Here is a 144179-nt window from a genome sequence, read left to right on the forward strand (position 1 = left end):
TTTTCAGTATAAAATTTTATTTTTGTGTCATGTTGGGGAAAAAAAATGAATCCTTTCTCTTTATAGTTTAGATTTTAGAACTGTGTTTTGTTTCAGCCAAAATAGCAGATGTACTCAGGAAGAAAATAAAAACAGGAATCCGACAACACAAACACACATTCCCATCGAAAACAGTTCATTCTTTTCCATTAAGCAGCGCCCTTGCTGCTTTAATGCTTCCCAGTGGTAACGCGCACACAAACAAGCTCAGCTCCCCTCTGCTCCTCACAGTCATTGCTATTCCTTTCACACCTCGGCTACTCTCACTAAGGGAGAGCAATATGAAATGGTCCAACTCTGTGATTAAAACTGAAAACAGAATCTGGATTTGTGATTGGACTTTTCACCACAAGACAAAAACATCTAAATCAGTCGGAATCTGTTGTTATTACTTTTAAAACTACATTCATTTTAGTCCAATGGCTTTTTTTTTTTTTACCTACCACCAGTTGGTCGGGGTCTGGAAATGACTTAGATCCTTTTTTTTTTTTTTTTTTTTTTTTTTTTACAAACATGTTTGTTCCCTTAAACCTTGATGTGATGAAAGAAGACATTAAAAAATGACAGAATTTTAAGGAAAAAAAAAACAAAAAAAAACTACCATATGTACCCCAGAAATGTTGGAGGGAGGGATCAACTCTACAAGTCCCTGAAACGCTGCTGACATTTCATGTTTCCTCATTATGAGTTTGAACTGGGATGGAAATTGGAAACACAATACTGATAGATGATAGACTAGAGCACAGATTGTTATACATTTTTTTCTTTGCTGAATCATTTCTTTGTTTGCTGGAAATAATAATAATAAAATATCTCATTTCATGTGTTTTTATTTTGGGATTTTTATCTAACTTCTGTTACTGAATTTTTTCCCACCTAACTAACAGTCAGACAGTATTTTGATTTTGTTACACTTTTTGAAATTGAGCTGTAACTATTGACTGTGCACCACCAAACTTTCGTTTGCTTTAAGGGATATTTTTTGTGTATATTTCATGAGCTGTAAGTGTACTTTTCTGCCAAATGTTCAAACTTTTGATTTACAGTATGACCATGTCCTATGACTATGTGTTGAAAGAAAGTTTTTCTTTATAATGAATGAGTGATTTATGCAGGGGATGCAGCTATTTGTTCAACTATTTGATTTATTAAGAGACAGTGTGATCGAAACAAAACCAAACAAATCTAATTGATAAAAACCAGAGTTTTATCAGTTTTAAACAATTTACAAAGTCTAACAAAATCAAATTTTGCCATTCAAACTCGTCTGCAAAGCAAATAACATCACACAGTGCTGGGTGGCTCGGCCATATTATCTGATGGTTTGTGTACTCGTGTAGAGGAAAAGTTGATTAGACAGTAAAAAAAAAACAAAAAAACAGCAGATTCTCAAAGACCATTGCAATCTGCGACACATAATCTGCATTAATTTGCATGTCTCATAAAAGCTGGTGGCATTTGTTTTGCAGAAGAAGACACAAAGAAGTAGTATGAGTTGCTTGATGCTTTGCTGAGTTCAGATAAAGAGTGCAGCAATGCCACACAAGGTATTTCATCCTGTCTTCCACTGATGTGTTTCTGGAGTAGCTGCAATCTATAAATAATGTTAAAGCAGTGCATATTTTGATTATAGAATATTTGAAGAGAAATAAAATAGGTTGTCCTCTTTGCATAATGTGGTTAGGGGAGCGCTGACCTGATGCTAACTCCAGGATGGGAGTGAGTGGCATCCAGCTATGTATCAGCAAAGTTCTGAATTCCTTGCTAGATGTTTTTCTGGTGTGGAGACGTTCTTCTATCCATCATCTAAAAAAAACCCCCATAAGTCAATGAAAGAAAATATGCTTGCTCGTCCTCTTTATTTTTAGGCCTAGCTAAGAGTGGCATAGACTGAGCAAGAATGGAACATCTGCAGAACCTCATGGCCATGCTTGTGCTTCTTTTGTGCTGTAAAAAGGATTTGGTCCCTTGCACATTTTGTTTGTTTATGTTTGCTTTTTTTCTTGTCTCACTTAAATGTCACCAAAGGATTTTCTAATCTAACAAAATAACCTGAGGAAATACAAAATGTATTATTCAAATTATGTTTTCCCTTATTAGAGGGGATGGGGGTGGGGGGGAACAACCAAAACAATGTGGCCCTATGTATAAAAGTAATCGCCACATAAACCTAATAGCTGGCAGCAAACTCTGCCATCAAGTGTTTGAGTAAACTGACAAAGAGACTTTTCTTTCCCTACGGAGAAAATTTGGGCCACTGTTCTTTGCAGAATTCTTTTAATTCAAATGGAATGGATGGATTTTCAGCATTACGCTTTGTTTAAAATATATATATTTAATTTTTTTTTACTATGCTTCATGTTGTCAGACAAATACTATTAGAGAGTTTTGGTTTCTTGTTTTATATTCCCCTGATATGACCATAATCAACCCTAAGGGTGGCTTATGAAATTGAACAAAAATAACGTAGTGAATCACACGTAAATAAATAAAAAAAAAGGCATACAAATAAAATCATGACTTGAAAACATCTTTTTTGTATTCCCACTGGTTAGTTGTACTAGGTGTGAACATTTTTTTGAAATGCTTAAGCATGTCAAAAAGGCAAAAGAAACCCCAGAAGGAATGTATGAGGGGCTATCATCTTTTCACAGCGCTGTATAGGGCAGTGTAAACAAGCCGGTGAATTTAGTTTTCCGAAGTATGACATAAAAATACAAAAATGTTGGATATGGAGCATTTGCTGAACTTTACAGGTTCTTACATCATAAGTTTGCAGTGACACATTGTTCATAAAAAAAAACACACAGTGAGGAGTGAATTTGGCATGCAACTATCGTAGACTCCTTCCACATTATGGACATGTCTTTTATCAGTGAGGATTTTTATATGTGCCTACAAGCATCTGTGACATGCAGACCTCCAACACTAATTAACAAACCTTTGCTTTCCTCTTAAAAGCAATGTTGGTTGAATCACATCTCCGTGGAAAATATCGGTATCTATGTAGCCTGTGGCTATCTTCAGCCGGTTTGCGTGTGAGAGTGTGTGCATTTGTGAGTGAGGATCAAATCTGGTGACTATATATTAATGGTGATAAAATCATCCTTGAACATAGTCAGTGCTAATAGGATTAATTATTTTGAGAAACAAGAAGGAAAGCCCATTTTTTTTGTTCTTGTATCCCGTCCGAGTATTTAAAACTCAATGTCAGTCAAATCAAAGCTTACACACGCTGAGAATCTGTCACTCAGATGTTAACTTCATGTGAGTACGTTGTAAAACATTACAAGATAAGTCTACTTTAAACATTTCTTTAACTGCCAATTCATGTTTTTATGTTGATATTGTGGGAGCGTGCATGTGCTATCACTTTATGCAGCAATTGAGATGCTTCATTTCTTTTTCTTTTTTTTTCTTGACAATATTTCAGCTAAAGTCCCCCTTTATCCTCATAAAACATCATACAATGCTAAGAAAACAAAAGAAGTCCAGCGGCAGATGTTCTGTATTTATCCATTCAATACACAACGTATAAACCTAAAATATAGCAGGACAGATACTAAACAGAGGTAATGAGGCCCATGTAATGAAAAATGAGTGGGAACCTGTGATAACTGCAGACCTTAAGCAAAGACATTAAATCTTATGTATCACATAGAAATCTGACATTGTAGACAAGCAAATCACTTCTGTATAAGGGACTTTCTCTTATCAATAAAAAAATAAATCAGGTTAGATTGTTTTAAGATTTTGTTTACATCAGTTTCTCATAATTCACTCATTCATATTCAAATGATCTCACACAGCTATTATGCACATACTTGCAAATGTAAATGATTAAGGCCAGGTTTGGGAATGGAGGGCACAATATGTAGCTTATAGGCTTCTAGGTCCTCTGGTATGTCTCCAATAATAAAAATAATAATAATAATTGGGAGTCACTACAAGAAGGTGGACTTTGTGTTTTTTATGGAACTGAAAAAACCCTTTGGCTGAAATCATTATTTTGTTGCCTTACTTCCATTTATATCCGTAGCTCAATCTCTCTGCTGACTCTGCGTTTTTAAACAAACCCACTGGCTATTTGGGGGTGTTCTTTAGTTTTGTGGATGTGAAATACAGCACACAGGAATGAACTCAAAGGAGGGGCAGTGACATTCTTCCAACTTAAGGTATTTTTCTTCCAAAGTATTCCCAACATGTATTGACATAGCTTGTTGCCCTAGCGGCATGCTCAGGTTATTTGCAAAATATGAGAGCCTTTTTCTCTATACCTTTCTTTGTCTCTGGCTTATTGAGCAGCTCTGTTTGCCAGGTGTTTTTGTCAATAACCATATGTCCACCTGCTTTCCATGTGTCTCTGATAACCTATACTTCAAAGGCCTTTGTCCAAAGTATTTTGTCGTCCCCTCTCAGCCTTTGGTCTACGTGCTGGGTCAGGTCCTATATGATTTTCATGAGGTTTCCCACGGATACCTTCAAGAGGAAAGTAACAGTTCTGACCCAACATCTTTTGGGCTGTTCCCTTTCAGTCGATTCACTCGGTACAACACATAGAGTATGGGATATCACGCCCCCGCGTGGCCTAACTGAAGACACCTTTAATCACGCCTTTAGGCAAATGACGTGTGATGACGGGTGGCAGGCCCCGCCTGCATATAAATACACCCCCATCACAGTCATTATTCAGTTCTTACGCTCTTCACCTCGCTGAGAACACCGAATTTCCAACCCGTGCTTTCTAGCTGCTGCTAGCTAGCATCGCTCTTGTTTTTCTTTTTCCAAAACTAGCTTAACTGCTCCTGTTGGTGTTAGCTACTGCTGCCTGCTGGTTAGCGTGTCTGCCCGCTGAGCGCTAGTTGTATTTTCTTATTTGTCTATTTTTATTTACATTGGTTTCGTGGTTCGGGATGAGCACGAAGCAAAAGATGGCGAAGCAGAAGTCTTCCGTTCGCCCCTGTCCTCAGGAGTGCGGCTTCACGCTTCACGAAAAGGACCAGCACGAAGCATGCCCCGTCTGCCTTGGAATTGTCCATGCCAGAAGAGCGTTGTCGGAGCCGGACGCTTGTGCTTTTTGTAGCCAGCTTCGGCGCTCCACGCTCGAACGGCGGGTCAAGTTTGTGCAGAAAGTGCTGGGAGAGGCTACCGTGTCACAACAAGACCCCGTGCTCTCCGAATCTATGAATCCGGTTTCGTCAGAATCTGACGAGGACGGAGGGGCCGAAGCTTCCACTTCCAGCTGGGCAGCCCCCGCTTCCAGCTGGGCAGACCATATGGAGTATGTGGACGGTTTAGCCGAAACGGTGCAGGATGCAGCGCCATCTAACTATCATCTCGAGGCTCAGGGTGATGATGACGTGCTAGACATCGGTCTCAGTCTTTCGGAAGACGAGGACGAAGACTTTTCCGCGGGCCAGTGTCCGTCTACTGCCGCCGCCTCTCCTGTGGGTCAGGACGACACATCGTTCCTTTCCCTTTGCCGGCGTGCAGCTAATAAGTTAGACGTCGAGTGGCCAACCCCTCCTCCTGCTCAGAAGGTGTCCCGGTTCACTGGATTCTACCTTCCGACGGAGCCGGCTGCGGTTAAGAACCGCCTGCCTATGTTCCCAGATTTTGTCTCGGAGCTAACGTCGTCCTGGAGCAAACCGTTGTCCACGCGGGTTACAGTACCTGGCTACGGGCAGTACGTGGACCTGGAGGGTGCCGACAAAGCCGGTCTGGTTAATTTACCAGCAATGGAGGCGTCCTTGGCAGCTTACCTGGCGCCATCATACAACCAGGGTGTGGGCGGCGCTGCCACCCTACCCTCAAAACAATGCAGGTTTTCCGCATCCCAGTTGGAGAAGACCTATCGCGCTCAAGCAACCACTGCTCGCGCCCTGAGCTCGGCCACCATGCTTCAGACTTATCAAGCTATGTGCTTGTCCGAGCTAGGAGCTCAGATGCCTCCTGATAGCCATCTGACCCCCCTCTTAAAAGAGATCAGAGTCACTGCGGATTATATTCTTCGCACATCCCGCTGTGCGGCGCTCTCACTGGGGAGAGGGATGGCTTCCACAGTGGTTGCTCAGAGACACCTATGGCTAACGCTGTCTGACGTCCCCGATAGGGACAGGGCCATATACTTGGACGAGCCAGTGTCTACGGATGGGCTTTTTGGACAATCCCTTGATGCAATCCAAGCTAAGTTCGAGCTTAAGAAAAAGCAAACTGAAGCTCTTCGTTGCATCATTCCCAGACGTGACGCTAGGTCCAGGTCCAACATGAGCGCACGCAAACCGGTGACGGCACCGGCGCCACCAAAGAGAGCAGCACCACCCGCAGCTCTCAACGCTACAGTTTCACAGCCGTCAAAAAAGCATACTCCCCGCCAGTCGGCTTGGAGCAAAGGCCCTCCTCTGGGTTTTCAACGAGATTTGACGTCTCGAAAGAAAAAGCCTGTCATCCTAACGACGTGAGAAGGCGTGACAAAAGAGAGGCATCAGAAGCAGGGAGACCTGATTGCTGCTCATTCGTTTATGCGCAAAAGGCATCTTGTTTGTTCTGTTCAGGGTCCCAGCCCCAAGAGGCGCTGCGTTTTCCTAACACAGTCTCCCAAGCACAACAACCCAACGCACACACTGTTTGCACTTTCAGCCCCAGGTTTAAGTGGGTTAAATGTTTCTCAAAGAACGAGAGAAGATGTTCGGAATGTTTATGTAACTGTTCCACATGTTTCAATAAAGAGTGCAATTCCCTTGCCAAAATATCAAAATCAAAACATTGTGTGCCACAACGTGCACAACAGTCAAACGGAGCTGCTCCTCTCCGTTCCAGCAGAGGGCAGCACCCCCTTGCCAACAGTGCGTCAGGTCAGCTGTCTGGCTGCACACGTACCTCTGTGGCGTGCATGCGCACTTTCCCCATGGTTAGAAAGGACCGTTGCTACGGGTTACCGGTTACAGTTCCGGATGAGACCCCCCCGGTTCCAATCAGTTATAAACACAACTGTAGGGTCCGAAGCAGCGAAAGTTCTGAGAGACGAAATAAACACGTTGTTAGCAAAAGGAGCAGTGCGTGTGGTTCCCACTTCGGAAGCAAACAGAGGTTGGTACAGCCGCTATTTTGTTGTTCCGAAGAAGGGGGGTGGGCTACGTCCCATCCTGGATTTAAGAGTGTTAAACAAGCACCTTCGCAAGTACAAATTCAAAATGTTGACGCTGAGACAGCTTTTGAACGCTGTCAGCCCAGGCGATTGGTTTGCAACAATCGATCTGACGGATGCTTACTTTCACATAGCAATACACCCAGAACACAGGCGTTTTCTGAGGTTTGCTTTCGAGGGAATAGCGTACGAGTACCTGGTCTTACCCTTCGGTCTGTCGCTCGCCCCTCGCACATTTACGAAAATTGTGGAGGCGGCGCTAGCCCCTCTCAGAGAAAAGGGAATTCGCATTCTAGCTTATCTGGACGACTGGGCTTTAATAGCCAATTCCAGAGAGCAAGCGGCAGAACAGCTGCCGCAGGTGCTGTCCCACATTCAAGCCCTGGGTTTTTCGGTAAACTTTCAGAAAAGTTCACTGAACCCGAGTCAACAGTTCTCATTCCTGGGGCTGGAAATATGCTCCCTGTCAGCTCGAGCTTGTCTCTCAGAGCACCGTGTGACCGCCTTTCATCGGTGCCTCGCTCAGTTTCAGTTGGGGTGCAAACTGCGCTTCCGGACTGTCTTACAGCTGATGGGAATGATGGCGTCCATGATCGCAGTGGTGCCGCTTGGACTGTTAAAAATGCGTCAGATGCAGCGCTGGACACGCTCTCACCGGCTATGCACGTCACGACACCTGCACAGAAGGCTGACGATAACTGCTGCTTGCATGTCAGCCCTTCGACCGTGGAGGGAGCCCGGACTGCTGTACCGTGGGTCTCCAATCGGCAGGGTTTCCTTTCGCAAGGTATTGTCCACGGATGCCTCTCTGAAGGGGTGGGGGGCAATATGCGATGGAGTAGCGGTGAGAGGGGTCTGGACATTAACCCAATCAAAGCTCCACATAAACTACCTGGAGCTGCGGGCGGTCCTGCTGGCTCTGAGACATTTTTGCAGGGTTCTGATGAACCAGCATGTTCTGATAAGGACAGACAACACCACTGTGGTGTCCTACATAAACAGACAAGGGGGCACTCATTCACTTCCCTTGCTGAAATTGTCTCACAAACTATTGCAGTGGTGCAGCGTTCATTTTCTGTCTGTCAGAGCAACTCATGTTCCCGGGCACCTGAATTTGGGAGCAGATCTGCTGTCCAGGGGAGGCCCACTGGTGAGGGAGTGGAGACTGCATCCATCCGTGGTGGTGCAGATTTGGCAGCGGTTCGGCAAAGCTTCAGTGGATCTCTTTGCCACCAAAGCCAACACCCACTGTCCCCTATTCTTCTCCATAACGGATCACAGTGCTCCACTGGGAGTGGATGCCCTGGCTCACTCATGGCCCAATGTGCTTCTGTATGCATTTCCCCCAGTGGAAATGATTCTGCCAGTACTGGACAGAGTACGCAGATGGGGCCTATCCTTGATTCTGGTGGCCCCTCGCTGGCCAGCAAAGTCATGGTATGCAGAAATAATCAGCTTGCTGGTAGCAGAGCCTTGGAAACTCCCCACCCGCCGGGATCTCCTCTCCCAGGCAGGGGGGGAAGTATTTCATCCACATCCAGAATTATGGATGCTGCATGCCTACCTGCTGAGAGGTCCAGCTTGTTAGCTAGAGGCCTTCCTTTAGATGTTGTTGCAACCATTCAGAGTTCCAGAGCAGCTTCCACGAGGGGTTTATATGCATATAAATGGCGTGTTTTTGAACAGTGGTGTCACAGCAAAAGCATTTCCCCCTTCCAGTGCTCCATTGTGGATATTTTGACATTTCTACAGGAGCTGGTGGATAAAGGTCTGTCTTTCTCCACAATTAAGGTTTACTTGGCTTCTATCTCAGCTTGTCATGTTGGCCTTGATGGAGGGACGCCAGGTGCTCATCCCCTGGCTGTGCGTTTTTTAAAAGGGGTCCGTAGGCTGAGACCAGGGATAAAATCTAGCGTTCCTTCCTGGAATCTCACTGTGGTCTTGGATGCTCTTTGTAGCACCCCGTTTGAGCCTCTTGAGTCGGTTGATTTGAAATTTCTATCATACAAGACAGCTCTGCTTCTTGCTTTGGCAACTACAAAACGGGTTGGGGACCTGCATGCACTTTCAGTGCACCCCTCTTGTGTTCAGTTTTCAGCTGATGGTTTAAAGGTCACCTTAAGACCAAATGCGGCATATCTCCCTAAGGTGATTCCTTCGGATTACAGCACAATGACCATTGAGCTTTCTAGTTTTTATCCCCCTCCTTTTGCTTCTGAAGAGCAAAGTAGGCTGCATTTGCTGTGCCCTGTGCGTGCACTGCGTCTTTACATCAATCACACTCAGAATCTGCGACTGTGTGATCAGCTGTTTGTGTGTTTTGCCAATCCAGCTAGAGGAAAGGCGCTGTCCAGACAGAGACTCTCTCATTGGATCGTGGAGGCTATTTCTCTTGCTTACAACAGCAAGGGCCTCCCTTTACCTCATGGTGTGAGAGCACATTCAACCAGGGGTGTAGCGGCATCTTGGGCCCTTTTCAGAGGGGTCCCTGTGAGTAACATCTGCGCTGCAGCCAGCTGGTCTTCACCGCACACTTTTGTTCGGTTTTATCGTCTGGATGTGACAGCCCCTTCTGTGGCTCACTCTGTTCTTTCTGCTGGGTTGGAGGTTTCAAATTAACTCAGTACATTTGTCCCAGGTTTGATGGCTGCTCTGCGGGGCGTGTATATATGTCCCATACTCTATGTGTTGTACCGAGTGAATCGACTGAAAGGGAACGTAAGGTTATGCATATAACTACTGTTCCCTGAAGGAGAGGAACGAGGTACAACACCTTTTTCTGCCCCGCTGTTTCAGCTTGGCTCGGTGAAGAGCGGCCATCGAACTGAATAATGACTGTGATGGGGGTGTATTTATATGCAGGCGGGGCCTGCCACCCGTCATCACACGTCATTTGCCTAAAGGCGTGATTAAAGGTGTCTTCAGTTAGGCCACGCGGGGGCGTGATATCCCATACTCTATGTGTTGTACCTCGTTCCTCTCCTTCAGGGAACAGTAGTTATATGCATAACCTTACGTTTCTAAATGGTTAGTCCCCCTCTGGTAATTTATGTTAATACTGCGTTTTGGGCTGCCACCAGCCAGTAGACGGTCTGAGGGACTGGCCTCAGTAATATCCCGGAGGTGCTCATCGTCATCCGTATCAGCATCGATGTATTTGCTGATTGAGGAGTCATGGAAAGTGAAAACTGTAGGGGCCATGGCAGTGCTGTCTGGTGACTTTGGAGGGGTCCTGCTGCTGGCAGTGGTGTACACAGATGCTTCGGGACTCAAAAGAGACTGGTCTGAGACAACTGAGCTGTCTGAAAGTGGGGACGGCCCTGAATCCCCGTCGCTACGGCAGCCTCCTTTAAGGCTTTTTGAGGAGTTTCCTGAAAACAAGAATCTTCTTGTATTCTCTGGGCCTGAGGATTTTGATCCTGGACTCAGCACAGACTCATGCTGCCCTATGATTTGATGACCAATTTTTTTACTAATGTGCTGAGACAAAACTGTAACTGGACCAAAAGTAAACCGGCTGCTTTCTTTAAGACCAATGTCTGCTGCTGGACTGTGGGGATAGCGTGGATTCTCTTGGAAGTCTGTAGCACAACTGATGTAGCTATCAATGCTAGACAAGCTTTTCATGTCCCCCACTCCATCTTTGGCTCCTAGCACTGATGGTCCATGGTCATGAATGGCTCCAAGCTCTATCTCATCTCTCTGTTTGCTAACTCTGGACCCTCTGTCTTTTGCATTGAGGTTAGGTTGTGACTGTGTCTTTGCCATCTGGCTGTACATCTCTTCTAATTTCTCAACATTCAATCTTTGGGGACTGGTGTCTCGAGCTTTGCAGGGAGAGCCTATTTCTTGGGCATTGAAGGAACGGTTTGAACTTGTCTCTGATGCAGCTCTTTTGGACGCCCATTTCCAGTGACTTGGGGACAGGTGGTTGTCATGAGGTCTCTCACTCTTTTCTACTACTACATCCATGAGCTCTGCACTCCGAGCAAAGGCTTCCTTTAAGTTCATAGAAACAATGCTACCATTTCGTTTTGCCCTCTCAAGAGCCTCCCTTCTTTTAAGGGCTTTTTCTTGCCTTTTCTGCTCCTTATAGAACTCGGAGAAGTTATTCACAATAATGGGAATGGGTAGCGCAATTACAAGCACTCCAGCAATACAGCACAATCCCCCCACAATCTTTCCCAACAGAGTTTTGGGATAGATATCTCCATACCCTACTGTAGTCATAGTGATGGTGGCCCACCAGAAAGAAGCCGGAATGCTTTTGAACTTTGTATCCTCTTCGTCCTTCTCGGCAAAAAATACAAGACTAGAGAAGATCATGATACCCATGGCGAGGAAAAGAATAAGCAGGCCCAGCTCATTGTAGCTTCTCCTGAGCGTGAAGCCCAGAGACTGAAGACCTGTAGAGTGACGAGCCAACTTTAGGATACGAAGGATACGCATAATCCTGAAGATCTGAACCACACGGCGGACATTCTGAAACTGCAGCACACTCTTGTTGGACTCTGTCAGGAAGATGGTGACATAGTAGGGTAGAATTGCCAGGAGGTCAATGACATTAAGAGGACCCTTGAAGAACTTCCATTTATTGGGAGAAGAGAGAAAGCGAAGTAGGTATTCCATGGTAAACCAAGCAATACAAACAGCTTCCACGTGCGCTAGCTGTGGGTTGTCTGTGGACTGGCCGAACTCATCTGTGCCCTGAAGCTCTGGAAGGGTGTTTAGAGACAGAGCAATGGTGGATAGCACAATGAAGAGAATGGAGATGATGGCCAAGATCTGAAAGACAGAACAAGAGAAGTAATATGAGAAAAGATTGCACCATTAGATAAAGTACAAGAAGACTTGAGATGAAAGAGGAGAAGACACTTAGACTGGCAAACTCTATATGAGAATACCAGTAATTGCTAAGAATATAAGAAATGCATTGTAAAGTCGTGTGCAATTACACAGAGTAGAAGTAATGGGGTATTTTTTTTTCTCTAATTTTCTCTGTGATGTAATAACATTTTGAAACTTTTAAAATAGACCCCACTTTTAAACATATTTGTTACTTTGCTTAGTCTTAGACTTAAATACGCCTTCAGTGTATTTATTAAAGGTAAGGAAGGCAGTATGAAAGTGGCGAGAAGTGTAAGAGAATGCTGATATTCTCACAGTGAAAATAGACCTCCAGTAAATACCCAGCACAGTGTGGGACTGGCTGACAGCAAATGGACTGAACTCGGTTGGATTACTTATTTATTTATGACCGACTTATCCAGTGTACTTACATCAGTAAGTGTGCTTGAGTGAACAATAATGGTTAGCAATCTATAAAATCACCATCGCGTCTGCATGTCTGGTCGAGGCGACATACTTAATAGCAAAGACTTTAATAAACATAACTAAAATAATTAGATTCCAAGTTTGTTAAATATTCCATATACATTTGTGAAAGGTTCCAAATATTGTAAAAGTTATTTCACCAGGAAAATCCCATTGAGATTAAACATCTATTTTGCAAGAAAATCCTGGAGACTACATCATGTATAGTAATACATGATGTAGTTGATCATGCAGTTGCTGGTATGGACTTCCAAAGTTTGATTTGAAGGTGCTTCTTTCAGCTCTTTTCTGCCTTTTCTGCCTGAGCACAGAATCACACAAATCCCCAAATTGTTTCTATTTCATAAATCCTACAGTTATCTAACATGCAGCCTCAGTCGATTTTAAAAACTGACACTATTGGCACAATTTTGAATTCTTTGCGGAACTGATACGGTTAAAATTAAATATACGTGCTGTAATATATTTATTCCTATGAAAAAGTTAGGAGATCCTGCATTTTTCTAACACATTTGTACATTACTTCCTCTCACAGTCCAAAAACATGACTATTAGGAAAATCGGTCTTTCTAAATTGTCCTTAGGTCTGAATGCATAGTTGTTTCTCCTATGTGACCCTGCATTGACCCCGCTTCTCTCCCAATGACTGCAATCGACATATGTAGTAGAAAGTTAACTTTCATGTGAGGCGTGCACGAAGTTGACCTCTTCTTTTAAAGGAAGAATGAAGGCCAAAATAAAGACGGCAGTTTTTAAATCATTAATGTTAGATGTATCACAATGTCACCCTTCAAATTAGAACAGTTCAAATAAACCAAGAACAAAATAAATATGGCATTTATGACTGTGACAAGCATATGTAACCTTCTGACAGACTGGTATATTATAGTCCTCCTGTTTCTGAACAGGCACTCAGAAGTTCCTCAGCTTTCATCTTTTCCAATTTAAATATGTTTGTTTGTAAATGTTTTTACAATCTTAATGCAGAACTTAGATAACAAAATGCAGGGTGATGAGCATCCCTTGCCTTTAAAGAGGACGAGGAACAGAATTACTTAGTGAACTGCTGTCTGCAGTGGATATATTAACCCTAAATCTCCAAACAGATCAACTTAGAGAGATGAGTAGGAGGTTGTTGCTAGAACACTGAGCCTGTTTTGGCAGTAGCCCACACGCTAAAGGTTAGGATGTTATATGATGATATAAATCAAAGGATTGTTAAAACGTTTTCTGTAAGAGTGAAAACCACTGTGCAGGGCAGCGCAGCATGGAGAGATATTCAAAACAGTGATTAAACATTCCGATTTTACTGCAGTTTCATTTACAATAGACAGAGTACAGCTACTTTTTTTATTATTTTTTTTTAGGAAACTTTATTAAAACATTAATCAAGTCCATCTGCTTAAGACTTACCTAAATAAAGGAACATTATCCAGAGTTAACATGTAATGGAAAATTAATCTAGTATTCAGATTCCCCAGAGTGTAAGAGAGGCTAAAAAAGCATCCTTATCTATGACCAATCAGAACAGAAGGATCCTGTTGCCATAGCTTCACGGCAGGCATGAATAATAGCCCTATCTGTTTATTTTCTTCCTTCTGTGTGTGTGTCTCCCCTCCTTCTCTTGTCTAGGAGCAAATCTATTTGAATCAAACACTTGAAGAGCAAAGAGGGTCTGGGACTGAAAGGTGAGGGTGAAGCTGACAGGGGCAGCATACAAGGGAAAGGAGGTAGGGAGCCCACAGAGGAAACAATGATGATGTTTAACACAAAATTATTCCCCATAAAGTAAATAACAGGATGTGGTGTTTGTGTTATCTGCTGTACCTTTGTAAACACCAGGTATTAAAGGTCATCCACTGGGTAGGAAACACATCAGACTTGTAATAAGTCTCAAGGGGAATACAGAGGGGGCACCGCTGACAGATTCCAAACTTACAGCTGGGAGAGATAGCAGCTGAGGAAGGGCAAGACCAAAAAGGGGGCAGAGGTAATAGGATTGAGAGGCTATAAAAAGATTGCTAATGATGATGCACCGATGCTGCTGTGTAATGTTTTGGTGATGAGGTTAAGTTCCAGCAGGAAACCCTGCACATTTCCCCCAGGATGCTGTGCCGTGGCCTCTGTCCTCGCTGCGCATTCATCCACCCTGAACATCTTTACATTTGTCTTCCCGGGGTTGTTTTAATGTCAAAGGGCTCTAATTTCATAAATCCACTGAACTCCACAGCTGACACAAACCTTTAAGCACACACACGAATGAGACCACAAACACAAACACACATCTGGAGTTAGAACAGAGTGAAGAACGGGAAAGGACTCAGGAAAGGGTTAATGGCATTAGTACAATTACAGGCTAATTATGAGCAGTGTGTTGACTCAGAAATCAGGAAGATTTTCAGTTTGATCTGATCTGACTGGTGGCGAGCCAATTAGAAACTCAAACGATCAGTCATTTTCTGATAAGTGAATGCATCAGGTAGCAGCAACACTCTTCAGCGTGGATGTTGTTACAAAGGAAAGAGCACTTATAAAATATTTTCATTATCAGTGAGGTGTTTAAAAATGATATAAGAAATGCAGAGATTTAAAAATCTACTTAAAAGGAGAATTTTTTTTTACCACATGGCGATCTTGACTAAAGTGTAGTGATATTTCGTAAAGCTATTACTCAAATAAAAGTAAAAGTAAAAGGTACAGTGTTAATAAGGTATATTTTTCCAAAAGGTTACTTGTGTCACTATAGTTACTACCCACCTGTGTCTTGATTAAGTGCATTTATATTTGCCAGTTGCATCAATTCTGAATCGTACTTTATCTTGTAAATACAAGAAAAAAAAACTGCTGCTTAAGTAATGTAGCCACATTCACTTTGTTAATTGCTAGTATAAGATGTTAAATTTAAAAGGACATGTGTTAAGTAATTTTATGTTATTAAAGTATAATCCAGTTTTATAGTACCTGCTCTCTCACACAGTGTGTCATCATCTCCGAATGCTGGATGCAATGAATTGCAATCAGCTAAAATGGGAGTCAATTAAGCTCAAAGCTTTACAAGAAAGATAGATCAGAAAATGGACATAAAATATTAATCAAGCCATCAGTTTTGAAACCTTTCACAGCAGATTCTAATGACTGACATGGCTGACTATGTCCTCTGTAAAAAAAAAAAATAAGAAAAAGAAATGAGTGCATGAACCCTGAGGCCAACTAAAAGAAAGGTATATAAAATTGGGGAGGTATTTTTTTTATTTGAAGGATAGCAGAAGGCAACATGTGCATGATAGATGGATGAAGAGAGGGGACACACTGACAGGAAATCCCAATGTGACACTAAACAAAGCCAGATCTCACTGGTTTGTGTCTCTCCTGGCATATGGTGCAGTGGTTCGGCAGACAGAGTATTCCACAGAGAGTAGCCGCATCTTTGGGGCAAGGTGACACCAGAACCTCATTAGGCTGTTAGAGAACAGGTGCTGGACCAAACCAAATATGCATATTTCATTAGACCGAAGAAAGGGCTGCATAAACTACATTGATTGCCCAGTCTAAATTGCATAAACACGTACATTTAAAACTTAGGCAACTGTATATTAATGCAGTTATTTCTGGACAATCTGCTGTGCCTCAGTGACAACTCTGTAAAACATGCAGTGACCTACTTTTAGACTGGCTATGTCCCAGCAGCTGTGACTTTTTCCTTCCCTTGTAATATTGCTTCTTGTCAGGGATTTCACCATTTATACGTCTATTCACCGCTCACCTGACAAGAAGTCAACTTAAAACCCCTTCTGTCTGTTTGGAAATATAAATACTTTCATTTGGGGAGTTTTCATGCACAAACACCTCTGAGTTTTGCAGAGAAAGACAAGAAAAAGAGAAAATATCGTGTGCTGCTATCGTGTCAAAGGAAAGACCTTGTTAGTATCAGAAGTCTGTAGGAAATAGACAGACTGATTTGAGATAATAAAAGCACAACAGAAGCTCAAATAATCATTCATTACAGCTTTGCTGTAATGAATGCCAATTCTGAATATGCAACACATCGAACTTTGAAGCAGATGAAGCAGAAGACAATGCCAGGTGTCACACCTGTCAGACAAGATCAGGAAACCGAGGATGGAAATTTACACAGGCTCACAAAACTGAACAACAGCAGAAAGAAAAGTTGTCACCTGTACTGCTAAGTCCGTATTTCAACTGTGACATTGAAATGATTGGAACTTTTCATTAAGCATGGACTAGCAACACTAAATCAAAACGATATGATCATTTATCACTTATTATTTATAACATTACAAGCCCACTAAAGCCCACTGCTTCATTTCGACTCTGGCTTCATAAAGCAGCTACACAAAATATTTGGGTGATGTCAACAGAAAACAACAGAAAACTCCAGGCCAAGTCCTGATGAGGTATTCCTCAAAACTGTGTGAATAACATGGAACAAAAGTTACAATTGTGAGTTCAAATTTACAAGTGATCCTACATATTGCATGACAGAACATTTATATTACAAATACAACAACTAAATTATGTAAGATTTTAAAAGAAAAGCATGTGCATGATTCCATCATTTTAATTTTTACTTAGAATAATGTATGATTTCCATTGCAGTGGGCTGTGATGTTGCTTGCTGTGGCATTTCTGATTTTAATCTGTTGCAACAAAGTTACCGCTACATTTTTTCAGCCCATCAGAAACAGTTTGGTTTTGAGAAAAAAAGAGTTATTCGCCCTAGATGGGATTTACATAAATATGGTTGAGCCTTCACTTAAATGAATGCAAAATAGCTAATTTAAATTTAAATTTAAACTGTGACAGTGCCCAGAGAAACAAGTAGGCAAGCAGATTTACCTTCTATCTAGTTTATAGTTTCAGAAATAGATGTAAGTTTCCAGTTAGGTTTGGAAACATTTAGCACCCACTGATAGCATTCTCCATCAATCCCTCTGTTTACAGTTCTATACAAGATATATTCACTAATCAGGATTTTTTCTTGCCAGTTTTCCTTTAATGTCTGACCTGATTCTGATTTTAACCAATTCCAATTATTTATGCAAGTCTTATCTGCTGCAAGTGTTTAGATAGTGGATGAGTTCATAAATATAAATGAAGATGAAGAAAATACAACATTATCCCCATTTGTGTATAGGACACAAATCCAACTAATATACTTTTTATAACATTTTTAATCAAATAAAGTCAGAAATTAAACATTTAAAAAGTATGCAGGTGTTGGTGCTATTTACTATTTACTATGCATGTACTTGAAAACATCAGCCTGTGTCCAATTAACCAATATAATTTGTTTCACTAAGAGAACTGACTGACTGAAATAAAATATATGATTGTATGACTTCACATACTTTTTGCATGTCAGCCACCATTACCATGAAGAGTATTGCAACACTGAGGTGCAACAGCAAGAAATATCCATGAAAAAAAATAGTCAGGAGTTGACACATGCTCATATCAGCCTCTACAAATTATAATTCAAGAGTAAGGGTCAGTACATTATAAGATGCTAAAAACAGTATAAATGTGGTGTAAGAATTTTTGTACAATTTTTATTCAAAATGTAACAAAAACATGCATTTCTTTGACAGAGAAGCCTGAACTGAATTGAAAGAAAAATTTTGTTGAACCAACTTTAAAAATTTACTCTAATTTATCAGTGAGCAAAACTGATAAAGTTATCAGTTTTGGTCACTTTTAAGTAAACAAAACCAGCTTCGACAAATTAGAGTATTTTTTTCTTTAAGTTGGTTCAAAGATACATTTTTTTTCAGTGTCGTTACATTAATTGTAGCTCAGCTTATTTTCTCCCAGTAAAGTATCTGTGGTGAGATCCAACTCCAAGTGCTCTAGCATCTTGCCACCTTTTTCTATGGGAAAAATGTTGCGTTAAAGTCTCGTTCTACTTGGACTAACCCCCACTGTACTGGAACTAACCCTGGGACCAACCATCACTGTACTGGGACTAACCCTGGGACCAACCACCACTGTACTGGGACTAACCCTGGGACCAACCACCACTGTACTGGAACTAATCCTGGGACCAACCACCACTGTACTGGGACTAACCCTGGGACCAACCACCACTGTACTGGGACTAACCCCCACTGTACTGGAACTAATCCTGGGACCAACCACCACTGTACTGGGACTAACCCTGGGACCAACCACCACTGTACTGGGACTAACCCCCACTGTACTGGGACTAACCCTGGGACCAACCACCACTGTACTGGGACTAACCCCCACTGTACTGGGACTAACCCTGGGACCAACCCCCACTGTACTGGGACTAACCCCCACTGTACTGGGACTAACCCCCAGTGTACTGGGACCAACCCCCACTGTACTGGGACTAACCCCCACTGTACTGTGGCTAACCCCCACTGTACTGAAACCAACCACCACTCCACCATAGTCCTTTAGTGGTGAAACTTCCTGTTCCTCTGAGCCACGGTGTCATTGTCGGCACGCTGCCAGGGCTCGCCCGTGGAAACACATTAAACCTTCATAATGATGACAGGTAGTGCTTTTTAACTTCCACCTAAGCCTTTAAACAGGCTGGTGCTGAAGAGGTGTCGGTTTCTGTTTTCGGTTGAGTGAATCCAGGTCTTGCTTGAGCTCCAAGATCCCCAGACAGCTGACTTGCTTTCTCATCATCCTTGGAGCCACATCGCGGGCCACAGGGATGCGATGCAACACACTCTCTCCAGCCTTACCACTCGCCACTGTCACCATGACAACCCCCTCAAAGCTTGACAGGAGGTGGCGACGTGGACCCGCTCGTGAAAAGCAAGTCTGACAGAATCTCCTTCTTTGTCTCTCCCTCCCTTCTGTCCCAGTGTTTATACCTTTCTGAAAGCTTTCCAATCCTTGGATCATCTGTACTACTTTAGTCTTTTTTCTGTATTTCTTCTGCTTGTGCGTTTTGTATTACGCCACAGGATTCAGTTCAAGTTGTTAATAAAGCAGTATTATTAATAGAAAGGGGATGAAAATATTTCCTAAATAAGTCTGCCAGGCACCATTTTCATTTGCAGATGTTTTCTCCACATGATTAATCTTTTCAAGAGATTAACGGGCATCATCATTACTACACCACTGGTATTCATTTTATACAAGATGTTATTGCCAGTGGTCAATACTATGCGAGTAATAATGTGGAATAATTCACACCCCTGATTCCGAATGTAGAACGGCTTTGCTTCTCCGCCTGTGAAAAGAGACGGGGTTTCCATAGAGACGGGAGGAGACTGTGTCTTCCACAATTCCCCCAGCATGATAGCTTGAAATACACAGACACATTTGCAGTGGCTCAGCTGTAGGCTCCCCACCCTGCATCACCTCTTAACTTTGAACAGCAGAGCCCTGTTTGTCTTAACCTCCAAACGTCATGCCAAGGCAAATCACTTGCATCTCGCGGTTCTTCCTGGATTCTGCCAAAAGCTATAATATCATGACCTTGACTCTTTGACATTAAAATAAAGGCTCTTTAGTCTTCTTATATGGATCACAGGAACTGGACTGATACATATTCTTCTGTTTAAGACTATTTTAGTTTTAAGATGACTATTGTGTTTCACATATTGCAGAAAATTTTAGTGACTTGATTCTTTTCCACATAGTGTTGCGATAAAATCCAGCATGGATGTTTGAAAATATTGCACAAGAAAACCAGAGTACATACAAAAAGCTGTTTTCAAATTAATCTTTCACTTCTTAAGGATTGCTAACAAAGCCAACCTTCCTCACTCTGTCCTTCTCACTTTGGGAAATAATGAATGTTGTTTTGTTTTTGTTGTGCTATGCATGTTTGTGTAAAAGCCAGACTTGAGTGCACAAGAGTTTTTAGTTCACAAACATAATTCACATTGAGTTTCTAAAAGGTTTTAGTCTGGAGCCTGTCGTCAAGCCTTTGTGTTTTTGTCCATTTAAAATGTTCTTACCGACTAAATGAGAGGTCAAAATGCAGCAAAAGATAAATATTACGTTTCCTGGTGTTGTTGCCTAAACAGGTCCTTTGGACAGCAAACCAACATGAGACAACAGGAAAAATTGTGGTATCTCATCCTTCTATCATAATGACTCCTAAAGTGCATCAATTCACCCAGAAGGTCACAAAAAAAAAAACAGAACACAATCTAAAATACTGTGCAGTGTTCAGTTAAAAGTCACCAAAATGAGAGAAACTGTCCAAAATTTGCATCCATGGGCAAGTTCAGAGGTCAAAACCACTGCTGACGAAAGAGAACACAAAGACCGTTTTTACATTTTGCCATCACACAACTTGACGATCCCCAAAACCTTTGGAGAAGTATTACCTGGGCCAATAAGTAAAAGGAGTAATTTTTGGAATATGTGTGTAATAGGAGAGAAACAGTTAGTTAGTTAGTTAGCTAGCTAGCTAGTTAGTTAGTAAGTAATATGGGAATTTCAGCTCTCCATGAGGAAACCCTGAATCTTTGTGTTTTGCTGAGTTAAAAGTCAAGCACTTTTGTGTTTTCCAGAAGGACAAGAACTCAAGCTAGCATTAGCAAAACCATCTGTAAATTAATTAAAACAAATGAACACAATGAAAGTTTGTCTGTAGCCTGGTCAAACTGCCGGCTTAAATTTGATTAAAATGCTGTGGCATGGCTCTGAACAAGCTGTTCATGCTTGACAGCTCTCCAGTGTGGCTAAATTAAAACAGTTCTGCAAAAAAAAAAAAAAAACGTGGGCTAAAATTCCTCCACAGTTATGTAAAACGCTCCCTGCGAATAATCAATACTAAATAGGAATAAACAATTTGCCAATTTAATTTAACTTTGTTAAAGAGTTATGTAAATTCAAAGCTAACACGGAATAGCAATATAAAATTTACATTTTCATGAGCAGTTTCTGTTTCTAATCACAACTGTCTCCATGCTCCGTGCACACACAGGTCTTCCAAGGTTAATTTTGTCGCACACATTTTCACCATTCTTTCATTAATATGTAATGTAAGCAAGGTTTCCTTTTGATAATTAGCACATGAAAGCCTCTGTAATTAACTGATTCAATTTCTGCCTTTTGCAATCTAAACACTCGATAAGGAGTACATGGGATGACTGAAAAAGGCTGAAACAAGCCATATTTGGAGTACTTATCAAACTTCCCTCTAATTTGTGCAGCCAAAGTGAACCGTAGCCCTCCCTTACCAAATCAAAGATGTAGGTACAAAATCCATGCTTGCACCATCCATCTTCTGAATGAATCCCACCTCATCTCCTCTGCTCTTCAATTATTCATGCATTTCAGATGAAGAAGAGAATCCAGACTTAGCATCTATATTTAAACTCCGACTGGTCCTTGGTGGTTATATAATTAGAAACACTAAAGGAGCTGTGCTGCTACGCCAAAGGAGGCTGTTTTCTGAGGGATTCTAACTTTGGGTACAATGCAACTGTAATTACAAGAAGAAGACTAAATACGATCTATCAGTATGCAGACATTTTTTGTAATACTAGAGCAAATGTGCAAGAAGACCTACTCCTGTCATCTTTTAAATGCATTTGAAATTGTTTTTTGTCTGGGTGTACAGTAACGTGCTGCCAAAATGTTCAAAGAAGCAAGACTATTATATTATATGGGGATTCTGCTTCTACATTAATGAATGTATGATGTAGTTCACGTAGCCTCACAGTTTATGATCATTTATTTATTACAGAAACCAGAGAACATCCTGGTATGCTCTGCAAACATCAGCGCAAAGGGAAAAAAAATATATAAACACAAGAAAAGCATTGATTTGAAATCCAAAAACAGGATCAGACAGAGAAAGACACAAAACTCCTCTGCAAATACAGTCAATCAGCACCAAGGCCTGAATAGGAGGCAGCTGCAAGTCTAACAGTAATGACAGCTACCATGGTGATGGTGACAGTGAAGTTTTAAACATTTCAGAACTGACTGAAAGAAAAGGAGAACCGAGGAGCGAGAGAGAGAGAGAGAGCGAGAGCGAGAGTGTGTGTGGAAAAATTTCAAAAACAGAGAAATGAAGACAAAGAGTCAAGAGAACTCGAATGATAGATATGAACATTTCTATTTTCAGAGCAACCGTCATGCAAAGGAAAAGGCCTCTTAATGCATAAACAACTAAAACACATGCTTATGCTCAACACAGTAAAAATGCAACATGCTTTGCTCCACAGCTTGCAGAAACTCAGGTTAGTGGCCGTTTCATGTCCGAGTTGTTAATCCCTTTGAAATTTACACACAAATTAGCATGCAAATCCTTATAGCCTTGGTGAACGGACAACTTGAAGCAAAGTGGATGCAATTTAAAGGTACACTGACTAATTCAATTAAAATAGGAACAAGTCTGTTTGAGAAGCAGTTAATGTAAATTAATCTGCGTGAAAATGACCAACTGCTCAGATATGCCCGCCCCTAGTTACTGTTTAAAGCTTATACTTGGATTAAAATAATGCTTGAAAGTCACAGAGGAAAGCCTCCACATCTTGTTTGGCCACATTTCCTCCCTTTGCTTTGTTGTATTTTTAATCAGCTGATAAGATAATTTAGCAGAAGATTAACCTAATTTCCGTGGACCTGAACTCTGACTTTGTTAATAAGGACGTCCACTACAGAAAATGTCCTTTATTGCTGAATTGAAAGTTATTTTTTTATATTTTCACAGACTATTTTAACAACTAACATCACAATTCTACATACATACTGACCACATTATATAATATCATTAGACCCCAGTTTGCCTTCCAAACTGCCTATAGTCTTCATGGCATTGATTCAACCAGGTGCCACAAAGATTCTGCAGAGATTTTCATCCATATTGACATGATAGCACCATGCAGCTGCTGCAGATTTGATGGCTGTGGCTGTACATCTATTCGTATTTCTCCTTCTACTGTCTCCTAAAGCTGCTTTATTGCAGGGGTCCCCAACAGCAGAGGATTAAACAATAAATATGTCCAGTGATTTCTGTATTGTTGATGAGCAGCACAAAGAAATATTAACGACTGAATTTATATTCTGACTACTCAGAGCACTTTAAACTAACGTTACGTTCTCCTTTCAAAAGATGCAAACATTAATTTCCCAATGAGCAGATAAGTTGGCAACATGGCTTTTGAGTGGCTTCCCCAGGGACACATTGAAATACGACTGGAATCAAACCCACGACTTTCCAGTTGTATGATGATCACTCTGCCCGCTGAGCTTCACGCACAGCAGCCCTGATTTTGAAAAGTTGGAAGGATCTGTTGGTGAGTTTGACAAGTGGGAACATACTCAGTGAAAGAGAGCATGAAGGCAAGCAAGTGAGCTAACATGGATGAGCAACCATCCATGGTTGCAGGGTTTTCTGGGTATGTGGCTGTGCCGTTACAATATACACAAAGGTCTGCAAAAACATCTGGAAAGGCAAGTCCAGTCCGTGGCAAGCAAAGGTTGGGGATTTCCGCTCTATTGAGTCGAGATCTGGTGACTGTCGAGGCCACTGCAGGAAACCTCTAGAAAACCTGAACTGTTTCCTCTGGATGAAAAAAAAAGTCCCGTGAGTAATAGATCTAGTTGCCAAGGTTTCTCAAGCATCTTTTGTTCATTTTGGTGAGCACATTTACTCTAGTTACACTCAGCAAGTGCATTGTACTATAAAAATGTTGTAACTTTTTCTGGGTATAGTTTATTTAAGCTGTAGACTGGTCACTGGTTGCCCAGGTTTACTCGTTTAGTGTTACCTACCTAGTCAATTTGTCAGGGTGGCTTGAACATCTGCATCAGACAGCATATTGATTTCAAATAATGCTCAAGCTGGATCTGCCATAAATCTCACACTACTAACTCAGCTGGCAGTTCCAAGGTGCCCTTTCTTTCCACTTGAGCACCTGCACCCCCAAAGCGTCTGTGCACACCACCGCGCACTCACTCCTGGATCAACATAAAACACCCCTGCTGCACTAAAAGTATGTTACTTGCGCTGTCACGTAGAACGTAATAAACCTCCCTGTGTTTTGGGGAAAAGAAAATTGGGTCAGTCTTGGTTAGGCTTGCGGGCTTTTCTTGACACTTTGCTTTTAATTTTGATAAAAGTTGATTATGAAAAAAGCTCTTAGACCTAAGGTATTCAAAGGCTACCTGGACGACAAGCCGACATGAACACACACCCACTACTTTGGTAAATCTCGACAAGCCTTCTTTGCCTCCCCAAAGCCGCAACGACAGAATTGAGTCTGTTTGAGGTGAGGTCTTAGTCACTGCTAACTCAGGAAAGGCATTTTTAATCCCACACGACAGCATTTGAGAAATTCACCTCCTAATGCGATATCATGTTTGTTCGTCAGTGAAAAAAATATATGCAGCTTTTTAGCAGTTTATGTATAGAAAACTTAAAGTGCTCCACAGGTTGGGTGAGGACAGTCTCACCCTGATAGTTTGGCGCTCTCTCTTTTATCGTTTTTCACAGTCAGTATGGGGTTTGTTTCTCCTTCATCTAGGTGAATCCGCTCTTTGACCAAAGCCTCCACATTTTCATCAAGGTCATCCACGCACCTATTTTCACAACCTTCACAGTGAAAAAAGCTATCTTGCACTTGTTGCAATCCAAGGCACAGATTCCTGTGCTTCCTGACTGTTGGTTTGCAGAAATATCGAAATCTCAAGAAATACATGTTTTTAGGGTTACGTGTGAAAGTATGTGAGCTTTCCCTACGAGGCAACAAGAAGCTGATGCCTCGGGCGCTGCAATGCTGGGTTTTCAGCTCAGAATATGTTCAAGGAAACAAACCATTTATTCCAGATTTGTCCCACACAACAGTATTCCACAGACACTCCTGCTTGAAGGTAATACTTGGTGACAGTCAAACCAGCTCAGTGTGAAGCCAAAAATATTTATTTTTAATGCTGTAAACTCATCAGCTTGAGTTGTGTCAATGAAAAAAAACACCTCACTGTGTTTTCTAGGCATCCTTTCTGAACCGTCTCTCAGAAAGCTATGGAAACTGTGCTGTTGCTGCACTGCTCATCTGCAACAAGCACCGTTCCACTGATGCAAGCCCTCAGTGCCGATGCTGCTCGACCCGTCTCCATCTGCAGGGTGAATCTAAATAACTCTGGAGTATAGTCTGTTATTGACTCTCTTCAACCATCACTTAGGCAAGCTGAGCTTAGCTGGTAAAGCAAGTACTATAAAATCGCATGAAATAAATCAATCTTATCAGGGTTTACTTACTAAGCTTATCATTACCCTTTTAGACAGTGGGGGCTGATTAAAGTGGAGCTTGTTAGAGATTACTTTCAGACTGGTGTAAATCCTCAAAGAAGAAATAATCAGTCAATGTCACGATGATGGCAGCCAGAAGAAACGTTCACACATTTAACCTAGAAAAAGCAAAAGCTTATAAAATACACGAATAAATAAAGAAACAATTAGGGGCAAGTGCAGTGACTGAAGCTTGTTATTTGCAGTAAAAAAAATGCAAACTTTTGCTATTCTGCCATTTTCTCGGAGCCTTCTAGGTCTCTCAAAAGATACAGTTAAAGGACTACTAAAAGTAATCGCACAAATTCGTGATATTTTTGAAAGTAAACTGATTTCAATATGACAGAGAGCTTCACATATTTAGCTTCAAACCTAAACTCTGTTTCATTAAAATGCCAAGAAAGTTATGTTCTACAGCAGGCGCCTGCTCTAGTGTTGCTGTTCTGCAACTTTTGAATGCATCCCTGCTGCAACACACCTGAATCAAATCAATGATTAATGATCAGGCCTTTGCAAAACTTGCTGAAATGCCAAGGAGGTAATTCAGCATTTTGAATCAGGTGTGTTGGAGCAGGGATGAGCCCGAAAGTTACGGGACAGTGGTGCTCAAGGACTGGGGTTACAGGTATGAGCCTTGCTGGCCATAACTTTCTCTGATTTAAAGATCAAAGCCTATGGCAGACATTTGATTTGTTTTGTTTAATGTCAACCAAGCATTGTAATTTGCATTTGTTATTGGTATGTTTTTCCCTGAACATTTTGGTTCAAGCAGTGTAAACTATGTGTTTATTTGTCTCTCACGTACATTTTTCATTGGACGGCAGAAGTGTGACTGTGATTATTCAGAAAAAAATATAGTTGTTGTGCAGCAATTGTAAGCACATAATAGTAACTCTGGTTCAATACTTTAAGAATCAAAACTGGTTTTGCTCTAATATTTGCTCCACCCCTGATTTCTATTGCTAAGACCAGATGTTCATTTGTTTTCTGTATGCAATACATTATCAGTGACACTCTTTATGTTCTCACCCAAAATTATGTAGGGAATTCTCATTGCAATCTTTTCTATTTTAATGCAGATATTTTACTCACATTGTTTCCTTTATCACATCAGGAGTCACATCGGTATGATGTTTCTAAATCCTTAAAAGCTCCAATGGGGTAAACCCATGCTATACTACCTGTCATGTAGCACATAACCAAAAAAAACTTAGTAAGTGGCAAGAGGACTGTTGGTTGCTATTGCTGTTAGCTGCGAGGTGACTGTGTGGGGAAGTGGACAGCCAGCAATCATGAGGTTTGGATTTTGTATTTAGAAAAGCAACAGGATTTTAAACACATTTTAGACAAATGGTCTGAAGAGTATTTGCAAAAATATTATGCTGTCTTTATCTGAAAACATGATCAATTCTACCTCCTGTGGCATTCATGACCTCTTTTGTTAGCCTGCACTTAAGCAGATGGCATCTTTACTTATGCTGCACTAAAATTACCAGATTTCAGAAGATGGTCATTTTTTTTCCCACTCAGATAGTTTAATGCAAATTACCTGCAGTTTAGTCCAAAGCTGTGTGGTCTGGCTGTATTTCATATAAGCATGGATGGGCTTTCTTCTAATTGCTAGCAAGCTGCGTAAGTGGAGAGTGTTGCTATTTGCTCATTAGAGCTATTTGAGCAGATCTGCCTTTGCATGTTGATTCAGAATTAGGACATTAAAATCTTGAAGTTGTATTTGTGAATTTGCCTGTACTAACTGAATAGTTGTAACAAGTTAGCCATGTATTTCAGCTTTATCGAAAAACTTTTTTTTTTTTAAGTCACACGAGTCATGTGGTCAAAAGCTGGATGTAACCACTGGTGAAAAGGACAAATGGGATGGCAGGAAGTTGTAGGAGGATGATGTTTTTTTTGCTTTGCTTTGTTTTGTTTTTCAGACAATGTGCAGCTGCCTCCACCAGAACTCTCATAGCATTGCTTATTTCACTAAAAGTTGTATGTCATTCAAACATGTTGAATCCACTCATCATTAACTACAATTTCACCAAAATGCTGCAACCCCCAAGTAGGCGGGGCTTGTCGCTCCACTGCCTAAATAATGAGCGCTAGTGCCGTGACTGAATTATGATATTTATATTTCATGTAACCATTTACAGCAATCGCTGCCATGATTCTTTCTGACTTAAATGCTTATTCAAGTGATTTTAATTCCATTCCATATTTAATGGAAACACCATTCCATTAGATGTGTTTTTTTTCTAATAAGAATTGCACACATGAGTTGAAAACGCAGCTGTTGTCCCATTTTGCTCTGTGCTGTGAAAGAGGGCTGACTGACAGACCCCCACCGGGTCACCACAAGGCTAATTATCAATAGTCACCCCACTATTGCCAACTTAGAGACTGTGTTGCAATATCTAGCAACTTTTCAGACAAAAATAAGGTAACACTTTATTTGAAGAGGGGGTGAATAAGACTGTCATGACACTTTCATAAACACCTGTCATGAACATGAATAAGCCTTCATGAATATTTATGACTGTTGTCATAAAGCGTCATTCGGTAAATCATGACACTTTTAATATAAAGTTGACATTATTCAAAATGTCTTTGTCATGACAACTTGACATTAACCAAGAAATCATTACTGATATAAATTTGTTATAAAAGTATTACTGATTGCACTTTAAAAATTTGGTAACTTTATGTTATTAAAGGTAAAGTTTAAACAGTAATGATTTATTGGTGTTACCAAAAAATAAGAAAAAAAAAACAACCCTGCATCGGAATTGCTAGACATGAGGTATTTGGTAGCCAAATTAATTGATTAATTGAACAGACACAGAACTCAACCACCAGGATGCAGCAAGTAAAGTCAGCTCTTTGAAGACTCTGAGTAGGTGGTATCATTTGCATCAGAAAAGTGCAGTTCAGAATTATTTTAAGCCTGGCCAAACTAATAAAATATACATACTGTTGAAGGAAGAAAGTTAAATGTAGCCTAGTACCACAACGGCAAAGCTTTTGTCAGAGAACTTTGGAAGAATCCCTGCCTAGTTTAACCCCGGCTGCACAGACATGCATGATTCAGCAATGGCAGGCACCAATGGGCTCTCCACTTTACTGCTGGCTCTGATTTGGAAATCCTACACAGAGATGCAATAATAACCACTCACTCACTCACTTACAGTCTTCTTGGGCATATTTTTACATCGTAAAGTGAGACGGCATTTTACCAGCAAAGCTCGACCTCCACTTCACTTCTACAGTCAAGCTGAAAGCGCCATCTCTTCAATAAAATATTTCGTACACTTTTGCTGCCGAAATCTTCTGTCTTCCGGCTGGGAATACATATGTCTTCATATCAAAATAGAGGAAAGCTGATCAGAGTTTTTTTTCTGCCAGACAGCTGTGTTAAATATTTTATTTTCACCATGCACATACTTCCTCCGGAGCATCTGTGTCCCAGCATGGCTTTTTCTTTGTCTAAAGAGACGCACTGAGCTGAGAACTAATTGAAATAGTTTGTATTGTTTTCTACTCTAACGGGAGAAATAAAATGTAAACGAGATGCTTTGTTGTTCTTTTTTGCCACAGGAGCTGTGGATGAATGTCTTTTGTATGAGTGTAGTCAATTTCATTTGGTCTAAAGGCAACCAGAGACTCGGATAGCTAATTATGAACCCAACAACAGTTAACATCAAAGGCTTTTGTCACAAAATAGTGAAAGACTCAGCTTTTTCATAGTTGTTGGAAGCTGAGAAAAGCATGAAATGAAAGTCATCCTACAGTGTATACATTGAATGTGTCTACAACTACATAAACATTGTCAGGGCTGCTCATTTTATTATTTTATTTTCTTTTATTTTGAGTCACTGCGTTAATTTAATGCAAATAAAACACTAGAATGATCTCAGTACCAGTGTGTTCAATCGATGAATCAATCTTTATTTATGGAGCGCAAGGATAGCACAAAGTGATGAACTAAACATAAAAAAGGAGGGAATAAAAATAATCTGACATGACAGGAAAACAACCAATGACTTAAATATGGCAAAGCATGGAAAATAAAAATAAGAAATATACTTAACATAGTTGATGTTGGCTTGAAAGTCTGAAGAAATACAACTGTGTTGATTAATGATTAATAATTTTAAAACTAATTTCAAAAATTCTCATAAAGATGTTAAAGTTAATATCACAAACACTACAAAGTGAACTGCTTAAATAAATAAACGCAATCTAGATTTAGTTGGTTCTTTAGTTGGGTTTAATTTACAAATAATTCTACAATGGAAACCGGTCAACAGGTCAACCAGGAAGGATTTCTTTTTTCTTTTTTTTCCAGTAACATTATATATCCTGTCTGGACCTGCTAAACAACCACACAATCCCCCGCTAGTCCCAACAATAACAGGAAGACAAACTGAAGCTGGATCAAGTCAAACCAGTTAAACTTCAGCAAGCTACAAATGAAGTCACTCGCTCTCATCGTGCACTTTGTAGAGCGAAGATCTGAATGACTGCTGTCCTGGTATGTCACATAATTGAGGCAACGCCAGCAGAATACACATTTAGGACAGGTGAACATGTGCAGAAGTCCATCAAGTGAAACTACTAAAGTCAAAAAATCAGAACAAATCATCATGTTTGTCACTATTATTTTTAGCTCTATACTTTCTCATCTTATATCTCCCTGCATAGCATTACCTGGATTTTCACTACACAAAATCAGTAGTTGTTTTTGTTTAGCTTATTTTTTTCTTCTTCTGAACAATCGCTTTATTGTTGAAGAAAAAGCATCTCTGGCCATTTAATGTAAAATTATCTCTGGTTAGTTTTATCTGAAGCCTTACAGACGCAGGCCCAGGAAATATAATTTAACAGAATACAACAATCTCATAAAGTAACTGTACATAAAGTTTAGCTGTTCTTCCTGCAGGCTAAAAGGTGCATACATGCTAATTTAATTGAGATTGCTTAGATTTTATTTTCCTCATAGTCTGAAGTCTTCATGTCTAAATTCATCTTGCATGCAGTATTTTTGTCTTTCATGTTTACAGTCTCAAACTCTCCAGATCTTCTGATCACAGTGTTTTTTTTTTCTCTCTCTCTTTACTGTCTTCACAGTCATCCCCACTCCCCTCCAGGGCTAACTCCTCCTGGAGACAGTGACGTCTTTTGTGTCTTTCGCTCGGTGCTCACATAACAGCTCGACTACAAATTGAATGAACAAAGGAGCTTGCCGAGCTTTGAAGCAGCAGCCCATGAGTCTTGACCACCTCCAGAGCCAATGCAGAGGTGCCAGAAACGGCAGCTCCTTGCTGGTTTTCAAAGCCAATTAATCTCCACAGGTCACAGTGTCAGAATACACACTTTTCAGCTTCAGTGTTCAAGTTTACAGCTTTGAACAGCATTTCAGGCTCAAAACTTTGCTCTTTGACACGATACACTACACTGTTGTGTTTAAATTTGAGTTACATTAATGTCTAATAAATGTGTTTAAACTAATGGCTTTAAATATATTTAAGGCTCTAGATTAAAAGGTAGTTAATGCAATACATTGGCTTGATTCCCCTCCTGCTTCCTTCATCTTTACATCAGAAGGAAGAATGAAGAATGGTAAAGAACCAAACGGACTGAGCTCAGTTTTCACCAAGCTGTAACGTGGGTGTCACTGAAGGTGCATATGTTCAAAAATACCAAAACAAATAGTGCTTTAGATTCATTGCCTTGTGCAAATTGTATTGTAATTTTTACTGTAACGTTGATAATTAATTCACAGTGATAAAAATTAGGAAGCAATATAGTATTTATATACTTTCATATTTTTCATGCTTTCTCACCTTGCAACCATGAAACTTCAAAGTCTTTTATTGGGATGATTTAGAATAGATCAACATGCAGTGAAGCATAATTGCGAAATAGATTGAATAATGGTGAGAGTATCTATTTGCTGTACATATGCTAGTCATGCAATTTACAAGTCTGGTCTTTATTGAAGAGTGGCAAGAAAAAAAAAAAGGCAAAATATTACAAATCTCAAGCATGCGGATGCTTTTGCAAGGCTCTGTCTTTTCCTGTTAGAACTTCTGTTTCAAAGCAATCAAACATTCAAGCTTTCAGGTTGAGATGAATATTAAAGCCTCTTCCCACTTAGCAAATTCAGACAGCTCGTATTACAACTGCATTTAAGTACTGTTAAAACACTTCACACAGTTAAATGATTTCTAAGACAACATCTATAAACCTTATGCCCCATCTATGATAAATTTAAGCATCTCAAAAATGAGCTAAGTGTAAAAAATTATAGATTTGCTATCTCAGTACATTAGCTAGATATTCAAATTACTATAATCGGATCTGATGTAAAGACTACATGCATTCAGGCATAAAGTCAGTTATCTTCTGGTTTGTTGGTGGAAAAGCACAATTTATTGTTGTTCGTTGTAGAAAATGGTGGTTCAAATTTTATTTTACTTTGGTTGGTTTTACAACTATTCTTATTTTGGTTTGTTGCTATTCGGTTTCCTGGTGGACACTAACAGCTTTTGCACATCTGTTACAAAATGCATAAGAAGACTTATGGAAAAACTCATCAACTATGGCATCAGACTTAAACACATTAACAGTGTATGAACATAAAATATGCAGCACTTTAGTTGAAGACCTGCTACATATCCCTAAAAGCTGTCCATCATTAACAAATGTGACCAGTTTAGACATTATATAGACATGGACTTAACTTATGGGCAGCATACTCAACACACATCATGTAGACACATTCGCCACCAAAAGGTGGCGCACAGTCACTTTGTTTTTTAAACTTTTATCTCAAATTAAGCAAGAAAGAAGTAAGTCAAAAGAAAATTGACAAAATCTGGTACAGAAGCTGCTATTCTTTCAGCTATTGTCAACTATAAATTTACTCAGACATTTTTACCTCATCTTTTCAGCATTAGACCCATTCTGTCATATTCATGCTATTCTAAGTACAGTAGCCAGAAAGTAATGACAAACCTACATTAAAGATCCACTTCTCTATATTTTCATATTCAACAAAGATTAAATATAAGAGATTATGTGGCAACAGTCATACCAAGAAAAAATGCTATTCTCTACAGAATCAATGTATGTACAGTGTTTGTTGAATTTATCTTTTGGGTTATTTGCTTTTTAGTATTATTCTGGTCAGTGTCTGACCTCAAAAATATTCTCCTGGACTACCAGTCAAAACCTCCTGCAAGCACACTTCTAATTACTGTAGTTGAAAATGTTGCTGCAAAGGCTGGGTCAAAACCACAACACCTTTATATTAAGAGACATTAAGTGACTGAATACTTTTGGCAATACAGCCACTCAAAGCTGCCTCACCAATGTGGGCTATCTGTTTAAGCTGCAAACGTCTCACCTCAAGCTGTATGCCATACTTCACTGCTGCTGCTGCTGCTGCTGCCTGCTGTTTGCTGCTTTCAACCCCTCTGTCATCCCAGATGTCAGAGAGCACATCCTCACTTCTACACTTACTGGAAGAAGTCTTCAGGAGGAGGACATGTTGGAAAAACCTGGACGTGGTGTGATGAGATTAGAGCCTGGGTGCCAAATCCAAAATGATTCTATAATTTTAACTGAACTAAAATAGATATGGGGTTGGATTCTCCCACAACAATTGCAGTTTAGGTTTTCTGTGATGACTATTTAGGAACGTTTTCAGATTATGCTTGAAGTTGAAAATAAACACAAAAAATTGAGATAGAGGTGGAACAAACAAAAGTATGCTCTACTGTTGTTTGCATCGTAGAAAAACAAGCATTTTATTTATTTATTAAATCTATTTGCCAACATCAACCTGGGGATTAAAAAAAAATCCAATCATTGGAAATTGCTTTTAATTAATGTTTTCTTATAAAAACTATTTCTTTGTGGGGTGTTAGGATGTTAGTTTTGCTAAGATTTCCATACCGATATGGCTGTGATCTCCACATTTCACCTGACTAAAAGCAATCATTCCTTGGTCTTCTGTCAATAGTGTGTGTTGTGTACAATGCTCTAAATAAGACAAACAAAAGATGATGACCAAGAACTGAAGGGTTTGTAATAATCATTAAAAACTACTATCTACAAGAGTGTTTCTCAACCCTGGTCCTCACCGGCCCCCTGTACTGCATGTTTTCGGTATTTCCCTTCTGCCACACACCTGAATTGTATCCATGGGTGATTAACAGGCTTCTGCAGTACTTGATGGTCATGCAATCATTTGGATCAGCTGTTCTGGAATAGAGGCACATCTAAAACATGCAGAGCAGGGGGGCGGTGAGGACCAGGGTTGAGAAACACTGATCTACAATCTACATCTAGCTGCTAAGAAAAGAAAAAATTGTTGAAAACTTGTAAAGTTAATAGTATTCCCTTGTCTTTTTCACATTGATAAATCATCGTGTTGAGCATTATTTCTAAACCCCAAACTTGAACAAAATTGTGTTTTTCAGCCTATTTCAACCTCCATATTCAAAGGCCACTGTAGAGCTTTATTACTTCTGCTTGGGATTTTGACTTCTGGGCTTTTATTCAGGGCAAAGCTGCTGACAAGGGGAGGGTGTGACAGGCACAGAGCAACCGACAATAACCCAAACAACAGGGCACTCAGCCCTTCAGTACTTGAAATGTGTATTGCCTGGTCACCGAACAACTTCCTGTGTGCAATATCTGACACTGACCAAAATTCTCTTCTTCTCTGGGGTCTTTGAAAGTTTCAAACTTGCACAAATGTCACCAAAAAAAAACAACTTCCTGCTGCTGCAGCTTCATCAATAGATAATTAACTAGTTGTATTCACAGTCAAACAGGAGCTGCTTCAAAGCAGAAACTTGAGCACCATGTCCTCCAAGTTGGAGAGCAGCCATTTTGACAAATCACTAAATATTTAACGGTATGCTTTTTGAGAAAATTATATATTTTGAATGTGCTTCATGCCATTTCAGTTTTTCAGTTGTGAATGGTACTGATCAGCAGATGTCACTGAACATTAAATGGCTTATCTTGATTTATCTTGTCACCTAACTTACTTCAGACAACTGTGGTCTGTCAAGTTATGATATATTCTCCAAACATTCTTCAAAGAAAAGTGGGAGAAAATTACTCCACAGTGATGTAAAGGACTCATTGCCAGTTATATGTCCATTTTATTTCTTCCCATCTGAGGCTAAAACAAAATGTTGGAGATTCTCCCTCAACCGGGACCCAATGTTGAAATGCCAGGAAGAACGAATGGACAAAAAAGATAATTAGTGTTTTTAGTGTAGATGGGCAAGTTTAGGTGAGTAGGCGTTTCCTTGTAACTAGTTCCTGAATGCTCTATTGTCTTTCCAATTTTGAATAGAGGCTAAAAGAAATGGACTTGTGCGTCATCTCATGTTCATACACAAAAAGAAACAGAAAACTATGTTTTGTTAATTAGAAGGACTGTACTCTGACTAGCTTAAAAAAATACAAATTATTAATATTTTTTTAAATTGGCAATGAGTCTATAGGAATTTTTATGGGTGCCAATGCAGGAGCTGCTTGTGATTTTGTAAAATGCATTTTTCAGTATGTGGTTATACAACTGGTTCTTGTATATTCAGACAGTTTTTTGTTTTTTTTGTTTTGTTCGTTTAATTTTTTGTTTCAGATAAAAAAAACGAACTGTCTGAATGCACACAAACGCAATAAAGTATGTTGTATCTGATCTGACTTGTGCTAAACAATCAGCCTTTAAAGCATACACAGAATAAAGAGTATTCCAACTTTGCGTTCTTGTCTTTTTTTTTTTATTTTTTCTTTTTTTTTTATGGCTTACAATCATACATCATCTGACCTGAGGTGACTACGCAGCTGTCAGAAACAGTGATAAATTCTCGTCTGGTGGCTTTGTGTCAGGGATTACACTGCAGTCTGATTTATGAATATGGCCAAACCACATTTATATGTCATCTTCAGTGTGACATGAGAGGAGCATAATTGGAATTTGTTGCCTTCCTTCTGAGGCACATTAGCCACTGAAAAGAATAAGGAATGGGTTTTACTCTTTTTGGATGTGGTGAAGACAAACATGGCAGCAATATTCAATGTTCAGGTTTGGCTTTGGTTGGTAAACTAATTTCACACTGAGTACTTTTTTTTTGCATACGACACACTAACACAAAGTATTATGTAATAGAAAAGTGGAAGGAAATGATATATGGTTTCATAAAACATATTAAATTTAACTGCAGTTACCACTAAATAAAATCTAATGAAATCACTCAGAACTAACCTACTTAGTGACTATTGCCCCAAGTAAACAGAATCATAGGGCTGGAGGATATAGCTGAAAAACATATCACAACATAAGACTAATTATCAATTAGTCGATATTGATAATTATTGGTTACAGGAACAGGGATGCTGGTCAGAGTTGATGGGAAGATGGACTGATCTTAACACAGGACAATCCAGTCAGAACACTTTGGAGTTTGCAAAGATTTGAGTTGATGTTACCGCCTAACAATCCAAAACTGACAGCCAGAGCAACAATGGGACGGCTTAAATCAAAGAACATTCATATGGTCCAGTCCAAGTCCAGACACTAAATCCAAAAATGCTGCTCGACATCCAGTCTGACATTGAGCTACATTATAAAGAACAGGAAACAATTTCAGTCTCTAGATTTGTAGAGCTAGTAGAGCTGCAATTGACAAGGAATGCTCTGCACAGATTTATATAGAGTATGGTCAGTAACAAAACACATTAAGTTTTGTTTACATTCTGTTTGTCATTAATAAAAGTAAACAATGATAGCTGAACTGACATTGCACACAAACAAGCTTTAGTGGAAAGGACCTCCTGGTGGCTCTTCGCCGGGGCTGTGCCAGCGGTCAGAGACAATCTTATTTTATGGGGACTCAAATCTGATTTGAACCAAGGCAGCTTACAAAGAATATAAACAGAGAGGGTGGTGGGGGGGACTTCAAATTGGGTCCAGAGTCTCCTGGAGAATAATTAATGTGACATTTCCCTGACATTTAGTCAGAGGTATGGCAGAGGAGCCTGGAGAAGGAAGAAGGGAAGGAAAGACATGATCCAGCGAGGGAAGCGGAACACAGAGCCGGGCGAAAATGGCAGCAATGTCCCCAAAGATCTTGACAAATATCAAAGCTTCTACTCACCTTCCTGTTGTTAGTCATTAAAGTACAGGAACATAACAGAAGTGTAATTTCACAGAAAGAGAGAGAGGGAGATGGAAACATAAGTAGTTCAATAGCCACTACTTCAGTGAAGATAAAACTTTACTTTTGTTGCTTGGTGACCGTTTGTGCACATCTCTTCCATCCGCCATCTGTTTATGGGCTGCTGCGTTCCCATCTTTGGACCAGGATAATTGATGAGCTAACACTGAGTCTGTGGTTGCAGCTGGACCACTCAACAAGCCCACAGTTGCCTATTAAAAATACCTAAGACAATACATCAGGCCCTAGCAATGCTTTTAGTACCGTGGTCTGTGGTTTCATGTTGCCCCTTTAAGCTAATTAGGAACTGATAAACTCAGCCTCTTATTTGATGGAGGTTGCTCTGTTTATGCAGGAGGAAATCCTAAACTGTAGAGCGCCATCACTTCAACCCAAAGCCAAGTCAGGATGTGAATCATACTTTTTGCCTCAGTTCTTGGCACCCCTGGTAAAGATGTGCAAAAATAAACTGTTCTTTTATTTCAGAGGCATCTTAAACTGAAAAACATCACCAATTAGAACCAGAAAAACATTCCATGTCAAGAAATAATTGTTTTACAATTATTGTTACTATTGGTGATGATACTTTCTACATCAACAATTTGGTCTTAGGATAGCACTTAGTCTTCTCTTAAAATATTTAACAAGGTTGGGGGTCTATAGCAAGTATCGTTGACCATTCCTCTTTCAAAAATATCTACAGCTCTCCCAGATTTGTGGGTTCTCTCTTTTCTTGCGTCCTCTTTACCTCAACCCGCTGACTTTCTGCAGGATTTACATCTGGGGTCTGGGTTGGCCATGGAAAAAGTTTGTTTTGCTTCAGCTTTGAGAATCAATATCTTGCTGAGACAAAAAGTGATGACTCATTTCTAGTTTTCACATATCCCAGATTTCCATGGGAAATGTTGTGGTAAAAAAACACTTGCTGAAGTCCTTTGAAGAGAAACTCTCCCACAGCATCATAGATTCTCCACAGCACTAAACTGAGGTGTGTTTAATTTCATCCTTTGTTATACCCCAAACCAACTGCTTTGTTTGCAGCCAGAACGCTCACTGTTAGTCCAAAGTGCATGGTTCAGTTCATGTGAAAACAGTAAACTCCACATGTTTACTAAATGTTTATTAAAAGGCTTTGTTCTGGCATTTGTCAATGAGTTTTGAATGTTTTGAATTATCTCCATTATCATTCTGTTCGTTGTGAGTGGAAGCAAGATACATATTTGTTCTCATCGACTCCTAATTCAGCTTCCCCGAGCTTTATAATTATTTTCTTGACTGTAGGAGCAATGAGCATCTAGCTTCTTGTCATTTCCTGACCAACAAACCTTTCTTAGTTGACATGTCTTTCCCACTTTCAAGAGAAATTAGCTTATGTATCATTTTATCATTTGTGACATCTTGAAATGGAAAATAATTAATTCCTAATTACTGGGGATGTAATATTTGGGTGTTAAAGGTGCTGACTGTATGTTTTCAGAACCGCGCTTCAATCAAGAAAAATATACTACACAAAGCTTTTAAACTTTTCATTATGCTCTAAAACTTAAAAACAACATAAGCTATAGAACCTAGTACAGCTGTGGTTGGATTAATTACTAGAGTATAAAGTAGGTAAAGCCAGCATAGACAACAAAGATCATAGAACAGTATGACCACTTGAAACGGTTAAACAATATTTAACAAATTTTGAATCACACCATTGCTTATCTTAGAGAACAAACATTTTTAAATCACTAGACAACCTAGTTTCCCAGCGGTACCTGACTGCACATGTGCATATAGAGATTTATACAACATTTTACAGCATCTATGGACTCTGGGTTGTTTGGATGCTACAGGTAGCCATTTGGAAGTTAGCTTATTTTTGTCCAGTACCAGTGATTCAGCTTAAAGTTGTTTCAAATGAAAAATTAATTTAATTGCTGAGCTACCTATGTTGTTGCTGACTCTATAGTTTAATTTAATATTGCAGTGGTAACAACTGGGAGTCTTCTCTCTTTAGTTTTGGTGTAACTTTTTTAAAGTTGGGCTACATACTGTTGCATTGCACACTTCGTTATGCACATAAACTGCATGTGCTTAGGTATAAAAGAGTATTTGTTTAGTACACCTGTGGATACAAAACCAACAGGGCTGTACTGAAGATTTTCAGTATGCACCATTACAACCTTCTAATTAGTCATTTTTAGAAATCTGGTCAACTTAGGTTGACCAGATCTATTTGTCTTAAAATGAGACAAATAAAATGGCATTTGTCTCATTTTAAAGAGACAGATACCAATATGTGTGCTTTCTGTGATTTCCTTAGACGACTAAAGTTGGATTTCTTCTGCTGTTCAAACTAAATGTTCTCAAGTAAAATATTTTTTGTATAATATTTAGCACGATTATTCTTCTGCATTTTGAAGGATTTTAGAGATGTTTATCTGGGGGCTCTGTTATAAATACCAATATGACTTAGTGGCCTAATATGAACAGAGACTGACAACATTCATCAGTGTCCAGAAAACATGATTAGGACTTGTAGGAAACACTCTACAGAAGAAACCTGCATTATTGTGCAGATGGAAGATCCATGCTCATTTTACTTCAGCACTACAAAGTGCTTTATCACCGATATTTCTGTTAAACTCAAGGTATGAGAACATGAGAGCTAATACGGCAATGGATGTTGGACTCGAGATGATCACTTCCTTTTTTTAGACTACAGCATCAGTGTAACACGATAAACATTGATTTTGCATTTCTTTGATTCCTCAGAAGAAGGCCTTCCCCTCACAGACATGCACTTCTCTGAGTTTGTTTGCAACAAAGAGCAGGCAGTCCTCCTGAATCCTTACTAGTCAGTACAATTTGCAAATTGTTTAATTTTCATTTCCCATGCAGTACAAGCTGTAGAGCAAAAATGATGCACAGCATTTACCCTGGAGGGGGGGGGAAAGGTGCTGGAAACAATTCGCTCTTTGATTTCTCATAAATATCAGACCTTGAAGACATGATCAAAGGTTTTTTGTCATGACACAAAGGTTACAGTTGCAGGCTTGTCTTGAACGGCCAGCCGAGGGCAGAACCAATCGTTTTTTGACTAAGGTTGAGCACAGCCGATATGAGGAATCAGATGTAATTTTACCAATGACCGGAAAAAAACTACAGAGACTCATTCAACCGAACTCTGCTTCATATCAAAACACGGCCACATGTGCTTCAACTTGAAGCAGCTGCTCAGTGTTTTAAATGTATCACTTAGAAAGTGCTTGAGCAACATGATCTGACTGCTTATCTCATAATAACTGAATGAATCATGAGCTAAACTCTGCAACTACCAACTAACCTTTGTTTCTTTCCTGCCTCTCCTGTACATTAGAAAATATAAGGTACACTGTGTTTCATAAATAAAAAGTATGCTTGTCACATGAGCGCCTTATTCTATTTCTGGTTATTGTCACATTTCCGCACAAGTACTGACATTATTTGCATTAAAAAAAAGAATACACGTGTCCATTTTCAGCTCTGTTTCAATGTGCACAGCAGTTCTGGAGCATGGAAGAGATAAATTGAGATTAATTTTATAAAAGCAGGCTGATGTAGATTTGATATATCCATTACTGGAGATACAGACAATGATTTTCATATTATGTTTTGATGAGATGGTAATTAAGATGGCTAATAGCTGCACATCCACACAGTCGAGATAAGTTCTTCAATAATGATAACAGAGAGTGAACATTTCTGGTTATACATTATAAATTATCCAGGATTCCTTTTACGCCGAGAGAACATTAAAATATGCTTGTAGACAATGATAGCAATAACAATAACATTAACAATAACAACAGGTCATTCAGAACAACTAACCTACTGTAAGTCATGTGTCTTTACCTCCCTTCCTTTAGTTATATTGAACTACTAGTGAATGTACAGTGAGTAAAAACATTTATTAACTCCCTTCAAAATGTAATGTTTTGTTATGTAAAATAAATTAATTCAAGACTTTTCCTACTTTCAATGTGACACAGATTCAGTCAGTTAAATTGAAAGCAAACTAATTTATTGGTGTAAAAGTATGAAAAAAAAATTATCACTAAAATTCACTTTGTCTGTGGTGATTTTTGGTTAAAATTTTAAGTTTGGTAGTATTCTTCAACAAAACTTTGGGAGATTTTAGTCAGCCCTGGATGCTTCTTTTGAAAACAATGTTGCTTCATGTTATGTCATAGTCAGTGTCTGATTTTTATTCTCTCTTGGTTCTGTGTATGGATTATTACACTAATACTCTGTAATTTTTTGTCTTGTGTTTCTTTGTTCTTTCTTGTGTTTTGCTCTTTTTGTATCTAATTTCAATCTTTAATTCCTGGTTTAGTTTCATTATCTTGTGCCTTGTTTAGTTCTCCTTGCCTTAGTTTTCCCTGCTCAGGTTCTTCCCCAGCTCCTTTGCATTCTCCGGATTAGTCAGCAGGAATAGGCGGCTGAAATTCACTCCTGGTTCATGAGATTGTCTGTGATTGATTGTAGTTGTGACTTCAAGAAGACTGAAATCAAATCAGAGAGTGCTTCAAAAAATAAAAAGGGTGTGCACACTTATGCAACAAGGCTGTTGCAGCTTTTTATATTTACACTCTTTCCTTTAACAAATTTGCTTCTTCTGCATTTGAGCTGTACAGCATATGTCATACTTAAAACCTCATACATGATTTATTTTGGTCTTTTTATACCTAATATCTGCTAATTACCTGCTGATTAAAAAGTTCTTAAAAGTGTACATATTGAGTATCTGTACAAAACATGTTGTTTTCTGCTGGGAAACAACATTTCTACCTCCTCACTGTAAGCGAGTGACATGTTTTGCAGATGAAGAAAAAAAAGAATCACCAATCATAAGTTAGGAATTTGATTTAAGCATCTTCTAAATCTGCATAAGTATAGAAAAAAGAACATTTAAAATGAAAAGAAAAATCACAGTTTTCCATACTAATCATCCATCCATGCAACACTAAGTAAACGTATATTCCCACTCTCCTAATTAGAAAGCAACAATCAAACAGCACATTCAGAAAAACAAAACTCTTTTTTGCTCAGCACAGAACAGCAGCCACCTATCTTCCCCTCGTTATTTGAGTAGCTTTAAACTTCTAGCAGTGCACAGCCACATAAAACACAGTTATTCGGAACGGAGGGATTTTACTGAATGACTCTTTGCAGTGTTTTAACACCTGGCTTCATTAAACAAGTTTAAGAGTGGACCACACCGCTGATGCCTTTGTAGCACCACGTTTATGTTGCGTTACAATCCAATTTCAGGTCAGACATTTCCAAGACGAGCGTTATAGATTCAGAGCACGCAACAGAACTCACAACATCAAATATAAGGCAATATAAGAGTGTGTTTTTAAAGGTAGGGAGGATGTGTCTCTGAAAGCAGCGAAGCTTAGTTCGACTTAGTGAAAAAAAAATAAAAATAAAATCACATACAACTGCAAATAACTGTAACGTGGCAATTTAACACAGTGATATCGGTAAACACCATATTGAAAGTTACTCCATTTGATTTACCTTCTTCACAGGAGGATTGAACTGGAAATTACATCCTTTCATTCCCACACTTTAAAAAAAACAGGATGGCTGCAGGCTGATTTTTTTTTTTTTTTTTTACATGCACAGAAATATATACACGGTCAAATATCAAACATATAATCCTTCAAAAGTTAAATGATTAAGAACTAAAGCTGAGTTTTTTCCATCTGTTCTTAAGCATTGTATCTCACTAAGTGTAGAAAAGCTGCATGTAATACTCATGTTAAATGAAGGGTTGAGGCAAACAGTCTTCGTTACTGAGTAAGCAATCTGAGACTCTCTTTGCAGACTGTCTAGTGAGTCTGAGGGCAATGCCAAAATGTTGCAGCGAGTCTGCTGATGAATATCCAGAGATCAGTGGGATGAAGACACCCATCCAAAAACTAAATGTGAATGCAAGTAAGTGTGGAAAAGTAGACAAATTGGTTTTATTTCTGCTCTGCTATGCTGCTTGTATGAACCCTTTTTCTCTTATATTCAGGTGCATTTCAGCAAATTAGAATTTTGTGAAAAGTAAATTTAGTTTAGTAATTCGGTCAATTTAATTTTATTATACAGACTTGTCACATTCGGTTGTTTATTAATGCTGTCAGGGTTATACCACACATAAAAAAAAACATTAATTCCTTGTGTTCATTTTTTAGTTAATTTCTAGTGTTTTGTTCTTTGTGCTTTTTTGATTTATTTCTCTTAGATCAGCGTCTTTCACCCCTGGTTTGTAGTTAGTTGTCTGCCTTCCCTCAGTCTCTCTGTTTTGTTTTTCTCCACAGCTTTTCGAAATTGTCTTGATTAATGATCACCTGACTCTCTACATGAGTTTAAGTTTTTGAATTAGCTAACAGAAATATATTACCTTTTCGATGGAATCCTAATTTATTGAAATGCTGTTGGATTAAAAATAACAGTTTGAACTTACTTTTTAACAATAATTTCCAAATAACATGAAACATATGATTTTTATACAAATAGTTGTATATTCACACCCAAATATTTGCTTGTTTAAATTACCCATTGAATTCAATTTTATTACTTAGCATCCAGTTTCTAAGGTTTTCTTATTTACTTTCTTGTCTTCCAACCTGCAGACTACTTTACAACTACTACAACTGTCATTAGTTTATAGAGTAATACAAACTTAAGCTTTCAAGGGGAACAGTAGAGCCAGTAAAAACATTGAAAATAATCCCAGAATCCAAACTGGACTAACTTACTTCTCTTGTTTCTGTTTGTGCACGTTTGTCAGTCTGTTGGCTTGTATTAGAATCATGTCAGAAGGCTTACATCGGTCATATGCTCATATGAACACTCAGTTCAAAATTACCTTGGCTGCAACGGATGAGCTCGGCTTTTCCAGCAGATCCCACAGCTTCTTCCGTTTTTCTGCACAGCAGGTGTTGTCAAATTCCTCTCCCTCTCTGTCTTTTAAATTGTCAGCCTCTCTCTTCAGCTCTTCGTTCATCTGCTCCTTCTTCTGGTGGTACCTCGCCTGGCAGCAGGACTCCAGATAGATCTCATCAATCCCCCAGTAATCGAGCTCTTGGCTAAAGGACAGGGCACACATCTCCTCCATCATGTGCAGCTTGCCCGTGCGGTAGAAGTTCAGGATGGACGTGAAAGCCCCTGGGTGTCGGTCGAAAAAGTATTCGTTCTCGTCCAGGTTGTAGTCGTCACACACCTCCATCAGAGAGTCATGGGAGTTGCAGTCTCTCAGTTTCCCCAAACGAGTCCGAGGCAGCCGGTCCAACGTTCGCCACAGCACCTCGTGCGGGAGACCCCCGACGTTCAGCCGGACTCGGCGGTAGCACGACTTGCTGCGGATGATGTCCACTGGCTCAGGTGGCAGGGATGATGTCGACCGGGAGCCGGCTTTGTTTAGATCCAAGGATTTTTCCATGATGACTTTGAGTTGAGGAAGCTTGCAAACATCCAGGACTACGGACTACTGTTGATTTTCTTTTCTTTCATTGTGGTCTCTAAAAACAAATCGTAGAAGCAAAAAGTATTTATTAGTTTTTAGTGATTTGGGTACAATTTCAGATTTGCATAATGATTTAATCTTTAGAGTAGCATGGTTAAAAAAAGGGTTAAAACATTGCTGGGTAAATCTTTAAATATCCCTTACGTAAATGCTAAATAATCCCTTAAGAATTCTAAATAATGATTATATAAAGTGTATAAATATGTTATAAATTGAAAGAATGAAGTTAATATACCTCAAGAATTAATAGTATCCTTAATGAGACTATAACATAAAACTCTGTAGAAGAGAGAAGGACGATGATGAACAGCATGTTGTTCACATGTTAAGCTTCCTCACCAAAGTTTTCTTCTGCAGGATCAGACTGTACTTCGAATCAACTTAAAACAGTCCATCATGAATAAACTAAAAAGGCTTTTGTGAGCAGATGGGAATTACTGAGATGACTCACCCATATTAGCAATGCAAGAAACAGAGCCCTGGCTTAGTTTGTGTTGTCATAATCTCAACCAGCCACTAAAAAGAAACCCGATTAATTATATTGACAAAAATCACCAGCCCCTGAACTCCAAGGTTACAATAACTAGAGAGAAATTACAATAATTTGGTATAAGTTTTATTTTTATTTTTATGTTTTCTGATATCATGTTATATAAAATCTAAATTTTTACTTTACTTTTTTTTTCTGAAGCAGTAATAAACACGTCAACACATGGGATTGTAGAGATGACTCATGCCTTAAACCAGCCTGCAGAGTCAAATGTCTAGCTTGGTGATTAAAAAAGGAAATTTTGGCATTTGGATTAAAAAGAAAAAAAAAAACCTCAATTTTTCATAGTATTAAAAAATATATTGAAATTAAACTTAATTTGCATTAAGTTTGCAAAGGTAATATGGCTTTGCCCTGAATATTACACACAAATATTTGAGGACCAAAATAAAACATCTTGCATGCATATAATGCATGCACTGTGGCTCGAGATTTCTTGGTTTAATTTATTCGTTTGCATGTTGCAGTTTTTGCTCTCTGCTCCAATGACGCCCATGCAGTGCTGTGGGTGGGACGCAGGGATGCTACAGCGCAAAGTGAGCGCTGTCCAGCCCAGAGGTGCTGAAACACCGGGGAAGCGCTGTTTTCTCCCAGCGTGCGGCCACCTTCCCCAGGGAGAGGAGGAGGGATGACCCAACAGGAAGCATTTCTCTCTGAGTCTAGCATGCCCTGATAGTTTATTTACTTATTTATTTATTTTTTTTTTGTGGCTGTAGACGTGGCACCAGCAAGCCCACTCCACGCCACTGTTTACAGTGTTTATGAGAGCCCGGCAACAGACCAGGCCTATAGATTTGATCTTTAATCACTGTCATGCAAAGTTTATTTTACTCTTCCCAAACCCGACAGCGAGTGACAACTGCGTCAAGTTCAAAGTAAAAAAAAATAAATAAATGAATAAAAAATGACCACATTCAAAATTAAAATTAAGACAGAAGCTGAATATATCGGACGCCTTGGGAACATGCTGTAACAGGCTGCGCTAAACATGAGGAAAAACAATTATTTTAGCCCTCCTGCTCCACTCCGGGCTTCAATAAAGCAGGTAAACATTACACAAACACCACTCCCTCTTGTGCAAACGCTGCTGTTCTGCGTAGCTACATGGAGGATGTAAATAAGCTGGACTGGAACCATTTAACAAAGTGCAAAGTCTTCTCTTTTTTTTTTTTTTTTTTTTTTTTTCCGAAGCTGAATGCTCCATGTTGCTGCGGCTGGTATATGCAGGGAGCTCACACACTGAAAAGCTATCACAATTGACAGGTTTCAAAGTCCAGAGATGCGTACGAGCTTCAAAAAAAAAAAACAACCATGATGGGTTGTAGTCATACTGCACTGAATCAAACCAGCACGTACCAGCTCTGTGATCAATCAATCCGCAGCCATAAACGAAGATGAAGCAGAGGCGTTTGAAAAAAAAATGCCAAAAAAAAAAAAAAAAAAAAAAAAAAATGCAGAAGGCGTCGATATTGGTTTACAATTGCCGGTGTTTAACCCATCTCCCCCTCCTCTGTCTCCGACATGGCAGGGACAGATCCTCAGCACGACCCGAACCACCAACCCGCCGGCTTCCCGCTCCGCATGTCTCACCGCGCTGTTTGCGCCCGGATATCAACAAGTACGCCGACAGACAGCCCCCTTCGGACGGACTACCTGTGTTCCCAGTCAGCTGTGCGAGGAGGCGCCGCATCTCTGTGAAGGTGGATTCATGGCAGCTCCGAACTCCCCTCCACATCTGTTTAACTCTTCCTGCACCGAGTCCTCAATCACTGTAAACACACTGCTCTGGGCTTCAAGGCTGTGAGACTCCAATGAGTATTTTTCCAGGGTTTTTTTTTTTTCTGCTTTGCTGTTTTATTTATTTATTTATTTATTTATTTATTTATTTATTTATTTATTTATTTATTTTTGTGTTCCAGATCATCCAGATCAAAATTTTAAATTTTAAATTTAAAAAACGTTTTCAAACCAACCTGATTTTACTTTTTAAATAATTGCCTTCTATAGATAATAAACCCATTTGGCATTCTTGGGGTCAACAAATGTCATCAAGATTTCGCTACTGGTCTTTAACATCAACTTGAAGAAGTTCTCCTCTTTGCATAAAGGTTTTAATTCAGTCACACTGAAGAGTTTCCAAGCATGAATGGGAACCAACTCTGAAACCTTTTTTTGTTAAATCATTGAGAGGTGGACTTGCTGTGTTGCATATCATTGTCCTGCTGCACAGGTCATGTGCTTGACTCTGAAGTTTCACGCTGACAGTCATGCATTCTCCTTCAGGATTTTCTGACAAATAACAGAACTCAGGATTCCAAGAAGTTGTGAAGCAGAAACTCAGTCAGAGACCATCACATCACACTTGTTCTTTTTTTCTGAAATACTGTGTTGTACTGTCTGAGGTAAACACAACTTCTGAACTGTTTCACTTTGGTTTCCTCACTTCCCATGTAACACATGTATTCATTTCACCAATATACCCCTTTATACCATTTCCTTTTGTGCTTCAATCTCCTGCCTTTACATCCCGTTGCATTTGTGGGCCTCTGAGTAAGTGAGCATGAATGGTTACTTGAGATGGACTGCAAAGATGTCCATCCCAAGATCACTCAATGATCTTTGGAAATGAGTCAACCCCACCTTGGAAATTAAATCAAACAGATATATAATAAAGGACAAATGAGGTAGTTGGTTGCAGTGGTGCAGTTTATTTGTATATGGAAGTCTATTTTTTTAGATCCCAGTCGGAAAACTACAGGAACGCCAGCATAGTAATACACAGTAATACATTGCACCACTACAACTTCTGATACACCGAGCGCAAGATGAATTCAGCACAAATTGAAGAAGCTATTGTCGCAACCAGTTTTATGAACTCAAGTTTTCATCCCATTGATTTCACTAACAACTCAGACATTATCTGCTTTGCTGTGTTGCTCACCAAGATAAAGCCACAATAAAAGCTACTGGTGCTATTAAAAGTCTTTAACTTAGAAAGTGCTAGAACAACGTTTCTGCGTTTTCTTTGTTTTCTCTTACTTTTTAAGAGAAAACTTAAAAAGTAACTGATAGACTGTGGCAAAAGGCGTTCGACATTGCTGCAGTGTTCTTCCTGGTAAAGGGCATTTTTCCTTTCCATTGTTGATATATGCCATTGTTTAGGTCCTTAGGTATTACTGCAAAGTTACCTCGATGGACTCATCTGTCCACTGTTGCTATGTGTCTTTAGAAGGAGGAGGGATTGCTGCTGTCACTAAATGGGTTTCCTTAGATAGAACGCTTTCTTTCTTTTTAACCAATGAAACTATAATAAATTGAACATGACTGCCCTGTTTTAGAATGTAGATAAAATTAGATTTTATGTAGTTAGCATTGAATATGTCTGCATGACTGAAATGAATGGACTAGGATCTGTTTGTCTTCTAAAGTAACCTTAATTGTGTGTAACTGCCTCTTAAAGGCATGTGTGTGTGTGTGTGTGTGGGTGTGTGTGTGTGTGTGTGTGTGTGTCTGCTGTGGAGATATAAAAACAAACCAGACTGAATTGAATCAATACATCAGCACACATTCAGATAGCTTTTAAAATCCATTTGTCAATGACCTGTTTATTAATGAAACAAAGGCAAGCTTATCTCAAAATGCAGAACAGTGCAAATAAAAACAACAGTCATTAAGTAAAAGTAGTCTACCAAATGTAAACTAAGTTTAGGAATTAAATCCAAAGCTTTACTTTCACAAAGAATCAACCCTAGAAAATAGTCTTCACTGGAAATCATTGTGAATATATATATATATATATATATATATATATATATATATATATATATATATATATAAACACAATTATGGAAGATTATGGAAGATCTGACACTCCTTTTACTGCTGAACAAACTTAAATAAAATTTACTGGCAAGCTGATAAGGTATAAAAACAAACAAATAAAATAAATAGTCCAATTCCACATTCAACCAAAACAAAGTTTATCAAACAAGACATTGTGAAGCTTTACAACGCTTCACATTTCACGTTGCATCGTCTTGAGTCTGAATTTCACCCGCAGATCTCCATCTGGCTGGAGCATCCCGAAGCCAAAGCGACTGGGATTAACTGGTGGAAGTTTATCGTTGGGGCTGCACAGCTCCAGATCAAAGTGGGTCAAAAACAGGAACACAAATCTGTAGGGAGAAAGTTAAGCATTGTGTGAGAATGTAGCTGCGTGGCAAACCTTACGTAGACAACAAAATGCAGAGCAAACACTCTTTGATGCGGTTGATTACATGGAGCGATCTTTAACCTTTGCCTGATATAAAAAATGTCCTCCAGACGTCTGCTCTCCCTCTCTTTCATTAATTCCAGCTCATTATTGAGTTTTAGCGATTACTAACATGAAAGCATGGCTGAAGCTACAATGTAAAATATTACTCAAGTATGATTTTGCTGGTTTGTTGCCTGGGATGAAATTCTTTGATTACAAACACATCATTTTTCAAGTAACAAGATGCTCAGGGGATTACATTAAAAGGCCGTGGATTTACACTCACTGCTTAATGGCTGTAACAGCAAACTCCTTTCCGACGCAGATGCTCTTCCCCGCGCCCCAAGGCAAGGTGAAGTACTTCAGCTTTTTCTCGTTCTTGTAGAATTCCTTCTTCACCGTTTTATCTTCATTTAGGAATCGATCATACTTGAACATCTGTCAAGGGAGAGGAGAACGAAACAGATGTGCACGAATTAGGAGATGCAAAAAGCCCTGTTGTCTGTTTCCTCCTCCATACGTTCTGTCAAAAATAGGTTTCACTTTTTGTTATGATCGGTAACCACAGAAGACAAGCAGAATTAACAAAGATGAATTATCTCAGTTCACCGATTAGCTCACAAGTCGGTTTCTTAGTACTAATGTCCTGATATCACACCATGCTGTGTAAAAGTACTGACAACTTTTTCCCTTTTTGTCACTTTACAGTCACAAACTTGTAGTTCATCAAGATTTTATGTGATAAATCAAAACAAAAACTATCCATTTTTTCGAAGCAGAAGGAAATTTAAACATTTTCAGCATTGTTTCTTGTTACAAATAATCTTCTGAAAAGTGGGGCATGCATTTGTGTGCAACCCCCTTGAGTTTGTGTATTGCACAACTGAATACAGCAGCGTTAATCTCCTTAATCATGCGTGCTATAGCAGCAAAACATGCTGTAAACTGTTGCATACGCAAATGAAGTTCCTTATCAGTATTGTCTGCATACCTGTGGTTCTTCATGAATCTGTGGGTCCATCTGAGGGCTGAGGAAAGGAAACAGACACACTCGATCCCCACGTCTGAGGTGGTACTCCTTTCCATTGTCCATCCGAAGGATCTTGTCTTTAACAACTTCTCTATTGATCATTACCGCGGCGGTGAGCCGTAAGGTCTCACTCAAAACGCTATCTGCAGAGCGGAAAGGACAGGGAAGTGGATGATGTCAGAGGCCTGTCACGACTGCTTAAATCAGCAAGAGCCTTCAGGCAGCATCCACAGAGGTACAATAATTTGTGAAAAGAATATTTGAAAAAGGCAATACTGATTTAACTGATTCAAAGTTCAGATGCTTATTTCAAACAAGTGCAACAATTGTTGCGTCCATCCCAATTAGGTGATTAAAAACCAGGGGTGGAAGAGCGCAATTAGACAGCATAACCGGCAGCAAAGCAGCTGCTTATGTACCAAACACAGGTGTGCTCTGTGCTTCCAGCTGGTTCAAGGGGCGTCGCTGCAGGGAAGTATCCTGGAGAGAAGGAAGGCCTCTGATCTCTGACTTAACAGCCTCCATTGCCTCAGGGTGAGTGAGCAGGAAGCCGAGGACCCAGAAGGCAGCCGGTCCAGCATTGCACTAAAAAGAAAGAAAGAAAAAAAAATAATATCACCAAACAGTTTTTAACTTCAACATCTAGTCTGTAAAACTGCGCAGGAGATGGAATTAAAATATAATTCAACGTTTAGTGAAATATACCTATAACATAGCCTAAATGTTTTCTGCAGTGTTGCTGTCTGAATATGACTGATGTGAGAAGAAGCCAGTAAATGAGTCCACACTTTGTAGAAACTGCTGTCAGATCCACAGAGACAGACACCTGAGCCTGTCAGACAGTAATTGCTGAGGGTTAAGGGAGCTGTTCTTTTTACCTCTGCACATCTCAGGTCAGCTCTCTACTGACAGCAGGGCAATTGCCCCAAAAGTGACAGGAGTTACAACACATTGTCTTTCTGGCCTCTCAATGTCTTTCAGTAAAAAAAAAAAAAAAAAAAACTTTTAAAATGTCAAAGGAGTCTGGGTATTAACAAAGTATCAGATTGTATTTTTAAGGACTGCATGTGAGACAACATAAATGTGAAGTAAAATTAATTTTTTTACCTTATTACAAGAAGCCACAGTTCAAAGATTTTATGGGGTCCAAAGCATACGTTTCATGTTGCTGTGAGTTTATAAAAGTAAATAAGTCTTCAGCTAATCAGACCAGTCCTCTGTTTTAGATGAATTTAGTCACTTAAAACAGCTCAAACAAAAACGTGAATATCTATATTAGGTCATATGTTAGCACGTATTAAATGTCTTCATTTTTATAAGACACTGTTGAGTTTGTTACGTTTGTCTCAGCTGAACCAGTTCCATGTAACGACGTTAGAGTTACACACATTGAGGACCCAGACTGTATCAATCCACCTGACCAGCTGCGACTCATCAGTCTGCTGTAAGTGGAGGTAAGCTGTGGGTTTGGCAGAAGGATGTGATTTGTGTAACATCACCCTCCTGTGCTTCTCCAGGCCTCTTGGCTATTTGGAAAACTCCCTGCAGACTCCCAATCAGCTGATTGTGCTGACTGATGCAGCTGGTAAGGAAAATAGCTTGGCTGAGAAAACATCAACAACCTTTAAAACCAATCTCCTCTGAAAATGTACACCTTTAATATACACTACTACAGCATTGTGTGGCAGGGATGTGAACATTTTCAGATTGGATTCTTTTAAACAGCCAAATAAAAAGTTAAAATGGTGATTAAGTTTGCCTAGCTACTTTCCATCTCTTTTAGCAATTTACTGTCTTTTCTCTAAACTTACAAATGACAACTGTCTACAACAGGGAAGGACACCATTACTCTTACAGAACCCCACTTAAAGTTGGGACTATACCTTTAAATTATTTTAAATGCCAGATGAACTGATTTTTCTTCTTTTTTTGACAAAAATAATAGTCCATCTTGTTCCTCATAAACAGAAATACAAACTGGGAGTTTTGAACATTAGTTTCCTCTGTGAAAAGTTAAGCAATGTTTGGAGCTCTTTGCTGAAGGGGTCCAAACAAAGCAGCTGATTAGTTTCCTTTGCACAGCTCTGCTCCAGTTCTTAATTTCTTGCCAATATGCTAAGTTTACAAGAATACAACCCCGACAGTGTGTTTGCATCTGATTAATACATTATCACAAACTATGTGATTTATCCCACTCGCAATAAAAATCACTTTTACATGTATTTCAGGTTTCAGCCGAATGGGATGGGAAGGTCATTCCAATCTACAGTGGATGTAGGTGGGTAGAATTAAATGTTAGCATTATACTTTCTCAAGAAAAAAAAAAAAAAAGTAATGCTATAACAAAAACGAAAACCCCAATCCCTGCTGCACCTCTCACCATCCTAAAATCTAATCCCTCTGTTCTCGGCAGTGCTGCTCCAGTTTCATTGTCGCACACAGATTGCGTCCTCCTATATCACAACTATCCATAATAAGGCACGAACGTATATGGAAGTGTCAAAATTTACCCAGAAAAGCTGAGTCTCTGTTTCAGAGGGAACGGCAGGTTCACCAAGGGGTAAAATTACTACAGATAAAGTGTTGCACTGATAAAAAGCAAACGCTATGAACGGCTCTCTTTCTCCCCCACCTGGCTGCTCTGGGGAATAACACCATGCGGCCATGAACTCGTCTAGCTGATGAACAACTATTTAGTATTCAAGTCTACTGTATACCAGTACCTCACTCCTGGGTTACTATGTAAACACTGTTTCAACAAGGCTTCATGGGCAGAGTCAGAGTTAACATTAATCTTAAATAAAAATTTTCAAAAATGATGTAACTATGATGTACTGGCACTGAATCATGATTGAGAGTGTAAGAGCCAGAAACTGTGTGACGTACACAAACGAGGAAGCATTTCAGCTATGACTACATTCTTCTAATAAACTACTGTTTACACAAGTAATGAACTGAACCTTAAGACATATAAAATGATGTGGAGACTTATCCGTAGGTTCAAAACTGCAAAAGAAAAACAAAAAGAAGTCCTCGTCAAGTAACACGTTGAGGCAGGTTTCTCTGAGTAATCTGACAGCAAGGAATCTGGCTCTTCTTAGATTTGCACGGTTAGCAGGGCAACTGTGTGTTTCAGTCACAAGATCGCACTGTTCAGCCTAATCAGGGTGTGTGAGTCAGTGTGTTTACCTTTTTTTTTTCTTTTTTTTTTTTAATAAAAAGAACTCTCACCTGGGTGTTCCACAGCTGCAGCAGTTGCGCTTTCTTCTGCATGTCTGCATCTACCCCCATTTCCTCCAGGAACTGAACGTAGCTCTGTTGCCAGGAACCGTTCACACGACCTGAGTACAGCAGGTCCCACAGTCGATCCTGGGACGTGGCGACCACTCTTCTTTCCTCTGTTATTGAAAATAGTTGGAGATGTAGGTAAACAGGTTCATTTGCCGTCAGGTAAGTGCAGCTGACAAAGTGCCGTTGAAGAGCAGGAAACGGTGCCTCGCAAGATTTGTCACTGCACTCAGTGTGTTTTATTGGGATTTTATGCAGCAGGAGTGGAAGGGGAATAATATATTGTTTTCAGTGTTTTTCAAATTGTGGAGTGCACTTATGGATTCCGCGCCCTTGAGTCAATAATTGGTAGAGCCACTTTTTACTGCAGCTAGCGCCACAAATCCTTCAGAGTAGGGTTACGCAATATATTGCAAATACATCACCAGATGATGAAGCAACAGCAATATAACAATGGACTGTTTGAAACTATATTATTTTTGGCTAACGTATTCCAAGAATCAGGAATAAGAGCAGGGACACCTGGATTTCAAATCTTATGATAATATGCATTTTATATTGTAATGATGGTTAAAATGATTTTAAATTACTCACAGTTAGCTATAAACATTCCGCGGCATTCAATCAGAATTTAGCAAAAACAACGAAAAATAAAGAATATAAATAATATAATGAAATAAAACCAACATGTTTTAATGTTCTCATCAGAGCAACTGTGAGCAAATCGTTCAACTAACCAAGATAACTATTCAAAACACACCATCAAGTGTTGGGGTTTGTCACCAGCTTTCCTGTCCCTGTCAAGCAAATTATCCTGACAGCATGATACTACCACCATCGTGCTCCAGGTAGGTTTAGCAGGAGCTGACACGAAAGTAATTGTGTTCAGGCTGATGTACAGCGTTAGGTTTCGAACATTTGGAGGGACAAAAAGATACATTTTGCTTTAATCCGATCAAAGCACCGTTTGGTGTGATATCATACATGGCTTGTCACAAACTGCAAACGAGACTTTGTAAATGTTTCTATCAGCACTGACTTTCATCATGCTATGTAATCTTCTGAAGACAATTATTTGTCTTGTTAATGGGTGTACCTGAATAAAAAGGGCCATAAAAACCTGCCACTCTTCCAGTTAAAAAATTAAAAACCACAAATAATTTATTTGCATGGGAGACCAGTTCCTTTTGGTCTCCCAAGCAAAGCCCCATCAAAATACACTGAGGTTTGGGTTTACAATGTAACAAAATTACTTCTGGAAATAACTGTAAACGGATGTTTTAATCATGTCCAGAAACCTAGACCCATACGACGACTGTGATTACAGTGACAGTAGGAAGAAAGGGTGGATGTCAGAAATGTGCTGTCAATTTCAGTGGAACTGCTTGCCTCGTTTCAGTGAACCTCGAGCCAGTTTGGTGAGTAGATCATCAAACTTGCGGAACTCCCCGTAGACGGCATCGACATCATCCTTCCTCTCAAACAATGTGAGATATCCAGCCCTGTCAGCAATCAGTCAAGTATAAATACACAGATTCCATGTGTCACTCTGCTACTATGTAAACGATTACGACATGAGTGACTTTTCATGTATCCTGTTACCTGAAAAGAAGACTGTAACAGAGCTCAAATAATCCATCCTCTCTCCACTGTGACGGGCTGCGGGGTTCAAAACTTTTCAGCATCACATCGGAAAGGTGAGAAGTCATGGAGGTGCTGAGCTTCAGCTGATTGACACCGTGAAAATGTCTGAAAAATAATAATAAAATCTGAAAATTAGATTTTTCTGAAACCATTTTTAAGTTTAAGTTATTTTTGATTAACTTAAATCAACAAGTCCTTACTTTTCCATCCATTTTTTTTCAGAAGCAGGATAGTTGCCTGGGAGCTGCAGGTTGAAGATCCTTTTCAGGAGCTGGCCTCTGCGATTGTTGAAGTCAAAGCTGTTGGTGTCATCATTCAAGACACCATCAAAGGAGTTTGGATCCAACAGCACTGTCACATAAATGCCAGCGAGACGAAACTACAAGGACATGTTTGATCACACGTAAGTTTTTTTTTTTTTTTTTACTGAATTTTTAATGTTTAAAGTTTTGACGTCTTTTTATGTGAACTGCTTTTTAATGATTAATGTTTCAGTAATTATAGAAGCTTACCGTGAAGATGTCTCCATGTTTGTCTTTCATGCGTGCCAAAAATTTTGCAGGATCCTTTAAAAACTCAAAAGCATGGCCGAGCCACGGGATGGAGCCCTTATCAAGAGGAGGCTCATTTTTATTTCTGACAGGTACGAGGAAATTCAAATTAGTGTACCGTGGTAGTTTGCATATCTACATTTCGCAATTCATAAATCTCACTGAACAGGTTTCAAGTTTACATAAAATCTTGGAAAAGGAAGTGCTCATGAATGAAAAAAAAAAACATTTTTGGCATCTGGGTAAAAATGAATAAAAGTGTTGAGTTTCAGTCTAACTTTGTGTTTGCAAATAAAACTTTTGTTATTTTACAGCTTTTTCATATAAATACAGATTTAAACAGCATCAGTGACCTCTAACAGTAAAAGCTTGCAGAATTGTTTTTTTTTAAATCGATGTTGCCTTCAGTTTAAAAGTGATGCTTGGTAAACCTTAATAAAAAAAAAAGGTAGAAAAGTCAACAAATAAAAGTTTTACCTTCTGCGAGTGGTGTAAAGAAGTAGAAGTAGAAGCAGTCCATTAAGAAGCAAAAAGGCTGTTCCCAACATGTTTCAATACAACCTGACACTTGAGCTCCCCTGTAGATTCTAACCCCATAACCGAAGTCAACCTGCTTATAGCTCCGAGCCTGGCTTTGGTGTAATCACCACTTGTCGAAGGGGCGTGGAAAGGTGTGGCTGGTGACACAAAGTCTTGCACAACTACCTCCAGTAGACAGTGTCTGACACCTAAAAAAACATACCCAGCCTCAATAAGCTGCTCTAAATAAGAGAATTATAAACAACATGGAATAGCAGGTTTGAGAACCTCTTCAAACAGTCTAGACCTATTTCTGCTTCACGGTGTTGAAGGAGAAGTCACATACCACAAAGTTACAAAGCATACATAGCATCTATCAATTCTATCCAGCAGCTTTGAGTTTTGCAAGAGAAGAAACCAAGAGATGAAAGAGATGAGTAGTGGTACAAAACCTCTCACGATTTGGCAATCTGAAATCTTTATTACCACAGCCAACTTCTCCTTTTGCAAAACATCTATTTTTACATTTGTGGTGACTCAAGCAACAAGACAGGCAGGAAAAAGTACAGCTGACAGTCAGTTTGTCACACTGAAACCAGCCTGTCATATTAAAAGAATACCAAAGAGAATATGTAATGTAGGACATGTCAAGCCATGAAACTATAACTCCATGAAAACAGATCTTAGTGTATAACAGATCTCCTAATGAATTGATGACAAATATTCTTACCTTGTAAACTATTGGAAATATTCTTGGCGGTTGTTTTTTTGGTGTATACCAGCAGATGGCAGAAAAGTATCTGCATTAGCTTTATCATAGGGCAGAGTTGATGGTGGTGGAAATTTTGATTTAAATTTGAATTTATTATTTTTCAAATACATTTTGAAAATATTTTGTTTTTGTTTTTTTTGTTTTTGCTCTGTCTAAAAAATGGCTAATTACTCAGTTTAAATGGCGTTGAGGTTTGTCTTCATATAAAGTATTAAATAATGATAATGTTCTGTCATTTTACAGAGCATCAGTTTCAAATTGGTATAAACCAGAAATTATATAGCTTCAAAAATATTTGAAAATAAATAAACCGTTAGGTAGCTTAAGTGTGCATGTGTGCTCCTTAAAATAGTCCGTGTAGCAACAACAACTTTAGGTCATAAAATTTAAATAAATAGCGCGCAACAAATGCGAGTACTGTGACGGAAGGAAAAAGTGGGGTATTTATGACAAATTACTCTTCTGAAAAAAGCTCATCATCATCAACGTTATTTATAAATTGCTTTAATGTCAGCCACAGCTGAAACAAAGTGCTGTAATCAATAAATAAGATAAAAGAAAGCATAAAATAAAGTGACAAAAAGTTGAGTACCCTCTTAATGAGAAAAGGCCACTAGTGTCAACAAAATCTTGAAAGCAAGGAAATAATTTGATGAAACTTAATGCAGCTTGAAAGATGTTAACCTTGCTCTTGAGCATGTCTTTCACCTTCGTTGTGACAATACCCCACAAACCAGAAGTGTGTCCATGCCCAGTCCTAACAGTGTGCTACTTTTAGATGTGTCCCTGCTCCATCAACCCTGAATCAAATAATTCCCTCACAATCAGTCATTTAGTTGTCGCTTAATTCATGTGTTTTAGAAGGATTGGATCTAAACATTGCATGATACCGGAGTTGGGCACCCTCGCCACAGATTATTTATGGTGCTTTGGTCAGGTGGTATTGGTGGCTTTGGGAGTGTGATCAGCTACCAAGGTCTGCTGGAAAATAAAATTGGCATCTTCTTAAAGTTTTTCAGCAGAGAAAAACATAAAGTGCTCAAAAACTTCTTGGTAGATGGCTATTATGATCACTGACTTGAAAAAATGCCATGAATCAACACTTTAAAATGTCTTGGCTCCCCAAATTATCATTCCTTGTGATAACTTCAAAATGTACCTTCAACAAGTTAGATTATCTAGTTCTTTATTCCTCCTTTAGACCCTGGAGCCTTAATTTTTCAAATGAAAGTTAAAATTCAATATTTACTGAGATGTTTTTTTTTTTTACTTTTCTCCATGGGAATGATTACATTTTACTAATCTGGTCTCTGCAGAAGGTAAAGCTGTTATCTTTTGTGCTGCAGTTTTCTGTTATTAAAAAAGCATACTGCAAACAAACCTTAGTGTTGTTCATAATTTTAATATATTAATATGAATTTATTTTGGTCTGTCACTAATTTTACAATTTTTTACATTTTTTGATGTAACTATTAATTTGTGTATTTTTTTGCATGTACATGCTGTTACCAAGGGCAACTGAACTGCCCTCTGTCTTGCCTATTCTTGCTTAGATGACGATATCATATATTACATAACAAATACAGCTTTAGAAAAATTGCAAAATATCAAAATAAACATATATGTATTTGTATTTGTGCAGATGCTCATATTTGCTTATGGAACATTGTTTTGTAGGTTCTTGCTTTACTTTGTTCATCTTGTTCCAGAAAAATGTTGCGTCATAAATTGAAACTAGAAAGGCACATCTGCAAACTGCGGACTGCTTTTCTGTTGCTTCATCATCAGTTTTAGAGTTAGGATGAATATGGCTGATGACAGATAAGAAACACTCTCCTTGAGAAGCAGTTGCAATGAACCTTCATCATTCTTATCTTTGAATTAGCCAAATGCAAGTGAATCATACAGCTCAGAATGAGCTCTGTGCAGATGTTTTTAGATTTTGTTTTGCTGAACATATGGGCAATAACCCTAAAAATTAGGCAGCCAATACATTTTGATCCTTCTGCTTTAATGCTAATCTTATATCGCATAATCTTTGTTGATGTTGGAGTATCTTCACTCTACTCAGACATTAGCATAAAAATCTGAACAATGCTTTAAAGATCAATATTTTATGAAATGTGTGCAAAATTATTTGAGTTTATGTATTTTTTCGTACAAAACAGCTAATCTTGAGAACATTTTCCAGCTTTAACTTTAAACAAATACTATATCTGTAGCATGACATGTTTTTTTTCTAAACATTTTTACTAGTTCTTTATTAAAGAACTAATTTAATCATTTTCTTTGTTAAAGAACTAATATAAATGTAAATATAGACTACTCTGTAAATGTGGCGGTTAGCACTGTTGCCTAACAACAAGAAGGCCATAGGTTCAAATCGTGCCTGAGGCCTTTCTTTGTAGATTGCGTAGTTTCCCTGTGCATGCAAAAAAGTTCGAGCCAACATGTACTCTGACATCCATACAAAGCACAAAGCCTGGATTTTATATCAAACTGGCAACTCCAGTTTGTGCTTGGATTTAAAAGTATGTTTGCATGGCTGTAAATCCCTGTGTTGCCTTGTGATGGACTGACCACCTCTGCAGATGGGGATCCTGTGTCTGGACAGGATTACTCATGTATTGAAATGGGTTGAATGTAAACAAATAACATCTGTTCAACTAAGCATTATAGATCATATAAGGTCATATAAAATTAAATGCATTTGTTCTGCTATTAACCATGTTCTCTCAGAAACCTAATTATATTTTAATGTGTGCATAGAAATCAAAATTTGAAACAAAAGCTGCTCATTTTTGCCCTGAAGCACTTACCGTGCTTGAATCTGAGGTGAAATTTTATTTTATTTGATGAAATAGGTCCATAAAAACATTTCAGAGGTTCAATTAAAAATGGATTGTTTTAAAATGAATAATAAACTCACAAAATAACCGATTTTTAACTCTTCAAGGTTAACAGTATGTGACCTGGGCAATCCACTGTTTCCCAATATAATGGTCCAATACTATAACCAGAACAAATCTATTATTTATTTGTGTCATGTATAGAGAAGCAGGATTGCTTATGAGTACTCTTTTTTTGGTTAAAATTATACCCAGTTGCCTGGGTAGGCACAACTTTTTCACTTTATTTCAAAAATACATAGCTTGTGTAAAGTTCAAGCTGAGGTCTATTTCCTAGTTTGTCCCCAAAAGCTTGTGTTGGAATGGTAATTCTTTGGGAGATTTTCTGCCGCATCCCTATAGGGATCTTTCAGTTTGTCTAAGACTGACTTTTACCAACAGATTTCCTGAGGATTTGCCGCACAGGTGGATGAGCATTTCTTTGCTCAGATAAAATGAAATCTTCTCACTGCAGCAGCTGCTCTCATGTGAGACAAAGATATATTTTGGGAGACAGAAAAAAAATCAAAAATAGCAAATAGTAACTAAGATGATACAGGAAGTCATGTCAAACGGCCCGTATGCAAACAGTGTCAGACTGAGTTACACATAACAACTCAATGCTATATGTAGCTCAGACATTGGCTTCAGAAAAGGTTTCACAAGTGCATCGACTGTAGTTTACAATTAGCTCACTATGCAGTCAATATGTTAACATCCGTTAATAATCTGTTTTGCCTGAGTGAAGTTATCCCGTTCCACCTTCCTCAAATCAAATTAAACTGGTGTCAAACATTTGTGTTTGTTCTAGTTTGTACTGCAAAAATGTTCATTTGTACCGCTGTCATTTTAAAATATGAATTCATTTCCAGAGGTCATCATCACAGCCAAAGGTACCAAAAGCTGTGCTTGTGCTTGATTTTCTAGCAAATGGGCCTGACCTTTAACCCCAGAGAGAATCTATGGAGTACTGCCAAGAGGAAGACGGGAGGCACCAGAACCAACAATAAAGATGACCTGAAGTTGGACTTCCAGATCACCTCTGCAGAACCACAGACTGATTTCCCCCACAATGCATTGATCCAGTAATTCATGGGCCAGAATCCTTACAATTACAAAAGTAAAGGCTTGAAATGTTCCACTGTGTCTAATAAATCTATTTAATAAACAAGTTTTACTTTCTGAAATAAGTGGCAAACAACATTTGAAAACTTTTTCACAATATTCTAACTTTGGAGATATACTGGTATATTTAATTTGCTTCCTGTACATCCTCCAGACTCACACTTGGTTTCTCATCACCTGCAGTTGGGTCTTGGCCCCTGCTTCGATAACCAATGATGCAGAAAATAGGAGACTAAAAGGCCAAGATCTCCGTCATGATTATAATATCTTGACTGAACCATGAGGATGCAGTGTTATTTTCTTGCTAAGACCATACATGCTACGCTACCATATACATACATCCCTGTGTTTGTGAAACTGCAACATTTGTGGCATTGGCAAGCCTGCACATTTAATTCCCATGAATGCCCACAAAGTCATGGCCTGTGTCCCCGCAGACAACATGCAATCTGTTATTGAGACAGATTTTAATTTCAGTTCACACAGAAGAATCTTAAATCATCCATGAAAGAAAAGAGAGAGTGGGGAGAGGACTGGGGGAGGAGTCTCCCACTGACTTTCACATCCATTCTGCCAAATCTGCAGCAGCATTGAACTCGCACAGAAAAGGCGAGGCTAACAAAAGAAAAAGAAAAAAAAAAAGGCAAACTGAAGAATGCTTTTCTGAAGGACCTCCTATCACTAGGGCTGAGTTGAGTTTGCATGTACATTAGACGTGAACTGGTTCATGATTTACTGAGGAGTGCTGGTGAAGAGGAGGAGGAGTGGTCAGGATCGGAGATCATTAAGCACTTTGAGAAAGACGTCGCCCCTGAACGCAGCACAGCAGCACCGCAGCCAGGAGGACCAGAAGTGCGTTTAACCTCCGAAAGTTGCGTCGATCTGGACATGATTTGGTTCTGATTTGCTGCTTAGCTGCCCGGAGAGGACTGCGGAGGGGCTGAACGCCGCATTGTGGCAACCGACACCCTCGATTCCTGCCCGAGGACTGCACAAGCCGCTCGCCGCAAAATGTCATCTCAGGCCAAAGTCAAGAAGGACAAAGAGATTATTGCCGAATATGAGACCCAAGTGAAAGGTGGGTGACGTGCAGGGCCCGCTCCCATTGTTGTTGTTGCTTTTGTGGGAGGACACCCTTGCATAACTTTACTACAATCTTTATGTGGCTCTAGTGTGCAGTGTTGTGGGGTGGGAGAGATTACATTGGTTTAGATAACTTATTTTCCTGCCTTCCTTCCAGAAATTGTCCCTGGCATCATGTTTCACTCTATTTTATTTAGACGGAGTTCTTTTTTACTTGAAATTAAATATGGGGAAAATTTAAAGCAAGCATCTGGCTCCTGCAGAGAACTCTGTGCTCCAGTTTCTCAAACATGCCTTGCTTTGTGCGACCATGTAAGCAATGGGTTTTTATTATTTCTTTGCTCTTGTGCAAGCTTTGACAATTATTCCTGATGATCCTACAATATATATATTTTTAAAGTACCTTCAACTCTTAAAATGTCCCCACCTTCCCATTGCAGAAGCTTCTTTGGCGTGAAAAAGTTAAGACCTATGAGAGATGGCGATCATCCCTTTTGTAGTATTTTCCTGTCACTTCATGACTCAGTGTGAGAAAGAACAGGAGGGAATGCTTGAGAAGGTCACCCAACAGTTCAGAAAGTCCATGAATTATGCATGCTGTCTGTATGAATTATGAACTATGAAAGGATTTCACTGTCTGACACTAAATATGTGACTGGATGAACCAACCAGTGAGAAAAAAGTCAGGAACGGATCAGACAGATTGCAGGATGTGAATAGACAGGCTTGTCTTGTCATCATGCTGCACCTCCCTCTTATTGTTGTGGTTTTAATGTAAGTCTTACATTTCCTGTTGCTGTAAGGTGTCACTTCAGTCTGTCTGGACCCCCAGAAGCCAGTTGGATCTTTTTGCATGCTAACTGATCACTTTGTTTACAAGACAAACAAACCAATGAGTTTAAAAGAAGCGTTAGTTCAAGCTATGCTAGCTCAGTTCCATGCCGTTTGAGAGAGAATTGTTTTCGCAGGTTATTATGTCCATTGAATGGCAGACAGTTTAGTCTGAGAAAGAAATAACAGCAAAGGTATGAACTAGATGAACCGACCACATTCCAGTTGAGTATTCATGTGAACTAGTTCTTCAGGAGAAATGCGCTAAAGAAGAATGACCACTAAAGGGATTGCAGCTACTTATTGATTTTTTCCATAGTCCTGCTCATTTACATCAAAGGTGGTTAAAACAGGCATATCTTTATCAGGACAATTTGCAAAAAATTTGCAATGTTGAACTTGTAGCTTCAGTCTTTTTCTGTTATTCAACTTTCATAACCACATTTAGTGTTTCAGTTATCAATGCAGTTGTTTTTTTTTGTTTTTTTTACTTTGGGCTTGTTTTTTTGTTTTTGTTTTGTCTGTGTAAACCCCCCAATACTCCCCACACACAGTGTGTTCTTAATAATCACAATGTTTTGTTTTTAATTATTTTACATTGGTGAAGCATTTAAACAAAAATGAATGTTTTTTCACATTCAATGATCTGAACCTATTTAGAGAAAATTTTTTGAATACATCATCCATATTTAAAATACGATGTTATGAACTGTATTTAGATAAAACTGTTCCTGCTTTGAAACCCAATCATCTAAAAGCACATTTCTATATTCTACTCCATATACTATGAAGAAATGTGGTTACATGACCTTTGTAAATATTTATCAGCAGAACCTTTCAGAGAGTTTCTTTTATTTTGGCCATAAATGGATCAGAAACAAACAATAAAAAATAAATAAAGTGGAAATAAATATTTATATTTATTTATATATCATGCCAATCCCTAAGTGCAATGGAGAACTCAGATTTGGGTACGGTGGGTATAAAATTAATTCTTTACATGTATTAAATCGAAGTAGGAAGACAAACAGCTGTACAAAATGAGGGTTTGAAATGCTGAAAGAACAAAATGCCCTGAAACTCTGAGATAAAATCATATGTATTTATCATATTATCATATCTTTCTTAGTTTTTTTTTTATATATTGTTTATTTCCTTTTAATTTCTTCCAGTTTCTTTTTAAAGTCTGTTTGGCTGTGAACACAACAGTTTGACCTCAGTCACATGAAATAAGTCTAGATTTTGCTATAATTTTTGTTTTCTTAGGATTGTGCAGTAGAAAAGTCTTGAGTTTGGACCTTCTTTTTTGTATGTTCTCCCAATGTTCTCTCCATCAACTCTACCCGTCTCTCGCCCAGTGATTGGCACCAGCCCTCCCGCTGCTCAACAATAATACACATTTGACGGCTGGATTGAAACTATGGCTGTATGATATTATGAACATGTGCTAAAGGATGATTATGATGGATCTCATGATGATGCCTCTTTACAATGATGACAACAAATCAACACTGTTGATGTCTTTCTCCTTTGGTTTTACAAGAAAGAGCCAGAAAGCCTCAACGGCACACTCAAAGCACAGAACGTATAGCCGGTGTGAAGCCAGGCTTAGATGGGAGAGCTAACCACTGCACAGCTGAAATGACAAAGGATTGTCAACACGTGTCGGGAATGAAGAACATGATGAGCATTTATAGTCAGAGGAGAGGTGTGGTGAAATTTCTTTTTGTCACTCTTTCACTCTCACACTGTCTTCACGCTCACACTTACACACAGATCGGTCTGCACTCGGCTCCGCGTCTCTGAGAGAGCCATCACAGCCCGATCGCTCGTCTCAGTTTCAGGAAAGGCTTTTAAGCTGACATCTTAAGCTCATTTGCTAACGGGTCTTGGATTGGTTTGGCGCTACGAGGATTTTATTCATGCAGTGATGCTGGCCTCCAGTAAAGCTCAGCTGCTGACTGCACAGCATATCAATCAGACCCAAATCTTCTGCACTGTATAAGTGTTTGTTTCTCTGACATTTTGTCACTGTTTGAACAAATGGTTGATTTATCCTTTTATGTACATTTTAGCTAATATTTTTAATAAGCTGAGAGAAAATACTAACTTATGTCATAATTTTGTGAATAATAATAAAATAATTCACAAAATATCATTAAGGACTTGTTACTTCAGTCAGTCTTATTGATAGCCTTGAAATTAATGTGATTTTCTTCACAAATACACATTTCCTTGGGGAGCAAGCAGACAAACCTTTCAGCCAGATTCCATCACAAAGGAAAAAAATGTTTTGATAAATGCTGGCCTGAAGTGTTATGGTTGAATTTTGACAGCTCCATAAATATCTTTGTTGTTTGTGCCTTGGTAACACCAATGTTTGAGATTCTTGTTTGTTGCTTCGGTGACAGACCAAGGCTTGCAGCGGAGCATTATGAAATCCAAGGAGAAAGCCGTTTGGAACTGCGCCTGTAAATTTAGGATTTTCCTGTGATTACACCAAGAGTGACGCAGTTAGTTGTTAAAAGCATTTTTCAGGAGTGAGCGAGCAAGCTTATGTCAAGTCAACCAAACCAACTATAAATGCATGCCATAGTCATTACTGCATTCACAAAACAAGCGCTCACACAACACAGCCTTGATTTGCACCAAATTATGTCAACGTGTCATTCTGGGTTAGGTCCCTTGTGACTAGCCACGCATGGCTAACAACAGTCTCAGTCACTGCTACCGGCCACGCTTACTAATAACTGTGCTCGGCTACTTTGAACTGGCAACCGTGGTGACGGCGACTCCATTCTGCGTTGTATTTGGTGCTCTGTTCTGTTGTAAAGCCCACGCCGAGCTGGCAGAGCTGGGATGAAACGGTGACCAAAGCTTTCCCTTATTTCATTTGACTGTCTGCCAGAGATTGGAGCGTAAACACCCCAAGTGCTGCTGCTGTTACATTTGTTGGGTGAGCATGTCTGTTTTGACCCTGCAGAGTAAAAATAGCAGGTGACGGCCCTCTAACATTTCAGGAAGGGCAAACATTTGTAACAAATAACCTTTTCGAGCTGTAATTATATCAGATTAACTGATGTAGGTGGTGCTATGTCGCTTAATGTAGCACCACATTAAACGATGTAGTGTCAAGCTAAATTACGTTTTAGCTTGACACTCAGGTGGGTTTACAATTACTGACTGTCAGTTTGAATGCTGTGTGCCACATTACCATTTAAAGAGAGAAAAATATTTACCAGCATCATTTAACATTAAATTACTGGGGGCTTTGTTGTATATTAAATAGTCACTGACCAGCTTCGTACCGGCTGGTATTTTGCAGTCAGAACTGCCTTGGCATAGATTCAACAAGGTGGTAAAAATATCTCTCAGTATCGGGTCTAATATGACATGATAGTACCTCATAGTTGGTGCGGATTTGTTGGCTGCACATGAGAATGTGAGTGATTTTTTTGTTTTGTTTTTCAATCATGATCCTCAAGGCATAACTCCCAGCGTGTTATAGATGTTTCCCTGCTTAGGTACATCTGGTTTCTGGCTGCTTGACAGACTTTTGCTGAACCGCAGAAACCTGAATCAGGTGTGTTTAAAGCAGGGAAACATCTAAAACATTCCTTGGATTGATTGAGACCTGGTGACTCTGGAGGCTGTTGGAATTCAACAGCAGCAATTCTCTGGTAAGGTGTGGCATTCAAACAACATCCGTTTGGTACTGACTGTGTCAAGAAGCTATCCTTCATGATTACACCACCAGCACCATCCTGAGTCATTAAGATCTTTGCTATCATGTTATGACAACCAACCATCTTAATATTGTATCAAAATCAATATTTTAAAGACCACACAACATTTTTCCACTTTCACTGAACCTGTGTGAATTGTAGACTTGGATTCTTGTTTTCAGCTGACATCCGGTGTGGTCTTCTGCTGCTGTTGCCCGTCAGAGGTCAGATGTCTTCCAAACTTCAGCTGCAACATTTCTTGCTTAAGCTATTGTTGCTTTTTCTTTCATTTAAAGCCAGTCTGGCTATTTGACTGACATCAACAATAAGTCTGTGACTCACAAGATAAATTTTTTTCTTTTTTTGCACCTTCTCAGTAGTTCAGACAAAAAGTTACGGGTGAAAAACCAAGTAGATAAGCTCCTTCTGAAATACTCAGACTGTTTTGTTTAACAGCAATACAATGACTAAACTCACTAGTTTAAGCTTCCCTTTTTTTGATGTTTGGTTTAAACTTCATTAATTTGTCCTCACATGTCTTAATTCATTGCTGTTGTGTGATTTGCTAATTCAATATTTGTCTTAAGCCATCATATTTGTCAGTATGATTTGAAATTTAGTTTTTTTTTTTTTTTTTTTTACAAAGTACCTTGAGATGACATGTGTTGTGAGTTGGCATTAAATAAATAAGTTGTACTGAATCAGAAAGGTGTACCTAGTAAATTGGCCAGAGAGTGTATTTTTAAAACTGAAAACTTATCACAAATGAATAGTTTTATATCTGCTAAAATCCAGAAATACCATCATTTGGCATATTTTCATTCCGTGCAAGTTGGCGCTTGTTTAAAGTGAAACACTCATTGCACACAATCAATGATGTCACTGCTTACCTAATGTTTTATCCACCTTAGAACAAGCTCCATTCATGCAGCCATTAATCTTAAATATTAAAATCTTTTGCCTTAAAGACATGATGCATTGAGTATTAAATGTTTGTGTATCTCGATCTAAACAGGGTAAGAAACGCCATCAAATGTCCAAAACCCTGTTTGTGAATTTCCACCAGCCTTTGGGTGTGGAAAATACACAATGTTCCCAGGCAAATAATCTGTTATGACATGCTGCTCGACATTTTATTACTCTCAACTAAAGAGAGAGGAAAAAAGTGTCTGGGTCCTGTTTCTTTAATTCCTTGCGAGCTTCTGTGTAATTATGCATTACCCTGCAAAGGCTTGAATCATTCATTGAATGTAGTGCTGTATTGCTAGTAACACTTTAGGATCTAAAAATAACTGTCACACAGGACTGGGGGAAAGCAAATATCACAAGTGCATCTGGTTTTCTTTTTTAAATCGACAAAATAAAATCTTGCTCTCCGAGTTGTTTGCTTGCTGACACTGTGGGGATTGTAATCACTTAAATCATAAAGGCCAACAAATTGTGTTGCTCATTGGTCTATTTCAGTTCAAGAGTGCATCACAGCCCGTGAAGTTTTGGACTTAATCGCTGCCTTATTCATCGTTAGAGGCTGGTTGTTGCTTATTCTGAAGCAGAGTACGTTGCCCTTGTCCTTGGCCATTATGCTAAACAGACTGACTGCTGCGACTGTTGGAGCAGGGAACTGGCCTGCTCTCACTGAAATGCCTCCAGAGGCATGTAACCAGGCAACGAGGCAACTGTGGGGACCAAAAGAGGTACATCTCCTCCTTTCCGCATATCAGGGGATTATATATTTACTTTGTTTGTCTCAGTCTTTGCTCACTCATTCACAATTTCCCCTCACAGACAGCGGGGGAGGAATTTTTGTCATCCTTCCCTCTGCTTTCGGAAAAAATGGCACGAAGAATCTTAACAGAAGGGATCTCTTGAAGGCAGTCTTTTCTCTTCATGCATTTACATAGATTTTTTGTCAATTCGGCAATGATGTGCATGCTTGTAACAGTGTGTCATAGTGGGATCTTTTGAAACAGCGTTGGTCAAGTGGTCTCGTTACCTTCTACACAAAAGAACTTTGTTCAAAAAGCCTTGCATATGTCTCTGCATAATCTGTCCATGTGAGCTCAGAGATAGTTTAGCATAATTAATGCTAAAGTAACCAACGTGGCTGTGCGTCACCACTGAGTGCAAAGTAAAATACTTGTTTTTTCAGTATTAATATGGATTTAACTGGAACTAGAGCTACACAATCCATTGAACTTAATAATCTATATAAAAGTACAAAATAGAAAAGTTCATCTGTGTTGCTGTGTCTCGTACATTCAATTGAGAAGATAATTGTGATGTTCGATTTATAATAACAAAATAAGCTTTGACAATATTCTGGAGAAAACTAAGAACCTTTTTTTTTATTATTATTTTTCACTATTAATGTGTTCATAAATCACAACATGTGTTTGTAAAGAATTAGTATTGACTGAAGAATCAGTCCAGGTCTGAGTTTTGTCTTCCTCTTAAGACGTCAGAATGATAAAATAAAAGGGGTGAAAACAAGCATAAGCGTTTATAGATTGGAGATTAAAGGAACTTCTTAAATAGATGCACATGTTGTTAGAAGCTAACAGTTTGCCTGTACCCGTACTCTCATGAGGCTCGAAAATCTTTCAGTCACGTTTGTTTTTTGACACATTCGGGATGAAAATAAGAGACTTAAACTTGTATGCTCAGGGTGCTGAGGATAACCCCACCAGGTCGTTTCTGGTGCCCATATTAAAGAGCCTACACTAGCTGACGACAACGAAACTGCATTTCATGATGTCATCAAAAAGACTTGGATGTAAATATATTGTTGCATTTTCATTTTCATTGGATAATATTGCAATCACATACCTTCTGTGTGTCATTCAGTCTTTGAACTAATATTCTTTACAGCGGCTCAATAAATATCTATTGATTGCGATTTGCATTTTTCCTACCCTTCCCAGTCTTTTCTGTTCCTGTAATGCCAGATGAAAGACATTATCTCATTTGTGGGTATTAGCATTTCAGTCACTAAAATCTATATCTTGTTTCGGCATCAATGACAGAGGAAGTCCATTTGACTGGATCCTAAATATTATACTAAAGTAATTCAATTTTGATTATTGAGAACATTAATGTTGAGGCATGTTGTGGTGAACACACTGACTGAACAACATACCTACTGCAGTATGTATCTGCCAAGATTATAGACATATGAGTGATTCATAAATGTCATAAATATTAATGTAAAAGCTGGAGGGAGTTTTAAACTGATGGTCTGATTTTAAATCCATGAATTAAGTTTATCCAGCTGTGATTTAGAAAATATGCCTACAAATGATGATATGTTCAAAATACTGATTTACCTAATAACTTTACACACAGTGCATGTTGCCCTGTGATGGACTGGTGTCCTACCAGAGTGCACCCAGTCTCTTGCCCAGTGACAGCGAAAGAACCTTGAATGCATACATTAAGCCAGACTGTTATTTGCATTTCTACTTATGAAAACGTCTGTTTGCTGTTGCCTGTCTAATGGTTCAGATAGAATCTATTCCCTGGTGATGGGGAAGCGAAATATTGTGAAAAATGTTTATCTAGATGGATTTTAATATTTCTAATTCTTTGTGTAATTTTAATCAAGGTGTACCTGTAAGTCAGACATAAGTTGTAAAGGAACATGTAGCAATAAACAGTTTATATTTAGCAGCTACGTAGTCACTGTATTTATTGCTGTCTTTCTTTTGATGTTACAGGTATGTGTTGGTGTAGAATTTATGGCCTTTTTAAAAACATTTTTAAGAGTTGTGGTAATATTGCTGGTTGTATTTTTGTTTTATTGGAGGTTTTATTACATGGAATGCCAGAGATGACTGGAAATGGCTTCATTGAAATTCTAGGCTATTCAGGAAGGAGTCAGGAGGTTTTTATTAGCTGTCGTACTGATAAAACTGTAAACCTGTCCTTATCAGTAAAACAAGTGGCCTGGTTGTCTGCTGGACATTAACTGCATAACACTGGATAGCAGCTAATTTACAAAAAAAAAAAATGAATGTATTTGTTTACGAAGGGACGACGTTGCATTTTCTTGTTTTGTCTCTCAATTGTGCTTCAAAATGTTTGCCTAAAACGAGACTTTTCCCACTTTTAACTCGATACAATTTGGTGTTCAAACCTCAAACACAGAGGAACCATTGTAATCATATAATAAGACAAATGCTCACAGTTTGTTCAGCCAATGTCCTCTGAAGGCTCTCTCGGCACAATGCATTTTGAGAAGCTGACCTATTTTGAATTTTCCGTGCTGTCTGCTGCAATCATCAGACATGCATCTCATACTGTATGCACGTGTGCAACCCCAGCAAGCAGACACCCCTGCTCTCTCTCTCTCCTTCCCTCTATCCCCACAAACACTTGCATGTAAAGCTGGCAGACAAATGAATTCTGACATTTTGGTTTTCTCCGCTTATGATGACTTTGTTCTGTTTGGTTGCATTACTTTTGGATTAAATGTGCCCTCACATGCCTTGGTGATCCTAATTGGGAGGGGGAGAGGGGGGACGCAGACATGTAGAGAGGCTCTGTTTATTTTGCTAATTCTCTTTTGTTTTGTTGCACAGAGATTCGTAACCAGCTGGTGGAGCAGTTCCGATGTCTGGAGCAGCAGTCCGAGTCCCGGCTGCAGCTGCTGCAGGACCTGCAAGAGTTCTTTCGCCGAAAGGCCGAACTCCAGCTAGAGTATTCCCGAGGGTTGGATAAGCTGGCTGAGCGCTACTCCTCCAAGATCCGCAGCTCCAGAGAGCACCAGCATTTCAAGTGAGTGTTTTAAGCAGAGAAAAACACCTGATAAACAAACATCACACGTGTGCCATGCAGATCACTGCCACTGCAGACACCGAGCAAAACAGAGGGGGGATAAAAAGCAAGGAGGGAGAAGGGATAAAAGCAAAGGAAATGACCTGAAATGAATCCAGGGCCAAGACGCCTTGTGGCCCCGGGCTGCTCTGTTCCTTCCAACTAGGTCAGACTCTTTATCTATCCCTCCACCCCCTTCTTTTATTCTCCGGCTATCAGGTCGTTCACATTTTCAAAAATCATCACAATAAAATCCTAGCCAAACAAGCATAAATTCACATTTTGCTGAGAAACTGGGACATATCTTTATTTAGAATCCGATGAAGCAGAAAGAAAGTGATATATTACTAATTTTCTCTAGTTTAACTTTCAGTGTATTGTGATCAGTTGTCATGGGCAGCAGCAGCGATGGCCTGCAGCATGCTGGAGATGATGCTTAGACTAGCCTGCGGCACACTGTGACTGTGCATGTTCAGAAATTGCCCAACTCGATTTTGTTAATGAGAATCACTTGGCATGAAGATAACTATACAAAAATGACTTTAATAATGCTTTGAAGCATAATATTTTCTTGTGAGGTTGGAACATTGATCAATGAAGATTGTAAGATAAATTATTGGATGCGCTGTTTCATAGATCCAGTACAAAGTGAATATCCATGCCTAAGAAGCTCATAAGGGAGCAAAAATATTATAAATGCACTAAATTAATTGTATATATTTACTTTTTTTTAAATGTAGATATGCTTGTGATTTCTACAACCGGAATCTCAGATTACTTAAAAAAAAAACATTTTGCTGTGGCATTTTTCACTTCACAGTTTATTTTATAAAGTGGTTATATAACAAACCCTGCAAATTGTTCACATCTTGTCTGTCGCATTTTTACATTTCTTCTACACAAAGGATTTAGTGGGAAGATTTTATTTTATTTTTATTTTCTTTTACTTCAAAGTGTGAGGCTCAAACATAAAAACAGTTTTGAAAAATCTATCTTCATACTTGCTGCACAAAACGGATAACTTAAGCTTACCTTGCTGGATAGGATTGCATATTGACAGCAACTTGGTAATTATAAATTGAACTATTTTTACAGAACCCGAGATTTAAGAATGTCTTAGAATTATCCATCTCCTGTCCGATCAGTTTAAATATTTTAGGTCACGAACTACATATGATCCTATTTTGTCCAGTCTTATTACAACTAACGGGCCGTTAAGTTTCACACAGTTTGGAAGTGATGAAGCACATGCTAATTTTAGAAGCTAACAGTTACCCAGTTGTGTAACTCTCACAGTACTTGGATCAACACTTGTATTTTGTCTCACAGTTATTTTTTTTAGTTTAACTGCCAGACAAACGAGATTAAAAGTGGCGATTTTATTTCAGTGTTTTAATTAGCAAGTGATGTCTGTCAAAACCAAAATAATCTCATTACACCCCTATAGATCTGTATCTTCTACATTGATACGTACACATTTTTTTATGTAAAGTAGTTTTAGATTAGCAAATAGAAAATCAGTTATTTACATTTAGCTCTGTGGTTCAATTGGAGTAATTGATTCATAAGTAGTTGTACATCTATTTATGCTACAGCCATACAGAGATTTATGCAGGGAAACTCTTTTCATCTCCATCATAAAGTCTCTCTTTAGCCAACTGGACCCAAAGCGCAATCATGGCTGAGAGCTCCCGTCACTAGGACATTGATTAATGGAGCGTTCCCTCAGACGGAGACTCCTGCAGAAACTTCTCCCCACACCCTCACTGTCCCAGATTTCTCCATCACATTAAATGGTCATCATTATAACTGAATGTCAAAAGCTACTTTTATGCTTGTAGAAGAGATTGGAGGGGCTCTTTAATGCCATTAATAACCTGGAGTTGTTTCACTTCTGCTCTTTAAGCTATCTCTTATTGCATTTTCCCCACTTATGATAACATTTCTACTCTCTGTGTCACTGTGCATGACTGAATCCATGCCTGAGAAGCTCATATAGGAGTAAAAAATTTGCTACATGTACTAAATTAACTGTACAGATTTACTTTACAAGGGACTGTCCACATGCATCACTCATAACGAACAGTGCCTTGCAAAATATCTCATACCAGTCGAACTTTTTTTACATTTTGTTAGGTAACAGCCAGTACCTTCACAATATTACATGTGAAGTAATATGTACTTCACAAGTGGAAAGATAAGGGCATTTAACTGTTAAAGATTTTTCACAAAAAATCAAGTCTGAGTATTCACTCGCACGTAGGATAGTAAAGCAAAGGTGAGGTCTTATCTCTACAGATTTGAGTATCTCAAAACCTGAAATATTTGCCAGTTCTTCTTTGCAGAATGCATGCGTCAAATGCCTTATGACAAAAAGCAAAAACTTATATATTTCATCATTTCCTTCATGGCACCCTTCCATAATTATTTGCCATATTTGCTAAATGCACCACTAACTGCTGTTTCTTACCTGAGCTGTGAGTCTCTGCAGCTCTCAAAGAGTTATTGGCCTCTAGTCTTCTTATTGAAATCTGAAAACAAAGGGTATGAATTGTTGTGCAAGGCACTGCATATCCATCATGTTCAGTGAATGAGGTAACAGATTCAGTTTATGTTCTGTGCTATCGGTAAAAGGTTCTTGAGTTAAGTTTTGTGTTCTTCTGATGCAATGGCGGCGCTGTAAAATAGGTATTGTATTTTTTTTTATAGGCTGTCAAGAGGAAAACCGCTTTCTGTCATTTTCCTTAAACAGCTCGACATTGCGCTGCCGGGGCTCTGAATACGAAAAGACTCATCCTTATTCTTGAGCAACCGGCAGGCAGACATTTTTATCTTGTCATCTTGAAGGCATGTCCAGGATCAAACACCAGCTCAGTTTGAGAGGCGAGCCAATAGGAATAGCTTGTTCATGCTTTTTTTTTTTCTTTTTTTCTCAAGTATCTGAAGTAAAAAAACGATGGAGATACACAGCCCTTTTTTTAGTTATATTTAAGGGGTGAAAAAACAAAACAAAACAGTGCATTAAGAGATTAGGAGTTTGGACATTTTTCCTGCATCATTTGTACAAAAGAAGAGCAACATCATAAACTTTAAGTAAATATAAAGCCAAGCCTTAACCACACTCACATTATTCATTGGAGAATACTTCAGAGTATGCGCTGACTCACAGTGTGTGGTTAATTGTTTGTAATATCAAAGAAACCTTCCAGTTTCCTGAAGCAAATCAAATCCAAATAGTTTCGGTGGTTTCAGGTGACCGTCTGTCTTTATTGTGGGTGCTCTGTGTGAATCACAATAAAGTTGACTCTAGGTTTCTTCGTCATAGCACAGAAACTATGAAGAGGAAGAAAACTGGGATCAGTCATTGAATATACCTGAGGATTAGAGATTAAAGTCAGCTTCGTGTCAAAGTACGGCCAGTGTGCATTTTAAATAAACAAAAGCATGTGAACCTCTTTTGAAATTTATCAATGGTTTTAAAGATTAACATAGATGTTGTACTTTGCTTGAAATCTATCTTTTAAGTATTCTTCCTTATTAGTAAAAGCTATAAAAGTGATGAAATTTTATTTCTCCTTTTTTATACATACTGAGCCATTTAGATGTAATTTGAATTCTGGATTAGATTACCTATTTGCAGGGAAAAATATCTATTTTTTTACTACCTTTTTCTTCTTCTTTTTTTTTTTTGATTAAACATTAAAAATAGTAACATGATTCTGTTTATCTAAACCTGATCCCAATCATAGCAAGGTTGAAAAACACCAACACATATATGCACTCAAGAAAAATCAACAACAAGATGATAAACTGTTTGGTGTGAGGATAATTGAACTCACATGCTTCTTTGAGCAGTCAGGCAAACAGCATGCCTCACATTTGTGTGTGCACTGATTTCCTCTCTGCACGCCCTCCGGCTTTTTCATCTGTAATTGGTAAAAACTGCTTGTATTTATTGATGGATTTCAGGGTTGTTCAAGGGGGAAAATCTTCATTAAGCCTCATGTTTTAAGTTACTCTGATCAGAGTTGAGACATGAAACATTTGGCGCAGCTATAAGTACTCCTTGAAGATGCACATTTGTACCAACAAGGTGTTCCCCCCCATGCAGGAAAGACCAAAATCTAATCTCCACTGTGAACTGCTGGTATTTGGTTTTGGACCAGACCCGGCGAGAGAGCCGAGACCACGCCACTCTCAGCGACATCTACAACAACAACGTCATTGTCCGCCTGGCACACGTGGGCGAGGATGTCACCAGACTCTTCAAAAAGGTCAGAATGGAACTGATCCTTACAAGACACGCACATTCATGCAAACGAACGGCTCAAATTACATTTCTAATGCATGTTGTGGGCAGATCAGTACACATAACACACACATAGCGGTTATAAAGTTTATTTATGTAACTTTTATGCTTGTATGACATTCTCACTTTCTAATCATCTTGAGTAAACATACCACAGTTTTAACACATAACATGTACAACATGGTAGAAAGACAAGAATTATTCCTGCTGCTGGTAAAATATTATAAAACCTTGTTTATTGTACTTAAAATCATTTTGTTATTTGGATATTAATACAAAAGAATTAACACAAATGGCGAATAAACATGAGCTTGATGTAGTCATTTTCATGGGTGGCACTCATTTAGTGACCGTCCAAATGTTTTGGAAATGCTTTCTTGGAAGTAAGGTAAAAGTGTGTCTATGCTACTAACAAGGCATTTATGAAGAGGGTCTAATCAGGAGGCACAAGCAAAGTATAAACATTAGTGAACATGTTCTCTTTTCTTGTTACCGACGTTTCCCCCTGCAATATACAGCCACCCTGCACAACAAGGTTCTTTATGTTGTTTAACAATAGCAGATGTGGGCTTTTAATATATTAACACTGAATCTAAAAAGATGCACTAATGTGAAGGTGGTTAAAGATGGTTGGCTTGGGCCAGGTTAAAGGAGATTACTGATCACCGCCTGCTGGAAATCTGTCACAGAAAATTTGCTAAGACTCCTATATGACAATAATCCTGTTATGCTCGAGCTTCCTGGTTCAGCTGCAGTGCAGAGTTGATGGTAATGAATTACACATGCGGTGACGGGAGTGAATCACCTCTGGCTCTTGATAAGACAGACTCTAAAATGGACCAAATGTGCTGAAGTCTTACTCTCTAAGCATGTGAAAATGCAAGTTTGTGGTTTTGAGGAGTCGTGCCTCAGAGGTGACAACAAAACGGGATAGAGCGGCCAAAACGGCGTTCTTTATCCACTCAACAGGATTTCCAGAGTCACACTCCACTGGAGCTGGCACCATTCTCTCCCTCTTCTTGCCTAAAAGCCCTATTGTGCGAAATGTCCAATTCATCATACGCTCCCATTCCCTGTAACTGAGCTGAAGCTGGGACTCTCTGTCAGGAGAAATGTTCTGCAGTGACTGCACTGTTCTATTTTTGTCTGGCTTTTCTCTTTGGGCATTGTATTAGATCCTCTCAACTGCAGAGTAATGACAGCATGCCGGCACTTACTGACAGCCTTCGCGTAGAAATAAAACTGCCACGCAGCTTTCAAGGGTTTCATGCCATGATTACAACAGTAGTTTTCATATTTATATTTATGCATACCGCATGTTATTTCTCCACTAAATCTGCTGCTGCTGCTGTTTTCTTTTCTTTTCTTTGCAGAGTAAAGACATCGGCGTCCAGATGCACGAAGAGTTAGTGAAAGTCACCAATGAACTCTACACAGTAAGTTGCACAACATCCCTCCTCCTGCCAGCCAAACATTTCTGTGCCGGTGCCCAGCCTTGGCAGCCTGCAGCTGCAGTCCCGTATCCTTCTTTTCAACCCGAGCTCGTAACCTGTGCAGCAGCTGTCCAGACGCTGCACGCTGAAGATAGGCCTTATCAACAGAGCCGGCTTTTATATGCATCGCTTTTTCCTTCTGCAGAGGTTGTGAAAAAGCCCATTTTTGTTCAGATGTCAGTTGCTGGATTGTTCCAAGGAAAATGTTTTGTTGTCTTCAACTGTTTTTAATCAGAGACAGCACTCTGCCTCAGAAATGCTCATGGCAAACAGTTTCGAACCAGTTATGGAGTCTGAGGAAGCTCTTCCTTTTGTAAAATTAACAATTCACAAATGATTTAATCAATTCACAAATAATTTAATCTAATGTAAAAAGAAAAAGAAAAAAATTCTGTAATTCGACATCATGTGTGATGGTGCAGAACAGAGAAAAGACACCGTTTATCGTTCATATCTAATTCGTGCGACTGCTTTGTCATGGGTTTGTTTGTTTGCTAATGTTATGGTTCAACTGCAAGTTAATGCAAAATCTTTTAACATCTAACAACTTTAGAGCCATACAAGAGTTTTCATACATTCTGAACTCTACTGTCACACACACACACACACACACACACACACACACACACACACTCACACACTGCATGCGGCCCCTTAAGTTCAGTCAGATTTGACTGAAATTGATTTCTCATATCTTGCCACACAATCTAACTTGAGTTTAGATCTAGACTTTGACTAGACCGTTATGAAAAATTACTATGCTTTTATCTGGACCATTGCATTGCAGCTCCGGCTGCATGTGGAGGACCATAGTCATGCTTAAAGCTAAACTGCTATCCCAATCTCAAGATTTCATCAACTGCAAACAATCCCCAAAGCACGATGATGTCGCCACCATTTTTTACAGTAAGGGATGGGGTGTTCAAGTGATGTGCAGTGTTGGTGTGCGGTATGAAAAAACCAACACTTTTTCACACCGCTGAGTCCCGGGTCTCCTACCGGTGGGACGTGCCCTGGTAGATCTCCAGGAGGCATCCTCATCAGATGCCTGACATCGACTCCTCTCGATGTTCAAAGTCCAGTCCTTTTCTAAGTGCTGCAACTAAAGCAACACCAGAGCCATAGTAAGACAAGCAGTAAAGCAGAAATGTTAACTCATTAATTGTCTTTAATTCAACACAGCATTTGGATTTGTGTCCTTTGGCTACTTTGTACTGATAAAAGAATTTGTCCTGAGCATTTGACATTATTTATTAAATTTAATTTAATATCAAGTGAACATAATAAAAATATTTTTTTAGGCAAAGATCATGAAGAAACTATATTTAATCATTTGGATTTGACCAAAAGGGAGAAAAAATGTGAAAATGTCTGATTGAATGTTTGACTTTTGAAAGAATTTGTTATTTGGATATATTTCCTTACATGCAAAATAAGTATACATTTTATACTAGCTGCATTAGAGACCTCAGTGGTTGCTATGCCAATGTTTATTGTGAAAGGTGTAAAAATACATCAGTGTGAGAAGCAAAGGTTCAAAGAGCAGAAAGCACCACGATAGAAACGGCAGAAAAAAAGTCTTCTCACATATAACTTCATACAGCACGGCTAACATTGCTGCTATACTAATATTGATTTTTCTCTTTTCCCCTTTTCACATTCATGCATTATTAAAAGCCTGTCTGCAACTCAGACACGCAGCGTTACTGGATAGCAAAGTCTTTTCAACTCTGCAGCAGTAACAGTAACAGAGCTAAACGTGGATGTGTAAGCCATGTAATCTTTTGTGTTGAAGACTTTTTAGGAGCTAATGGATGAGGGCAACCATCATCCACCACATTTTTGTGCGGCACTTGACTTGTCACTCGTGTCATTTGCAGCACAGACGTTCGCTCGGTGTCACTTTGTTACCTCCTTCCTCCCCTGCTGATCGATCTCACGTTCTCTTCTCATCCATTTCAGTCAGGGTTGCTAGGAAACCAGAACCTGAGAACTAGTGATGGAGAAGCAGATGTTGCCTAATTGAACTGTTATACCTGGCGTTAGTATTTAAACAGTATATAGGTTGACAGCTGTAAAAATCTTTTTCATTACACCTAGATCTTGTTTTAAATCACTGGAAAGTTTATCTTGTGGCTTATTGAAATATAAGACAAGATCTTGGAGAAATACACCCAGATCATCTTCAGAATATCAACAAGAATATGACACTCATAAGGATGGTGAATATGATAACATTCTCGATGCTTTCATCTGAGTCCACTGTAAATACTCCACGGTCCTCCACCATGTCATGATCATGTGTATGTAAAATGAGTAACCAGTGGAGAGTCTTTATTGAACAATGATGTGATGCATCTAAGTATAATAACACTCATTTGAAGATTATAGGCAATGTGATATATATATTTTTTTCAGAAGGACAAGTAACAAGTCTAAAGCTGTCAACTCACAAACTGACTGTTGCAGTGAGCTTAATCAGAGCCAGTCATTTACATATAACCTAGTTATTTAATTACAGTTAAGAAATGTAAACGCATAGTTTGGAATTTGCAGCTTTCTCTCCAAAACAGTGTAATATTCACATTAAAATAGAATAAGATAATTGGAAATTGTTTTAAGGTTCATAATAACACAAAATATCTTACATTATTTTACATATTCCTACCTGTTTTTTTTTTTAAAACCAACTTCAAATAAGCTTAAAGATTATTCTGTCAAAAATCAAAGGCTGCTATCCTCGGCGCAACTATCCCAGGTTCGATTCCCGACTCTGTGCCATTTACTGCATGTCCTCCCCTTCTCTCTTTGCCCTTCTTCCTGTCGAGCTACTATCAAATACAGGCCACTAGTGCTGACAAAAAAAATTAAAAAGGGGGTGGGGGTTAAATTTATAGAGTCTCAAAGGCAGATGAGAATCAGCTTTACAAAATAAAGATGGAAATGTGTGTCTCGTGTAGTGAAAACAAGGTGTTTGCAATCAGTAAGTCTGGAGTTTAAGACCGGCTTGTTCTGGTCTATATTTAGTCTTCTAATAAATGTCTAAAAATATGTTTCAAGAGCTTTCACTTTTAAACCAAATATAGACCAAGTTTAGCCTTGACAACTTTGGACCTTTTGGAAATGGGTTAGAAGAAAATAAGCTCGCTGCATGACTTGGTGGCATAAACTGCGATATGTTGATTTGCTGTGTCATACTGCCTGGTACACACAGATGGCCAGAAAGAGACTATATCCCGACTTGAAGTGTTTTGTGAAAGGTGCTTCTAAGAGCTTTCATGCCATGTTGACAGACTGCTACGAGAGCTGGAAACAAAATCTCCAAGATGTAGCGAGCAATTGCAGCTGGCCTTGTTATCATAAACCTAGAGTGGTAATATGAGAGAAAGATATATTAGAGGATTATGTGTTGGACAATACTCAGAGATTCATTTTAAGTTTTTCTACTAGCGGTCTACAACAGCAGCCATTAAGAGATTTTTTATTTATTTTTTTCTCAAATATTCATATATTTTTTTCATTACAATGAAGCTTTTCTTTCTCAGTCTCAGTACCACTCAGTGATTTTAATTTTATTTTTAGGAACTAATAAAAGTGCTGATTTTATGACACTTCAACCAAACATTTACTTCTTATGGTTCTGGAAAGTTTTCACATTTTCACTTGTTGCAATCTGAAATTGTTAAAGGATTTCCAGATTAATCAGTTGACTCTAAATAAGAAAGATGTGTGGTGGTGTTTTTACTGTTCATCACTTTATGTCCTTCTTTTCTTTTTTTTTTTTAGGTGATGAAGACATACCACATGTACCACAGTGAGAGTCTGAGTGCTGAGAGCAAGCTGAAGGAGGCAGAAAAACAGGAAGAGAAGCACATCGGCAAGGTGAATGACATCAGCGGCGGTCTGTTGCGTCACAGTCACGATGAGCGTCCCCAACGAAGAAGCTCCGTCCGGAAGATGGAAAAAATGAAGGAAAAGGTTTGTTTCTCTTGTAGCGAACGCACATGATAAGGATTCATATCAGGGGCAAAAAAGATTATCCAAGCATAAACCATGAATGCACTTTAAATGAGATTGCTTCATTGCATCATTATGTATATGCAGAAATGATATACAGCTGGTAGAAAACTCTTGTCTTTGCATTGTGCCATACTCTACACATACAGTGCATTGACAAATTACTGAGATAAAATCAATGTAATGTGGTAAGCTTTCTTTGAGCACATTAGGATGACACTTAACATCCTGCATTAATGGGACTCTTCCTTCCTCTTCCCTCCCCAGAGACAGGCCAAGTACTTTGAAAATAAGCTGAAGTGCACAAAGGCCCGGAACGACTATCTCCTCAATCTGGCAGCTACCAACGCCCTGGTGGCCAAATATTACATCCACGACGTGTCGGACATGATAGATGTAAGTGAAAACCAGTCAAATCCAATGTTGTTCAGGCCCTTCGTTTGTTTAAACTTGACACACATTTTCCTTGTTTGTCAGTCTTGTGATCTGGGCTACCATGCAAGCTTGGCGCGCACCATGAGGACCTATCTGTCTGCTGAATACAGCCTGGAAACCTCTCGCCACGAAGGTTTGGATCTACTCGAAGGAGCCGTCGATGCCATGGACATTAGAGGGGACAAGCTAAGGTTTATGGACACACACAGTCAGATCTTCTGTCCTCCAGCACGCTTTGACTACCAGCCACACATGGGGGATGAGGTGAGTTTGATCCTGGTCATTTCATCGCCTTGATATTTTGTACTTTTTGGTCTACTTTCTACCACAGGTCATTTTGTAGCAGCCATGCACGCACTCAAATCCACCCAACCTTTCCTTCCTGCTTTGAGAACTGATGACTTAAAGTAAATTTTTATTTCTTTTTTTTTTACTCCTTGGTGACTGTAAGAAAGAGTGACTCCATTCAACAACATTCAAAAGCAGAAAGTTGCATGGGGTTGCTTTGGTTTGGGCTGGGATCTTAATCTCTGATATCTATAAGAGTTTTTTTGGTGCAGTTCAATCAGAACCAAAACGATAGAAAATGTAATGTCATGCAAAGATTTTATTAAATTATTTGCAAGGAAATCTCACCATATATGGGCTTTGAGCATATACATTAACATTTATCACTACTAAATACTTGACTACAATGAATAGTGAGCCAAAACTGAATGATTTAATGACATAAGTGCAAAATAGGTGTGAAAGGGATATGGGAAGAGCAAAACACTTATGAGTGGGTGAGACTTGGAGAAGAGGCCTGGAGCTGGTGAACTGTCAGACATGAATGTTCATGGTTTTTATTCAGCCCTCCTTCTAAGTTCAATAAAATGTTCCTTTTTTTTTCTTTTCTAGGTGTGTCAGGTTAGTGCACAGCAGCCTGTCCAGACAGAGCTCTTAATGCGATACCACCAGCTGCAGTCTCGCCTGGCCACACTGAAGATAGAAAATGAAGAGGTGAGAGCTTCTGTGCACACAAATCTCAACTGTAGATTGCATCTGGAGGACAGGGATGGAAAGCTAAATTTGAGTCTTGCACAGAGAATACAAATTTATGCTTTAAGTCGTTGTGCCAGAAAAGGAAAACAAAAAAATTACCTTCACATGTTGCTAGACTACAAAAAGTGCTTCTAATTCAAATGGTATGATATAATTCTTAAAAGCCATAGCATTTGACTCATACATTTATGTATTCATCACATCCTCAGCGATTCCCCCTGGGCGAATGATTAGTGCATTGTAATGCTGAAAGAGTCTACTCCCTTTAGCATGATTTTCTTGTGATTCACTTAAAGTAAGCAGGCTAGTGACTTAGAATAATTCATGAACTCTATTTTATTTCTATCATTTAACGTTAATATTTTTGCAGTAGCTGTTTGTTTTAGGGTCTTCATCATAGAGGATTCTTTTAATGCAAATGCTTGGCACAAATGAAACTTCGCTCCATTTAATTTGTTGATAATGGTGGATTCAAAAGCAACATTTTTTTTATGCAACGCACCTTTCATATTTGGTGGCACCTGTGCTAACGATGCCAAAAAAGCTTAAGACAAACTAATCTTTTCCTGCAGCACCAAAACCTTCTACTTCAGAATTGCTGCTTTTCTTTAAACAATTATATACAATTATTATTATTATTATTATTATTTTTTACCTCTGTTACCATCCTCCCTGTTGTTGGGTGCTGCAAGATAAGCAGCACCCAAGGAGCACTCCTACTCCTTTTAATTATTGCTCTGACTGGAGGTATGGGCACGTTTCTGCAAGTAGATATTTTTTGTAGCCAATCCCTGAATTACATGAACAGAATAGTAGCTAAGGGAAAATTAACCTCATGGTTTTTGCTACAGAATAACATTAAAATATGTGCTTATAAACTACAATGCACTCATAAAATCTGTTGTAAGTCTGATAAACGGTTAAACCTAGGCTAAGTAGCTCCTGGTAGCTTTAAGTTTATTGTTTACTTGTTATCTTTACTCTTAACATTCTAAGCAAGGCATGTTTCCTAAAGATAAATCAGTTTATTTTAGTTTAGTTTAGTACCAAATTTTAAAAAAAAGCAGAGAAAAAAAGGAGCTCCCAATTTATACACGAGACGGATTGAAAGTCGGATACATCCATTCCAATTCGATCCTCTTTATTAAACAAGGCAGTCATATTTATTTTATTATTAAACTTGTAGAAGGTTTTTTTTTTTGTCATCCAAGGAAAATCAGCTGATTAAATTGAGTCACTGAATTTGCATCAATTACTCCTTCTCAGAAAGAATATAGTGACAGCAGACAGCTGGTTGCATTGTTTCATTGACTTAATGCAACAATCCCTTGTACTGGTCTCCCAGTGGAAAGGAAAACTCGTCTTTAACAGGAAGAAACCTCCAGCAGAATCTTGACTCGGCGTCCTCCCGTGACTGAATGGTTGTTTAAGACAGCAGCGCACACAAAAAATCACAGCTGCACTGGTCCATGAGTACTTTCTGTGCTAAAAAGTAAAAAGTTAATCACAACGGTAGCTTCTTTAAAGGTTTAAACCTGCAATGAAAATACAACTTTGAGCTGTAAAATGTAAATCTTAAGAACAGTACACACAGTTGGTTGCAGTTTTTTTTTTTTTTTTTTTTTTTTAATGAAAGAGACAGAGATAGGTGTATCATTTTTGGCAAGAGATCATGTAGGTTATTGGCAGCAATAGCTAAGTTATATTAGTTGTTTCAGTCATCGTTCTGACTGAAATATAACTCAAACCATTAATGATTCTGCCAGATGCACACAGTGAGACTCCATGATTGCCACTGTTTATTTATGTTTTTTTTTTTTCTTTGTCCTCTACAGTGCTGCCACTGGCAACTACCTTGGCAAACAAGGTCAAAATTGTTAAAATATGCCAATTTAATGGTCACTATGCTGTGCAAATGTATCACAAATACGATAATTGGTATCTTGTTTCTGCAGACCTAACATGAAGTGTGAATCTTGGGTCACGATGGGTCAGGGTTAGGAATGGAGTTTCCTCAGCTATTGACAGTGTTCAATAGCTGATATTTTTTATATCCTAAAAATATATAATTTTTAGGATATGCATTTTGAAATGGATTAGATTTTGGTACAGTATTTTAGTATTCAATCTACATAAATAACTTGGTTTTTCCACATAAAATGCATATGAAAGAGGGACTGGATACTATGATGTGCTTGGATGTCTTTTATCAGGTTAAGAAGACTCTTGATGCCACCATTCAGACCCTCCAGGACATGCTAACTGTGGAGGACTTTGATGTATCAGAGGCCTTCCAGCACAGCCAATCCACAGAGTCTGTCAAATCGGCCTCCTCTGACTCCTACATGAGCAAGGCAAACATCACCAAAAGGCGAGCCAATCAGCAAGAGACCGAGGGCTTCTACTTCACAGTAAGTTAACAGATGACTGCAGAAAATACACAAGCATGCAGGCAAAAGGTTGTTTAAAAATATCAAACAACATCTGTGGTACTATATCATTTTTTTTCTCCTTTTTGAACTGCAGAAATACAAAGAGTACTTGAACGGCAGCAATCTCATTGTTAAACTGCAAGCTAAGCACGACCTTCTGAAGCAGACGCTAGGAGAAGGTGAGAACATAAAAACCTTTTTTTTTTTGTTTGTTTTTTTGTGCTGGACATTTGTAGAGAGGTAAGACCTGTAGCGATACAGAGACAGTCATATGGCCATGGTAATAGTCTGCCATCCCAGAGCGCTTATTATCCTGTGGGATTGGGTGATAATTGGCATAGGTGTGGATTTATGACTGATTCTTTAAATACAGAAAACATCTGCCCCACATGTCCTGAATCACACACACACCCACCTACATATTAATGGAAAAAAAGGTGTGGTGTGTTCTAAAATGCACTGACTAACATCTACGCCATCCAGTAAATTTGTAAACAGTCGTTTCTATTTGTTATGGTAGACGACAAAGCCCAATAATCACCTGCTACAATTCCCCACTTCTGTGACATTAAGCAAGTTTTTTGCATACATACATGTCCTTAACGAAACCAGTGCATCAGCTGTTTAATTGGTGTCAAAGTTTTCTTCTTAGTTCAAACATACACAAAACGTTCAAAAGAGGGTCATTGATGCGAGACACTGTTTTTAGTTTTTTAGTTTTTCCTTTCAGATGTAAATAATTGTTTTTGGCTGAAGGTGCCAAATATATGTCGAAATAACAGATCAGAAACTTAGATTTATATCCATTGTTCTCAAATCCTAACAGTTGACATGTCTTGGTCTGAGTAGAAAAAAACGAATGTGTTTGAGAAACATTCATTATCATCTTCTAGCTGTTTTACATCCTAATAAATTTCTATCTTTTCCCAAAGTTCTTAAAGCCAGTGCGCTACGGATTCATGAAATCGTCCAACTGTGCAAATCAGCTCCCTCAGCCTGCCTCTCCAGTTGCCCCTGGTTACATTTCCCGGTTTGCGGATGGAGAGAGTAGACAGGCCATCCCCTTCTGGGGCCGACCGCTGAATGACCGCTGTCTGGCAGCGAGTCAAATGCAGCTATGGCGCTCACCCCATTCAGTTTGGCTGAATAGATGCCCCCTTTTTCTTTACAACACCCCCTTTCTGTCTCCATCTGCCAGCCTTGTATAATCAGCCTGCACTCAACCATACCACTAACTGCTGTGACTGTGAACTAGCTGATTCTAATTTGGCCTCTTTTCCTCTGCTTCCTCTGCTTTTAGGGGAGCGGGCTGAATATGGAACAACAAGGTAAGATGTTCAGTGACAAGAAGGTGAATGAAGTCGGTGCTGATGTGTAAAATCCTTCCTGTGTCTCCAGATTTAGTTAAAATGAGACCAAAGTGTGGGAATAAAGGGATTCTTAAGATTTTTAAGTCTTGTTAAACAAACTCCTATTTGTTTTAGTTGCAAAAAAAAAAAAACACCTTCTACTTTACTAAGTTTAATGAGACAAAAATGATGAACTATTAAAATGGTTTAAAATTATCTAAATAATTATCTTTACTTATTTAACCATTATTTTACCAGGAAGTTGGCTGAAATAAAATCTCTTTTCCAAGGGAGAGCTGACCAAGAGGCATGCCAGTGTACAATGTGCAAAACTTTAAATGCAATGTGGTTTTAGTTTTAATTTATGATACATTTTATAAAACTTTAATATTTTATGTATTACTTTATTAAATAATTCTTCATTGACTTGCATAAGTATTCATACCCTTTGAGCTTACATCTTATATTTTGTCATATGAAAACAAAACATTTTGATGAAAACAAATTATCTCTAATCTACGTTACCATGTGGTTGTGAGTTCATCATGCTGTGGAAAACATTTTTCTCCACCAGTGCCAGAGAGACTGGTCAGGGATGGATGGGAGGGGAACCTGTTGGACTGGGGCAGAGATTCACCTTCCAGCAGGAAAACTGCTCTAAACATCCACCTAGAGCTATGATGAAATTGTTTACATCAAAGCAAATTGATGTGATAATGGCCCAGTCAAAGCTCAGATGTAAACGAAAATGAGGATTTGTGGCAGGAGTTGAACATTGATTTGCACATACACTCTCCATGCAGTCTGACTGAGCTCGAACTGCTTTACAAAGAGAATAAGCAACATTTTCCAAGTGTCTTGATGTTTAAACTAGTAGAAAGAAACATGAAAAGACTAGCAGATGCAAATGCAGTGAAAGCTTGCAATATGACGTCTGTAATTGGGGAAGTTAAATGTCTGGCACACTTTTTAGATCTTTATATTTACATACAATTGAAAACAAAACATTTATTTTCCACTTCGCAGCACTACTGTGGTCTATCACATAAAACCCCCAAAAGTATGTTGACGCCTGTTGCTGCAATGTGACGGTGTGAACAAGTTCTAGTAAAACGAGCACTCCTTCAATCCACTGTAACATCTAAGTAGTCTGTATTAAAGAAAACCCAGTTGATAATTCAGGTATGCTTCTTTCTGTTGATTCACATTAAATGTTTAATGAAAAGTACTAATGTCTCTGTCGTGAGACCGTGTGCTGCGGGTTTAGGCAACACTAAACATCCTGTTAGTTTACCTTATCTGTGCTTGCAGCAGAAGCAGAAAGACAGAAAACCTCAAGCAGCTAGTAAAACCACAATGTGCCACGTTCTTTTGCTTTGGTTTCTTGGCATGCAGAACACTGAAGCTTTCAGAGGATAGCCAACTTTTCTAAAGATGACAGCTTGCACACGCTCATCATTCGCATGGAAATGATGCCGAAATGTTTTTGTCTTTGGAATTGTTGAAGTCTGAAAAGACCTTTACACTCAGTACTAAGTGAGAAACGGAAATGAGTAGCAAATGGGTAATATTAATAATGTGAACATTTCATTTACTGTCAGCCTTCTTAAAAAGGCACAAGATAAGATACTAAACAGAAACAACTACGCAGTGCCATTGAGTAGAAGTAGTGTTATAAGTTTGCATCAGAAAGGAAGGAAAACTGATCACAGCTTGCATTTTTTTCAAATAATTGTAGCTTATTTTCTAAATTTCTTTAGTATTTGAAACTGTTATTCACATGATCAAACTTTAATATGAAACCATTGGGATACACTTTGCCAGATTTTGATAAATTGGAGGGGGGGAAATAACCCCACTGTTCTCTTTCTAAGCTGCAGGGCAAAATGGGCAAAATGTGAAAAATGTCAAAATGCATCTGAGTTTGTTAGTGAAGTATATTTGCTTTTTTTTTTTTTTAAATAGCTTTTAAAAACCTAGAATTTGTTTCAGCAAAAACATGCTGCATGTTGATAAAAAGCACAAAAGCATCTTGTGGATCAAGGTTGCTTCATGTTACCATGGTAACTCCACAAGCAGTTCCCATGCATCATTGACCATTTAAAATGCATCACAGTGTTCAGGTCCAAACTTGTTTAGCTGAAGGTTTAAGAAAATGCTGACCATCTTAGAGTAGTCCACATTCTCCATTATTTTATTAAATCATTAATTGTTGCACTGTCAGCAAAACAACTCGGAGCACGAAAATACAACCACCATGTTTGACAGCTAATACAAAGTTCCACCCTTAATATTTTTATTGAAATATTATGAGCAACCTTTCTATTCTCAGAATAACCGATGGAAGCAATCACTGAAACACCAGTATTGTCATAATTTTTTATCGTCACACAATTATTTGTAAAGTTACTGAATTACAGTCTCTCCAGTTCCAATACGTTTCAGTTTAGTGCAAGTGCTTGAAGTGTAAACGGTTATTTTATCTTCATTACAATAAAGTTGTAAATAATAATTAATTATGTTCATTTTTCATCATCAAATTTCTGCTGAAGCTCATTTGGATGCATTTAAACATCTGATATGAAAAATGTTTTAGAAAATATGTTGGTACTTTTACATGCATGATGTATTTTTTTTTATTATTATCATTCAACGCTGTAATCCCTGCCATCTCCCCAGGCCCCCCACTCTTCCCCCTAAACCCCAGAGAATGCGGAAGTGTAGACCTCGTTCCATTTTTAACCGTAAGCTGTTTAACGGCAATATGGAGGCCTTCATTCAGGTATCAGCCCATCTGTGCCCTTTGTTTCTCCATGAGCTCAGCTGTCCCACTGGCTGCCCTTTGGTGGTAGTGGTGCTGGGGAGGACGGGCGTCTTTTTGCTTGTGACCACTCTCTTATTCAAACGTTGTTTCGCTCATGCACTTTCCTCTTGCTCAATGCATTGTCTTCGGTCTTAAAGCAGTTAAAAACGTGATGTGGAAGACGAGTTGTTTTATATTCTTAGTCTTGTGAGCCTCTGGCTGGCAGGCACTGAATTAATTTGGCTTTATGCGGGCCAGTTGGCTATGCTAATAAACACATGCGCATATTTTCTTGGCGGCTGCAGCAGCGCCCCACAACAACAGCATCAATATGAAATTGCTGCTTAATCAGCTACTACATTTATCAAAAACACATTTCGACCACAGATAATGCTGGTTCTTCCTTAGCAAAAAGTAAATGCGCTAAGTGATTATTACCCTCATAACCACTTTTATTAGGGTAACAATAAAACTGATTGAGTCCTTAATAAAATAGACAAAATTTGAACCAACATGTCTTTCTAGCAGGCATGTGTCCAAACCCGATGCAGGGTTTCTGCTCATTCTTGAAAGGTCTGAAATTGTATGGTATGATTTTGAAAATCTGGACAAGTATGGAAAGTAAAAATTGGCTTTAAAGAAAACCACACATTCCAGGCATGATATCTTATTGTTTTATATAAAACATAAGATTTTTAAAAGATACAAATCAGAATTTTAAGAAAACTAGGGTATTTGATTTATATTCAGTTGACTTTTATATTTGACTTACCACAACATAAGTTGAGTTTGTGTCACACTGCTTACTAAACACACGCAGTCATTCATAAATAAATAAATTGATTATTTCACTGTTGCAAAAACAGTGAAATAAATAAACTCGTCCATTCTTGATTTGTGTTCAACTGGGATGCGAAAAACAAAGTATTGAAATTTCTTTATGTGGTGAAATGACTTCTCACAAGTTGTGAGTTATAGATTATCTTTGTTTCGATTTAGGATATTGTAGTGTAGATTTTTACATTCAAAATGCATTTTTTACTGTCCCTAATTGGTCCAGATGTCCAAAAAGCAACACAATAGCCTTTTGTCAGTTTCACTGCCGCGTTTCCTGATTGGTGGAAATAAATCCACCAATCAGGATTTATTAGTGTTTTGTTGTCAGATGGCATGCCAAAACATATTTCTAGAAAACGAGTCTGAATAAGTGTACAAATTTGAAATAAAAAAAAATTTGTAGGAGCCCTGCCAGTGCTCTGCGGCAGCAGCTTCCCCTTCCTCACCCTCCTCCCTCAGGCCGTGTCCTCCTGTCTCTCACCCCACAAGGCGCTGAAGCTTTGGCTGCTCTCTCAGGCCAGGCCTCTGTTAAGATCTGTCTCTCTGTCTCTTTCTAATCTTTTGTGGTTCCTTCTCCTGCTCTGTCTCTCCATGCCTTACTGCTCTCTGCCCAGGGGAAGAAGAAATGTCCGTGCCAGGAGTCAGGTACTTTGTCTTTAAGCAGGGTGGGATTGTCTCTGTGGGTTTTGTTTGCTTGCTGATGTTTCTCTGCTTTCTTTTCCTGTTCTTGTAAAAATGCTCTTTTGTTTTAAAATGCTGCATGTTGGTTGGTACATATTCTTGTTCAGATATATTCAGTGACATGTATATTTGATACACTTACCATAAGTTATTTAGTTTTATGTTAATTTAGCTGTTAATGATTATAATGTCCTACAAATATCATAAATTAATAAGATTTCTTTTTTAGAGTTCCTACATATTAATTTATCACCTGTTACTGTCGTTTACATACCTCCAGTCACTCTGATGTATCTCTTCATGTAGGATTCAGGGCAGCCTATACCAGTGGTGGTTGAGAGCTGCATTCGATACATCAATCTGTACGGTAAGTTTCGAGTTCTCTCCATCGTAAAGAGGTTAAAGTGTAGTTTCTGCAAATGCTATAGTTTAATTTTCCTTTTTTTTTTTGGCGTTTTATGAAATAGATGTGCATTCACTTGAAGTGCATTCACAATGTCACCAACGACCAAATATATTATGAACTTTCCCTGAGTAGGTCATTTGACTGAGGTCGACACAATGAGTTATGTTTTCATTTATCAAAAAAACGTCATAAAATATTGTTTGGGGAAAAATTAAAATAGATTTTTCATTTTTTGACCAAAGTTGTTCTGTTGCTTGTTTTCAAGTTTGTTTGTTTTCCAAGTCTGTTCAAGCTAAAATTCTGCATGCCTCTTTCAAAATACATCGTTTTCTTATGCACATTTTATTATTGTTTCATTTGTCCACATTTATTTGTAATATAACAGTGCTTGTGCTATTTTTAAGTAGCGTAGATATTGATACCTCCCTCTTTTCACCTCAACGGTTTTATCCATCCACAGGTCTTCAGCAACAAGGCATATTTCGGGTTCCAGGATCTCAGGTCGAAGTCAATGACATTAAGAATGCATTTGAAAGAGGTTAGTCCCCAGGTTGCCTCCATATCTCCCCTTGATCGATTTTAAATTACGTTTTGCCCACCTGAAAAGCCACTGTAACTCTCACAGGACTCTAAAGTGCAATTAAGAAGGCTGCAAGTCGCTTGTAGCGCTTGTAATGGACATGTAAACCACCTAATGCATAAAACATAGCATCCTGAAATAATAATAAATGAGCAAGAATAACTGCGTTATGGCGCTCTAATTTGACATACATATAAGATTGCATCTGAGCCATATTAGATGAAAGCGGCTCCAATGAATGGGTAATTAGAGGATTAAGAGTTTGTTTCGTCTGCAGGAGAAGATCCACTAGTGGACGATCAGACGGATCATGACATCAACTCCGTAGCAGGCGTCCTCAAGCTCTACTTCCGAGGGCTGGAAAACCCGCTTTTCCCCAAAGAACGTTTCCTCGACTTCATCTCCACCACCAGTTAGTCTCCTTACAGGAGAAACCATCTGAAATACACTGAACTATCCAGTTGGTCACTGAAATTGTTTCATGTGCGGTCTGTTTATTTATCCATTTTCCCCAGAACTTGATTCTGGTGGCGAAAGAGCTCATCATCTCCAGCAGATAACTGTGACCCTACAGCGGCCCGTGATCATCGTCATGAGATACCTGTTTGCTTTTCTCAATCAGTAAGTTCCTTCACAGCAACAGCTAAAATAAGCGTTATTGTGACTGTTTTACTAAACGCCGCCATCTCTTCAAGTCTTTCCCAGTACAGCGACGAGAACATGATGGATCCCTACAATCTGGCTATCTGCTTTGGCCCCACGCTGATGCCCATACCGGACGACCAGGACCCCGTGGCTTGCCAAGCACACGTTAACGAGGTCATCAAGACGATCATTATCCACCACGAGGCCATCTTTCCGAGCCAGCGGGAGTTGGAAGGACCGGTCTATGAAAAATGCATGGCAGGAGGTGAAGAGTACTGGTAGGTGCACAGAAATCGAGCATCTTAAAGCCTAAACATGTGCAACAGGTTAAACATTAGATTCTCGCCAATACCAGATCTTATTCTTTTGCTTAAAAAGTGCAGACACATAATCAAAACCATGTTGTCAAAAACAAACCAAGTTGTGCATTTAAATCTGATCTTAAACTAAAGACAGAAAAAGTAACATTTGGTTGTTATAGAACATAGTTATGTGTCAGACAAATTTGTTGAATTTACATCTCAGTTTACCTGCAGCTTAAATCTGCAAATCAAATTTCAGACTAAAGGAGCAAACCGGCATGTGATCTAACTATTAAAGCCCTAAAAGCTTAGAATGATGTATTATTTACATATTTGGGATTATTTTCTCTTTTTTTTATTCCTGATTCTTTGCATTTCTTTTTGCTTGCACAGTGAAAGCCCTCACAGTGAGCCAGGAGCTCTTGACGAGATCGACAACGGGACCGGGCCAAACACAAGTGATGAAGGTCAAACACAAGCGCAGTCGATGCACTGTCAAGATCCCAGCTGTGGCATTTCCAGCTTACTGTGAAAATAATGAGATTTGTTATATATATAGAACTCTTTCATGTGTCGACTCCTGCAGAGTTCGAGCCAATCGAGGCCATCGCCAAGTTCGACTACGTGGGGCGAAGTTCAAGGGAGCTGTCCTTTAAGAAGGGAGCGTCTCTGCTGCTGTACATGAGAGCGTCTGAGGATTGGTGGGAGGGCCGGCACAACGGTGTGGATGGGCTGATCCCGCATCAGTACATTGTAGTGCAAGACATGTAAGCTTGATTTGTTGGTTTTATGGTGTAAAAATTATCTAAATAAATGGCTATCATGTAAAAGTCTGTAACACATTTTATAATAAATGAAACCATTATTATTTTTCCAAGTGGTTTTTTTTTTTCTTTCAATACATTTTGATTCTCATAGCATAAAGCTAAAGAAAATCCACAGAATATTGCATAAGATGAATATTCTTATTCGATATATTTATTTTATTTATTTATTTCTTGAATAAATATATTGCATTCTACATTGCCTACTCTTAGCATGCGAGCATGGACATCTGCTGAGTTGTTAATGAGGCCCGGGTTGTTTTAATGGCAGCCGCTCGCGCATATGCATTGTTGGCTCTGGTGTCTCTTATCTTGCTGATGAAAATACCCTACAGAGGTTTAATTCAGAGAAGCACGATGCTAATACGATCATAAAAGTAACAAGTAAAACGTTTGGATTATATTGATTTATTGGGATGGACATGTACAGATCAACAACCGTAGCAGTTTAATTTGTGAAGTGAAGCTTTATTGTTTCGAGATTCATTGTTTGCAAACTTTTGTTTGATAGAAAAGTATTACTAAAGACCCATCTCTGTCTCTGCATTTCTTACTTCTTTTGCAATTTTAGTTACAGAAAAAAAAAACAAAAAAAAATCAGAAGAAGGAAGAATTTATAATTTGACAAGTCAGTGTTCAAATAGTGTCGCTTTCACTTCCAGCCATTTATCCTTGAAAACCAAAGCTTTATCTCCCAGCATGTAACTTAATCAAAGCTACATTGTTGAGCAAATTGAATTAGTTTGTGTGCATGATCGGTTCATTTGTACTGTGGAAACGTGGACTCACTTTGGAGATTAAATGCTTATGTTGGGTTATAATGAGTTCTCTAGGTGTTTCAAGACCACGTAGTCCTTTAAGATTGAATAAGCAATGTGAAAACGTCACTAAAAAAGAACATAATCACGAAGATTTATTCCTCGTTTCACAGGGATGATGCTTTCTCAGACGGCATTCAGAGGACAGAAAGTGAGATCAGCAGTGGATCTCACTATGATGACAGGACGTCGTCAAGAAATGAGCGTCGGTCTCCTTGTGACCAGGCTGCTGAGAACCGGTTTGGACCTGCATTAGGAAGGTGAGGTTTACTAGACGAGGTACCTCCACCTTCTGGAAAAGTCTGACATTTGATGTCAGTATTTTCAGGATCTGGAAAAAAACTAAATCAGAGGAGGGAAAATCTGTTGTTCCAGACTTATTATCTCTGTTGTCTTAATGTTGTTACCTTCCTTCCATCCTTCCGTTTTTCTGTCCTTCTTTTCTTAATTGCACCTTCCATCATCATAAGCTTTTGTTTTTTTCTATGTTGTTTTCCCTCATGTCTTTTCCTTCCTTCTGTGGTCTTTGCGCCCTTATTTCTTTCCATCCTTTTCCTACATCTCTTCATAGTCATTCTTATTTCCATTTCCTTCATTCTTTCCATCCTTCCTTCCTTGTTTTTTTTTCCCTCAGGTTACTTAAAGCCAGCCCACTTAAGAAGTATCTATCACAACTTTATAGTGGGCTTTACTGTATAATATATGATAAAATGAACAAATTGGCCTGAAAACCTGTATTTTCGTGAAAGGCTGGAATATTTATATGAAAGCCATATGGGAACTCCAAGTAAAATAGTATGAACAAATAATATATGATCATAAGTGAAAAAAATTACATTCCAGTTAACACAAAGAAGTTAATTTCTCTCCTTTGCAATCCCATTGTGTCAGGGTAAGAGTGCGATCAGATGGAGCCGCAGTTCCCCGCCACAGGAACAACGGTGCTGACAGCCACAGCCCCACCAGGGCTGCTGACCAGCCGCCCAGGGTAATGCCGCGCCCCTGCAGCCCGCACAAGATCGCTGTCAGCAGGGCCCACGCCGACAGCCCGGAGAAGCGCCGCCTCACCACGTTCGGCAGCTCGGGCTCCATCAACCACCCCGATAGGAAGGCGTTTGTCGAGAGTCACTCTCAACGGTCATCACCAAGCACGACGCGGCACGCCAGTTTAGGGGACCATAAAGCCATGGAGGCCGAGGCACTCGCGGAGGTGAGGGCCGCAACGAGTTATCGAAGTGCAGTTGAGTCGACTCACTTTTTTGTTGTTGTTGTTGTTGCTTGGTTAAGTGTATTGCACATGTGTAATACTTAGAGGCTTCTGGGAAATGCTTAATTGTAAAAAGTTTCATTTAAATTTTTTACATCTAGGAAAAAACTTTTTTTTCCCTGTGAAATTAAATGTTAAACCACTGAGTGATAATTGTTGATTAAAGATAAGTATAACGTGATAAATTATGCCCAAGGATAAATACGGATGAATGGATCCATTCATTCACCCATGTGAATGAATGGATGGATGGATAAATTAGAAAATAGAGCTGTATAAAAGATATTACATCTATTGACTTGCATTGTAGAATGAAAGTTAAGTGCTGGTGGTTAGCCATTATTTATTTATACATATATATATATATTAAAAAAGGTGTAGCAGATGTTTGCATTTTGAATTATAGGATTGTTTTAGAGGGAATGTTAAGTTGCAATACATTTAGTAAATAGCATTCTATTATTTATATAAGTTTCATCTTAACTGTTAGCTTTGAACCACACTCCAGGTATGTTTTTGATGAGGAAATGACATTACTCCATGATTTAAGACTCAAAAAAGTCAATTGTGCGTAACAGCCCTCTTTAGAAAAAAAAAACATAGAAATTTAGTTACTTCTTTTCTGGTTTGTTGATGTTCATAAAAATAAACAGAATTTTCTTCTTTTCTTTGTCAGGACATAGAGAAAACCATGAATACAGCCCTGCATGAATTGCGAGAGCTGGAGCGGCAGAATGTAGCCAAACATGCCCCCGATGTTGTCCTGGACACCCTGGAGCCCCTCAAGCACCCCGGTGCCGCCCAGGAAATGTCTGCCAGCCCCCTGCACACCATGGTGATCAGGGACCCGGACGCAGCCCAGCGGCGTAGCAGCAGCAGCTCCTCCTCCGAGACCATGACCACTTTCAAACCAGCTCTGTCGACACGCAGACCGAGCGCGCCTCTAAGGCCCCCGCCGGTCAGGCCTGTGCGACCGGCTCCGGTGATCGGACCTGGCCAGGGACCGCACCGCTCCAGCAGCTCCAGCTCTTCTGGTCTGGGCAGTCCAGGCATCACCCCCACTGAAAGGGTGTTTCCTAAAGCGCCCTCCCCATCGCCGTCCACGTCCTCTTCGTCCTCAGACAAACAGGGTAACATGTAGCTCCAATCTGCCAGCTGTCAAGAACAATGTGGATAATGAATGATATCAGCACATCGTCTTTATATCAATAGCAAACAACAACACCCAATTTGTCCAATTATTTCCCCACTAATCTTGTACGAGGTACGATTGCTGCTTCTGGTTTCTTCTCACTCCACCTGGAAGCAAGTGACTGTACTGTTTAACAGTGATTATATTACACAGAAATATGAATTTAAACTATAAAAATTACTTAATAGACTTCTTACAAAGCTGGAATAAAGAGATGCACTGGAGAATATTTCTGTTTACCGAGATATGAAACGTCTCGCTGAAACAATATTAGATTACAGAGATGCTGTGAGCTTGTGCTTTGTGTCTGGTTTCCTGCTCCATTACCATGACACACTTACGGGAATACTACACCACTTACCATGTAGACATCCAGACTGTGCTGGGGGTTTTGTGTTTGAATATTTCCTTCAGAACCACTTACGTTGATGGAGAGAGGTTAATGTTGAGAAAACTGTCCCACTTTGGAACAATATTGGAAGACGGCATGACTGAAGGACGATATCCGCTGCCTCAAGCTGCAGTTCTTCTGATGAACACAGAATGCTGCTTCTGTGGGAATTAAAACTGTCGTATTTGCCTCGACAACAGCTTCAAAGCATATATAGCATTTGGAAATTATACACATTCATATATATTTGTTGCAGTTTTCAGAAATCTGGGAAATGCTGCAGGTGCTGGTGAAACTCGCGGCAGCGCAGGGATTTGGCTTGAACTGACGGGCAACTTAAGCACAAATGTGACAAAATGGCTCCACGCACTGTTGTGATCCCAACTTGTGGTGCTGCTTTAGTTTACAGTTTGGGAATCGGCAGCATCAGTACCATTCCTCCACCTCATTGTGCCATTTTTAAAACACTATCCTGACATTTGATAAATACAGTATTTTGCAAAAGTGTTCAAACCCCTCGTACGTTTTCACATCTTCATGTTACAATTACATACCACAACGTTGTGTGATTATTGGGGAGATTTTTTTTAAGTTAAAGTTATGCTTTATTATAAAGCGGAAGGAAAATTATACGTTTTTCAGAATTGTATGGAAATAAGAGTATGAAAAGTGTTACATAAATTTGTCGACTTGAAGCTAAACGACTTTAGCTTCAAGTCGTTTGCCTCTTTCTCTGAACATTCTTCTTTGGAAAACACCCGTCGCTTCATCTGAGGATATATGAAGGGTAAAGTTCAGGTTTTTCAGCTGGTTCTAAATTGGGTTTATATCAATTCAGACTGGCTTTGCTGCCCCAACTAAAGAAACCATGCTACTGTGTGGATGAACTGTTCATTGTGATGTGTGGTGGTAATTTTACTGCACTCTGAAATGTTTCAGTTTTGGTCTAATGTACCCACGGGGCATACTTTCACATGTTTCCTAGAGGGCTACTGCTTCTTTTAGCTTTTTTTTTCAGCAATGGGTTTCTTCTTCTTCTACCCCTTTGAGACCAGATTTGTTAAGTGCAAGGCTAACAAATTGTCATGTTAGCCTATTGGATCTTTGTTGCTACTGCAGAGTTACCATGGACCTCTTGGTTTAATGCTCCACTTGCTTGGATTGCAGTTTCCAGCAAAGCAGTTCAAAGCTTGGGATTTGTTTTTATAGCCTTGACCTAATAATTTCTGTAATCTGCTGTGTTCCTTGGTCTACTTGATGCTGCTTGTTCATTATATTTTCATCGAAAAAAATGAGGTTTTTAGTGAGTTTTAATGACACACAGACGGGCTGTTTTCTAAATTAGCAATTCTGAAAGTCGTTCATTGCACTGGATATTATTTTGAGACATCGGAGTAAAAGGAACAGAATAGAAAAATACACACTTTTCCGTGTTGGTTATTTATATCATACTCCAACTAATTACACAAATTTGTGGTTGCAATTTGGAAAAAAAAAAAAAAAAAGGCTCACAGGGATAAAATTGCTTTTGCAGTGGACATTGTAGTGTGTTTTGTATGTGTCTTTTTTATAGAAGGCAAATGTTATCATCTCATCTTTACTGCTTTATTTCATTCTTCATCTGTCAATTTCAGAACTGTCCAGAGGGGGGCAGTATAGACCAAGTTACAGTGGTGCACAAGACATGAAGCGTTAGCGTTACATAGCTTTCATGATCATTTATGTGACAAAAAAAAGGATGAAGCAAAGTTTAGCTTTATTCAAGAAACAATATCCCTATCTCTTTTTACCACATTATTAGCTGTGTTACCTCTAAAACAAGTGAGACACTTGCACAATTCAGTTGACTGAAGCACTAATAAACTACATGGAGCTGAGCTGTTTGTAGGTTCTGTCTTCACCCTGAAGCTGCACTAGAAACAAGCTTGTCCAGGTTGCATTGGGTCTCTGCAGGCTGTTACTGTTGCTTTCTCTTGATGACATGTGTTGCCCCCTCCTCCAGAGGGTTCAGCGACATCTCTTTAAAGTATAAAAGGTACATACGATGGGATGACTTAACACCTACTGCTAAATATTGCTTGTAAATATAACATTGTATCATAGGAACAGGATATATACAGTATATATGTATTATGTGTAATGTGTAGATTTTTCTAATTCTTATCCTTGCACAGATATTACCTGAACAATAAACTGAAAAAGTGTCAAACATTGAGCAAGGCTCCTGTCTGTCTTTGTGTTCTTAACATCACGTTGAGTTTCTCTCTGTTATTGATTTGAAAGATACATTTATTATTCCCCCAATAGTACAATGCAATTCATTAAATTAAAAAGACATTTTAGTGCCACCTGCCGGCCAAAATGAAAACTGAACTTGCATGAATTTTCTTCAATTTGTAGGTTTTGTGTTTAAAATAATTATCACTTTATAATTAAGATTTATTGTTGTACAGCTTATTTCACATGGCTACTGGATAGAGAGGCATTGTCAAAGTAAAACTTGTAACAAAATTAAGTTGATTCGATCGAGTATCGAAGTATTGAAGAATCTTAAAGTTCCTAATTGTATGAAGTGAGTTTGAAATTTTTCTTTTATCGCTTTCCAAATCTAGAAATGTATGGAAAGAGGAAAATGCAGTTTTTCCTCATGTTTGATTTTCTAAAGAATAAAAAAATTAAACACACAGCAATGTTTATTTAATGCAGTGAATTTAATTTTAACATTTTACCCATTAGTATTTTGGTTCCTTAAAAATAGCAGCACTTAAAAATCAAAAAGGCCATGCCATAGCTCTTTGGACTTTAGAACCTAAAATCTATTCACCAGGTTTGGTTATAAAGCTGTGAAGCATTAAAACTCCAACATTTTTACCCCCAAACAAAGTAAATATACAAAAGTTTATAAGTCTGCATTTGGTATTTTACATTGCAATCATTTGGTAAGTACAAGTACAAATTTTGACTTAAAGCTATAGTAAACTGATCCAGATGCCCACTAAATTGTATAATTGTGCTAAAACTCGGTCTATGTGAAGACCTCTGATGCTTCTTTATTTGCATTTGCTTGCCAGAAGCCTGGTGTGATTAAACCAAAACCGTATAAATGTAGCTATGAGTATGCATTATGAAGACACATGCACCTGCTTTCTTGATTTTTTTCTTCTTCTTTAAAGTAGGCCAGTAAACCCCCAGAGGATCACAAGATTAATTTTAAAAAAAATAAAAACTGGAAATAAGACGGAAACAAAGTCATGTCAGCTGTTTTACTTCACATTAATTTTCCCACCTAGTAGAGGAAAAGCACAGTTAATTTCCAGGTTTTTTTTTTTTTTTAAACATGATGCAGGACTCATCACTTCCTGTAGCAGATATGCAAAATCTCCATGTGAATGGGAAGGTTTCAAGCTTATCTGAACAACAGTTAAGTCAAAAGGAGAAGAACTGAAGAAAAACGATTGATTAGGTTTTACAATTTATTGCTTCAGTTCTTTAACTGCTTTCTTGCTCTTACCGCTCACTGCTTTGGAAATGCAATGTTGCAAACCTTTCAGCAGCAAATCAGCCTCCACTCTGAGGCAGTGTGGCTATGCAAACATAATACAATGAATGATTTATGTTTGATTTCCTCTTCAAAACTAAAACCGGCAGGTGTTTCACTTTCCATAACCTTATCAGGAGTAGTTCAAAAGGCTTTTTGTTTGTTTGTTTCCGGGTTTTTTTTTTTTTTTTTTTTTTTGTCATGACCAGCCCCCAGGATCACCTTTAATTCATTTAGGTTTGTTTATTGGGACCTAAGTGAGAATGTAACTAGATTTGCACTTGGAACCAGGCCTGAATGGCTCAGGGAAGAGGGAACAGGCTACTTGTACATTAGCAGCCGGCTGTGGTCTCTTTGTTCAAAAGGCTTTTTCATTAGTGCTGTGATATGATTAGTACGGCCAGCAGCAGGTTTGAGGCAGATATGAGGTGAGAACCATCGATCAATATCAGAAAACGGTGCTAGGTTTATGAAGATAAACATGTAAGTTCTCAAGTATTTGATCAGTTATTCTGAGACCATATTATACTCTGCACAAAAATATACATGTAATTTATGTTTACTTTGTAGATCATACACGATACCTTTTTTATATTTTGTCATGTTAAAACCACAAACAAAATAAGCATTTCTGAAATATATTTGTGACAGAAAACACAAAGTAGTTTAAAAAAATATATATTCACAAACATCTGCCTAAGAGAAGAGTTATAAATTTCTACTGTTGTCAGGTGACAACTTTACATAAAGCTGAAGTTTGTCAGCGACATTGGTAGACAGATGTGTAATTGTGTGCTTCGTGTTTCTGAGCGTTCCCATGTGGCCGTCTGGAAAGACACCAGCTAGGCTTGGCAAATGTCTCCATCTGTTAACCACAGTTTGTACATAAACCCCAGCCTGTGAATGAAAAGGTTGTGCTAAGAGACCTGAAGCACAGTAGAGAGGGAAACAGAAGGATCGATAAAGGTTAAGGCCACCTTCCTCCTAGTGCTGAGAAAATGCATTAATAATTGTATTTAATTACATTGTTTAGGTTGAAACTGACAAAGTTTCAACCTAAACAATGTGTCATACTGGTACTGGCACTTATTTAAGGCTATAAGTCTTAATAAGGGATAAATTGACTCAAGCTTGTTTACAGATCGAATATTACTGACACAGACCTACCGATGTTTATATCATGAAGAGGAGAGAAATATTTGGAGACAGCTTGTGTCCACAAAATTTCCTCAGTACAAGAAAATGGAGAAAAGGGGGAAAGTCTGGCTGTCAGCTTCGTGACCTTAATGTCAAAAACAACAGCTAGGAGTGTTACTTTATTTTTGTTGGGTATCCTCAAACAACTCAGCTCTAATACTCATTGAAAGCAGGTTTCAGGTCACAATAGATATTGAGATTAATGATGTCCTTGCACAAGATAGAACAAAAAAAAAAAAAAAACACAAATTGTTTACACAAATAATTTGTCAAGGTTGCTTGCAGACTAATAGCTTCCATTATAAACTGAATCTCTCTGTTTGTGGTAGATTAGCTCTGAGGAGGCATTTGTTTGTTGCTGATGCATGTAATTTGCACATTTTCTTGCTGCTCACTTGATTGATTGGGGTCCATTAAAAGTATCAATTTACCTTTCAATATGGGTTTTTCTGGCAATCTTTTTATGCAATTAACTGGCAAGATCTTTATCAGAACTCAGCTTGCAGCTATAGTGTGAAAGTGTAACACGCACTGACATAGTTTGGTCTTAGATACAGAGTCTGAGATTAATATATTTGAAAGCAGGTTGCAAATAGTTTATTGATTATATTTAGCATTTTCTCTGGTTTCCTTTAAAATCTAAAAGCATGTAGGGGTTGTGATTTTGTAAAGCGGAGATTTCTGCACCTTTTAGTTTCAGCCTTTTCTTCCTCCACCTCATTGTTATCATTGTTATGTTAGACACTTATACAGATTTATACATAAATCTACAATTTAAAGCAATCAGGAGCAAACAAAAAACCACAACCTCTCCAAATTCTCTCAGAGTACATGACTAAGGCCCCATTTGGTGGCATCATCTCATTAAGACAGTACTGCTGCTACCACATTTCTTCACACAGCATCCAGGATCCATAAATGCTGCTATCAAAGTTATCAATCACCATAATCTCATCACTAATGGTTTGTGCATACTGGAAGTGACATTTTGCATAATGGGGAGCGCACTGCTTTCCTTATGGCCCCCACAACACCTCTTCAAAACCTGGCATAGACCATTCATGATCTATCCCATTTTTATTGTGGTCAGGTATACAAATACATGCGAAATTGTATATGTTATGCTTCTTACTTTGACTATTCCTTTCACTATATTTTGCAGAAAGAAATACAATCACCCCTTATGCTTTTTAGGCCCACATTTCTATATATATTTTTTTTACTTACTTGAAATGTATTAATACTCATGTTTCTATATTGGCCTGATGTAATATTCTAATCCAAAATGTATTTTCATTAGCTATATGTGAAAAATCATCATATTTAACAGAATTAAAGGAAACATCAGTCTATGTGTGATTAAAATATTTAATTTACTTCACTTAGTTAACTGATGTATGTACTTTTCTGTGATACTCTAATTTACCAAATCGTTTATATGGCACACTGTCACTTTTATGCACAACTAAAAAGTGTCAGTGATAATGGGACACTTTATAAAATATCCAAATAGGTTCAACACATTTTGCACTTAGTCATTTGCAAAGTAAAATTGTAGCCAGAGAGCTTGTTGTTCTCACACATCTTTTATTTTTGCAGATGTCAAATTGTTTCAGGCACTGTGACAGACTACTTCCCTCGGCCCTAACAACTAATTTCCAAACCTAACCTCACTTGGCCCTCACCAGTCCCAGCAGGCTGTCTCTTTCGCTTTGTTCTAGTTTCCGATACAATCGAGTCACCACTTTATTCTTCTCTTTTAAACCGAGAAACTACGCGGACTGTTCCCAGCTGAAGAACCCAATCTCTAGTGATGGGTCAGCTCAGTTGGCTTTATCAGACTCTGTTCAGATCACTGAAGTGGTTTTCGCTGTCGAGTCAGGGTGTAGGAGTTAACGAGGAGGAATAAATCATAATGAAACCACAATCCTATAGAGAAATGAAAAAGATAATGCTGCAATACAATTTTTATCCTTTGCAGTTAAATTGACAGTATTAGTATTCTTGTTAGGGTTCAGAGACATAATTCAAATGAGGCCCATTGAGATAAGCAATATTAATGTCCATTCATTCAGGCACAGTACAATGTGTGATATTTAAGCAAGAATTTTAACACTTTTGAAAATTTGAAGCTAACTTACAAAAGAAACTAGGGCAACAAGTACTGTGTATATTTGCCCCATGCTTATCTCTCATGTCTTTAACTCAGCAGTATAGCGCATCGCTGGTTTTCATCTGAAGTTATTGCAGCAGTCTATTCTGGTAAAAGTTAAAATACCTTCATGATTCTCAAAGTCCATCCCGCTTTGATGTTGAGAGCCACAAAGTTGATGTTTTTTCTGGTTGCAAAATGTGAAATCAGGTAAATGTGTTCCAAGTGAACTTTTACATCAGGGAACGTTTTGCTTGAAGGAACCCAGACAAATGACAAGAGGCACAGTGTACTTAAAAACATCACACATCAAAAGAGAAAGAAGTGGTGAGATTAACAGTAAAATATTTGATTCTAAATCAAAAGTGCCGCCTATATTTGCACAGCTCACATAGCTTGACAAAGTTAAGTGGGAAGCCAAATACAGCACATTTTCAGATAATCTGACTAAAATGAGTGAGATATAGTAAAACAAAAGGAGTCAGCAAAAACAGCATAAATTGAAAACGGGAGAATCAGACCCGTCTCTGGCTTTTCTTACCCCTGCTGTGGGAGAGGTGTCTGTTTCCAATCAGCAGACCTTGGCAGGATGATTCCTGCTTTTCTTTGTTCAGGTTTTTGGTTGATTATATCTGCTACAACCTGGAGGTGCCGAGGTGCCTGACAAACATGGTAAGTTATTCTGTTAAATAAACATGGCGTCTGTCCATTATTATGACTAGGTTAACATTTTCAGGTACGTGATGACTGGAGGCGCTGATCAACGAGCCAGAGTAACCTTTGCGTGTCAAGGTGATTAGTTTCTCATTCAGTGAGTCTCCAGTCTCAGGACACATCAGCAGTGGAACAAATGTGCTTAAGGAAAAATGCAGGCCATTTCTCTCCTGCAGAACGAGGGATATATTTGGATTGAAAGAAAGAAATCTTCCTGCAGGCTCTAAACCCAAAAAACTTTATTTTCAAGCTGTTTCTTGTCTGAAGACTTTGAAAAGTTATGGGCACGGTGAGAAATGTTGGCCATGATTTGATATTGGACTGAGGAGTGTGCCAGGAAAATGCTCACCTTTAGATTAATAAAGTTATTATTGTACTTTTTTTTTCAAATTCTTTCTCTCGTTTAGTTCACTTTCCGCTCTCCGGACAACCTCCAACATGCAGCTGCTTTCCATAAACACAAACTCAGATGAAATCAGTGCATGCCACCTGACCTGATGAAAGGCAGCAGACCGATATGAAGAGAGCCACTTGTGGCGAGCAGAAAGGAACATTTACATTTGTAAAGAAATATCTTGTAAGTATTTTAAGTATTTATGAAAACAGATCAGAAGGAAATGTAATGCTCCTCTGAAGTTTCTCTGAAGTTGTGGCATCATTAACATTAGCAGCGTTAGCGCCCAAACAGCTCAGCATCACATTTCCATGAACTGCAACAGAACTTGATCCAGACTACAGCTGTGCTTGAGCTATAAAACTGATTTTGACAAGAGTAGTTGTAAATGTATTTTCTTCTTTTGTATAACTCCATATTATGATACCACAAACTAAAGTATTTCATCCTGGTTACTTTAGAAAAAATAAATCAACTGTCCGATCTGTAGTCTTATTCATGAAACCATATCTAAGAACTCAGGTTTATGGGGCTGGTAATGGTGCTGGTGTTAGATCGTATTCAAGATAGAAATTGAATATGATCACTACGGAGACGCCCTTAACTGCTATCAGAGATGCATGGCCTTTGGGCTGGGGTAGGCCTCTACCAGCTTTGCAGATCTAGAGAATGAAAGTTCTGCATTTTCTCGTTTGGAAATTAGATTTTCAGTTGAATTTAGGTTTGAACTTTGACTGGGCCACTCTATCAAATGGATATGCTTTGATCTAACCATACCATTGCAGCTCGGGCTGTAAGGTAAGGACCTTTGTCGTACGTCAAGTCTTTTTAAGCCTCTTGAAAGGTTTTCTGTCAGTGTCTTGTCTTTACCTCCATTCATCTTCAAAGCTGACCAGCTTTCCTGACTGCATGTTTCACCATGGGGATGATGTGTTGAGAGTGATAGTTTTCCTTTAGACAGTCATCTTTGGTTTATGACATACAATTAAGCTAAAACACATTAACATATTAACATGTAGCTGAAATGTGATAAAATGTCTGCAATGCACTGCCTGGTGCATATCTGTGATTAGTTTAACAGTGCTTTCTTGACCATATTCAGAAATTGTTATTATGATGAATCAGCATTTTTATGATTTATAAGGTGAGACTGTGGCACGTCTATTCATTGTGGTGTTTCCCACAGTTTAGATATTATTTTCTCTGTTTGTTGTCAAAGTGTGCACATTTGAATCAGCTGCAGGTTAAATTCTCCCACATGTACACTTTAGTTTTGTAAAATGAGGAAACATCTTTGAGAAAAAAACTGAAGATTTGATCTTCAATTTAAAGTGAGCAGTGTTGGTCACCCTGGAAACTTTCAAAAGATTCCAGGCAAAATACAGCAGAAAGCAAAATGAAAAATGACTTCCTGAGAGATAAGACAGGAACAACTGAAATAAGCCTTGACTGTTATAATGCTCAACACAAGCCATGCTTCCAGTATCTGAGGCTTAATAAAGGTCCTGTCTATAATTGACTACCTATTTTCTAAAGCTGTTATTCTACGTATTTTTAGTCTGCCTTCTGGTACTTGTTTGTTGATTGAGGATATAAAAGATGAAACACACCTTATCTATTTGATATTTTCTAATGTCTACTCAGTGTTATCATTTGGAGTGTGCTTTTAAGCATCTGTATGTCTGTTTTTAACCTCTGGAAAATATTTCTCTTGTTTGTATGAAAGTGCTGTACAAGTAAAGCTGGATTTATTGATTGATGTTTTGAAGAAAACTGGTGAATCAGAGGAGTAATGTTAACATAATGAGGCGTTATTAATATGTTCTCTTTCATTTCATAACACAACAGAAGAACACAGAACTAGAAGGCGTGAAGATGTAGAAAATATGGGAGACCACCGTGTATCCAATTTGGAACAATATTGATCAGGTATTTATCATTATCATTACCTTGTTTCCCCTATAATACCTCCTATTTATTAAAATTATTTATTAAAATGAGTTCTCCTTCTTCCAGGACGCAGCTCACAAAATAGTTTATGGTCACCAAAGATTGTGATTTGACATGGATAGAGTTTCATAAACCCTACGAGTCGTTTGAGTCTTTGCTAAATTAAACTGCTGAGAGCTTCCCTTGTATCAATTTCATGGATATCAACTTTCTGCGTGCGATATGAGATACAGATGTTGCGTGGCTTTCCCACATTTGAGGAGCAGTGCGTCACATATGAAACAGTGAATCTGGGGATTATTTGTTTGCTTAGCCTCTGCTCTTCCTGTGGAACAGCGGTAGGCAGTCACAGAGGACGGTGCCATCAGGACGCAACGGTCTCATGGGTGAGAGAAGCCGAGGATGGACGGATTGGACTTGTTTAGAGATCAGGAGATTCTGCATTCCTGACCTTATTAAAAGTTAAACTGTGAAAACATCAGCGTAAATTAACTGCTTAGGGCACTGAATCTTCAAATGAAAAAGCAATAAAAATAATCAGATAAAACGTTGACAGGTGAAGCGGCTGTCAGCGGCTCTATATAATGGAGGCAAACGATGGATCTAGAACATGTGGCAAAGCAGGTGAACAATCAGTGAAGTTAAAAGGCTATAGTATGAAAATCTAAGAGGCTCCCACATGGACAAACACTGTTATTACATAATGCCCCTTTTCAATAGGTTAGCATTTATAAAAGGTGGTCCAAAAGCCACTAACCTTTAACCTTCTTGGAGCTGCCGTCTCCAACCGACTGTCTCCTCACAGACCATCTCCGCTCAGCTCCTCCAGACTAGCAGCAGCAATTAGCAAACATCTGGTGGAAATGTGAGTGTCCTGAGCTTATCATACAAGCTACTTTTCTTGAAATCTGAATGTTAGCCATAACATAAGGGCACTGTAATTGTAGATAGTAACTAGTTACATTTACTTTAGTAACTTTTCGGACAAAAATTGCTTTTTGGAGTAGGTTTAAGCACATTTACTGATAAGTGTTGCTACTCTTATTTTAGTAAAATTTGTGAATACTCTACCCACTGTGAGTAACTTCACTGACAGAAAAACAGACTTGTTTTAATCAAATGCATCAGACATGTCATGGGGTGTGGTTGGTGGGACGTGGTGAGGATGAACGCAGAGACCCAAGTTGTGATGAAGATTAATACTTACTGATGAAAGCTCAAGTCAGTCCAACACAGGCGGCACGGCAGAGAGTTTAGCGCACAGCTAATACCGGAAGCTACTGATACAGAGAACTGAACACGAGAGCGAACGCTAACCAGGACTATACAGTTCGACTGGAGAGCGGAGACAGACAACAATAACAACTGACATAAGACGTACGCACGACGAGGACCCGACAAGAGACAAAGACAACAGGTGGGACTAAATACAGGGTAATCACAGGAACAGAGACTCACAGGACAGAAACGAACACAGAAAAACCTTAATATAAATACACAGAAACACGATCATGACAAGACAAAAACCTACAGGTTACTTCATAGTGATGCTTCGTATTTGTACACAAGAGCTGGTGTTTTAATATTGTTTTCTATTTCTTCTAACTCTCTTTCCGATATATATATATATCACCATGATAGAAGTTCTTCTAGACATGAAATTGTTTTAATGGTAATCTGTCTGTTATGGTGCCAATAAATAATACAGCTTTATTAAAGTACAACACATATTTTTTTGTGGGGAAGTATGGATGTTCTCCTCTTGAATCAGAATGTTTTCTACTCTTGCTTTCTCCAAAAAGCCAAAAACATGAATCTTTGATTTATTTGAGGCTCTATAGTGTGAGTACATGGTTATTTGTCTTTATGTTATACGTGAACGCAGTCTTTCCAAAACTAATCTAGACAGCTGGACATCTCCATCATGGTTAACTTAATACACCCAGCAGGTAAATCCACTTTTTTTAACAACCACTATGGAAAACCTGATGACATGTGAATTACAGCTGCTGTTAATTATCTCAGCCCCTGAACCTTAATGTATTTTTTACATTAACTGTTCAACCACAATATCTGAGGATTTTTTTTATCTGCATTGGAAAAGTTTATATTTCCCTGAAGATTAAAAGAATTCATGGTCCTTTTCACATTAAGGTTCAAAGAAAAAATAAATAAATAAAAGGCACATCCAAATATTTTCATGCATCTGCTACAATAACATACACCAAGTTATTTTCCAGCTTTGGTGTTCATGGCAGGAAATTCAGATCATGTCAGGCTCCCAACAGGTCAACAAGAAAACGTAACGCAAAGTTTTGATCCAGTTTACGGAAAATCGAAAATAATAAAAAACAAATGCATCAAAGCTAAAATAAGCAGCAAGGGGGAATCCTTGCAAACACGACCAACCCCTGTGTAAATATTTACAATCTGGTACCAGGGTTTGGAGGCAGAAACTTTGTAGTCTTCTTTTTTGTTCCTCCTCTGAACCGTCAAACACATGCAGTCATCGAGTAAACCGTCCTCCAGTTAAACTAAGCACACAGCACTCGTTGCAGTGTAGCTTTCAATGGGACGGCTGCAGGTGCTGTCCTCTGATCATGTCTGACTTAATCAGAGTAATCCAAATAATCTGAACTAGGCCTTCTGGAAAACACTGCAAACGGCAAAAGTACTAATGGCCTCAGAACTTTTCCGAGTTAATTCAGATTTGGTCACAGAGCCACAAACTTTGTGTTTCACCGGAATTTTATGTGATTTTCATATGGAAGGAAAATGTCTTGCAGCAAAAATTAAGCTGTACTTCTTAAAGCTTTCAATAATTCTATTCATTTTTATATGAAGGCCAGATTTGTGGAGTGGGCGTCTTTTTTTTTTCCCACCTAAGCTGTGGCTCTCTGCAGCTCCTCCAGAGATGCTGTGGCCCTCTGCTCTGTTCAATACGTATCCACTATTAGTTAGGTGGACAGTCATGTTTTGCTACAGTTGAGGTTGTACCACACTCTTTCTGTTTTGGGGTGATAAACTGAATGCTGCTCTGTGATAAAACTGAAGCTTGGGATATTGTTGAATAATCTAATTTTGATATAAGGTTCTCTGCATCTTTATCCCTGACCTTCCTGCTGTATTCCTTGAATTTTACGATGTTGATTCACTAAACTAACAAAATTGAGGCCAATCTGAGGCCTTCTCCAAACACCTGTATTTGTACTGAAATTAAATCGTACACAGGTGAGCTATCTTAACTGATTAGGTGACTCATCAAGGCAATTGAATGGACTGATTGTTATTTAGTGTTTCATATTAAAATGGTTTGGGTACTGTAGGGCCTCACAATTTTTAGATTTTTATTTCTAAAATCATTTTCCTCTTTTCCTTCCATTTGTTGTAAAATACATAACAGCTTGAGGTTGTTATGTGAAAAAAATTTGGAAAAAGTAAGTTATATGAATACTTCTGCAAGCTTCTGTGGTACAGTGGCTTCAATTTAGGGATTAGGGGAGTCATGGAGGAATGGAAAATAAACCAGCATTTGTCAGTACATTTTTCCATGTTAATTTCACCCCTTTATGCTATTAGAGCCCTGAAGAGGGGATGGCAGTTTGTTTACATGTTAAATAATCAAGTCTTTAATCCCCAGATTTAAACTGTAGTTCTGCATTTTAACTATGACGATAGCAAATCCTCTAGGGGACAACGATCTCTTCCATTGCAGCGTGGTTCTGATTAGCTGAGAGACTTTGGGGTGCTGTTCAGTGTCCAGATTTGTTTGTACAGGTCTATAGGGCACAACTGGAAAAAGTGATTACATTTGTTTAGTTTTGAAATGACCCCCTGCTGTGTGGGTGGAAGACTCAGCAAAAGGCAGCACACCAGGAACTAAAAATATCTTGCGAATCTGTTTATGGTTGAAGGATTGCATGCTAATTGGAGGAGATTGCATAAATCAGAGTGGGCTTTTCCTTTGATCTGACTAACAATGTCAATGCAGGCAGGTCGAAACAGTTTGTTCATTGAAAACATTATGGAAACTTTATTTGGTTAATAGCTCTTAAAATAGGTTTGACAAATGGTTAATTAAACAGTGAGGTTTATTTTACTTTTTATTATTTTTACAATACAGAAATGTAATCTGTTACTGTATGAGCGATTCAGACAGAGAACAGAACCCTAGTTGGTGCATAGTCACTGTAACATCACTAACAAAACTAAAATCTAAATATTGCAACCTAAAAGTTTTCATTTGAAAACTAAGAATTTAGTCTGACCTCATTTTAAAAGTGCAGGCAGTGGTGGAGGTTTGTTATAATATGGCTCACTGGGCCTTTTTTGGAATGTGGCAGCAAAAGGAGATGGAAAAAATAAATGATCTGTCACCAGCGCCCTTACTGGGTTTCACTACTTACTGAGTAGGGGGTCCGTGTGAAGTTTATTTTACAAAAAGCACATTTTCATTGCTTTTTTTTTAATATTATTGAGACATGTCTTTATTTGAGACAAGTATGAAAAAAACAGCATTGTTTAAACTGGTCAAACCTCCACTGATTGACTTGACTAAACACAGATTAACTTGTGGAAAATTGACTGTATTTATAAAAATATAAAGAGGGGAATTTTTAATGTTAACAAAATTCATATTAAAATTTAATTTTGTCTCAACTTGGACATTGATTGTGATAGAAGTGAGACCTATGCCCATGCCAATACCTCAACAGGCGCTTTATCGAGGTCCGGTAAGAAAATGAAGGCAGGAATAACTGGAGATTTAAATCCTTCATGTTTTTGACGAAACTCTCAGTCCTTATCAGCTTGGAGGAAATATGTGGTGCATAAATTTCCAGACAGATTTTTTTCCCCCTTCCTCAGCATATTTTTTCTTTGTGCTTCTTCCAGAGAAGCTGTGCTCTACTTTTCTTGTAAAAATAACCCCATGATATCCTTTTGAATTTACCTCAAACAACATTTTTGAAACAGTTTTTATCTCCTTTAGAAAAAACTTGTTTGATTTTGGTAAAGGGATTTTTCTTGTTATCGTGCTTCTGTGCTCCAGTTTGTTTGGCTTCTTCAGATTTAAACTTATCAGTCACTGTTTTGATAAATTCATTGGCATTCATGGTGCTTTATTTAAAATTAATCTCTTCTTGCCTGGACTCAAGCAGCAACAAATCATCATGTTACCCGTCTTTGTACTGATTTTGTCTGCAGCAACCTTGCTGGATCACAACCGAGTTGTAAATTAAAGGAGTTCTTTTTACGATTTCTAACAAAAAAATCATGCTGTTCTGTGTAGGAGAACTGTTATGCCATTTGCAATGTTACTTATTTCTTTCATTGTGTTTCATTCCATTGTGCAGGAATTGTCTCTGGAACCTTTGTGCACAATCGGAAGTCTGGTCGCGGGAGGAAATAGTCCAGTTTGGTTAGACATAACACAATTGTTAAGAATTCAAATAATTAAAACCATTTGACATTCACTTCCTCCTTCTTTTTAATGGAAGTTTATTCATTTTACAAAAGAATGTGGACCTTTATCTTTGGCGTATGTGTTTTCTTCATACAACACAGGCCCTGCAAATTCTACATGTTCTGCAATATTATCTACTTTTTATCCACTGTAACTGCAATTATAGGAGTTTTTAATCATATATGGAGTATTTATAGCAATGCAGTTGTTATACGGTAAATATATATATATATATATATATATATATATATATATATATATATATATATATATATATATATATATATATATATGTACTGTATGTGGTAAGGTGGCTATATAAGTCATATTGTGCGAGGTTATAACCTCAGAGGACATTATCCTTCATTTTATATAAATATAAACAGACACAGTTCATTACTCTTGCAGATCAACTTTTGAATCCCCCTCCTCTCGAGTCACCTCTCTGGGAAATTGTCAATAAAACATCTTTGATGTCAGTGAAGTGGGGAAGTTGTGGAGGTATTTGTGATCAATTGATTTTACTTCAATGTTGACTAGTGTTATGTACAAATCATGCCAGGAACATGCACATAATAACAGAGAAACATTAGTTACTTTATTTATAACCTTGAATTTCTCTCCCTGATCATCTTAGCCGTGACGATGACAAAGAGCTTGAATGGGCTGCAGCTGCGGTCGTCCAGCTTTACAAAAATTGAGGGTGTTATTGACAATTCATGAGGTGAATCTTCTCATATGAACATATGCAGATAAACATACAAAATTTATTTAAAAGAATATTTGAAAACTTGTATTATATTCCTTCCATCACACAATGTCGTGGAACATTGCTTTGGTCTCTCGCATAAATAAAAAAAAAAAAAAAAGAAACATCTGCATTTGGGATTGTAATTTGGGAAAACATGGAAAATGTCAAGTGGTACAAATACCCTTGCAAGTCACATGTATGTTGTCTTTTTTAATATAGAAGATTATTCACACAGTGTGTGCTGATTCTGGTACACAGATACAAAACACCTTTAGGCATATGTGAGGATGCTCCACACACATTTTTAGGCATGAAGACAGGTAGACATAAAATACAATCTATGTCTTCCTGTTATGTCCTGTGTTGTTTTGAGTTGTGTTCATGGTTTGATTATTCTGTGTTCCTTAGAGTCTTTCTTGGATAGGCCAGCGCATTTGCCAATCTAAGTTTTTCGTCTGTTTACACAAACATCCTTGTGAATATCAATGAACAAATGTGACATAATTTGCAATCAGTGCCATAGGAAGTGGAAATCTAATAAGGCAATTTGGAATAAAGTTAAATATTTGCATAATTAAACAACTCTTCTCTCGCTCCGTCGGCTTTATTCGACACACACAAACATGGCCGTGGCAACTGATGCTTTTTACTGAACTGCGAAATGAGATCCCCTTGACTCTTAACAGTAAAACGTTTTTTCACATTCTTTGCGTGAATATTATTTTCCTGACCACCAGTAATCCTGACTGGAACCGAAGCAGTGAGGCATATTTGACATACAATAAGTCATGAGACGTCCAATCCAGGAATAAACCCATCAATGGTGAGGACCCACCAGCAGAAACAAAAATCGGCCCCTCTTTCTTTCATCTGTGACATCCTGTTTTTCTGGGCTACAAATATACTAGTGACAGATTTCCATATTTTGGGCCACTGACTGGATGTTTCGGCACTATGTATAGCGAAGATGGTCGGGAGGTAGATATTTCCAACACTCACTACTGCAAAACCGTCATCTTGCGGGTCACTGAGTCTCCCTTACAAAGGCTTGAATAAGTCCTTCCTGCACCCAGCAGATTTTATTCGACATCTCTCTTGAGATGGGCTGCTGGAACAACATCGTTGTTCGCGGTGGAACAAGCGTGAGAAACTGCTTTGGTGGACTTTTCCAGTTCGTACAAGTTTTTTTGTTTCCACTTTTGCAAACTCTTTATGAACTTGTGCCTGAAGGCCTTTGGTGGGAATGTCTACTCCTGACCTGAATAATCTGCCGCATGAAATCTAAGGAAAACATGTACTTTTGTGGGGGGAAAAAAAAAAGAAAATCAAAATTTATAATAATCATGCATCAGTTTTCAACAAAACAGAGCTGATAAAATGGCTTCGTTGTTTCTCCAAGCTTTCACGTTGACGTGACAGAAGGCGGGACTTGGTAGCGGCTGTTCACTGATTTATTTATGTTTTTGCTTCATGATCAGCTGAACCTAAAAGAAACAGAACTGTGCCTGCAGCTCAAAGCCAAAATATTTTGACATTTTTTTGCTTTAAAAGTTGCAATGACATTGCCTCTACATTTTGTGAAATTAAATAAAGGAGACTTCCACAATTCATGTAAGGTTTTGATGGGTTACAGGCGGAAAATTAAAGCAGGAATTTAAATGAAGACCTGATGGCTCCTGTGCAGAACAGAGGAGAAATAGCAAGGTTTCATATTAAAAGTTGGCAGGCAATGATGTGAAAACAAGTTCACCTGGGATTAACTGGATTGCATTGTATTCTACTCTCCAATACAGAGCATTGTGTACCATCTGTTTTCCTCAGTCTAGGACATTAATCTCAACATTGTATGCATCTGCAATTTAAAAAGCAAAATAAGACAATCAGACAATAACTTGTGTCAAAGATTTTCTTTTGGAATAGTTGCGGTGTTAAAAAAAAAAGTGTTCTACATGTAAGCTTTGACATTTCATTAAAGATAAACATTCAATTCCAAAACAGCATTTGTAAATCAGATTTTTCAGTTTTAACTTAATAGGCTCAAAATGTTAAAGAGGATGTCGTACATCAGAGTCGGTTTATTTTTATCTCATTTTCTGAGGAGAAATGGTCACTCAGTTATGAGCAGGTGTTAAATGAAACCGACTCCATTACAGTCTGCAGTGTCTGCGAGTCAGACTTTTGATGAGCCTAATGATTAACTGTTTTATCTGCAAGACAAGGCTGTTTAAGATACGTTTACGCATTCGCCACGAGAACCTTACTTAGTTTGATACTCAAAGTGGACGGTTTTTGGAGAAAATTTGAGTTAACAACTGGATTTATCTAAATATGCACGATAGATTCAAACTTTTATGCATCACAAGTACTACCTCAGTTTTTCCATTTAGGAAGTTCTAAGGGACAAATTGGAGTTAAGAAGTTTAAGCAAACATGTATTCTGGTAAGCAACAATTCCCTCATAAAGCTGCATGTTCTGTCATCACATTATGTCATAGATGCCAGATTTCATCTGCTACGTTTTTACATACTGCATGGCCGAGGCTCCCTACACACACATTTCTCTGGATCAGGTCTGAGTCCTGTTACAACATCTCATACAATTCAAGCAGGAAGAAAAACAACTGCAAACAAGCTTGCATATGACTTCATGTTTACAATGACAGGCGAGGAAAATCAGAAATGTAAACCAAAGGTCATTCTTTTGCACTGCGTGGACTCACAGTTTGTCCTGATATATTTTTTTAAAGATAATTTACTCTGGAAATACAAACAAATTCTTGTAGCACAACACAAATGGGTTCTCTCTTTCTCCTTCTTCAACCCCATAAACGGATGTGATTCTTTGCAAATTTGATAGAAATGTTCAGTCTCCTTTGCAAGTTGTAAACTGTTCCTTGGCAGACTGCTTTGTGATTTTAATCAACCTAATCTAGATAATAACACATTCATGTCTTTCTTATTTCATTATTTTCAGGGGAAAATGAGTGTCTACAGATCTGTACAGAACTTTTCCTCTATAATGGCAAACTATCAAGCCTTAGCCATGCACAAAAGACACACAGGAACATTTAAAGTCTGCCATGTATCCTTTTCTTGTCATCAGGCAATTTTTTTAATTTGAGCACTGAACCTAACTGGGTCAACTGGATTCTGCCAGATTTTTCAAAGTAAGTTCATGGTCGCAAAGTGACAAAACATGAAAAATATTGTGAATTACTTTGCACAGCATTGTATAAAGGTTCTATGCAAGTCGTCCAAAGGTCCATGACGTCAAAATAGTTAAAATCTTAAACCCTATTCGCACTGGATTAGGTTTACGAAGGGACCACATGCTATTTATAACAACTGCAGAGATGGTCAGTGTTGTTGGTGAATCATGTCAGTAATTTGGAAAGTAAAAATTTTCCTGCAAATTACCTACTACATTTTGCTGAACTCTGAAGTCTTGCAATAATACAAACCCAATGTAAATATGCATCTCTGTGATTTGGACAGAAGTTTTCCTGGGTACATTTTTATTTGTTTTTGGCTAAGAATGGAGGCTGTCTTGGAGTGCATTGAAAACCTTTTTTATCATCTTGGACCAGCAAAACCATATTGACCTGCAACGTATGGCATCAGAAAGAGAGACAGAGAAAGAGAGTTTCTGATTACTCAATTAAACATAAAAAATAATCAATGGAGTACTCAATCACTAAAATATTCTTTTACAACAGCCCTACCTTAGATTACATAAATGCAGCATAGGCATAAACCTAATCCTGCTAATTCAATCCGAATTGGATTAGTAAGTAAATAGCAGGAGAATTTTTACTTTACAAATTACTGACATCACACAGGATTAACAACACAGACAATCTCGTTAATTATTACAAATAAGCATGTGGTCTCTAGGTAAAACTGATCTTGTGTGAATTGGGTTTTAGACGCACTAGATTTGCAATGAATGAAGTTAATTAATAATTTGATTTTAAGATTTACAGGATTTAATGTGGAAAAAGGACTAAAACACAAAACAAGTTTACTATTTACACTCTGATGTTTATTTAATTAAACATTTCTTCTGTGTGTCACTGATGGGGCTCTAGATTTAGTTTGTCTCTTGTGTTATTCTCTGTTTATTTTCTATGGTCCCTCTTCTGCCCTCCCCCCAGCAACTATATTTTCTTAATCCTGTCATGAGAACGCCCATCTCTGAGGGACACCAGTGCTCTTGATAAAGGGCACATTGAAATGCTTCCAAATCCCCTAAATCAGAAACATTTGGAGGGCTCCTCTGTTTTCTGGGTTTACTGTTGGGCAACAATCATGCTCTATTATCAAATCAACATTTGTGAAACAGTGAACCAATCAAACAACTGAAACGGATCAAAAATGATTTTCTTTGCTGCTTGGATGTTGTTATTCCAGGAAAGGGTAATTGTCCTCAGCTCATCTAGTTTAAACTAGATCGATAGGTACTTAAAGGATCAACTATGATTGTCTTTATTTCAGTTTTATAAATGTGATACATTTTTGTGCAGCATAAAGTATCAAGGTGCTTTGTAAACAGTATGTTCTTCTTTGATTAGACAAATTTAACTTCAGTTCTCAGCCAAGCCCAATGAAAAGAAAAGAGTGAGAACAGAAATCTATAAAAATCAACTCAAAGCTGCCCTCCAAAACTTAATCAAGGCTAATGTGATTTTTTAAGTGCATTTTCCAAAACTAACATGTTAATCCTTCTAATGGCACGACTCAGGGGATGAAGCTCCACTGGTGACGCCTTTTTACTTAAGACAGAAAAGTTCTGTGTATATTTAATAAGAAAGGATGTTTGTTTTATTATGATAAATAATAATATATATATATATATATAAACTCTTTGATATTAACTGTAACAAACAAAACAACAAAAACACAAAGAAAATGATGAATCAGGTACAAAGTGAGCAGCCAAGAAATGTCACATGAGAAATAATGTTCAAACATTTCACAGCGAGAATCTAAAAGAGCTTCATCCTGGCCTTCAAAATGTGCTTCCCCATCTGGAATAACTTTATGAGCCTGAAGAAAACCGTTTTTAATTCCCTAACTTATAGAGTCAAATAAAGTGATTTCCCCACCTTAACAATTTTGATGGTTGAGATTCCTGTTCTGTTTCTGTTGATGCAATTGTTTTATATAGGTATGTTTAATGTCTTAATTTTTTATCTGGTTAAAGGAATTACACAATCATTTTAACCAGAGACCTGATTTTTTTTTCCCCCTACTTATGCAAAATTCAGAGGCAAGATTATTTTATAAAATACATGCTACAAAGTTTAATCCTTGAATGTTAAACCTCTCTTTCACTGCACTTGTTTCCTGGAACTGCATTCAGCTGCAGAACTGTGGTGGAGTCCAAGGCAACTGAATGGACAGTATGCTGCTATTGTATAGATTTTCCAAGAACTTGGCTCTAGTTCCACATTGCATTAAATTGCCTCCACATGCTGGAGCCGTTTTCAAAAGTACAAACTCAGAATTATGTTTTATGAAATAAAAAATGAAGTAAATGACTTATTCAATAAGAAATTTGTTACCTTTGTTGCACTAAACCTGCAGAAAAGTATAAGACTTCTGTGGAACTTTTAGAAGACGAAAATATTGAAAGTTGAAATTCAATAGTTTCAAGTTTCTCAGGATATGACAACAAAAGTAAACAATGCTGGCACGTATTTCAGTAAACAGAAGTCTCACAAGCTTTGTGAAATGTTCCTGTTTTGCTTCATCTCTGCCAAAAACAAAGTACAATAAGTCATTTTCAGTCCAACAGTTCGCAGAGAAAAAAAACACACATTGTTTTTGCTCTCAGATTTCACCAAAAAAGAAACTGAAATGAGAAAAAAATTTAAAACTACAAACAGTCCATCCTTGTCCCGACAACATGATGTCGCAAACATTTTGAAGTAAAGTATTGGATGGATATGCTACGACGTTCATTTGTTCTGTTACATAAGATTTTAAATAGGAAGGCGACCCTGTTTAGAATCACATTTGTCTCTTCATGTTCTTGACAAAATAAAAATTACTGCACTTTTTTGTAGAAAGCTAAAAACTGATCATGTCCAAGAAAGTTCATTTGATTAAACAAAACTTTCAAAATACAATCAAAGGAAAATATCTAATACCAGTTTTATTTATAAAGTCTGGGAAAGTTAAAACAGCACGTGCTTTTCTAAAGATAATAAACCGTTAACCCATTTCTGACTTTGTAATGGAAAACATTTTGATGTGCATCTCACCACTCTTTTCTTTTAGACTATATGAATAGTCTTGTCATAATATTGGTCAGTTGGTCTTATACAGTCATATCCTTACAATGTCAAAAGACAGCAGGACTCATGTATGTGAAACTGTCATCTCCTGGATCCGATTGATTGCTTCTAATGAGGAGTGATGCATTTCTGCAGCTAGCAGTAGAACCACATGGAAAAGGCAGAGGAGCTTCATTTTTTCACAGATTATCTGTCTCATATTATACTATCAGGACAGAGAGAGAGTTTTAATGTTAAAAAAATGTTACATACTGCAGCTCTAATGTGTTCAATTTGAGAGCTGATCTGTAACCTTAACTCTTTGTAATACAACCAAAGGGGTTTGTATTTTTTGACCTATCCATTCAAGGATATTAAGAACAAACTTACTTAATATTGATAATTTTCTGTGGTCATGTGGAGTCACAGAAACATAAAGTTGTATGTCATCAGCATACATAAGAGATGTTATCAAGCTCCAGTAATCCTGACAGAGAAGCACATGTTCTTTAAATAAAAGAAGCCTTAATCACTTAAATCTTTAATTGCAGATTGGAATGCAATGTTGTCCCTGCCTGTTAAACGTGTGGGTGCCTGTATTGCTATGTCTATTATAGACTTGATTAAATACTATTATCACTGCAGTACAGTCAAAAAATTGGAAAATTGGAAATTTTACATGCTAAACTTTTTCTTCAATAACTGTGAGCTGTGTTATATGTAGACAGGAGCATTATATACAGCCATTTCCAAAGCACAAGTTGTTAAAATTCTCCCCAAAAGCATCTTGTTGTAGTTAAAGGTAAATGTTTTCATACTAAACTCCCAAAAAGGGTTTGAAGTGTTCCAAGGTGTAATTATTTTTATGTTGCTGCATACGTGAAAAATATTTGTCAAGTAGAAAAGGTGAGTGTGTCCAATTTTGATCCCTAAATATGCAATAAACTCAGGAGCCATATGTTGCAATGAAAGAAGCTTATCTTCTGAGAAAGCATTTTGTTTTACTTAGATGCATTCACATCAAGCTCGTGTTAGTCATGCTTTACACGATTTAGTTCTGCATTTGGCCTCTGAACACTTTCTAGCAGCACACACACGTGCTTCAGGTTAGAAACAAAGACTGACTGCGGGGTTAGACCTGCATCAGTGCACAGAAACCACAAGACAGCTGTGCCAAGATGCTGGTTTGGTATGCTCTGAATCCCTGACAGGGCTGATGCTGATGAGGACTCAGAGTGGCAATCACTTGTCATACATCAATGGACAAAAAGTAATACATTTTGTGTTAAATTTAAAGCAGTGTTATGTAAAGTTAACCTTTTTGAGCTCTACATCATGCCATTATGTTATTTCCCCGTCAAAAATCTACCTTGAGTGTTGCCTCGACTTTTTTCATGCATGTTTGAGAGATCCTTTAATCTCTCATGGTAGCCATTCAGCTGTGCAAAGTGCCTCGTGAGACTGAGCACCACCTTCAAAATGCAGCTCCTTCTTGGAAATGCATTTTCCAAGTTTACAAGCTTCTGCATTACACAGCGACTCCCCCACTCAGCTCCTGCAGACTAGCCGGCAGTAATTAGAAAACGTCCGGTGTAACTCTGCATCTGCTGAGCTCATTTTGTGATCTGCTCCACAGTGAAACGCAAGTAAAACATTGTTAAAGGGTTAATAGAGGAGCAGCGTTGTGTTGAGTTTCTGAAGGTCAAGTGTTAGAAAGAACAAGAGTTTCTTAAAGAGACCGAAGCCCAGTTTCAAGTTGTTAAATTACGAAGTCAAATGTATGTGGTCATATTTGATATATACAGTATTTTTTAAACAACTTTAGCTTTAAAATAGCATTAAGTGGCTGGAAAATATAATACTGCCTCTTTAGAGCTGCATTGTGAACAACAATGCTTCATTAATGGCAAGTGTCAAGTTATTTTTATTTTTTTCTCGGAAACCTGAGTACCAGCATTTTAGACATTTCCCCCCCAGAGTTTTCAAAGCTTAAAGTCTGAAGACTAATTGTCTCTCTGTTTCAAGGGGACTGATTAGGAGCTGAGTGTTGCTATTCAAGCAGACTTGTTAGGAAGGGATCAAAATAATGAGTTTAAAAAAAGAGAGAACATGAGAAAAAAACAAAAGCAGCTTAAGTAAAACCGCCATTGGGTAAAATGTTAAATAAATAAGTAAGAAAATAAATAAATGAATAAATGCATGCATATGATAAAAAAAATAGTTTCACTCAGCAGCCAGATCCTCCCAACCCATCTGTCAGATAAGATTTGTGGGAAGGTTGTTATTTATTGATGATTCTGCGGTTTACCAAAGCGTCAGGATGAATGCAGGTATATGAGGGACTAATTTCTTTGCTCAAGAATTTTGTTTTATTATTTAGAAGAGCAAGATTTCATGATAAGGTGAGCTCAGGCATTTTTTCAAGGTGAAGGGTGTGAATTTGTATGACAGACTGATTTAGTCACATTATTTCCAACTAAATTAAAGTAAAGTAAGACAGGTGTGATGAGGTTTATCATGTTTTACATGATTAGATTTGATTTGATTTGATTTGATTTGATTTATTGTGTTTTCCAAAGTCCAGCGACATAAAAGTTGCTGTTTTTAAAGTCCCTGCTAATCAGTCTGTTTCTGGAGCCCTATTGGGAGTTACAATGTTTTTTGTTTGTTTGTTTGTTTGTTTTTTCTTAAGTGAAATAAAAATGATACATATTAGCGTTACAAAGAAAGCTCTGGTTGCTCTCCTGCTGGAAAATGAATCCCTGTGCAGATCTTTTTAGTCTCTAATAAGTTTTCTTCCAGCACCCATCTTCCCATCAAGTTTGTTCACCTTACATGAAAAACTGTAAACAAGTTCAAGGTTTATGAACACTGCAAAGTGTAATATGTCTTTTTTTTATTATTCTCTAAACTTAAGTTCAGTTATACATTAGTGGTTCTTCTCTTTGCTCCACTGAATTGTTTCTGTTGTATTCCTTCAAATCTTCAAGCTCTATTTTTTTCCACCAGTGCCACAAATATATCTTTTAAAGTTTTTCTTTTTAACTCTTGAACACAAAAATATTTAGTTCAAGCATTCTGTCATTAAAAGTTCTGTTCTTTTTTTCTATCCAGTCTCATCTTTAATTCCCAGTTAGAGCTATCTTCACAGCGCCCAGCTGGCTTAAAAGTGCTGCATCACGGACTCATTACGAGGAGAAAAAGACCCGAACAAACAGCACTAATAAAAGAACAGAGGAAGACAAGGCCTTCAAGATAAGCAGGTGTGAGCAGTTTGCACTCTTTTTGCATCAGATTGCAGCTGTTCTCATGGCACAATCTAATTATAGCCCTCAGCCGCAAACACACAAGCCTCAGAAACGGCGGAGAAAAAGAAAAATGAAGTTCCCAGAAAATGACGCTTAGATGGTAATTGACGAGGAACGGAAGCGCCGTGGAAGAATCGCACCTCACTGTATCGGAGGAATCACGGTTGGGTTGTCATTACTAAATCAGAAAGTGCTGCGGGTGTTTTGAGAGCTCAGCTGCAGACTGGAGGTGACCTCTACATGATTCAACATTGTTCTCAACCTGAGCGCTCACAAAATGCCAGACGTTGAAAATGTTTGAGTCTTTTTAATCACCGATCACATTGGAAAGAATTTTTCCGAATTGTATGCATACCTTGTCATAATTTAATGTATGTGCCTGTCATTGCACGCTGTTCTCACTTAATGAATTTATATAAACGGAGCTATTCCTCACCCTGAATCTAGAAGATCTAAGAACTGAGATAAGGGAAGGTAATATTTATTACTTTGAGAAATGTCATTCATCGTCACCTTAGGTTTCCAATACAATGCTTTAAAAAGTTGTATTCTGAAAGTAAAAAAAGAAGCTATTTTGATCCCAAGAGAGGGCGATTGCATGGAGGATTTGAAACAATGTCAGACAAACGTGATTTTAAATTACACCTTCAGTGACTTACTTAGGAAACACTGCTGAAGGTTTTCCCTCCTCTCCTGAGTCGCAGTTATCCCCAAGACATCAAAGGCATTAAATATTTCACTCTAACTGCAGGAGTGGCAAGCAGCTGGGATCTTTCAGAAATGAAAGCTTTTTGCTGCAGCCATAATTTGCATAAACATGGACTGCTCTTCCTCCCTCTAAGATCTGCATAAAGAAGGATTTAAATGTTTGACTTTTAAACAAAACTTTTAACACCTCAGTGGATATGGACACTCCATAAATTAAAGCTCATTTATTAAATCATTCCAAAACCCGGTTTTGATGTATTTTTAGGATCACCCCACTGTTTTAGTCATCTGTGTCATCATTTAGGCAATACTTTCGACCAACAAGTCCAGGTTCCCCAAGGAAGTGCTGAGAAAAGTTTAAAAAGTTTATTTGCAAAAATAAGTGAATATGTGTAGGTTTTTCTTGTCTTTTTTTTCTCTTATTCCAGGAGGACTTTTGAGCAGAAAACAATGAATGAGGTCTCTAGGACTGGTATTTATGGTGAGTAAGAATGAGATTTGTTCTTACTGGTCCAGAGGTTGAAGTGGGATCCTCAAAAAGTAATGAAAAATCCAGGAAAACCATGAGTCCATGTGATGAGGATGACTATCTTTGAGAGATATGAAGGAAAAAAAAAAAAGATTTTGTTTCAAAAGATGTTTAAAAGATCTAGTGATGCTGGGTGTTGTTGGTTTGGCATGGACTCCTTTTCTAAAGCTGACTATAAACACTGAAAATAACTTGATGTAAGGACCAGGAACCATGGAAAAACAGTCTGTTAGAAATTGGCCTGGTGCGACTACTGTGTCGGCATTTAGGCAAAGAGTCAGTCTGTCAGCTTAATGAGGTGTTTAAGCACTTGTGAGCCAGCTGCTGCCTGCTCATCCACGTCCTCCTGATTGAATCAACAGACAGGAAAAAAAGCACCACACAAACACGGCAGTGCCCTAAATTCATGACAATCTGACCCAAACTGACATGAAAGATAACTGGTATGAGCATATAAAAGCTCCCCAGTAACCACCGAGATTCAAGCTTATTGTAAACAGTAAGATGCAGACACACCACTCTCCTTGGCTGCAGTGAAATGAGTTTGACATCAGAAAAAACTTAGAGAGCACCCACTAAGAGTGAAGTTCCTGCCTTAAATCATAGTGACCACACAGACTATGAAATGACATCTGGTGAAAGTGTTTTTGATCCCGAGTCAGAATAGCTCTTTCAAACCTTAGGACGCTGCATGAACTATTGTGGTAGCATCAAACCGTGCTACTGAATCACTCACAGATGCATGGTGCAATACAAAATTGAAGTGGATAATGAAAAAGAAGGATAATCTCTAAATTGTTCAACCTCAGCTCAAATCAGTGGTTTAAACTTGAACACATTGGGAGTTTTCCAACAGAACAAGGATCCCACAGACACATGAAAACTGCTGTAAGAATAAATAAACCATGATTCTGCAATGGCTCCACTTTCAGCTGTGTAAAAAAGTGCTAAAAAGCTGCGTATATGCCAAGAAAGCCTTTGACAATTTAAAAAGAAAGCTACAAATTCTGATGAAACTACTCAGAAAATATCCAGCCAGACCAATACCTGAGACGAGTTGAGGATTTAAATCTGTGTGCTTTCACTGCAGCATGCCCAAATGGTATATGGTGTTGGAGAAGCTGCCTTTCAGCAAAAATGTCTTGGATTTGAAACCCAGCCTGGGGTCTCAGACTGAGTTCCTCTGCATAGAGTTTGCATGTTTTCTGTCTGCATGCATGTATTACAGAGCAAGTGCATTAAAAAAATGGTTTATTTTAGTCACATGTGACTTTAAAATGTACTTCATCGCGTTCACGTGTAATCACTTGATCTAATGTGTTAAATGTATTTCAAAAATTCTTTCCAGTAGCCATATAATCATGATTAAATGAATATGAGTGATAAAAATCTTCCTTTGTTGTTCATTGTACTTTGTAATTCTAAGATAATCTCAACCAATTGTCTCTTTCTCGTCTGCTCAGCATAAATCTGCTGAACTACACGTGCAAGAATTTGAAAAGTTATGCAGAATATTTTCTATGAAATAAGGGTTCTGCTTATCACTCACATTCACCTTGTAAGATTTCAATATATTTGTCTAAACGCAAACTTTTTTTTTAAACCACAAATGCATCTAATAAAATATCATCTCACAATAAATCACCAGAACATAACAAGTATGACTGAAATACTTGTCCAGGCATTTTTTTTGTTTTGTTTTATTGTCAGCTTATTCTCATACATTGCTGGAGGTGTTGTTAGTCTTTGAAGGGTTTTATAAATCAACTCCTTATATGTCCTTCATTTAATTACTTTCTACTGTTGCAAACATTTTTGAGTTACAGATAATTATTAATTTTCGCCTAACACATCTTAGGAAAAATCAACACACAATGGACCTCCTGGTGCCACTGGAGGTGTGTGCACAACTATATGGATCAATGAAAATGCCTCAGACAAGGCCGACACCTACCATTGCATTATGTTTTAAGCACTTAGCCGCAATGATGCCCTTAGATGTTTTTGGATGAATAATAAAAACAGCCCTTTGGTCAATACACTCGGGCCCAGCCTGCAGCGTAAACAAACTAAGTGGCTTGCTCGGGGCCATGAAGTCGTTACGGCTTAATATAACCACCCATCTAATGACTCCTTACTGGGTCTGACACCCAGTTTTTATTACTGTGCTCACACACTGTGTCTTTACTTCCCAGGTAGGGTCCTGTGGACCACGGAGAAAATTCAACAAATACAAACTACATACCACCTTAATGAGCCCATTTACAACCAGCATTTTCACATATTGAAAAATATTCCGCTATCAAGTCTTCTAGTTAGTAGATATGATGTAGTTAATATTGGTTTAAAATGCATTTTTTGATTAGGATTAACCCGAAACTGTCGGCTCAGTCAGGTTCTTATTTGTGGCGTGCAGTATCTAGCAGAGAACAGAGAACTCTTACATGGGTTAAATATTAATTAGTTTATTAGCTCACAAGATTGGGATTGAGGACATGCTTGTTTGGAGCATAAACTAAACTTTACATCCAGATTTATGTAGGTTATCAACAGCCTGGATTCCTGCTTTTGTTCCGTTTTAACATAAGGTATGAATTTGTTGACCTCGGAGTGAAGGTGATTGTTAGTCGTAATTCTTCTGCGAAGAAAAACCGAGCAGAGAGATGTTTGTTGTGATGAAGGTGATTCTCGCATTCATGAAACTTCTTCATCTGGACCCATGGCAGGAGATGGAGATCGGTTTGATAATCTGTCAGTGCCTACTCAAACTTATGGAGAGGTACTTTTATGTTTTCTAATGTATCATTTTTAAAATAACTACCTATGTTGTTGTTAATTAGTCAGCTATTTATACGCAAACACATCAAGCCTGAATAATGTTTACTAGTTTACTCCAAAAGCTACAGTTTGGAAGTACAATAACACAAGTTGTTTAGCGATTAAGAGATTAAAAGAATTAACATACACTGAGCCACGATATATAAAACATAAAGCAATTATTTTAATTACCTCTTTTAAAGACTTTCAAGCACAATAGCTTGAGCAGCATCTGTTCATTTATAATTAAGCAAAAACAAAACTGTAACTACATCACAAATCTAACGCAGCATCTGTGTGCACATTATTCCTTTTCGACAATCAGATTTTGTAGTCTGTGTGATTTCACGCAGAAGTTTTAGCCTTCCAGTGTTCAAGAATAAAATCAAAAAGAAATTGTTTACCAAGCAGTAAGTGTGGTTCAATTATTCACAGCGTGCTTCCTAAACATTCGAGGATGATTCAGCACAATGCAGCACCTGCAATTGCTCAGCTGAGTGTGTCAAATGAATTGGAGAAAACTTACATTCAGTGACTGTGTACCAGGCGTGATGTTCACATGTTCACAGCTAAAGTTGGCCTACCTTTATGTGAAAAACCGTGACACGCTACCGCAGCCTCTGTTTTTTCTGACATAGTTGGACATGTGGATATATAACATTGCTTTAACACTGAAAGATGAACAGAAAACAGACAATAAAACCCAAAGAAAAGACACGGGCGTACTTTGTGTAAAATGCAATGAAAATTGCATTTCAGATTAACAATAAATTAGGATACCCCCCATATTTATTCTCACCAAGATGCATTACAGAGGACCGCATGATAAGAAGTTTGTTACACAGCATTTAAAAGGAGATCGGTCCCCGTGCCTGTGGCTCATCTTAGGTCACAATTAGGGTCAACTTTGACAACAGGATCTGTTTTATACAACATTAACATAACTGAAGACCTGTGATTATCTGTAACTGGGATATTTCAGATTCAGAAATGCACACTGATGCATCTAAGCATGAAAACACATTCATTTATCTACTTATTTAGTTCAGATCATATAACTAATGAAAACAAAATTAAAAATGTTTATAATCAAAGTGGCCTCACAATTTTGTTGCATGACAACAATAACAACTATAAAGATTGAAGTAAATTTATTTATTACCTGTATTTTTTATGTATGTATGTATGTATGTATTTATTTATTTATTTATTTATTTATTTATTTATTTATTTATTTATTTATTTATTTATTTATTTATGCTATCTTGTAGAGATTATAGTCCCAAGTCTGTAATGTTAGAGTTTTAACTGTAAATATAAGCCTCTACCTGAGATTTAGTATTTATCATTAGGGTCACAGAGCAAAATTTAATGAAATAAATATTAAATAGCACATATAGACATCGTCCTTCTATGTTCTCATTTGTCACATGATGCACATTAAAAGTGAGTAACATCAAAAGCTCAGAGATCTTTTTTTGTTTTACTTTTCACCAGTTAATAATTGGGGGCTGCGGATAGGTAACTATAGAGAGGTATAATGTCGTATACAGTAGCCCACATATTATTATTATTATTATTATTATTATTATTATTATTATTATTATTATTATTATTATTATTATTATTGTTTTATTTTATTTTTTGTTTTTTGAAATTGGAACACAAACAGGGGTCAGTAGATTTGAAATAATACAGCGTGAAGTAATGTGAAGACTGTGCACAACCAAGGCAGTTTCCTTCCGGGGAAAATAAAAAGAGGGAAGGGGATCTGCACATACAGTGGTGGGATGCACAGACCAGAACAGATCAGAGATCCAGCTGGACGCAGAGAGAGAGAGAGAGGGAGGCAGACTGCAGATCATAAGAAAGAAACGCAGCAGATTATCTCCCGGGTGAGTTTCTTTTTACCACAAATTCTTAATTTTATTTATTTATATACATTTCTTGATTTGGTTTTGAAGAGTCAGAAGCAATTAAAGTTTTTGATCTCGTTGTTTCTCCTTCAGACGACAGCCCAACTTTTGGGAGATTCAGCCATACCTTTAATGGATGACATCTAAAATCTACATCGACTGACTGCAGCCCTAACTCCGTGTGTGTGATGTGACCGCTGACTGCACAAAATCTGACGCTGGTGCGCACGATGGAGGAACTTTTACGCGCACAGGATGCTTGGGCTCAGAACGTTTCCTGGTACAACTCCAGTCATATAAATAGCACCAAAGTAGGGAACAACACGGTAAACCCTTTAAAGCGAAACGAAGAAGTAGCCAAAGTGGAAGTTACTGTCCTGGTTCTGGTGCTGCTGCTCGCTCTGACCGGCAACCTGTGCGTCTTGTGGGCTATCCACACCACCAAGCACAGCCATTCTCGGATGTATTACTTCATGAAGCACCTGAGCATCGCAGACCTTGTCGTGGCGGTGTTCCAGGTCCTGCCGCAGCTCATCTGGGACATAACCTTCCGCTTTTACGGACCCGATTTCCTTTGCAGGCTGGTCAAATACCTCCAGGTTGTTGGCATGTTTGCGTCAACCTACATGTTGGTCCTGATGTCCATCGACAGATGCTTAGCGATCTGCCAGCCGCTTCGCTCGGTGCACAAGGGGAAAGATCGCTTCTGTGTGATCGCATCTTGGATCCTCAGTCTGATGTTCAGTACCCCACAAGCCTACATCTTTTCTCTCAGGGAGGTCGGGAATGGCGTTTACGACTGCTGGGGGGACTTCGTGGAACCCTGGGGTGCCAAAGCCTACATCACATGGATGAGTCTGAGCATTTACATTCTTCCAGTTGCGATATTAAGCATCTGCTACGGCCTGATATGCTTTAAAATATGGCAGAATATCAACATGAAAACCAGGAGGGAGCACTTTTTGGCTCTCACGCCGAGGCCATCCAAGGGCGCACATCCACTGTCACGCGTGAGCAGCGTCAGACTCATTTCTAAAGCCAAGATCCGCACCGTGAAAATGACATTTGTGGTGGTCATTGCATATATTGTGTGCTGGACTCCTTTTTTCTTTGTCCAGATGTGGTCTGCATGGGATCCTGCTGCACCAAGAGAAGGTAAAATCCCATTTGTCTGTTTTCCAAAAAGATACAAGAGATAGAAGATAAATACACCATTTTGTAGATATATTAATGACTAAATACACTGGCTGACAGCTTTATTTCCCTGCTACTGTGTGAGGAAGTGTTTTGTGGCACAAGGAGCAGACTCTTGTATTCATTTTTGATTCATGGCACTGGAAATGTGTTGTCCATAAACTCTTGGCAGATAATATTTCAGCACTAAATGCTTTTTGCATGCAAAGGTCATTGTCAGAAATATCTCTTGGAATGCATGAACATTCCCCTGTTTCTCTGAGAACTGCACAAAGATGATCAAATCCAGACTTCCCAGGAGTGAAACCAGATGAATGAGAATGTCACTTACAACCTTTATCAGTCTTTAAAACCACTGGGAACCAGTGCATCAAAAGGTTCTGTTTCAAGTAGTAGCTTATATAATATCAATTTAAACTTTTTTTTTATATTTTCTTCTCCTTTTCTGGTTAGTTTGCTATTAAAGAGGGCATGAGCAGCAAAGCAGATGTGCTCCACAACCTTTAAATTGAACCACTTTGGAAAGTCCCATAAGTTCTTGTTCTGTTACAGATTTATATATTAATGTGTTATTATGTTTTTTGTTATATATGTTATATATGTTTTTTTTTTGCAGAAGTAATATTGTTGTAATGAAGATAACCTATAAAAACTCAAGATGTGCAATAAAACTGGAAACAACAATCATCATTACATATTCGGTTGTACAAACATTTCCAAAATGATGGTGTGTTTGCTCTTTACACCTGTGTTTTGTTGGCTTTAGGTGCTCAACAAAGTTAAAGTTGCTCTTGTTGTTTTTGAATTATTATTTTTAAAACATACACAGTAAAATAAATGACTTCTTGTCAGGTTAAGCCAGTTCATCTTTTTATCTTAAAAAGTAACTCCAGCAAACAGACAATGAGGTTTTTTTTTTCCCTTATGAAGCTAAATATAAAATCTAGTTTTGAAACAGAGTTCATTCTAAATAGACTTATGATTGCTTTACATCATCCTAAAACAGGAGTATCTTAGTTTCCTCTATGTGCGAAATATTTTCAATTAAAGGCCGTAGTTTCTGAAAGAACTGCAGACATAGTCTTTCCTCTTTTGCCTTTTTTATGAATGTTACGATCATTTGAGGTCTGCAGGAAGAGAATAAAGATACATCAAATTCATAAGATGTGACGATACCTGATACTGGTTCCCCAAGAACAAGATGAGATTCTGATCATATTTTTGAGAAAATTAAGAATTGTCTCTTTTGAGCATTCTTTTTTTTATTATTTATATTTTACAAATACTTTAATGACTATAAGTCTTGTATGGTCCAGTCCAGATTTCAGGGATCCATTTGTCTAATTCTTTGGTGCTCCTAATGTCCGAAAAGAATCAAAATGCCCCCTTTTTTCAGTTTGTACAAGTAGAATAAAGGTTTCATAAATATTAGAATGTTGTTTTTTTTTTTAAAAACTTCTGTTTATTATTGAAATATGTCAGGCTTGTATTTTGGATTGTGAATGACGAGCAATGATGAACAATGATGCATGACGAGCAAACTGCAGTTCAGGCTCACAAGACAATTTAGTTGAGTACGGGTAGGAAGATGTGACACAGCAACCTGATGAAAAACTGAAAATGCCACAATCCGACTCCATCTTCAAGAAAAAAACAGAAAAAAAGTTATCCAAACACTGATGATGTTCAGCTTGATTGATGAAAAAGAGGCTCCATTTTTTTTCTCATTTGATTTTGCTAATGTAAATTCATTTACTTTTGAGGTTGTTTATTGTCTAACAAAACAAATTAGACGGCTTTGTTTGTCCATTACATGTCTGCTTGTATACTGATCTACTGAAAAAAAAACTATTGGCCAATATTCATTTAGTAATCAGTTTACTGATAAGAAACCCTACTCCAGTGAAAATTCATCAAACCCCTGGCAGAGTTTGGTTTCAATAAATCTTTTTTCTAACTGGAATAAATATGAACGTTTTGGAGAGACACAGTCAGAGTCCCGGCGTGAATCTGATAGGGAATGTGCAGAGAGAGCTAAAGATTAGGGTGATGACAGGCAGGCCTTCTAACCTCAAAGACTCATAATTAATGATAAAACAGTGGAAACAGGCAAAAAGATGGACAGTAATGATGAGAAGAGCTTGATTCCTGTGATGCCAGTAAATATTTTTCCTATGATTGTTGAGAAGGCTATGAATAAGCGTCGATGACAAAAGATAAATAAACACATATTCTATAAACTTCTTTAACTACATTTGTTTCATTTCTCATTTTCAACCAGACATTAACTTGTGTGTTGAATTAAATTTATTTTACATCTAAATTTGCCAGAGGTATGAATAATTTTAGGCTTAACTGTTCTTCACCAGACAAAAATCACATATTGACTAACCAAATTGCACTTTTCTGCTACAAATGTGACTTTTACGGGAAGCAATGTTGTGTTTTACTAATAAATGATCTGATGTCATAATGTCTCACCACAAAATCCCCAGTTTGCAGAGTAAGATAGTGGAGCAATTTCTCATGGCCTTCTTTGCCTGTTTATTGTTATCTCTGTCATATGTCTGTTTTCAATGTGCCAGAGATTAGCTACTTTCTGAACAGGTTGCAAGTTCATCATACAGCACACAAAAATCATTCATTTTGCTCCTCAGGTTTGATGTCAATGTTATTTATACATAGTATATTTTAAAACAAATGTTTAAAAGAGCACTTCACAGCCAAGAGAGACAAGACATGAAATGCATTGAAAATATTCTAAAACAAAATTAAACATACATAAATTTAAAAAAAAAAGAACAAATACTATATGGCGCATAAACTCTCTTGAGGTCTGACACTCAACTTGAAGTAAAAGCCCCCCAAAAAATATGACTAAAAAGCGATTAACAGTCTGTACAGTCTCTGCAGTGCATATTTTGATACAAACCATTAAACAGACTTTGGGCAGCTACTGAAAAACCCTCATCACCTTTAGTTTTTTTCTTGAATCATGAGGCGTCTGGAATGCAAATCAAAATGTGCTTTCTTCTTTGAATAAACTAATTAAAACTCCAATTCAATGGGGATCTTGAGATATATCTGTGTTGGGAGTGTGTCCTTTTTGTCTATAATTGCATGTGGAAGACTTAGTAGAAAATAGATTAGTTATTGAGACTCTCCGCACTTCAAAATACCCTCTGGCAGGACATTAAATACCTCATTGCTTTCATCATTCTGCTCTGTGGCTGTGAAGAAATAACTGTCTGAATATAGAGGGCAAGTGTATAACTTGGACTGCTGCATTATTATTTTGTGGATTACAAAAACAGAAACTACATACATAATCAAATCAATCTGTCCATGCAAATTATTTACTATAAATACATTTTTGTGACAGTCGTTCTATCAAAACAAATTTCATACTAATAAGTCAGAAAATTTAAGCATGAATATAAATTCTGTGGTTGCAAAACATTCACCCAATACAATCAATGTACTTTATTCTGCTTTGTCCTGTAAACATTTACTTTAGGAAAACAAACAAAGTAGTGTTGGTAGATGTCAGCTCGCATTAAAAGGTCATGGGTTCAAATCCCAGCCTGGGGTCTTTCTGGATGGAAATGCATGTTCTCCCTGCACATGTTTGGGTTCTCTCTGGGTACTCCACCTTCCTTCCACAGAATAAGAACATGACTGCTGGCTAGGTTTCCAACGGGGTATAGACAGTGGGTGGATGCAATTTAACCAGTTTATGAGATCTTTCCTCATGACATTTCAAAAGTAGGTCTCATTCTAAATCTTGGTGCAGAAGTGCGAATAACTGAGCCTGTGCTTTCAAATTTACTGCAGATTCTTTGAAGTTTTTCCACTCTTTGTTGAGATGGGTGCAAGTTTAATTGGTGAATGTTTTTGATCAAATTATGAAAAATTTAGCTCTTAATTAGATGGCCTGGACATCGGTAAAATTGTAAGATTGTGGAACCAAATTTGTAGAGAGGAAAAATATTTTTATTAACTTGTAAATGATTGTTTTAGTGCTTCTTTTAACAAACAGATTTCCCTTTCTCCTTCATTAAGTTGTTAAAAGTCATAGATAAATAATAATAATAAAAACAGCCCACCATAATGTTGTTGTTTTATTAATAAAATCCCAGAAGCTCGAGTGAAAAAAACAAAAAAACTTCACACTCTCTCAATTTTGGGACTTTAAAAGAACTGCATTCCATATTTCCATGACATCCTGCACCAAATAGTCCTTCAGCTCTGGACAGGCTGTTTAACTTATATCTTAAACAAACGGCTCTCATACTTTCGGGTCATTTTTTAAACGCGGCACAAAGCAGAGAGCTTTGAGCAGAAAGCCCGGTCCTGTAGGGAGTCAGAGTCAGGCAGGAAAAGAGCAGCTCAGCACTTGAGGGGTGAAAAAGACAATAAGTACTAAATCTCCCACACGCCATTAACGATTCAGAGAAGAAGAAAAAAAATATATTTGGAAGTCGTCCATTTTCCACTGTTTGAGCTACTTTCTGCCTCAATGTGCTCTGCAGCTATATATGTAATCGGCTGAGTGGATGGGAAAATAAGGTGCTTTTTTTCCCCCTGCAGGGCGGCCTCTTTTAAAAACCTATTTGTCATCTCTGTGTCAGCTTGACGATCCTCTATTCGGCATCCATTAACCTTTCGTGTTTTTTATTAATCCTGAATATTTTGGAGGGTGTCTAATGTGAGGGTTCGTATATTTCTAAATGAAAAGCGATTTCAGTCCCAACAAGAAGGGAGATATATCAAAACGGGGAGATAAAAACTGCCCAGTTTTACTGCAAGCCACCGCCCTGCACACGTGTACATGTGGAATCTGCAAATATTAAATACATTTAAAGCAATTGGCCACACAAGGCTTACTCCTCAGTGGGGCAAGTTCCTCTGCCCACTATTTGATAAATGAAAATAAAAGGTCAAAGTTGAAGTTAATCACACTTTCCAAATAGCTTTTTTTTATTCATAAAGCTGTAATTCAGTTTCTGTATTGTCTAGATAACATTTTGTTGGATTTAAAATAGGAATATATCAAAAATCTGCAAACTGTTATGCAGAACAGAGTTGTAACTCTGAGGCAGTTTTTGTTACTCAGTCAGACTCCCACCTATGCTGGCAAGCTGGTGCATAGATGGAGGTGATATTCCAGTGCACATTTTATGCAGTAACTTCCATTCCTGTAAAAAATAAAAAATAAAACAAAAAAATCTAATGCCAGGATGAAAGGCAGTGGGGGTTTTTCTAACATAATTAAACATAATTAGGAATATGGATATTTTATAGCAGCTTTAACAAGAAGCAATATAGCAAAAATAGTTAAAGATGATGAAAAGAACCTTTACAGCCTTTTCTAAAACCGATTAGTCTCAGTACATCAGTTACCCTGGTGAAATTATTCACAGCCTGCTTCCTAAACATGTGAAGCTGATTCAGCAGATCTGAACAACAGCGCGAGGAGCTGCCAGGGCTTTGCTGAGCGTGTCGAATAAATAAATAAAACATACATTCAGAGACCGTTGATAAAATGTAATGTTCTTTTTTTTTTCAGCTAAAGCAAAGATTATCTATACTGGCAAGGAGGAAAAAGTAGCAAAATTTTGTAATAAAGTATATGTTCCGTAAAATATATCTGTTTTAAATATAAAAAATTCTATTTTACAAAATAGAAGAATATTTGTAGAATATTCTATTTTTGTTTAAATATATTTTGATAAAAATATGTACATATTGTCTATATTTTTAGATATGCAAAAATATTTGTATATACACATAGAATATTCTATGTTGTACAATATTCTATTATATTCTATTCTACAGAATATAAAAGTTTGTAGTATTCTATTCTATTATGAAATACTCTTAAATTGAAACTTAATTTATTTTTTGCAGATTATAAATTAGTTGAATTAGAAATCAGTCCGACTATTTATTAAAATTAACTGTTAAACTGTTTAATAAGGTGTCCTAGCTACCTTTCCTGTCAAGTTGCATGCATACATCCATACTTTTTTAAGTAGTCCACAGGTGTCCATAAGTTCTGTGTTAGTACCCCGTAACTACCCCATCATTTCCAACCCATATTATATATTGCCGTTATTGAAATACAGGCAGGTTTTTTTTCTATTTTTGTTCAATAAAATGTTGTGGTTTGTTGTTTTAAATGCTTTCCCTCTCGACTGACTGTAGTTTTCCTTTCCTTGTAGACATGGCCTTCATCATCTCCATGTTGCTTGCTAGCCTCAACAGCTGCTGTAATCCCTGGATCTACATGTTCTTTGCTGGTCACCTGTTTCACGACCTGATGCGGAGCTTCTTCTGCTGCTGCAGACACTATCTGGCCGACTCGTCCTGCCGCTGCGACCAGCAGTGCAGGCACAAGAGCAGCTCCTCCACTTACGTCATCAAGAACGGCAGCAGTATGAGGAGTTTGACTCACACTTCCAGCACAGGGGGGCCCGCGCACTGAGCCGGCAAGGAGCCATCCTAAGCTTCCCGTGGCTGACTTGATCCAGCAATCATGCAAGGCCTTGGTTGAGGCATTTAATCATCGACAGCAGAGCTGATCTCGCCACGGCACAATGCTTGTTGTCAGCCATATTAAATTAAGCCAAACAGAGAACATAAACCTCCTGTCCGGAAACAGCCCTGCACCCTGTGATAACAGAAAGTAGAACAAAATGCCATTGTGTCCAAAATGTGAACTAAATGAGCTGCAAAGTGAAGTTCCAACCAGAACACATTTAAATTCAGCAGGATGTGTTCAAACGTTCGCTCACGGCTGCAGTTGGCTCTGACAGGACCAGACGGGACGGACCAGACTTTAATCGAAGATGCCAAAAAAACAAAAAACAAAAAAAAACTGACTTGGTGGGTTTCATTTCTTTCTTTGGTCACAGAATGAGTAGGAGGAAAGTAATTAATGTACACTGTTGTTTACTGTGGCATGTTCAAACATATACATCTGTGAGATGACAAAATAGGACAAAATATAAACTAGATGTTTAGTTAACAAGACTTGTCTACTATCTAAGGTCAAACAACTGTAAACATTCTTTACACTTGTTTACAGTGTTTTTGAACTTCAGTTTTATAGATTAAGGGCGTATTCACACCTGACACTTTCGGCCCACTTTAAACGGACCAAAATATGTTTCCCCCGTTGGTCTGAACCTTTTGTTCAGGTGTGAATACACTGAAGCGAACTCTGGTGCGGACTAAACAAGCAGACCTAGACCCACTGTTTGAGGTGGTGTCCAAACAAACTCTGGTGCATTTCCCTTCTAAGTGTGAACACAGACCGGCCTCAATATGAGCCAACAACAGGACACACACGACATTTTGGACTTCATGAGCCACCGTTGCTGGGAATTATGGTAAAAATTAGCCCTTCAGTGTTGCTACTACTACATGTACTGAAATCATACCTGTTCTCTCGTTTGCTGCTGCAGTTTCATTAAATTCTAGTTTTTTTTCTGTTTTTTTTTTTGTTTTTTTTTGATATCCTGTTACCTACTGCTTACTGCAGCTACTTGAAAGTTTGGCCCGTTCCTAACTGAGTCAGATTTGGAGGCTACTTTGCTCTCACACACATTTTCAGCCCTGTCCACAAATTTTCTGAGGGACAGAAATCGGAGCTTTGTGATGACCTTTCCTGCTTTTGTTGTCTGAAAAGCTCTCTAACTAATGTGCTGGTATGCTCCCGGTCATTGACTCAAGCCTTAATTTCCCACCTGTTGTCTAGTGATGTTGCTTCCTTATTTTTCACAGAATGTTCCTTCCTTCTGAGCCAATCTGTTTTCAGATGTTTACCTCTTGCAGCAAGACCCCCCAACAACACAGTTCTGTCACTCCTGTACTTCACAGTTTGGATGGTTTTCTTAGGGTTGCAAAATTGTTCCTTTTTTCCTGCAGATGTGACGATGGAAATTATGACCCAACTATTTAGTTTCAATTTCCTCAGACAACAAGACGTGGCTTCAAAAAGTCATTTTTATGTTGCCTTTGTAGTAATGGCTTCTTTCTGATAGAGCCGCCTTTCAGCTCATGTCAGCACAGGACTTGTTTTGCTGTCGATAATGACCCCCCTCTCACCAGATTCGGACTGCATCTTCACATTGTCATTTTCTTTTGTTCAGAGATTGTTTCACACATTTTGCAGCGAAACAGATGTTGTCTCTGGGGCTCAGAACAACGCCAATGTCCAGCTGGACAACCTCAAGCTGTTTTTACTTGTGTGCAGTCGGCACTTTCAGGCACCCAAAACTGAACCAGGCTTTCAGAGAGCCACAGTTTTCAACCTGATATTTTTGCAGTATTTCTTTTTAAGTTCACTTTCACACAAGAAGACGGTGTGTTTGAGTCATCACCTCAAAACACATCCACAGGTGTGTCTCCAGTTGTTTTGCGGAACTCCTGATAGGTTAATTAGTCATCAGAATGTTTGTAAATTGTTTAAAGGTAGACTAATATAAAAGTCTGAATTTAAAGAACATAACAGAAAAAATCCTAAAAAATATATATCTATTTTATTTGTCTTTCTTTTAGTAAATATAAATAATGAATAATACATTAATGATTATGGTTTATAGATTTCCATCTACCCTAAAACAGAAAATATTTAAGATCAGACAAAAAATGTCCGTTTTCTTTTCTGTTACTGTGTATGTAATTATCTGTTTTCAATTGTAAATTAATGTATAAATGCATAAGTCACTTTGATGGTTTTCCAACTTTAAATCTGAAACTCGTACACTGATAAAACTTTTTTCAGCATCGTTTCCTGTAGCTGTGATACATGACATTGGTTTTCACAGATCTGTTGACTAGTGTAAATATTTACTTTTCAGAAAGTTCCTCATTTGTGCTGTTTTCTCTAAATGTTCTGAGATATTCACTATTTTTGCAAATCTTCAGAATGATGTGTGAAATGTGCCAAAGCAACTCAGAAAACACGTAATAGGAATATTCTCTCCAGAGGTTTGCCTGATGTTCAATAAAAAAATTAAAAAAAAAAACATAACAGTAAAAAAAAAATGAAATGTAATGTCTGTGCATGGGTATCTGCAGTCAGTGCCATGTCAAAGCTCTGTAGAAAACCATCCTGCCAATTTGTTTGGGAGCCCTGTGTGTGAAAATAAATCATCCAGTTAATGATTCGGGTTAAATGGGATTAGACACATCAAAGGCTAACCTCAGGAATTTTGTCTAACCATCCTGCATTTATCCAGACTCGACTTCAAGTCAGAACATTGCTATACTTCAGAAATGATGAGAGCTGTTTTCCTCTGCTTTTCTTTTATACAGAAAACTGGTTTATAGTGACATAGTTGCCTCATGACAGAAATCGAAAGTTCAAAACACAGGAGCAAACATCTAATTGGCATCCTTCGTGATTTTCAAAGCCTAATATCGCAAATTTGGATTTCATGTTACTGGATATAAATTGCTGAACCCATAGTTATTCATACGGCTGGCAGAAATTAAAGAGGTACCCATAAAAATGTTTTAAAGCGACATACCCGGAAACATTTAAAATCATCTTAGCAGCGGTAGTTTGACCAACAAATGAAACCATTCCTAAAAAATTCCAGGGCTGCTGGTGTTCAAACTGCAGAAAAATATTTTTTTTCACCATAGGTGCTGTGTGGTCCCTCTCATACAGAAATTGCTTGCTTTAGTGCTTATGAGCTGCATGTCAGTGACCAAATTTTCCTTAAAATAGTGAGACAAGCCCATATGTCCAGACCCTGTTGAAATAACTGAGCTTTCACTCCCGTTTCAAGCCAGAATTACTGCCGTGAAATGGTTCTGACTACAATTTGTGACAAAAGTGTACTTGGATTGTAGCTCAGTGCTGAAGGAATTATCCCAAATTATGGACAACATTGGAAGAGAGAAGTAGAGTGGCTCAATCCAGCCCCTAAAAGCAATTACGAATTCTGTTTCTCCACTTATGTGTTATTTTGATCAGCACCAATCACATACATTAAATCGGGGGTCAGCAACTCCAGTCCTTGAGTGCCACTGTCCTGCAACGTTTGGATCCATCTCTGCTCTAACACATCGGGGCAGGATTGCTGATAAAAGTTGCAGATGTTTGTTGATTCTTATTAAATATTTCCACCAGAAAATTGTGTCATCTTTTAAAAAAGTGCACAATTTGCCTACTTTAGATCTTAATTTGTAACATAGGAGAGCAAAAGAATACACTGTGGATTTGTTTATCTCTATCTTGTCTGACTCAGTTTTTTTTTCCTTTTCTTTTTTTTCACTCTCACTTTTAAGAAACTTCAAACACACCTAATAAACATGATTCTTTGTACATTAAATGTGCAATATTGTGTGTGGTTGGTTTCAGTGCAGATGCAAGAAAAACAAAAACACTTTCGTGATTTCACAACTGAAGGATATTTAACATTGGATTTAATCTTGATCTTTCAGCATAATAAAATCCATTTTAACTTGCTTGTTTAACTGGTTTCCTTTTTACTGTGTATAGAGCTCTGACAATGAGTTTTTGATGATGTCCTTTCAGAAATATTCACACACTTATGTTGTCTTTAAATGAGAATAATGATATTTTATTTTACCATTAATAAGCTATTTTAAGCTATGTGATAAAAACAAATCAATCGCTTTCATAATTCATAAAACTAATTAGCCGAAAGGATTGATTCCTTCCCACTAACCAAATATTATTTCATATTCAATAGGGCACGGAGGTTCTGTGTATATTTTAGATTAAATGTATTTAGCATCACAAAAATGATCTACAATATAATCAATAATTTTTCTATTGTTGAGAAAACATTGAAAATTACACAAAGACAAAAGAAAAATACCTACAAATACTAATAAAAGTTAAGAGGGTGTGTTTTTGTTAAGAAATTCAACAATAAAATTATTTTAGTTGAAGTCTAACTTTCCTATAAGTTGCTTGTCTCTCAATAATTTAAAGAAAACACGTTTTACAGCCCATATTTTTGTGTTCTAATAGGTGACAGAATTTAAGAACAGAGAGGAGGAGCAAATAAAAACAGAGACATTAAAAATTTCAGAACTGCCTTTGATCTTTTCTCTCCCAACACCAGCAGCCAAAAAAAAAGAAGAACTGAGCATCTTGCTTTGGTCTGGAGTCAACTTTTATCTCACTAATGGAAGCGATTAAGACTTCTGCTCATCCAAGTCCAAGAGCTGTATTTTATATTTCTCAACTCAACAAAATCTTGGCACCACACCTGTGATTCCTGACACAAGGACTCAGAGACTGAACCAGAACCAAACTGGTTCTGGTTCAGTTTGGTGATTCTTTAGTTCTGTTTCTCTTGATATGGGTTATGTTCACACCGCAGAGATTAATGCTCATTCCCAGCTTTTTGTTAAATCAGTTTTTGTTGTTGTTTCGCTTGGTACAGGTCACATATAAAGGAAAAAAATTGGATTTGGGCCACTTCAGGCTGCAGTGTGAACATAGCCTTAGTCTCTGAAGTCAGCAGCTTTCAGGAAATGAGTGATCAGAGGATGCTGATAAATGCGTCATAAGGAAACTTGTAATAAAACAGGAGATGAGTCACTTCAGACAGCCTTAAATGTATTCTGTAGCTTTCCGTGACCCCATTCCCCAGGCTTGAGAAAGATGGAGAATGTAAACTATCTGTTCCTGTAAATATGACTATCTCCAGGCTGGAACTGTTTTCACTTTCAAATGTTCAAACATGGAGTTATTCTACTCAATAGATTGGTTAAAGGGTTAGATTGGAGGACTTTGTCTAGCTCCGCAATTAAAACACAATATGACAGATGGATAAGAAAGGACTTCATAAATCATAAGTTTCTGTGAAATACACGCATTCACGTAAAGATTATTTCTGTCACGATAAAGTCAGGCACCCTGGTTTGAATGCCGATCCCCGCGGTATTCTATCAGCTGCAGAATGTGGGAAATCCTGTGTATCAACAATAACAAGCTTCCATAGGAAATACCAGTCTGAACAGCTGAAAGCAACAGTTTAATCTCAGGACAAGGCCCTGCTGACAAACTTACATAAAATGAGAAACTGGATACAGTACCTTGAGCACACCTTCTTGTTCTCTGATTTTTCTTTATTTTCTCTGTTTTCTGCACTGTAGAAGGTATTGAAGCTATCAGAATCAGTTAATACAAGCCAGTGGATGGAGAAGAGCGACAATGAAGAGCAGTTGAAGCAGTTTTTATCTCTAAACTTTATAATTATGGTACTTGTGTGTTTTCAACTAGGAAATCTGCAGAATGTTCTCGCACTTTTCCATCAGAAGACTGAAATTAAAGAGGGACTGCACTGCAAGATAATCCATGATGCATAAAAAAGTCACTTTTTGTGGGGGGGGGACAATGAAAAAACGCTAATTAAATGACATTATATTCCGAGATTTATTGTGTAGGCTCCCTTTAAAAGTGCTCAGAAAGATATTAATGCTGATAATTCACTGACTAGCTCCAAATGCTTCTTGTAGATAAAATAATCTTTCATCTACTTATTCAGGCTTCTTCAAGGATCCTGGATGTCATTAGATGTCTGGGTTGTTACAGAAACCATTTTCACAATGAAGAAACCAATTGCTGTTTAGTTCTCATCAATGTTCGGTCATGACAGCACATAATTATGAACTCGTTTGGAGTATGACTCCAAAACATCACGATCCTTAAAGTCTGTAAACTGTGGTGGAAAATCTCGCTGATAAGGAACATAAATTAGGGAGCTTTTTCAGATTGGGTGGAGGCGACTCATGCAATCATGTAACCAAAGATAAATGAACATTGTTTATAAATGCTTAAAAACAAAAAATGCGATAACTGGAACCTCCACTTTAATGTCAGAAGGGAAAAAGTACAGCCTGTCTCATACAAAGAGTCATCAAAATGATTTCAGACCGTGGGCATGATTTTTAGGGATTACATCAGTGCATAAACTACACAAAGCTCTAAAAAGATTAGCATTTTTCACATTCTCAGGTATTTCGCTGAAAAACGTATAATGCCTTGCCAAATTATTATCCTTTGATCTTTTATATTTTGTCACACGAACTCCACTAAATTAGTCTCACTGAGATTTTATGTCACTTATGCTTAACACAGTTTAAAATGTAAGTCATTTACAAGTTCCTAGCTATGTTTTAACAAATAAAATCTGAAAAAGTGCTGAGCAGATCTTTACACAACCCCCTTTACTCCGACACTTCTAAATGAAATCACATGCAACTAACTTCTTCAGAAGTCTAATCTAAATACTCCAACTGTGTGTGTATGTGTCTGTTATGTAATCTCATTATCGATGCTGATGATCTACATTAGTGACTCTGGAGGAGCTGCAGAGAACCAGGTCATGGGTATTGGAGAATTGGCTGACAGGTAAACAAGTTGGTTTGCACTTTATGGAAGAGTGGCAATAAGAAAATCAAAAGAAGAAATGTTTGCAGGTTGCAACAAGCCATGTAGGTGACACAGAAAACAAGCAGGAGACCTGATTTGGGCCAAATGAGACTAAAAATGGATCTTAATGGCCTAGCTTTCCACAATATGAGAAAAGACTTAAACTGTACCTCACCCAACGCGTACCATCACCAAAGTGGTGGCAGCATCATTCTGTAGGGATGAATGGGAAGATAAGAAAGAGGATGTACCAACCTAGACAAGCCACTAGGATTTTAGCTGGAGGTGATTCATTGACTCATAGGTCTAAATACACACACCACACTTTTCAGATATGTATTAAATGCTCTATAGCACAAAATCAATATTAAA

At 38.2% G+C, this 144179-nt stretch overlaps 5 protein-coding genes and 1 long non-coding RNA gene across 9 annotated transcripts in view; 3 read left to right on the forward strand and 3 right to left on the reverse strand.

Annotated features, from left to right (window-relative positions):
* Window positions 1–4417: 4417 nt before the first annotated feature.
* Window positions 4418–44501, reverse strand: kcnb1 (potassium voltage-gated channel, Shab-related subfamily, member 1). The gene is given in 3 exon segments (XM_088005671.1): window positions 4418–4560; window positions 10198–11971; window positions 43914–44501. Coding segments are annotated over 3 exon segments (2490 nt in total). The 5' UTR covers window positions 44487–44501.
* Window positions 44502–48693: 4192 nt separating this feature from the next.
* LOC106923751 (prostacyclin synthase-like) lies at window positions 48694–56526 on the reverse strand. The gene is made up of 10 exons (XM_014996998.2): window positions 56366–56526; window positions 55850–55973; window positions 55538–55716; window positions 55296–55442; window positions 55083–55195; window positions 53637–53803; window positions 50825–50990; window positions 50367–50548; window positions 49662–49813; window positions 48694–49295 (listed from the first exon to the last, which is right to left on the reverse strand). Exons 1-10 carry the CDS (start codon window positions 56434–56436, stop codon window positions 49136–49138), a joined length of 1461 nt encoding a protein of 486 aa, XP_014852484.1. The 5' UTR covers window positions 56437–56526; the 3' UTR covers window positions 48694–49135.
* LOC148159688 (uncharacterized) lies at window positions 55609–61234 on the forward strand. The gene is made up of 3 exons (XR_015762868.1): window positions 55609–55740; window positions 55900–55980; window positions 60995–61234. It is a non-coding gene; the product is annotated as an uncharacterized LOC148159688 (long non-coding RNA).
* Window positions 61235–61444: 210 nt separating this feature from the next.
* On the forward strand, window positions 61445–99683 carry LOC106923749 (SLIT-ROBO Rho GTPase-activating protein 3-like). Of its 4 annotated transcripts, none has more exons than XM_014996994.2 (22): window positions 61445–62270; window positions 71409–71604; window positions 75755–75917; window positions 77326–77388; window positions 81232–81423; window positions 81730–81858; window positions 81940–82161; window positions 82798–82899; window positions 85155–85352; window positions 85468–85552; window positions 86674–86701; window positions 89402–89504; window positions 91350–91410; window positions 91910–91987; window positions 92307–92441; window positions 92545–92650; window positions 92725–92952; window positions 93370–93443; window positions 93563–93743; window positions 94732–94878; window positions 95510–95858; window positions 96562–99683. In XM_014996994.2, exons 1-22 carry the CDS (start codon window positions 62204–62206, stop codon window positions 97024–97026), a joined length of 3372 nt encoding a protein of 1123 aa, XP_014852480.2. In that variant the 5' UTR covers window positions 61445–62203; the 3' UTR covers window positions 97027–99683. The 4 variants fall into 4 exon arrangements, with proteins under 4 accessions (XP_014852480.2, XP_014852482.2, XP_014852483.2 ...); XM_014996996.2 differs by lacking the exon at window positions 89402–89504 and adding an exon at window positions 90977–91007; XM_014996997.2 differs by lacking the exon at window positions 89402–89504 and adding an exon at window positions 90977–91007 and having other exon boundaries at window positions 95510–95828.
* Window positions 99684–128074: 28391 nt separating this feature from the next.
* Window positions 128075–140872, forward strand: LOC106923747 (oxytocin receptor A-like). The gene is made up of 3 exons (XM_014996992.2): window positions 128075–129163; window positions 129278–130339; window positions 136603–140872. The coding sequence occupies exons 2-3, from the start codon at window positions 129415–129417 to the stop codon at window positions 136863–136865; spliced, it is 1188 nt and encodes a 395-aa protein (XP_014852478.2). The 5' UTR covers window positions 128075–129163; window positions 129278–129414; the 3' UTR covers window positions 136866–140872.
* Window positions 140873–143225: 2353 nt separating this feature from the next.
* The window catches only part of cav4a (caveolin 4a), a 2415-nt gene continuing 1461 nt past the window's right edge, over window positions 143226–144179 (reverse strand). The window contains exon 3 of the mRNA XM_014996993.2: window positions 143226–144179. This exon is cut by the window's right edge and continues 336 nt beyond it. The gene's annotated coding sequence lies outside the window, so the exon portion shown is untranslated.

Source organism: Poecilia mexicana, unplaced genomic scaffold (genome assembly GCF_051168715.1).
Source record: "Poecilia mexicana isolate PSO_F unplaced genomic scaffold, ASM5116871v1 scaffold_5, whole genome shotgun sequence".
Taxonomy (NCBI): Eukaryota; Metazoa; Chordata; class Actinopteri; order Cyprinodontiformes; family Poeciliidae; genus Poecilia; species Poecilia mexicana.

Coding starts and splice junctions, on each gene's coding strand:
- LOC106923751 (XM_014996998.2), bottom strand. CDS start 56,436: ATGTTGGGAACAGCCTTTTTGCTTCTTAATGGACTGCTTCTACTTCTA. Junction 55,443..55,537: donor GAAAAAAAATGGATGGAAAA/GTAAGGACTTGT, acceptor ATTATTTTTCAG/ACATTTTCACGGTGTCAATC. Junction 50,991..53,636: donor TGCAGCTGTGGAACACCCAG/GTGAGAGTTCTT, acceptor CTTTCTTTTTAG/TGCAATGCTGGACCGGCTGC.
- LOC106923749 (XM_014996994.2), top strand. CDS start 62,204: ATGTCATCTCAGGCCAAAGTCAAGAAGGACAAAGAGATTATTGCCGAA. Junction 85,353..85,467: donor CCGAGGGCTTCTACTTCACA/GTAAGTTAACAG, acceptor TTTGAACTGCAG/AAATACAAAGAGTACTTGAA. Junction 86,702..89,401: donor GCTGAATATGGAACAACAAG/GTAAGATGTTCA, acceptor CCATCTCCCCAG/GCCCCCCACTCTTCCCCCTA.
- LOC106923747 (XM_014996992.2), top strand. CDS start 129,415: ATGGAGGAACTTTTACGCGCACAGGATGCTTGGGCTCAGAACGTTTCC. Junction 130,340..136,602: donor TCCTGCTGCACCAAGAGAAG/GTAAAATCCCAT, acceptor CTTTCCTTGTAG/ACATGGCCTTCATCATCTCC.